This window comes from Mytilus trossulus, chromosome 12 (assembly GCF_036588685.1).
Source record: "Mytilus trossulus isolate FHL-02 chromosome 12, PNRI_Mtr1.1.1.hap1, whole genome shotgun sequence".
Classification (NCBI taxonomy): Eukaryota; Metazoa; Mollusca; class Bivalvia; order Mytilida; family Mytilidae; genus Mytilus; species Mytilus trossulus.
Genome location: NC_086384.1, coordinates 25,545,677 through 25,689,855, shown reverse-complemented (window position 1 = coordinate 25,689,855; position 144,179 = coordinate 25,545,677). Strand labels below are relative to the sequence as shown.

The following is a 144,179-nucleotide window of genomic DNA, read 5'->3' as shown; positions in this document are numbered from 1 at the left end:
CAATTGCAGTTCTTTATATTACGTCTGACCTTTTAGCAATAAAAAATGATAGAGAAGAACCAAAAAGAGACCTTGTGCGCAAACGGCGCCATCTTACTGTTATTGGAATTCTAATCCCTTTACTGATTGTTGTGCAAGGAGTTGTAATTAACCAAACTGGTCCAGAGTATTGGTCGCTAGGATATGGTGGTGCAGTGTGCTTTCCAAATCGGTATCCTTCAAATGTAGTTTTGTTTTCGGGACCCGTGGTTTTGTCAGTGGGGATAGATTTTGTTTGTCTAACATACATTATTTCCTACATTTGTAGGGCACGATTGGAGTTGAAACACGTACGCAAACTGAATTTATACAAAGATGCACAGATTTACCTAAGACTTGTTGTCCTGTCTGGAGTTTTTTGGACCACCGGAATCATATCTGCAATCTACGAGATACAGTGGTTAGACTTCTTATTTACCATTCTTTGTGGGCTGCAAGGGTTCTTTGTTGCTGTTGCTAATATAAATACAAGTCGTGTACAGAGTCGTAAGTCAAAACCAATACAAAGGAAAACAACAGACAGAAAAAAATAATTGTTTACTAGTTTCGAATATTTTTATTTGCTACTGTATTTCATTTGAAAATGCCTGTATCAATCAGGAATATGAAAGTTGTTGTCTATTCGTTTGATGTGTTGTATCATTTGACTTTCCGTTTTGAATTTTCCTTAGAGTTCAGTAGGTTTTATGATTAATTTTTTTCATATATAAGAATTATTGCAATTTGGGAATAAATCTTATTTAGTGAATAATTAATGTTTATTTTTTGTTCCAAAGAAGTCACTTGACAATAACGGAAGCTTGGGGCGGGACGACTATTTTGGGGCCTCTTGTGGCTGATTATGCGGTATGGGCTTTGATCATTGCTAATACAATCGTACGTTGACCTCCAGTATGTTGCTGTGTTTCTTGTGAAGAGTTGTATAATTGGCAATCTGAACAATTCTCCTTTTTTATATAATGAATATAACGTGACCCCTGAAAGTTTCCAAGGACAAGCAAGTATATGTCAATATGAGATTCAGGGATGAATATCAGTCATTAAGATAGTAATGTTACATTACACATAGAGTAGAAAAGAAATTTATGAAAAGAGAAAATATCTTTGGAGAATGGTTGGATTAATATCCAGCTTGTATGACAGTGGGTTAAAGTTTCTTTAAATTGAACAAATTTTGTTATCAACTCGAATATATAATTTGTTAATGTGACAATAAGTGGGATCCAGCAGCAAAAATAGTGCAAACATATATTGCAAATATGTAAACACAATTGACTTACAAAATCTAAATGAACCAACAATAAAAGTGTGTGTGGGTGGGGGAAACACTATATAATTATTAACATTTTCTCGATTAACTAGAAATAAAGTCAAATCTAGATACAAAGGTATGCGAAAGGAAAACAACACTATAACACGTCATCCAAATCGCACATTTTTACCCATCCTCACCTAAACGTTCAAAGCCAAAAAAAACCAGTTTAGATGCAAAAATAACCAGCCACGTTGCGAGTCATACAGACTAAACAATGATCAAAGTAAAAGACAAATAAAGGGAAAGTTGCATGCAAAGAAAATAAATCGTTATGTATCGTTGATATACAAAAACAATACAAATAATTATTACAAAGCATCTGTCATCCTTCAATTTTCCATGTAAAATACAAACATTTTGACAAACAGTATTTTAATTTAAACATGACAAATTAAAACCCCAAAAAAAAGAAATTTTCAGTTTAATGACTTAAAGATACATTGTCGTTACTAAAGATTCATATATCGAAATGATTTTGATTTAGACAATTAGTTGGAAACCGTAGAGATGAAAAAAAAGAAGAAAAAAAAAGATTTATTCAGAAACAAAAAAAACATAAACAAATATGGTGAACACTTTATAAACAGCGTACGTAGCGGATTATTTAAACAAAACTCATCCCAGATACCAGAATATTTTTTTTTGACGCCGGTCGCGCGTTTTGTCTACAAAAAAACTCATCAGTGACGCTCGAAAAAAGTATAAAGACCAAAGAAAAAGGTGAGGTATTTCGATCCATTAAAATCTTTAATTAAGCGACCTTTTTCGATTTGTCACTCCACTAAAAATAATAAGTTGAAGCGCATTAAGGACCAAAATTCCTAACATGTTTGCCAAATACAGCTTTGGTAATATATTTTGAAGGTAGAAAGCCTTAGTTTTTCAAAAATCAAAAGTTTTTTAAACAGTTAGTTTATAAATATGACTATATCAATTATAATTCATGTCAGCACAGAAGTGCACCAAATTTTGTAGGGTATTTCGAAAAGACAGAAAAACACTGCAGCCTTTCCTTATAATTTAAATCAAATTTCATTTAAAAAAAGTAAATAACGAAAAACGTTGAAGACTTCACGTAACGGTCACAAGGCAAAATGTATATGAGCTTAACACTTCAGGGTGGGTCTCATTGGGGTCTAAACGTGACGCGGGATTGCTTTTTTTTTGTAAGTGTGACACGTGAAAGTCAAATCATTGTGTCGTGAAAACGGGAAATGAGGCGAATAAGATCGAAATAAAATTATTGATTGATGATCAATACGAACTATCTTTTTATTTATTTTCAAATTCACTCATATCCTTATAAAAATAATAATTTGTACTCCATTGGCATTATTTAAGTAGATTTTTACTATGGAGGAGAAAAGTTTTATTTACCGTGCTTAAACATCATGCGCTATTACGTGCAACCTTATTGTTAAATGATTCATGTACGAAAAGTTTTGATAAAAATTCGTCATTTAATACATTGTTCTCTTTTGGGACCTGGAATAACACATATAAATGTATTTTGTTTCAGTAGAAGCGACTTTTAAAAAACAGAAACTCACTTCGGCATTATTCTTTGATTAAGACAGTTTAAAGGAAACCAGTAGTGATATGTTATTGTCATTTGGTATTTAGTTGTATTAGTAAGGGAGCATCTTATGTCTTGGCCCTCCTTTCTTAGACGTTGTCTTTTTTTATTGAGTTTTTTAAGGGAACCACAATTGGTAAACCAATTTATATTTGGTATGCAGCTTTATAAGTATTCGGACATTTCATATCCATATCTGCCGTACCCGGAGGTTTTCTTCAACTGGCCCTTAATAAAAATGTGCACTAGTTCAGTGAAAATCGAATTCATACGAAACTCCAAAATATATAAATGAATAAAATTAAAAATCATACAAGACAAACACAGGTCAGAGGCTCCTGACTTGGGACAGGCGCAAAAATGCGGCAGGGTTAAACATGTTTAGTGAGATCTCAATCCACCCCATATCGCTAACCAAAGTAGGTTTATTAAAAGCAAAATCAATTTTGATACTGATAAAAACTATATCCATATATATGATTACCTTACAAACAATATCACCCTTAAAATTGGGATACGATATCAATGTTGCTGTAAGCTGTACCGCTAATCCTGGTTTCATATGCATACTCATGAATAAACAAATTCAAATTAATATAAATAGTATAAAAAAAATCCATTTAAAATGTGCACTTTCATAGAACAAACAAAGAGTAAAAAATCCAGGCATAAAACAATACAGTTCAGAAATATGTAATAACATAAATCTTCACTAAAAATATTTTACTTTCAATATTTCCTACTTAAGCAAAGTTCGGGAATTTGTTTAAACGCACACTGAACTGGTAGCCCTTGTCTGACTGATCTGTCTTATTATTCTATACTTCGAAACGACATGGGTTTAAGGATTCGTCCTCAACGGTGTAGAAATAGTTATAAAAGGTACCTGGAATTAAATTTGGTACGCCAGACGCGCGTTTTGTCTACATAAGACTCATCAGTGACGTTCATATCAAAATATTTTTAAAGCCAAACAGGTACAAAGTTGAAGAGCATTGAGAATCCAAATTTCCAAAAGATTTGCCAAATACGGCTGAGGTAATCTATGCCTGGGATAAGAAAATTCTGAGTTTTTCGGTTAATTCAAAGTTTTGTAAACAGGAAATTTATAAAAATGACCACATTATTAATATTCATGTCAACACCGAAGTGTTGACTACTGCGCTTAACCGAGAGAGATAATTTGAGCTTTTATGAACTAATTTGTCTCTATCAGTATCAGTAAAAACAAATTATCCAACAGCGGTTAGGTTCTTTAATATCATACAAATCATCAATGTAAAAAGTTCAATATCCTTTCAATCATACAATTTTGTTCTATATAGGTTCAAAAAATTTCATGCAATATATAACATCAGGAGAAAATGTGTCTGTGTTTCTTCCCTCCAGTATATCGTGATAATCAAGCATGTGGCCCTTCTGGTGTTATGATCATTTTTTATATATATAAAATCTTGGTCATTCTATTTTGATAGCTCTTCATTTTTTCAGTTCTTTTGCTTCCTCGTCTTCGCGTATCCGGCTTTGGGCACTCCCCATGAAGGTAAATCCCAAAACGTGTTTCGAACGGTTGTTTTGATTAAAAAAAAATAAAAAAAATGGAAAAAATCTTTCAAAGACTAAAATTGGTATACACAAATAAAGATGTATTATATATTTTTTTCACTTTAATTCTGAAAGTCATTATTTAAATCTGAACACATCAATTTAATAACGTGTTGTTGTTTTTTTGTTTTTGACTGCATACATTTTACATACAATTGTGAACTTTCCATTTCTAAGTAGCAACATTCCAGCAGCACCTGCATACGGGGTATATATCTCCCAATTGATACGATATTCCCGTGCTTGCATTTCCTATCATGATTTTCTTGATAGAGGGTTACTGCTCACAAGGAAGCTATTAAACCAAGAGTTCCAAATGGTGGAGTTGAAATCATCCCTTCGTAAATTTTTCGGACGCCATCACGAGTTGGTTGACCGTTATGGAATAACCGTTTCACAAATGATATCGATTATGTTCCTTACGTCGTAACTACAATCCCCTTCCCTTTCATGAATTTGACCTACCGAATTAGACTATTTACCGGATTTGTAATCACATAAGCAACACGACGGGTGCCGCATGTGGACAGATCTGCTTACCCTTCCGGAGCACCTGAGATCACCCCTAGTTTTTGGTGGGGTTCGTGTTGTTTATTCTTTAATTTTCTATGTTGTGTCATGTGTACTATTGTTTTCTGTTTGTCTAGTTCATTTTTAGCCATGGCGTTGTCAGTTTGTTTTAGATTTACGAGTTTGACTGTCCCTTTGGTATCTTTCGTCCCTCTTTTAAATCAGGTTTGGTCGATAGGCCTTGTGTATCCGTGGGTTAAATGAACACAAAACAAGGTATGCAAACACGATTGTTACCAATAAATCTAAGGGAGAAAGGTGTTTTTAATAAAATAGATATTCATAAAAAATATTAATGACGTTCTTTAGTAACTCTTTATCAAGACTTAAAGCAGCATCAATGCAAAGAATATACATTACAGAACAGAAATATGGAAAGTGTCAAAGATACAACAACTCGACCAAATAACAGACACAAACCGAAGACTGTCAATGGGTCTTTAATACATCGAAAAACTCCCGCTCCAGAAAGCTTGCTTCAGATGGCCAATAAATAAAGACATATACTGCTTCAGTGATTATTGAAACTATATTTTAAAATCATACAAGACTAACAAAAGCCAGAGGCTCCTGACTTAGGAAAGTCGTAACAATACAGCGGGGTTAAACATTTTTTTTTTTTATTAGATCTCAACCCTCCGCCTTTACCTTTAGCCATAATTCATTTGAAAGCGTCTACCCGAATCGCCGTGTCGTACACGGAGACAGGCACATTGATAAGCATATGACAACAAGACCAAATACAGCAGATGTTCAGAAAGAAGCATAGTTGGAAAGACACAATTAGAAATAAAGGGAAAAGAATGGATAATACAACAGAAGAAATGTGAATTAGATTCTATGTCATGAGCATTTAAATGACATATAGGTGACGAATGTGAACAAATCTTGTTTACGGGTAATTGAACCAGGTGTATAGGTGTGTAACATTATTCTTATATAGTACTTTACGTACTTTGATTTACGTTCATTGAGTTACTTCCCTTTGGTATCAGTCTGATATGATTTATGTAAACCCCATATATTATTTGTATCATTATTCGTGTGGAATACAAATGAACACGCTGCTTATTTTGTCATTCTTATTATCGCCATATACGGCCCCAGAGAATATTACATGGTGCCAGATAAATACGGGAAATGGATCTTAACGGAGTACCACAGCCTCAGATGAACTGGGATTCAACAAATCTAGTTGATACTTGGAAAAAATTCAAACAACACGTGGGACTCATCCTCGATGGACCGCTCGCCGAAAAAGACGAGAAGGTAAAAATTACTTATCTACTATTGTGGGTTGGTGAAAAAGGAAGAGATATTTATAACACATGGCAATTAAGTGAAGACGATACAAAGAAACTTTCTGTTCATTTTGACAAGTTTCTTACATATGTTCAACCAAAGCAGAACTCTTTACTTGCAAGGTGTAAATTTAGATATGAAACACAAAGTAGTGACACTGTTGAGCGGCTTATTACTCGACTGAAGCTCATTGCTAAAGACTGTAATTTTAAGGACACTGACGAGATGATCAGAGACAGTCTTATTTTCGGGACAAGTTCGCCTAAAGTGAAGGAGAAACTCTTAAACGAAGGTGACACATTGACATTGGAAAAAGCTATTCAGATCGCGCAGGCATTTGAGTATAGCCAAAGACAATTAAAGGAGATGAAAAATTTAGAACCGTCTACAGTCGTACACGAATTAAATCTTCCGAGACACTCGCAGTATAACAGTGCCTCATCTAGGAAGAAATACAAGACGTCTGACCGAACTAGGACGGGTCCAGTCAACCAAGATCGAGTTAAAGTCGAGCCTCATCGTTATTCTTCACAGCAAGGATGTGGCAATTGTGGGAGAAGACACTCCAAACACGAAGAATGTCCGGTGAAGGGAAAGAAGTGCAACAGTTGCCAAAAGTGGAATCATTTTGCCCAAGTATGCAGATCCAAACAAAGGGTAGACGAAGTAGTGCTAGACACAGATAGTGACAGTGACCAAGAGTTTTTTTTATTGATTGTATAAATGAACATAATACCTTCATTAATGATAAGAATAAGGTAAAGAGAGATCAAGCTTTTGCTACAATTAATGTTTGTTCAAAACCAATTAAGTTTAAGCTTGACACTGGTTCTCAAGTGAATATTTTGCCTAAACATATATTTGAAAGTCTCAAATTCAATGGCACTCTCAAAAAGTCCCCTCGTATCTTGACTGCTTATAATGGTAATGCCCTGCCCTCACTTGGCGTATGTTGTCTCCCTTGTGAACATGGTTCTGTTAATAGTAAATTAGAATTCTATTGTCTAGATACTAATTCCCCACCAATATTAGGCATGCAGTCTTGCTTGGATTATGAATTGATAAAATTGGTATACAGCACTGAAACTACGTGTACTTCTGACTCTGACCCAATGACTAAGCCGTCAGTATTAAAAGATTATTCAGATATTTTCAAAGGTGTCGGTCTTGTTTCAGGCAAGGCAACAATACACATTGAATCAGAGGTACCCCCAAGTTGTCCATCCCCCACGGCGCGTCCCTGTAGCGTTACGTGGTCGTTTAAAGTCCGAATTAGATCGCATGGTGAACGCAGACATTATTTGTAAAGTAAACGGCCCCACACCTTGGGTTAATTCCCTTGTCGTTGTCGAAAAACCTAATGGTAAGCTAAGGGTATGCCTAGACCCGAAAGATCTGAACTCTGCGATTCAGCGTCCGCACTATCCGATACGAACATTAGAGGATATTCTGCCCCAATTATCGAACGCTAATTATTTTACTAAACTTGATGTCCGATCAGGTTATTGGACCATTAGTCTTGACGAGCCGTCTTCGTATTTTACTACCTTTAATACACCCTACGGTCGTTATCGTTTCAAGCGTTTGCCATTTGGTCTCAATTGCTCACAAGACCTTTTCCAAGCGAAGATTGACGAGTGCTATGCAGAACTTGACGGTGTGGTCGCGATCGTCGACGACATACTGGTTTACGGATCAACCCGGGAAGAACATGATTCAAATCTGCGGCGAGTATTACAGATCTCCCGCGAAAAAGACATGAAACTTAACGATGATATATTAGAGGTTGGGGTCACTGAGGTTACTTATTTTGGTCATGTTATAACATCATCTGGTCTGAGGGAAGATCCTCAAAAGGTCCAGGCTATCTCGGATATGCCACCCCCTTCTAACAAAGCTGAAGTACAGACTATATTGGGTATGGTCAATTATCTTTCAAAATTTGCGCCCAACTTAGCGGAAATCACTAGCCCAATGCGAGCCATATTGAATAAAGATGTTGAATTTGCATGGGACGAACCTCAAATCGCGGCATTTCAAAAGGTCAAAGAGATTTTGACGAGGTCACCCGGTCCGATTCTTTCTTATTATGACCCAAACAAAAACTTAACTTTACAAGTTGACGCATCCAAATACGGTCTAGGCGCAGTCTTACTGCAAGACGACAAACCGGTTGCTTACGCTTCGAAATCCTTAACAACATCAGAAATAAATTACGCACAGATAGAAAAAGAAATGTACGCAATTGTTTTTGGGTGTACCAGATTTCACCAATACATTTATGGCCGTAGTATCAGGGTTGAAACGGATCATAAACCGCTAGTTTCAATTATGAAGAAATCATTATTAGACGCCCCCGCAAGATTACAACGCATGATTTTACGGTTACAGCGTTATGAACTCGATGTTGTACATTTGCCCGGAAAATGTATCCCCGTGGCTGATACCCTGTCGCGTAAATTTCTATCGGACACTTATCCTGGTCTTTCTGATAGTTTTGAGGCACAAGTTCACATGATTTTTCTAGTCTACCGATTAGTGATAGAAAGATAGAGGAAATCCAAAAGGCCACGTTGTCAGACCCCCAGTTTGATATTTTAAAATCTGTAATTCTTAAAGGTTGGTCAAAATCTCGTAGTGAATGCCCAGCACAAGTTTTAGAATTTTGGAACCACAGAGATGAACTTTCTGTGAATAGTGGTATTATTTTTAAGGGACACAAAATTGTTATTCCAACTAGTTTGAGGGCCCTCACGTTAGACAAAATTCATACTGGGCACATGGGAGTAGAGAAATGTATTCGCAGAGCTCGCGATGTTCTCTTTTGGCCTAAAATGTCATTGGATATCTCGAGCATAGTGTTAAAGTGTTCAGTTTGTTTGGAATGTAGAAATTCTAATGCTAAAGAACCATTGGAACCGCACAAAATTCCTCAATATCCTTGGCAAGTTGTAGCAACTGATCTTTTTTATTGGAATAATGCCGATTACATTGTAATAGTTGATTATTATAGTCTCTATTTAGAAGTCCATAAACTACATGGTACTACAAGTACAACTGCTATTAATAAGTTAAAGGGTACTTTTTCTAGACTTGGTATCCCTGAGACCGTTGTTTCTGACAATGGTCCTCAGTATTCGTCCCAAGAGTTTAGTGAGTTTGCGAAAAAATGGGATTTTAAACATGTTACATCCAGTCCCCATTACCCTCAATCTAATGGGTTGGCAGAGAAAACGGTACAAACTGTAAAAAATATGTTTAATAAATGTAAAAAGGATGGTAAAGACCCATATGTAGCTCTCCTGAAGTATCGCACAACTCCTTTGGATATCGGATATACCCCTTCACAGTTACTGATGTGCAGAAAACTCAGATCAGTTCTACCTACCACTCTAGAGGGACTTGTACCAAAAACACCTCTTTATAACGATGTTCAGAATAAAATTGATTGTAAAAAGTCTTATCAAAAACATTACTATGACAAGGGATCAAAACCAGTAAAATCTTTAAATTCTGGAGATTCTGTCAGAATAAGGGGAAGTAATGGACTCTGGAAACCTGATGTTATCTCTAGTCAACACCCTGCTAGTAGGTCTTACATTGTAGAAAGTCAAGATGGTGGTATTTATAGACGCAATAGACGTCATATAATAGGAACCAGAGAAGAAGTACCCCTTACTACTGTTGAAAATGACACAATTATACCCCCTGTTCGTTACGAACCGCAGTGCAACCTAACTCCCCCTGAATTAACCAAACCTACTTCGAACATAAATAACTCGCCTCAAATTACGAGCGATACAGAAAAAAGCCTAAAATCATTGAATCAATGTAACTTCCTGTATATGCTTATATTTTTTTTCTTCATATTCATATATGGTGTATACATGAATTTTGTGTCTTTTTATGCTTGGTTAATAAAATTTATTATGCAAGGACAATTATTGAACACTGACTTTATATTGTAACATTAATTGAATTTGTCTATTGTATTTGTACAGCTTGTGTATTTTATTTTATTTTTTATTTGTGTTGAGAAGGGAGATGTAACATTATTCTTATATAGTACTTTACGTACTTTGATTTACGTTCGTTGAGTTACTTCCCTTTGGTATCAGTCTGATATGATTTATGTAAACCCCATATATTATTTGTATCATTATTCGTGTGGAATACAAATGAACACGCTGCTTATTTTGTCATTCTTATTATCGCCATATACGGCCCCAGAGAATATTACAAGGTGTAAACAAATATAATGTGAAACCATACTTCATTACAATAATCTTATTTTAAAACATGTTTACTGTACATGGAGGTTAGTGTAAACTCGGCCATATACTCAATATACTGGAGCTTAATGTCCTATGGCAACACACGCATTCATATTAAAAGTAAAAGAAAACAAACATAACAAACCATATGAAGATTCTGCAATATGGGGTTTTCCAGGATAATATTTGGGATGCCACTGGCAAGAAAATAGATGAAAGACAAGATTGAACAGGTGTTTACACTTTCCTCATGAATCTCTACATTTATTCGACATATAAAATGTTTAGGAAGTTAACAGAAGATATTGTGAATTAATTGTCATTTTTTATTTCCCATTGTTGAACACTTTAAATATTCTGATATACTTTTCAAGGTTCGGTATTTGTGTAGATACTTTAAAAAAAACATTTGATTGTAGTTGGTTGTAACTCTTATGACAGATTGTAAGTGAGCTGCTATTCTCAGCTGTCGTCTGGCTTTAAAAAAAAAAACAAAAAACCAATGTATCATTTAAATTAACTTGGCAAAGAACATGAAGAAAACGACCCTCAAAAAGCTGCCTATCACACTGTAAATCTAAGTGTTAATAAATAGAACACTGCTTGAACGCTTTTTTGTAACACTTTTTGAACGTGTTATGGTGTTCCAAATGTTTACACTAGTGTTCATCAATTGAATGTGTGGTGTTCAGTTTTTAATGCCTTTTTGTTTCATTTTTGAACACTTGATGTTAAAGACCTTAACATTAGTGTTCAACGATTTAACGTGTCCGAATGTTCAAAATCTTAACCCTTGTCGTGCGGGGCCGTAATATTACGGCCGTACCCAGAATACCGTTATTTTGGCATCCATAGCGCTCCATACATTTAAAGGTCATCGTAATACCATTTATTTCGTAGTGTATGCACGTTTCCTCAATCTGAAACTATTCATGTCATGTTTCTCACTTTAAATATTCATCATGTTCATTTTGAGCTCAAATACGAACTTCAAAATTTGATATCGGACAAAATTGTTTTTTTTGGAGGGGTGGGCTTACCTTCAAGGTCTGAATCACGGAGTTCAAAGGACTGAAACCTTGACAAATACCGTTCACCTAAAGGCACATAACGACTGGTCGTGTCTATTATCAAAATACGCCGAGGAAACGACTACTGCCGGTTGCGTCCAGTTAAAGTTCAAAATTGGAAAAATTCCGAAATTTGGTGAATTTTGGTGCAAATGACCTTCTTTATACTGATGAACCCAGATCAGTTTCACTTCGACCTAACAACTGTTGTGATAAAAGTGTTCACTGGTGTCCACGCTACATGTAAACTACAGATGGATGCATCTATTAGCATCTCTCGGACTTACAGGTTGAGAAAAAGAACGAAAAAAGGTCAAAATTGACGCTTTTTGTACCTGAGGACCAACTTTGGGCCAAATTCCCGCCAAAAAATTCCGCCTCCTCACCCCGACCACCCAGCCCCGTGATCACCTATTTTAGATTTATTGTAATCAGTATGCATCAGCATCAGGGTACAGCTCATTTGCATATCATTTGCATATTTTTGCAAATACTCGAAATTTAGACAATTTCTGAAAACAACTCAGCATGGTAAGGGTTAATACATCGACGCGTTCAACAGCCATGTAACACTTTTTGAACACACCGAACATGTTCAAAACCAAAAATGTTAAGATTCAGAACACCAGACGTTAACATTCAGAACAGTTGACATAGGTGTTCAAATTGATGGTGTTCAAATGTGATACATGTTCTATTGTTAAGCGTTCATAATTTTCCATAAATATTAAACTTAATTAAACTGTTATAAAAACTATATTGAATCAGTCAAAATACAATAATAAAACATATTTTAATAAGTAATTCTTTATATAATCAAATGAGCATATATGTAAGAAAAGTGCACAAGAATACCTTATGATATCACAAGTAACAGTCAATGAAATCACATACATAATGTTTTTAAACCTTCTTAAATATATCACAAATAATTATTTTCTTCTACATGACAAGATATAGTTGCTACATCATGTGTAAAAACAGTATCCTTACCAAAAAATCATGTCAATGTGATAAGTAGATAGTTTATGATAAAGATATTTGTCACAATGAAAGTTTGAAGTTTGTAAATTCCAACAGTTCTTGTACGATCTCACACAATGTACGCTCAACTTTTCAGTGCATCTTCACTTAAAGCTATTGTTATATGGTACGTTATAGTGTTTGTTACGTTATCAGATTAGATCGGTGATTAGTGAGACCGGAAGTGAGATTGTCGTCAGGACGAAAGCGTGTGGCAGATTTAAAAAGGACAATTAGTTGTTACTGGACCAGATGAGTTAAGTTGAACATTTACTAACATTCTCAACTGTTATCTTGTTGTACATATTCAATTACAAATGTAAATAATAAACTGATTGATACGTTTACTTCTTGTGTGTTACAGTGGTGACAGCGGGGTGGATGGAGCGCCAATCGGGCCACTAGCGTTTATTGTGACTGATTCACGTGGTAACAATTTTGACAGTAACAGAATATTTGAACAGCCACCTGACTTTAGAATAGAATATTGTATTGTCCGTGGAGCCACAGTAAATGAGTTAAAGGACGTTTTCTTGCAAAGACTAAATAGTGTGGACACAAATAGATGTCTCCCAATTATCGTAAAAGTTGCAGTTGGAATAAACGACTTCACAAAATTTATTAAAAATAAAAACAGGGAACGTGAGATAGTATATTCAGGTGCTAAAGGTCTTGAAATATATGAGAAGATATTAGAATTTAAAGCAGCGGTTAAAGATAAATTACCAAATGCTTTAGTCGGTTTTATAACTGTGCCACCAATAAGTTTTAAGAAATATAAGGAACACTGTTTTGAGAATAAGAAGTTGACAGTTTCAGAGATATCGGACAATGATCTGCTCAAGTTTCAAAAGGATTTAGAAAAGGAAGTTGAACTGTTAAATGAAAAAATAATTTTTGGAAATTGTGAAAAACAGTCAGGACATTTAAAAGGCTGTCGCACAATTTCTTGGCACAGATCAGTTTGCAGGCTTGGAAAAGTAAAACGAGGTAAAAAGTATCAAAAAGTATATAAAAACGATTTTCGAGAATTGTATGACGGAATACATGGTACTTCGGCTATTAAACAAAAGTGGTTTACACAGTTAATTATAGCTATCAGAGCTGAAATTGGTTATACAAAAGCGGAGGCTGCACAATCGTCAGATGATATAATAGCTGGCAGCTCGGTTGTAGAACATTCACAGTCAGAGGATAGTGACAGGGAAGACTCTTGGGATTTTAAGAGAGGACAATTAATGTAAAACTATAAATGCTATTTTGTATCCTTTGGTAACAAGTTTTATGTTCAGTTAAGGTATTAAGAATATTTGTTTGTTCTCTTGATACATGTTGAGCAGCAGGTAGTAGCTCATACATTGTAGTCAAGTTTTGTTTGAATAGAAACTGATCTTTATGCATATATATTTATATAAAAATATTTTCATTATAAATATATCTAAACCTTAATTTCTTATTTTATATTGCTCTAAAGACAAACTTATAAACCTAGATATTTTTTGAAGAATTATAATAATGGCGGAGAATGGAGACGAAGTACAGCATGTCGCAAAAACAAAAAGACCAATTGTTATGCCAGATGTCTTTACTGGTGAAGAAGAATGGACAGATTGGCTATTTCAGTTTGAAAGCTGCTCATCATTGAACAAATGGGATGATGGCTTAAAATGTAAATTCATTATAGTTAGATTGAAAGGAACGGCAGGTAAGGTTTTAAGCGATCTAGATGATGACACTAAGAAAGATTGGACTAAATTAAAAGCAGAACTAACTGCAAGGTTTGACACAACTACAAGGCCAGATCTTTATAAATCAGAGTTTATGAGAAGAAAGAAACCTTCGGAAACATATTTGGAAATGGGTAATTCAATTAGCACGTAAGGCATATCCATCTTTGTCAAATAATGTCCGAGATGAACTAGCCAAGGATCAGTTTTTAAGGGGCCTAGATAAGACGGAATTAGCTTTGAAAGTGAGACATGCAAATCCGAAAACGCTTGATGAAGCTATAAGAATGACGTTAGAGTGGGAAGCAGTGGAGAAAGACGTTAAGGATACAAATACTGCTCCAGAACAGAAAATTTTGGCCACGATGACAGATGAAACAGGTGCATGTGCAAGTATCAACCCGTCAAAAACAGACGAGCATATTGGTCTGATGACAGACATGATGAAACTGATGAAAGAGGATAAAGAAAGAACAACAGTGTCTTCTAGATATCAGCCACGTGGAAGAGGAGGCTATGGTCGAGGGCAGCGAGGAGGAAATCAAAAGGACTTGCAATGTTGGACTTGTTATGATTTTGGCCATACAAGCAGAGAATGCCATAAAAAATAGACAGACGGGACAGCGCGGGAAACCTGGTGGTTGCTGGACATGTGGGAGACCTGGGCACATTAGCAGAGATTGCAGCCAGAATCCGGGAAACGAAACAGGCTGATGTGAAGGGTCACATGTCAGCCAAAACATTGGACCCTGATAGAAATTACCCTTTGGATGAAGACAAGGTAGAAACTGACTGTTTTAGCACGGGACTGTCAATTGTTTGTAGTGGGAAGATTGAAGGAAGACTGGTGGATATGTTAGTCGATACTGGCTCAGTTTATACACTGATAAGTGAAGCTTTGTGGGAGACCTTACGGAGTAACTTGTGCACGAGTGATAGGTACAGGTGTGCAGCAGGTAGTAGCACTAATGTACCTAGTACACTTGAGTTAGTAAGGGAACAGCACAAGGTCGTATCAGCAAATGGTGAACCTATTGATATCTTAGGGAAAATACAACTAAGTATTTGTATAGGACAGGAAGTGGGAAGACAGTCAGTTTTAGTAGCTAGGGACCTGGCACAGGAGTGCATCCTTGGGGTTGATTTTATGAGGGCCCATAAATTGATAATTGATTTTGATACCATGGCATTGAAAACTAAAACAACAAATATTTGCCTTAAGAAAGGAAACGCTAATCTTGCGTGTAACATAAAATGTGCTAAAACAGAAGTAATTCCTGCTGGACATGAAAAGATTATTGACGGAAAACTTGTTGCTAAGGGCAGAGGAGAGGTTATGACGACAAATTATGTCGGTATAATTGAATCAAAATTAAGGCAAACAAATGAGAAACCTGTACTGTTAGCACGAAGCCTTGTAACGTCCCAAAAATTGACTGTACCATTGAGGGTAGCAAATTTTTCAAGTGAAGACGTGACAATCTACAAAAACACTACTCTAGGGATTTTCTCTACGATTGATGAGAACTTTGATAAAGACAAGGGTGTTTGTGATGCGGTAAACAGTTCTACGGGTTGTACTGGCATCAGGAACACAATTGATAATATGCATGTTGATTGTTCATTAAATCTTGAACAAAAAGGAAGACTCAATTCCCTGTTAGAGGAATATAGCAGCATATTTTCAAATGGACCAGCTGATCTTGGTCGAACCTCATTGGTGAAACACCACATTGAAACCGGTAGTAGTTGTCCCCTGCGACAAGGGGTAAGACGTGTGCCTATACACAAGCAGAAAGAATTAGATGCTGAAAGCAGAGAGAAGAGTGCGTTTACAACCAACTGGGGACTTTACGAGTTTAATGTCATGCCGTTTGGTCTCTGTGGGGCACCTAGCACTTTTAAGAGACTGATGGAAACAGTTCTGGCGGGATTACAGTGGGACCTGTGTTTAGTTTACCTTGATGACATCATCATCTTTAGACACACTTTCGATGAACATTTAGTCAGACTCCAGGAGGTATTCGAAAGAATTCGAGGAGCGAACTTGAGGTTAAAACCTTCCAAATGTCACCTTTTGAAATCAAGAATTAATTGTTTAGGTCATGTAATTTCAGAAAAAGGTATTGAACCCGATGAAGCAAAAATCAAAGCTGTTAAGGACAAGACCCCTCCAAAATCTGCATCAGAGGTTCAGCAATTTTTAGGATTCGCCTCGTATTATAGACGATTTGTTGCAAAGTTTTCAGATATTGCATCACCATTATATAAATTGACTCAACAAAATACACCATTTATTTGGAATGATCGATGCCAAGATGCATTCTTGGAGTTGATGAGGAAACTAACGACGGCACCTATTTTGGCTTTTCCGTGCAGTGACTGTGAGTTCATAGTTGATACTGATGCGAGTGATTTTGGAATAGGCGCTGTACTCTCACAGATCCAGAATGAAAAGGAAGTCGTTATAGCTTATTCGAGTCGAACATTGAGCAAGTCTGAAAGGAACTACTGTACTACGAGAAAAGAGCTTCTAGCATTAGTGTTTTTCATTAAACAATATCGTCATTATTTGTATGGCAAGAAATTTCGGGCAAGAACAGATCACAAAGCACTGAAATGGCTTTTCTCAATGAAGGAACCGGAAGGTCAAACTGCTCGGTGGATCACACAGTTATCAGAGTATGAATTTTCTATAGAACACAGAGAAGGTAAACGTCATAGAAATGCAGACGGAATGTCTAGAATACCTTGCCACCAGTGTGGTAATGAGGATATTAATAATGCTACCTCTGTTGTAAATAAGCAATTTTGTTATGAACAGAATGATACGTCGAGGAGACAACAAAAATTAGTGAATAAGAATGATACATCAGCTGGTTCTGGAACAGCATGTTGCAGCTCTAGAATCACTGATACGTCATCTACGTTAAGAGACCAGTCATCAAATGATAGTTTCCAGAAAGCGCAACAGAAACAAGACAAAGACATTTATATGGTTTTATCTTGGGACATTGGAAATAGACGACCAGAATTCCGTGACGTTGAAGGAAAAAGTCCTGTGGTTAAGGACTTGTGGAGCAAGTTTGACCAATTGGTATTACACAATGAAATGTTATATATAAGATGGGACAATGCAAGGAAAGAAGAATATAAATTGAAGATGGTTGTTCCACGTAAATTAGTTAATGAAATACTATACAACCTTCATACTAGCCCACTAGGGGGACATTTGGGAGTGTCAAAAACATTTGGAAAAGTTTCTGAAAGATTTTATTGGTTTGGACTGAGGCGTGACGTTGAAAATTATGTCGCTAACTGCGTTGAATGTGTTACAAGGAAGAATCCGAGTAGAACAGCTAGAGCGCCGTTACAGCCACATTATTATGGAGCTCCATTTGAGAAAATAGCAATTGACATATTGGAAGTGCTTATGTCGGATCAAGGGAACAGATTTATTGTGGTAATTGGAGATTATTTCTCTAAGTGGGCAGAGGCTTTCCCTTTAAAGAATCACACAGCTCCTGTGATCGCCGAAATCCTCATTGATCAGTTTGTAAGTAGATTTGGTGCACCACTCCAATTGCATAGTGACCAGGGGCCTGAATTTGAGTCTCGACTGATATCAGAACTATGCAAGTTACTAGGAATTGATAAAACAAAGACGACTACGTACCACCCTCAATCAGACGGTCAAGTTGAGAGATTCAATAGAACACTGCTCTCTATGCTCAGCAAGTACGTCAAAGAAAACAAAAGAGACTGGGATGTTCACCTGCAAAAAGTGATGATGGGGTATAGAACTAGTGAACATGAGTCTACAAAGTTTTCCCCGGCTTATGTTCTTTTTGGAAGAGAACTTAGACTTCCACTGGATGTGCAGTATCAGTTGCCTGATGGCAGCACTGCAAAACATGCCAGTGAATATGTGACGAAAACTAAGGAGAGATTTTTACAGGCATACGAAGTAGTAAGGGAAAATCTAGGACTGTCACAAAAAACAATGAAAGATCACTATGACAGGAAGGCATTCGGTGAAGCGTTTGATGTTGGTGACAAAGTTTGGTATTATGATCCTCGAGTTAAGAAGGGGCGATCGCCCAAGTTAAATCGTCCGTGGAAAGGTCCATATACCATAAAAAAGAAGATTTCAGACCTAGTGTATAGAATACTGTTAGATAACACAAGAAAGAGAAAAGTTGTTCATTTTAACAAACTGAAAAAGTGTGCAATACAGAAGAGAAATAACGAACATGAGATAACCACAACAGGAGATGATATCTGTACGGATGTTGACGGAGAAGAACAACCGGCAAACCGTCAGCCTTTTGGAAGATTAGACATAAACTTTCCACCTACTCCCCCAGCATCCCCGATTACCAACAACAGGGAGGAAAGATTGGATGAAGATGTTGTAAATGAAGACGAGGATGAAACAAACAATAGTTTACGAGAAAAGCAGGTTGAGGATTTATCTGAAGAGGAGAGGGAAGACGCCGTTACAGACCATGGGAATTTAGCAAACGAAACAACGCCAATCGTTGAGGAAACTCATATGGATGATACAGAAGAGACAACCGGAACTGCTTTGCGACGTTCATCAAGGAATCGAAAAAAATCAAAATACTTTGAAGACTTTGTGCTTGGCGATGGACTTGATTAACTTTATGACAATTGATATATTTTAAACATGTGTGTAAATTTTATTCATATAGACACGAGGACGTGTCTTACATAGTGGAGGACAATGTTATATGGTACGTTATAGTGTTTGTTACGTTATCAGATTAGATCGGTGATTATTGAGACCGGAAGTGAGATTGTCGTCAGGACGAAAGCGTGTGGCAGATTTAAAAAGGACAATTAGTTGTTACTGGACCAGATGTGTTAAGTTGAACATTTACTAAAATTCTCAACTGTTATCTTGTTGTACATATTCAATTACAAATGTAAATAATAAACTGATTGATACGTTCACTTCTTGTGTGTTACACTATCAACTGGGTGGCATTTTATGTGTTCATCAACTTCCAATGTCAAAATCCCCCACAACAAATAATGTCTATGAGCCTATATATCCTGCAAAATAAAAGTTGCAATTAATAGAAGAGAATTTTTCATAAAGCATTAAATTATGCAATAGTTGTTGTGCTTTAATTTTGATATATACTAGAGTACAAATTGATATTCTGTGGCAGCGAATTGCAAGTTTTGACATTATAAATTACATAAGTCGATTTCTTGACCTAAGGTATACAGATATAGAAATGATACACCTACATAAGCTATTGATATACATATATTGTCATACCTTTTTGACATCTTTCTTTTTTCCAACAGCATGCAGAAATGACATTCGTGGGCTTATTGGCTACCGGTTTCTAATTCAAACATTTCAATCTGACGATTACTGCAAATAAAAAAAATGCATTTTCTAAGTCAAAAATGGTGTTCCATATGTTTACACTAGTGTTCATCGATTGAATATGTGGTGTTCAGTTTTTAATGCCTTTGTGTTTCATTTTTGAACGCTTGATGTTAGAGTTCTTAACACTTAGTGTTTATCAATTGAATGTGTGGTGTTCAGTTTTTAATGCCTTTCTGTTTCATTTTTGAACGCTTGATGTTAGAGTTCTTCACACTTAGTGTTCATCAATTGAATGTGAGGTGTTTTTTTTTAATGCCTTGTGTTTCATTTTTTAACACTTGGTGTTAGAGTTCTTGACACTTAGTGTTCAGCTAATATACATGTCAATCTATTCTGTATTTAAACAGACAGACGATCACAGACTGGTTATTCATCAGTTTAGAAAATCACCAGAACAAAGCTTACAGTTATTTACGTTAAATACTGTTCTTTAATTCGTCTTTTATTTTGAATATTGAAAATTTGGATACAACAGTTATGAATATTTGACAAATATATATCTGACATGAGAAAATAACAAGGCAGCCACCGAACTACCTATGGAGATTATCCTAACTTGTTACTCACTTCTTTCGTGTTCATGTGAGATAGAAGTCCCTTCTCCAGTGCTCTTCCTTATATGTATCCATTCTCGTTTAACCGCCTAAATCACCAGCCGATATCTGTTTCCGGTATTTGGTACCCTGGTATATTTTTTTTAACGCGAGGTGTTCAAAATTTTGAGCGATTTGAACACTGATTGAACATATAATGTTAATAAACTGAACGGATCATGAAATAAGATAAACATTGACATATTTTTATTACGATATTATCATAACAGGCCTCATTGATATGCATAATTATGTCACTTATAAGTAAAACTAGTAATAATAATAAAACAATTTCATAAACTATACATATATGCCAGCTTGGAAGTTTAATATTTCACAATTACAAAATTATTTGTCAAAAATTCACAAGATCATCATCCTGCATGTACATTCATATTTTTAAATGAATTTCTGTGTAAATTTGCCAATTACAAGGACAGAAAACCGGACACACAACTATCCTCTTTTTTAGACCAGAATTTGAACACCGGTGTACACTGTGTCTGAACACGCATGTTAATATTTTTAACACAAACGTTAAAACTTTGAACACGTCTCTAATCATGAACATATGACGTTAAAATATTAAAACAATCGGTGTACAAATTTTTAACGCGTCCGGACGCGTCAGGCGTCAGGTAGATTTACAGTGCAAGAATCATCAAGTATTAGTTAACACAAATCAGATTGTGTTGAATAAATAAAAAGAATCCATTACAAAATTCTGGTAAGGGCAGGAGGTCCCTAAACTATGGAAAATGCATATCATTCATGGAAAAAGTATGTGTAATATGAAAGGAGTAAGTTCAGTAAGGGCCGTATTTTGCCCTAATTATAAAGTTCAATGCTACTAGATACAACATGTTTTAAGTTTACTTGAAGACATATGGGAAAGTTTTAGAGAACAATTTCTGTCATAGATTTATTCTACAACATTAATTTTTATATTCCAATTAAACTAAGGGATTTTGGCGAAATTTGACAAAATCGACAGGATTAAAACCCAAGATGTTTAAGATCAAGAAACATACAGCGCAGCAGTCAAAAACAGAAATATTCTAGTTAAACATGTAAAATGTCATTACACACATAATTGTAAAAGTTCTATTTTGTCAACGTATGCGCTCTGTGTTTCCTGTCCAAATATTCAATGGAAATTTACCCATTTTCATTAGATTTTCGTAAAAAATCAAAATGAGTACTACTTCATAAATAGAACGCAGGAACGTTAATTTCCAACAACAAGACTTATTGGCTATATAGTCACTGTATGCGTTATATTTTGTTGTGATATGATTGGTCAATAAATCTCAATTTGAAATTTAGGCTAAAAAAGGAATTCTTTTAAATACCTTATCGAACCTACTCCTTTACTATTAACTTTACTCAAAAGTAGTATTAGACACAATCTTAAAATGTTCATTTTGTTAATTTAAATCGTGCAACCGAAGAAACAGTCATATATTTAGGACTAGTACGACATTTTGATTTGATTTCAATCAGATAAGGAGTTGTTTTCGTTTTGAACACCAGTTCTTCCGTTTATAAAACATTTTGAATACACAGACACAAAATCTAATGCTCACACTATTCAATTGTGGCTAAGAGCAGTACTTTTGTCAAAATGGCTTTTAATAAACATGATAAGGCTTTTCTTCAAAATGCTCTTTCCTTAATCAATACCAATATCATTAAAACAAAAGCATGTCCAGAAAATATTCATCAATGAGACCAATATGAGACTAATGTTTAAGCCCTTGACCTTTTTACAATTGATAATCATCAAGTAAAACACACAGACCGTACCTTGCTTGTTACTAGTTATTCTGTTGTCAAAACCCTAATTTATATCATACACTTTACAAGATCACATCATAAAGAATATGTGTACGAATTTGCAAGTTGAAGTAATCAAACCTCACGTTACATTTACTACTAACACAACTAACAAAAATGTACTTTTTCATTTTAATGAGGTTATACATTTGAAAAAGTTATTCAATTTTAAACAGTATTAGGAAGTTATTACAATATTTATATATTTTTTGTGTAGGTGCAGCTGTTCGAAAATTTCCTTGGTGTAATCATATTGTTCGTGCTGATCAGTCTTTGGTTCCCCGGATAACAATTGTAACTGTTATTTGTATCTATGTTGTTTTTCTTTTTAACTAAAGTAGTGTTTGAGGTTTTTTTTCATGTAGGGTATTTGATTTCACCTGCTTCTATGTGTACAAAAATGTCCGTCTTCTAAAAGTATACATATAGTATTTCAGTTTTTAGACGTTGTCAAGACAAAATGTTTTCAATACCATACCAATCCGTGGGCTGCACTTTTTAATCAACACATCTTTTTAATATATTTTTTATTTAAAGCAACAATATGGCAACGTACCTTTGATAGACATGACAAAAGAAATGACTATATAATAAAATAAACTTTGAAAAAACATGAACATTTTTCTCAATATAGTTGACATCTGGCTTTGCGGTCATAAAACATTCGAGCACGATTTTTGTACTCAGACTCAAGAATCAACCAATCAAAATACTGGATTGTGTGTTTCGAGCACTTATTTTGTACTCGGAGTACTGAGTAAAGTTTTATGACCGTAAGGCCAGAAGATATTTTGAAATAGTGTTTGATCGTATGCATGTCAAATAATAAGGTATAATAGAGGCACAAATTCATAAAAGTAAAACAAAAAGGTATGAATGACAATGGTATACTCAAAGTTGATTTAAAAAATGCATAAAAACAATGACAATCTATCGATGTGTCCTCTACAACCAACAAAGGCTATGAACATAAAAAATAGCTGTAAAAACACGTTACATTACAAGCAGCATACACAAAATAGTAACATCCAATTGTTGGTGTAATTTCTATTAAAGGGGCATTTGCTTTAAAGTTCATAATTATCGACTGTACTCAAAATCTCATATTTTATTGATAAAATTTTAAAACGTTTATCCGTTTTATATAAAGCCAAACAAACAAAAAATCCTACGCATGGTTTCGTTATAATTTATCATATTTCCATGTGCATTTAAGAATCGATGCCATATAGCTTACCATCGAGATAATCTCCGAAGAATTCCGAAGGTTTCATGACCAGATGAACACATAACCGACATACAATTAGTCAGGCAAGGACTTGCAATTTGTATAACGACGATTTTTCATGTCTTTTTGATCTCATGTTATGGATCTCAAATATGTGTATGTCATCGGGTAACTTGTTTTTAAAAAAAAAGTAAACAAAAGAGATTTTCCCGGTGGTTGCCCTGTTTCCTTTTTCAATGTTGACATATATTTGTTTTAAAAACTTCAAGTCAATGCGTAGTCCCTTCCCGATCAGAAGTCGAATTATATTACAAAATGATACGAAATCAAATAAATTGCTAGCTTGCAAGCAAATACATAAAACACCATCGAGATTTGTTACCCTTTTTTGACGACATTGAACTGCAATGATAAGTAATAGATAAATAGTATTTCACAATTCCGCTTTAAAAATGTTTGACTTTTGATATTTTGTAAACGTTGTATGTAGCTAATGCTCCTTTAAGTTATATGAAATATTGAAAATTTACTGAACTCGTAAATATCATAAACAATAATAACAATGACATTAATGATCAAATTATAAGCAAATTTAAGTCAAACAATGCAAAGCCATACAACTTTTTTTAAACACTGAAAGCTATCAAAAAGTGGAACAAATGCAAAACTAGAGGCTCTTAAGAGCCTGTGTCGCTCACCTTGGTCTATGTGCATATTAAACAAAGAAAATAGATGGATTCATGACAAAATTGTGTTTTGGTGATGGTGATATGTTTGTAGATCATATTTTACTGATCATTCTTGCTACTTACACATTTCTCTATCTGTAATGAACTTGGCCCTTTAGTTACATAGGAAAACATTTGGTAAAAACCAAAATTTACCAAATTAATTATATTGTTAAAAATTGAATATAAAGGGCAATAACTCCTTAAAGGGTCAACTGACTATATTGGTCATGTTGATTTATTTGTAGTTCATAATTTGCTGAACATTATTGGTGTTTACAGTTTATCTCTATCTATAATAGTATTCAAGATAATAACCAGAAACGGCTAAATTTCGTTAAAAATTACCAATTGGGGGAGCAGCAACCCAACAACCAGTTGTCAAACTCATCTGAAATTTTCAGGGCAGATAGATATTTACTAGATAAACGAGCTTGTAAGATTTGCCTTAAATGCTTTGGTTTCAGAGTTATAAGCCATAATCTACATTTTACCCCTTTGTTCTATTTTTAGCCATGGCGCCCATTTTGGTTGATTGGCTGGGTCACCGCACACAATTTTTAAACTAGATACCCTAATAATGATTGTGGCTTAGTTTGGTTAAATCTGGTCGAGTAGTTTCAGAGGAGAAGATTTTTGTTTAAGATTACAAAAGATTACGAAAAATTGGTAAAAAATGACTATTAAGGGCAATTACTCCTTAAGGGGTCAACTGACCATTTTGATCATTTAACTTATTTGTAGATCTTACTTTGCTGAACATTATTGCTGTTTACAGTTATCTCTATCTATAATAATTTTCAAGATAATAACCAAAAACGGCTAAATTTCTTTAAAAATTACCAATTGGGGGCAGCAACCCAACAATAGTCCAGCGGATATCAGAATAATTGATCACTTTATGGTAAAAGCATGAAACTTGGCATAGTGAAAGATTAAGGGGTATAGACAAAATTTAGATATGGAGCCACGAAAAAAAATCCAATATGGCCGCCAAATTCAAGATGGCCGACATAAGTATAACATAATTCACTTGATGAAGTCTTCCAATTTTAATGAGTTCAGAAGATGTCACAAACTTAAGGAAATACAATTAAGATATGTCAATTATTATTTTTTTAAACCTTATAATACAAAAATCATCAAAATGGCGTCCCAATTCAAAATGGCGCGTCAAAATGTCTAAGTTTGACAGTATTCGTATGAATACACCATCATTGTGTGTTATAAATTTACCAAATTCGTAAAACTGGATAATTTGATATCGACAAAGGCCTACAATGTATCATAAATACTTGGGTGCATAGATAATATTTTCAAAATGGCGGCAATATTCAAAATGGCGCCGTTTAACATATGAAAATTTGATGTTTGTTTTTAAATATGGTATAAAAATAATTAAAAAATAATGGATCAATTATTTCAATACAAGAACGAATAAACAATCATATTATTATTTAATGTAACAGGTGACATTAACTATGAAATAAAAATGGCCGATATAACTCAACATGGCGTTTTTGATGAGTTCTTATTTTTCACAGCTACAGGTAATGACCTAAGAAAATTTCACAATTTTCCTGAAATGAAAAAAATATCCAACATCTGCAGTATTGAATCAGTGCAAAGAGTTTTTCTTTTTTAAGAAATGAAATAAGAAATAAAAAAAAACCTCACAAGTTACTATTCAACATAACAACAGATCAAAATTATAATTAAAATATGATACAAATGCAGGAAAATCAAAAGAAAGCACAGTCTTAATCAGTTTCTCTTTCACAGTCCGGTGAGCAGTTTCATAATGCTGTGCATTTAAATGCTGCTTTCAAGAATTTACATGCATGTCATTGAAGCTTCAGCAAGCACAGACCAGAATGATACCATAGAGTTTTTGCCAACCAAATAAATCTGGTGAGGTCATACTTGGATTTGCAACTAAACAATTGCCTAAAATAACACTACCTTGGTAAGCTGCACGTTTCGTATGTTTAATGAAGAAGTGCAGTGTTGGAGGAATATTGTCAATTGTTCTTGTCTTCTGCGTGAATAACTGTTTTCTTTACCCATTCACCACATTAGCTGTACTAGATCGGTCATACAAAAGCACAATATATCGTTCTATTACTTTTAACACTTTTAAAATTTCCACTTCATTTGAATTCTCGATAACCTGCAGAAATGCCTCTGACAACTCCTCATATACGAACCATATGTCCCAAGCTGATTTCTTACCTTTCCCAAAAAAAGCTGAGACTGTGTTACAACTGGCAAATGAATGGAACAGTGGAAATACTTTCAATTTCAATGGTCCTAGAGCAAGGCACAATCCATGGATTGAAATATGTCGGGAGTTCTTTCCAGTGTCAAATCCTATCCACAGCTGTTCAGCCATTTGACTTCCCCTTTTAATACAGCTGGAACTAAGGACATGTCAATTGAAAGTTCTCCTTCAACTAATGGGATATCTGGTTCGCTGAATCTTAGTACAGCTGGTGGAAGATTTGAATAACTCTTTGGTAAAAGAGGCACTCTCTTTGATTGGCATTTGCAAATAGGTTCAGATTGGTCAAATGTTTAAACAACGCCTTGACCAACCTCTGAAATATGCTTGAATAAAGATATACCTGTACCATGGAATGTCTTTTAACGAGATACTGCTTGGATTGTGACCAATGTTGTCTACAGCAGATGAGGTAAACGCATTTCGTTGTAGATTGGTAGGGCAAACAATACCTTCTTGGACATAACGACGACAAGCATCATTGGCCATGGAAGTAGAAATTTCTAACACTTGGTTGTAGATGACAGACAGTCTAAGTTTGAAGAAAGTATCTACTAGATCACGTTTTCTAGTCTTACAGTCATGACAGTAGATCATGATTCCCAAATAAGCACAAACTGGAGGTAGTTCATTATCTTTCATGTGACGGTTGGATAGTTTCTTTGTACAACTTTACATTAGAGGCTGTGTTATTGTTAATGTCGACTCAGAATATGAACGATCCTAAATGTTAGGTCGAAATTGAATCAGACGGACCAAAGAAAGCAATGACTGGGGTACAGAAACTTCCTGACATCCATTTGGGAAGGTTCCTTTAAATTCTAAATTTGATGCGAAAATATCTTTACGAACAAACCTAGCTGCTTTTGATATGTTGACAAACTCATTATCAAAGCCTTCTAATCAGATTCTCTTCAATTCAGGACCAATGTCATCTTTGAAAGCAAGAATGTTTTCAAGGCCTTGTTTGTAAGCATCTAAGTTATGGAAATTAGATACAATTCTGTGTTTTAGTCGTGTACTATTAACTCGAGATGAAACATCTGCACCTAGACATGTTATTTTTTCCGTATAAAGTTTACATAGATCTGACAATTTGTAAACACGTATGGTCTCATCGCACGATCTTGTTTCATTTATATAAGAGACTATTTCTGAAAATGCAATACCATGGATTTGACTTTCCTTCTTATATTCGACATTATCATTTTTCGTTTCAATTCGAGATGCACGATTATATAAGCAAACTAAACATTCCGAGTGGTACTTTGCTTCCTGTGCAATTAGATCAACAGTTCTGAAATTTGCAAGAAACGATGTGTCATTTAATTTTACTGCACATTCTCTCACACGTGTATCTTATCCAAATGTTGAGGACTCATCAAGGGCTTCTTGGCTATTTTCATTATGGAAATAGCACACAGACGGGTTACTGGTGGACTGAAAGGAAAAGCTATGTATAGTTTTCTTTCAGATGTGGTTGCTTTATTATATATCCTCTCATGTGAGGTTCGTTTTTCTGCTCTATTCAACTTCAGTTTTAAGTTGCAAGATTTGTGCCAACATGCCTTTTGGTCAATGAAAGACTGTGCTATTCCAGATCCCTCATCTAAATTTTCAATGCACACATTAAGGCCTTCAGGCATCAATCGTAATTTATGAAACTTCTTAATATTGTCAGCTAAAGATTGATAACCAGCCCCAACATTTAGACGTTTAGAATCAAATGGGCATATAAGTTTTTCCTCTATACTGTCTTGGCATAGGATACAATTTGCCCAATCAATATTATTTGATTTAGTCGGTTTGTCATATTCTACACTTGATACCCTGAATGTCTTTTCAGTAGCCATGTTGTAAAAACTATGATCATAAATTGATTTATATATTCCTTGTGGATAATTTCTGTATGCCAGATGCGACGTTTCGTTTACAAATGACATATCAGTGACGCTAATAGCTTTCTAGATATACCCGACATAGTTTCTGATAATAGGCCATTAAGGAATTATTTTTGATTTTCAATATTAGAAAAGATTAATTAGCATCATAACTAGCAATATGCAAAGTTTTATGTTTTTATTTTCAAATGATCAATTGTACCATTTTTTTTTACTCTGCCTCATGACTGTTGGCGGCCATTTTGAATTTGTCGGCCATCATGGAATTATTTTTGTTTGTTCCATATTCATTAAAGATTAATAAGCACCGTAACTAGTAATATGCAAAGTGTTATGCTTTTATTTTCAAATGATAAATTATACCATATTTTGGGACTCTGCTTCATGACTGCTGGCGGCCATTTTTAAAATTGGCGGCCATTATGGATTTTTTTTATTGTTCCATATTCATAAAAGATCAATAATCATCAGAACTAGCAATATGCAAAGTTGTGTGCTTTTATTTTCAAATGATAAATTATACTATATTTTTGGACTCTGCTTCATAACTGTTGGCGGCCATTTTGAAATTGGCAGCCATTGTGGATTTTTTTTTTATGGCTCCATATCCAAAAATGTTTATAAGCATCATAACTAACACTGTGCAAAGTTTCATGCTTTTACCATAAAGTGATCAATTGTCCCAAAATATTGGACTTAGGGTTGTCCGATACATCTGAAATTTTGAGGGCAGATAGATCTTGACTTAATAAACAATTTTACCCCATGTCAGATTTACTCTAAATACTTTGGTTTCAGAGTTATAAGCCAAAATCTACATAATACCCCTATGTTCTATTTTTAGCCAATGCGGCCAACTTGGTTAGTTTGGCGGGTCACGCCACACAAGTTTTAACAAGGTACCCAAATCATGAGTGTAGCCAAGTTTGGTTAAATTTGGCCCAGTAGTTTTAGAGGAGAAGATTTTTGTAAATGTTAACGACGACGGACGACGACGAGAAAAGCTCACTTAGCCCTTCGGGGAAGGTGAGTCAAAAAGCAAAAAAAGCAAAAAGAGCAAAAAAATGAATATGAATGCAATTGAATCGTTATCATAAATACACACATATAGCTGATATGTACATCCATCCTTTCCGGATGCATTTGAATTAAGTTTATGTAGAAACTTAACTGAAACAGAGGTTAAAAACGAACATATAATATGCAATTGTGTGACAAAAAAATAATATCGGTATTATATTGGTCAAAAATAATTTAAAAAAAATCAATTCAAATTGGCCCCAGAGAACTTTTAAAATGAAATAATTTATTAAACTCATCGGTGACCTATATTTTTTTATTATAATTTTCAAAAAAGCTGTACTTAAACTAAACTATTGTAAAATTTGAGCAATTTCTTTAATTTAGTTCTTTTTTATTTCGATATTACCTCTATTGCTCCTAATAGTTCAACAGAAAAAAAATGTACCTTTACAAAAATGAATGCTTCATTTGAAGGCAGATTGTGAACGTAAATGAAGGTTGCCTCCATTATGTCATTTTGTTTTTCTATTACGTATAAGATAAAGTTCGTTTATAGAAAAATATAGCGAAATCCTATATTAAGAAAAAAAAATCGATTTAGAACTGCGAGCCCCCTTTGGAGAGGCATTTTCCAAAGAAAATGGTGGGTTAAATATTTTCAAACTTTGTTTAATACTTACCTGAACTTCCCACTTGTATGAATTGTATAAAAAGAACAATGAATATATTAGGACAGAAGGAGGCACCAGCGAATCGTAAAAGACAATATGTTATGTCATATTATGAGTAGAGATGACATAATGCACTGATCTAGACTATGTATTTTGAAAACAAGAACAACTTCCATGATAAGACGTAATAACCAGTCAGAAATGAAGTCTGCTGGTTTAAGCATAGTGAATCAATATTAACTATCGATAGTTCTATGATTACCATCATTAAGTATCGGATATTTTAGAATGATGAAAAAAAAATATTAGTAAGATACAATGTAATGTTTTTAAATTAACGTTTTAAATACCTTCACCATTTACTATTTTTTAAATATATTTTCCATGTTTAACAGTTTAAGTCGATTGAAGAAAAATCTAAAGTTTCTTCCAGAAAAATGTTTAGACTAATTCAACTTTAAGGGCATACGATACAGTTTTGAGGTTATTGAAATATTGCTGACAGTTTGCATATAAGCTATTTTTAACCTGATTAAATGAAATTTGCAATAAATATATAACTTCATGTGCTACTTTTTGAGTAAATTGAGTTCAAAATTTTATATTTTGCTGAAAATTAGGATTTTCGGACGTATTTTTCCTTTGACAGAAATGCATAACATTTTTGTTTTAAAAGATAAACACATACTGTTTTTTTTTGTTAAATTATCTGTAAAATCTGTTTTATTCAAATGTCCTTTAAATGTGTGCCTTTAATTTTTTTCTTTCAAATAACTCATTTTTATCATATGTTCATGAATGTAGAAAAAAACATAACGTTTTGCTGTATAATTATCAAATTTAGAAAAAAATGCACTATTGACGTTTTTATGACAATTGCCTTACGTAATTCAATCAAATGGAATGGTAAAAAAGAGGGTCCATCAATTCGTTTTCAAGTTTAATAAGTTTGAATAATAAAAAAGTCAGTAACTGACTCATAGTTTGACGTGGCGAGAAATAACAATTTACGTTATCAACGTCATTACTTCCCCTGTATAAGTACCTGTATTGTATGCCCTTAAAACTAAAAACACCTTGTAAAAATTAAATAGAATGAAGTTGTTTTTTCTCATCAACTGTGTTTCCATAAGTTTTTTTAATTATTGGCTGAAATTTGTAACACTATTATCAAGCACTAGAACAGTAGACTTCAACACTGGCTACAAATCATACAAATGCGTCCATAACTTGCATTGGCTCGACTAAATTTTTAATTTGCATTGTATTCATAACCAGTGAAGATTTGGTCCTGAAATATAAAAATAGGAGATGTGCCAATGAAATCGTGTCTGTGTAAATATATGTCAGAACATGTACACATGCTAATCTTTATTGGGTTTCTTTTTTATTGAAATGATCAATTTGCATGTGTCTATGTCATTTTCTTTCTTTCTCAGGTATCCACAAATTTACTGTGCTGAACAAGCGGAAAAAAACTTTTTTTGCATAAATAAGGCCGTTATTATATTTCTCGTTTGAATTGCGTTACATTGTCATTTCGGGGCCTTTTATAGCTGACTACGTGGTATGGGCTTTGTTCATTGTTGTAGGCCGTACGGTGACCTATATTGTTTGGTCTCTTGTGGAGAATTGTCTCATTGACAACCATACCACATCTTCTTTTTTTTTATATTAATTGTTTATAAATCATATTCAATTATTCAAGGTTAAATTCATCTGTTTACTGTTTTGATTTGATTAACAAGTGTAAACAGGAGAAGATGCACAAATGAACCTGTTATTTTGATGATTTTTTTTACTTTGATAGAATATCTTTGACATTCATGTATAACAAACAAAAACAAAACCAAAAAAAACGTAATTTACTCTCTGCCATTTTGTTCGAGCAATAAGACATATGTTCAATCGCACTTAGTCTAAAAAAAAACCAACAATATCCTGTCCAAAAATGACTTACGTGACACCTTATTTTACCAAATAACTATTTAAAAAGTAAGACAGCATACATATAAAATATTATCATTCATAACAATTACTATTTAAAAGTGAAATAGTTTAGTATTAGTATCATAGTCCCAGCAATTTAAAAAAAAATATTATAAAAGGACGTTGTTGCAATGGGGTGACAGGGACTTTACGGTACGTCTAAAAACAACATAGGCCGCCGTGGTGCACTAAGCTCTCGAAACTGCACTAAGACCATGATGGAACATTATAGCGAACTTTCTATACTTATGAAATGTCCATGTGTGGAAAAGAGATCTTACTATACACTGTACGGACATTAAGACTTATTCACTAGCTGTGATCTACAGTAAAGGATTTAGCAAGGATAGCAAGGATACAAAAATTACGATTTTAATAATGCTATGAATTAAAAGAGAAGTGTACGGAATTCGCCAAAAAAACCAAAAGTATTTTAGAATCACGAAATAATTGAAATCTAATTTAGATTAGATTTGTGATCGTTAGAATTTATTAAGACTGTTTAAAATATCTATCTCTTTATAATAATAACCCTTTCAATTATGAATTCTTATAAACTGATTTTAAAGTAATCAAACGGAACACATACTACAGGAGATGTGGGATATATTTCAATTTGACAGCAACCAAACGACAAAAAAACATAAATGAATCAAGAGCGCATGTTTAGTCGTCAACAAGAAACAGGTGTCTATACAAAAGGTCACTGTCTGAATCGTTCTAAGTTTGTATAAAATTTGTAAATACAATAAATAAAAACAATTATATGAAAGAGTCTTAACAACTTAATATTCATTATTTACACAAGTTCGAATGATCTAAATAATCTACATTGTTTTTATCGTTACAGACACGTTTATAAAGCTCATTTTCTGTTCTCTTCATTTTTTTTTACGGTCTTCTCTTTTTGTCATTTGTAACCCACAAAAGTTGCTCAACCTTTCATTCTGACAGCGTGAAAGACCAGAACCAAGATAACACACTATTATAAGTCAATGTACATGTTCCAGGCCATATGAGTATTTAGACCGTACGCGTACGGTCCGGACCGTATACGTATACTCATACGGTCCGACCATACGCGTACGGTCGGACCGTATGAGTATACGCGTACGGTCTAGAACGAGCTGACTATACATGTTATTTGATCATATGGGTTAAATTGAAACAATCTTTATTTTTATTTTTACAAATTGTTATTGATAATTTATTACAATTAAATAGATAAAATTAACTAATGAACAATTGCAATTAGGTTTTTGTTTAATTGTATATCTGAATCCTATTTTGGTACGCTCGCCCAATGTAACACAATTCAAGTAACGTAATATTTTTAGCATTTTCATGTATGCAGTTCATGCATACTCTTTTGCATTTTCATTTTTTGGTAAAGTTGCTAAATATTCTAAAACAATTGACCCCCACATTATGTTTACTTCCGATATCTTCAGTTTCAGTGATCATAATACAAATTGAATTAATGTATTACGCATAGTCATGCTTAACACAAGAGATTAACATATTTAATAAGCGTGAATTAAAAAATAAAATAAAATATAAAGTTTTTGTTTCAATTACAATTAAACTTTTTTATATGAATTTGATAGTTAAGTTATGTTGATCTGCTATATGCATTTGTATTTAATAAACTTGATCAACGTTTTAATATAAGTCAGACCGTACGCGTACGGTCCGACCGTATGAGTATCTTGATTAAGTACGCATACGGTCCAGACCGTACGCGTACGGTCCAAATACTCATTCGGTCTGGGACATACACACAGTGTTTTCACAAACCGGTAATCGCCCAGGGATATGAATTTGACATTTAAAGTCCCTCAACAGCTTTACAATACCCGGCCGTGTCATTTCCGTATATTGTAGATGAAACGGATAATATACACAATGAATTTCATACACCAGACATACCAATACAGGGGAATTTTACCTTTTTGGAGGACTCCGAAGAGGTTGTGCATTGCATGTGCGCTAATTTTGAACAAAAATACAATCTTTTATTTGGGGTACGTCTGAACACCGCTCATGACCTCCTTAGTGCACTCAGGACATACAATGTGCACTCAGGATCCTTCATATTCATCCTATTTGCACACGGGATGGGTGAATATATATTCATTACACGCTGCTTATTTAAGAGTTGAATAGATTTTCTTTTTTATATAAGATGACCGAAAATGCTGTCTCAATTCAGAGTTTGAACTTTAAATTTTTTTATTAAGTATGTATATAGTACAGAATAGTATAGAACGTGAAAGCGATTATTTTGATATAAAATTTGCAGCAATTATCCAGTATAAAATGTCTGTCTATCTATAGCTACATCCAACGCTTAACATGTCATGATATAATGATATTCGTCAACTCTCAATCATTGTTTTACAGCCTTTTTTTACCATGTAAGATTTGTGTAGAATTGCGTGCATATTAAAAATGTGTATTTATTCCATATTCGATTGTGAATCTCGTATTGACTTATTAGTTGTTTCTCGAGCCGCAGAAATGACAAAGTCTGTCTTGAAAGGGGTTAGCTATTATAACTTTATGGAATTATACTAAAAATAAAAGGGAATTTAACGTATGGATTTTTCAAATTGTTGAAGGCCGTACGTGACTATAGTTGTTAATTTCTGTTTCAGTAAAGTTAATCTCTTTTCATGCTTTTAGAGAGTTGTCTCTTTGGCAATCGTACCACATCTCGATTTTTTTTTTTTTTTATATATATTTATAGTTAGACTTCAATCCCCCCCCCCCCCCCCATTTTTCATGAAACTCCTCATAGATTTATAATAGATAGCTTACATATAACAAATGTTTTGATAGCTAATATAGATCTTATTTTAGTTTAAAAACTTTACGAATGCTCAGCAAAGATTAAGCGTGTTGCCGCATGATTCGAAGTAAATAGACTACCGCTAGGCCATTTCAACTCAAAATATATAAAATATCGTTGCATCGGTAAAACTTTGAATCTTTTTTGACAAAACTATTAGAATTTAAAACTGCTCTGCTTTTATAATAACTGTTTACTTGTTATCATTTCAAGTTAAGTTGCTTTACATTATGAACAGATACTGGTGAGCACCCAGCCACTTTAAAAGGGGGTCCCAACCGAGCACCAAAAAAAGGGACGAACTATATGTCCCTATTCAAATGCATTGATTGTCTAAAAAGTCTAAGATTCGACGGTTTTCTTCAACAATATGGTTTGATAAATTTCTTTCGAAACTCATTATACTTTTCACATACTAAAATAAAATGATATTCATCTCCAAATACTTGTTTATCACACATATTACAAAATCTAGGATATCTCTCAATATTATAAAATCGACAAGTTTCTATATTCAAACGGTGAGCAGATGTATGCGGTCTTTACAAATAAATGATTCTATAAATATAATTTTAATACAGCATGGAACAAATAAAATTGTTGGGGTCAAATACATCTATGCAACAAACATTTAGGCGAGTCTTCAAAAACTTAGTTCATTTCACTATTAAAGCTACCGTTTAATCTATCTTTGAATTCAATTAAAAACAAATTCACATTTTTTTACACCCTGATGTAACCGTACTTTTAAAGCGTAGTCATCCGTATCAATAATTTAAACAACCAACAATCAATCACACTACAACTTATAGTATATATAGTTGCGAAATACAAAACGTATATTATAATTTTACGATTAGCCAAATAAATAGAATACAATGATACACACTACTTTATATAACCGACACAATTTAAAGGAATACTCTCTAAACTATACAAGTAGAAAAGCGAACAGTTTCTTTTGAATAGTACAAACAAATGGAAGTTTTTAACGACCTTGACTGGCTATACAGCCCTTGCACGGTCGGTTTGAATAGTAAACAAACTTCCGAACAGTAAATGTTTTTTTAATTGTTTTCTATGCGGCGCTCAAATATTTTGCATGGTCTTTTAGTGTTAATAGAGGTAACCGGTGATATCACGAATCACGTACGAATCACGAACGTATCACCTAATTTGCCGTATGACACGAAGCGGAATCATTAATTTCAAGTTAGGATGTCTCATGCATGTGTTCATGAATATCTCGCTACTGTCTGTTTTATTTGATTGATTCAATTGATTTTTTGACAGTCCCTTGCAAGAAATTTGCAACAAATAATAAATAAAAATCATTTGTCCCTGACCAACCATTTAACATGAAGAGGGTCATATTTCTTTCGGAAATAATAGTCATGTATTTAACAAGTTGAAAAATGACCAATTCTAGCGGGACGTCTATAAATATACTTGTGTATGGGAAGTGACCCCTCCTTGGGTGTATACATGCAAAGGTTTAAGAAAGAATTGACTGATTTTTTTTAATTTTACCGGATCATTGTTTAGAATGATCTAAATAAAAAACAACAAAAAGGGGGAGGGGAGATTCCTTATACTCTTTGTAATTAAGGAAAAATTCCGAATACTTTACAGAAAACGTCATATATACTATGTTTTCTTTTGCAGAATAAACGATGACTAACCCAATAAAATATACTGATATAGTTTTATAACTCCAGCGTATTAAATTCCAGGTTTGTTTACGGCGTACTCTTCTTTTTACCGCACCAAATATGAAATGAAAACAGCAATACCGCATACTCAATGGGGACAAGGGGACGAATCTTTGAATTGAGGATCGGAGCTTGCAGATTTTAGAAAGAAATTTTATGGCTAGAAAAAAAATAGCAATGAGTATGCTGGCTAAATCGGTTGGTTTAGCATTGAAAGTTATGTGGACGAAAAGAAACTTTATTTCCTAGGACGGATATGTAATCTTCCGTGCGAAAGTATATCTTTCCGTATATTAATTCGTAGAGTTAACGACTTTAAATACAACGACGGAAGCCATTCAAATTTGGGATTTACTGTTGATATAATAAACATCTTGAGGAAGTATGAGTTATCATCATATTTTAACGATTTCTGTGAAATCGGACTTTTTCCAACACCTCTATTGTCAAAACTGCAGTGGCCGCTTTCGAAATTGTTAATTGGACAAGACGTATTAACATTGATGATGATTTTGTTGCTTTTACAATGATCAAAAAAGATTATACACCTCACCCTGCATGGACTATAGCATTGAAGCGTCCTAACTTAAGAAAACAAGCACACTACTTAATTTCTGTCTGCTGTTTAGTAAAAGACAATGACAATAGGCAATACATTCTATGTGACAGATGTGGTAATATGTTTTTAGATCCAATAGTTCACGCTATTTCTTCGTGTGACTATCTTGACGAAACACGTGAGAACTTTTGGTGTGAAATTATAAACATCGATCCAATTACTTTTAGTATCTTCCTATCAAACATGTCGGATGAAGAACTATTTTATTATTTACTTTCTTGCAATTCGGACAATTTTCTACTTGAAACCGACCAACTAGAGACATTCCAAGCTATATGCGTTCGATATATCCATAAATTTGGGACTTTACTACAATATTAATATAACTGTAATATCCGCTACTGACAATTTACTCACTTCAACTGATCATGACATTTTCTGATTTAATTTAATTGTTTATTTTGTTCAATTGTTTAATTATTGTGTTTATCATGTTCATTATTTTCACTCTCCTCCTGGAGGCAATAAAGAATATATATACATGCAAAGCTTAAGAAAGAATTGACTGATTTTTTTAATTTTACCGGATCATTGTTTAGAATGATCTAAATAAAAAACAACAAAAAGGCGGAGGGGAGATTCCTTATACTCTTTGTAATTAAGGAAAAATTCCGAATACTTTACAGAAAACGTCATATATACTATGTTTTCTTTTGCAGAATAAACGATGACTAACCCAATAAAATATACTGATATAGTTTTATAACTCCAGCGTATTAAATTCCAGGTTTGTTTACGGCGTACTTTTCTTTTTACCGCACCAAATATGAAATGAAAACAGCAATACCGCATACTCAATGGGGACAAGGGGACGAATCTTTGAATTGAGGATCGGAGCTTGCAGATTTTAGAAAGAAATTTTATGGCTAGAAAAAAACTAGCAATGAGTATGCTGGCTTCCTGCTAAAAAACTTGGCCTTCAAATTCTATTATACAATAAAAATAATACATGTGTAATAAATAATCTTGCGTATAGCAGTTGATTTTTTTTGTTAAATAAATAATCTGACTGCCCAAAGCTGTCGTGCCGTCGCCTTCAGAATCAAATAGTTGACTCTGTATACCCTGCTCAAAGATAGATGATCGATACCCGCTATATCTGCGATATAAAATAATATATAGGAAAAAAAACGGGGTGGGGGGAGGGATTTCGGGTTTGGGGATGTCAAATGATATTTTTTTTAATTTTTGTTGCAAATTTGTTGTTAGGGGCAGTTCCTTAATGTCCCTTGCAAGAAATGTGCAACAAGTAATTAAAAAAAAAATCATTTGTCCCGGATTGACCATTTAACATGAAGAGGGGGCGGGGGCATGTATTTTTTCAGAAATAATAAAGTTGATTCTGAATTTTGAGAAAACAATTAATCTGGCCAGATAAGGAAGAAAAATCTTATCTTGGATAATTACCACAAAAAATAATGTTAAATTTGAAAAAAAAAACTTGTCGCGCAGGATAAAAAAAACTTTAAAAAAAGTTGAACGGTCGGTCTCTCCTCGTTTAAATGTTTATTTTTGAATTTAAGGTGGTACCCAACACTTTAACTAAAATCAATTTAGCTCGTTTAATTTTGATAACATTTTGACAAAGTATTTACTTTGATCCTTTGACAAAAATATAAAAATTTCAAAAAATTTGAACCAACCGTTTAATCAGAAAAAATACACTGGTTATATAGCAGTTTGACTAACACTTATTTTGATCATTGAGAAGCTTAATATTACCGTAACAACACAACGTAATTAAAACGTTTAGCTGATTTTACAGAGTTATCTCCCTGTAGTGTTAGGTACCACCTTAATGTATATTCAATATCTTTGTTTTTTCTATCAAACACGTGCACCGTGGTAATTAAAAGATTGTCCCCATGATTAAATCATGCTATCATTTCACGTGACTTTGAAACCACAGGTATTCATTTATACGTACTGTTTCGTTTTAATCCGTTTAAGGCACTTCCGGTATACAAGTTAACAATGCATAGTCTTATATCAATCCTTATACTTGAAAGCTCGTATTTTATCAATGTTTTCTAATAAAAGAAACTTTGTGAGGTGTCAAGGGGTATTTAAGTCGATTATTCGAATGTACTGAGCTTTACCAAATATGAAAATCACTGCTCCCAATACGTTCGTTCGTCATTATTCGTCGGTTCGTGATCTCACCGGTTACCTCTAATAAGACATATATGACATTGTAAGAACCTTTAACGTATAATAGTTTAAAATTCGTTATTTTGCTCAATATAAGAAAAACAAACACATGTATATTAAAAACTGACGGTCAGAAATCACATGTATACACAAATTCATTAATTCTTTATGAACGTTTAGCCCTACGGCACCTTTTTATTAAGAATGATGATGAGAGTAATTGGCATATACTTTCTTACGTTATGGATCATTGATTTTGTTACCTGTTGACCCGGTTGATTACTAGCACGTGCCATTGAACTCGACCATTTTAACTAACACAGATTTTGTTTTAAATTAACGCCATACATATATACTAAGTACTATATACATATTATATAAATTAGAAAATAAATATTATAAGGATACAACATTGTTGAATGGAAATTTTTATACGGTGATACTTTAACACGGTCCCGACAGACTGAATGCAGTATCATGATCAGCTTTCGGGATCCGGAAAGTCTTTTTTTTTTATAATTTCCGGATGTCGAGAATAATTTTTTCCAAGTTTAATAGAGTAACTCGCACAAAAAAAAAATAAACATAAAAAAGCAACAGCTTCCACGGTAAACTATGACATATATATATAAACAGATAACGAATTAAAGCAACTGTAATACTTAAAACAAAAATATGCATGTGTTAATTTGCCTCCACTGCATTTCTGTGGCTTGTCTCATTGGCAATCATACCACACTTCCTTAACTTTTTTAGGTAACGTTTAGGATTTTCCGTTACTTTTTAATCTTCAAATACGAAAAACATTTTCACCGGTGTTCACAACATTTTAAGGTTAAATTTATGGCATACATTTTGGTGTGTATACAATAACATACGTCCTTGCATTTAATTATCAATATATATTTATATAAACTATTATGGAAAAATAAACAATTATATTGACGAATAATTTATTAGTTCCTCAACAAAACAAGAAAAGAAATAAAGAATCAGCAGAAGATTTAATCTTTATTTATCTTTTTAATTAACCAAAATATACTTCAAATTGTAATATTAAAATAAATATATACATATTAATCTAAAATGCATTATCGAGTAGAAGGGGCGCAACTCGTGGTATCAAAACCGGTATACTGAACGGATCTAAACAGGGTCTGAAAATTTTGAACGTAATTTTGTATCCATGGTCTGTTTTGGTCTGACACTGTCTTAACGGGTCTAAACAGCCCGCTAGACGATTCAGTCTTTTCCGTCTGGACATGCCTTAACGAACTGATTTACCTGGTGCGGCTATCGATCGTAACGGAGTCTTAACGGTCTAAAAAGTCTCAACGATTTCTTCTAGCGGTAAATAAAGTCAATCAAGTTGTGATCAGACCAAAATGACCGTTTCAGACTGAAATCGTGCTACTAGTGACGTTAAGTGGCGGTTGACCATTTGAATGGAGACTGCGCACAAAGTACTAATTCGTATACCGATCAACAATGATGTGAACAATCATCTTAACATTAATTTTGAAATATCTGACATTGTAAAGTTCGACTACAGTAAAAGTTGTAAAATGCAGTTTTTTTGTACAAAAATCACTTCATTTTGTTTTTAAAATTGTGGTCAGATAAAGTATTTTTTTTTTAAATATTTTTTGTTCGTTAAAATGCCAATGTGGTCATTAAATATGGTTCAATATTATTTTACAAATATTTTATCATATTCCATTCAAAATAAAAGGCTGATTTTTCAAGTTTTAAAAAATGAAGGTGTTGCAATACTAGCCTTCACACATAAATTGTTAATGGAAAATCGGGAATATTTGGCTTAAGACTTATAATTGTTTCATCGTATCATTGTGATATTATATGATTTAACATCATGACGATATTTTACCTTTATGAATACCATGTTTATGGTCACTATGCAGGTGCACATATGCTTTCGGCTGAATACCCAAGGCTCTCATGAAATCCTGGTTTTCCCGTGGTGGCATTTGTTCTCTGAAATATTAATTTTAAATTTTAAGTATAATCTATAAGCAATCATTAAAGCAGCAGCTAATCACTTGTTCGTCTTTTATTTTTAAATATGTGTATTAGAATGTTTACGGTTTGTTAATAAACGATAATTGTTGTTTCCCGAAAACCGTTTGAAAACATATGTACCGATGAACAAAAATATGCATCAATCTTTAAATACACACGTGCACACTGTAAATATCTGTCTAATTTCAACATTATAGCAAAGTATAGAATGAACACAAATACAAGATAACCTCTGAAATGTCGGGATTGACGACAATGTTTTATATCATAACATGAGTCAACAGCAGGTGGCAGTTAGGTCCGCTGCTGTATGCCCTGAGGTAATCGGTGCCCTGAGGTAATCGTGGTAATGCGTCATTGATTAAATACGCACGAAAATATAGTTCTTATTTAGATAGATCTTAATACCAATTTTAATGTGACCAAATACCAAAGATGTCAACAAAATTCCCAAATGATTTTATTATTTGTATTCACCGATCATTCATTTCGCATGTACGTGTAGGGTGGGGATGGCTGGTAAAATTAAAAACTTTTTTTTTTCTTTATAAAAGTTCAATTAATGATCTGAATTATTTATTCAAGACAGGGTGACCTGAGGTAACCCAAATAAAAACAACAAATACAACCATTTAACTCAGGTCAACTGAGGTAACTGTATATATACATCGAATAAACAATACAAATCTATGAAGTCCTACATTCTAAATTAAGAAATTGTGTAATTAAAATATAAATGTATACACTAGCAAAGTATGTACTAAGAATTCTTTCACAACAGGGTAACCTGCGGTATCCCAAACAATAACAGCAAATACAACCTATTTAACTCAAGTTAATTCAGATCACCTTTACATATACATGCCATAAACAATATAATTTCAATAAATTCCTACATAACAAAAGAAGAAAGTGGTTTATTACAGCATAAATGCATATACCAGCAAAGTATCTACTAAGTTTGTTTTGTTATGACAGGGTTACCTCAGGTAACCCATAAAATAGCAACAAGTATTATCCATTCATATCAAGTTAACTAAAGTCGCTTTTCCGATATATCACATAAACAATACACATCTATGAGGCCTACATGTAAAAAAAAGAAATTGTTTGATTAAAACATAAATGTTTTCACTAGCAAACCATCTAATAAGCAATATTTATAACATGGGTACCTGAGGTAACCCCAGACATAATTACAAATATAACCCTCTTAACTTAACTGAAGTAACCTGAGATCACCTTTACATGTACATCACATAAACAATACAATTTTAATGAAGACCTACATTTAAAATAAAGAAGTTTGTTTATTACAATAAATGTCAACACTACCAAAGTATCTACGAAGTATTCATTCATGACAGGGTTACCTGAGGTATAACCCCAATAATTAAAATAAATACAACCCATTTAACTCAAGTTAACTAAGGTAACGATTATATATACACAATACAAATCTATGAAGTCTTACATTTTAGAATAAGAAATTGTGTCATTACAGCATAAATGCATATACCAGCAAATTATCTACGAAGTATTCTTTCATAACAGAGATACCTCATGTTATTCCAAAAATAACAACAAATATAATCCATTCAAATTAAGTTAACTAAAGTCGCCTTTCCTGAATATCTTATGAACAATACTTATCTATGAAGTCCAAAATGAAAAAGTAAATGGTCTATTAGAAGTTAAATGTATACTCTGGAAAACTATCTACGACGTATTCTTACGTGACAGGGTTACCTCAGATAACTGAAACAATCACAACAAAGATAACCCATCTAACTCAAGTTCACTCTGACAGGTTACCTTTAAATATATATACATCACATAAACAATACAAATCTATGAAGTCCTACATTTCAAATTAAAAAATTGTGGAATTACAATATGAATGTATACACTAGCAAAGTATCAACTAAGAATTCTTTCATAGCAGGGTTACCTGAGGTAACCAAAACAATAACAGCAAATACAACATATTTAACTCAAGTTAATTCAGATCACCTTTAATATCTACTAAATATTCTGTCATGCACGGTTACCTCAGGTAACTCATAAAATAGAAACAAGTATTATCCATTCATATCAAGGTAATTTAAGTCGCCTTTCCGATATATCACATAAACAATACCCATCTATTTAAAATTAAAAAAATGTTTGGTTACAACATTAATGTTTACACTAGCAAACTATCTAAAAGTATTCTTCATAACATGGGTACCTGAGGTAACCTCAGACATAATTACAAATATAACCCACATAACTGAAGTTAACTGAGGTCACCTTTACATGTGCATCACATAAACAATACGCCTTTCATAAAGTCCTACATTTGAAACAAAGAAGTTTGTTTATTACAATTGATGTAAACACTAGCAAAGTGTCTACGAAGGATTCATTCATTACAGGGTTACCTCAGGTAACCATAACAATAATAACAAAGATAACCCATCTAACTCAAGTTAACTGAGGTCACCTTTATATATATACATCACATAAACAATAAAACTTTCATGAAGTCCTACATTTGAAATAAAGAAGTTTGTTTATTACAAATATTGTAAAAAATAGCAAAGTATCTACAAAGAATTCATTCATTACAGGGTTACCTCAGGTAACCATAACAATAACATCAAATAAAAAATACAAATCTATGAAGTCCTACATTTTTGAATTCAGAAATTGTGTGATTAAAATACAAATGTATACACTAGCATAGTATCTACTAATATTTTGTTCATAACAGGGTTACCTGAGGTAACCCAAGCAATAACAGCAATTACAACCAATTTAACTCAAGTTAATTCAGATCACCTTTACATTTACATCACATAAACAATATAACTTCAATGAATTCCTACATTGAAAATGAAGAAGTTGGTTTATTACACCATAAAAACATATACATTTTTACTAGCAAAGTATCTACTAAGTATTCTGTCATGACAGGGTTACCTCAGGTAACCCAAAAAAATAGCTTCAAGTATAATCCATTTAAATCGAGTTAAGACAGATCGCATTTTCTAAATATCGCGTAAGCAATTTATATCTGTGAAGTCCTACATGTAAAATAAAGAAATTGTTTGATTACAACATAAATGTTTACACTAGTAAACTATCTTATAAGCATTCATTCATAACAGGGGTACCTGAGGTAACCCCAAATATAATTGCAAATATAACCCACTTAACTGAAGTTATTTGAGATCACCTTTACATATATATTCCATAAACAATATAACATCAATGAAGTCCTACATTCAAAATGAATAATTTGGTTTATTACAATTAATGTAAAGACTAGCAAAGTATCTACGAAGTATTCATTCATGACAGGGTTACCTCAGGTAACCCCAATTATAACACCAAATACAACCCATTTAACTCAAGTGAACTCAGGTAACATTTACATATAATCGCATAAACAATACAAATCTATGAAGTCCTACATTTTAAATTAAGAAATTGGGTAATTACAGCATAAATGCATATACCAGCAAAGTATCTACGAAGTATTCTTTCATAAAGGGATTACCTCAGGTAACCCCAAAAAATAACAACAAATATAATCGATTCAAATCAAATTAACATAAGGTTGCAGTCTTGTTATTGACTGCTCCATAGGCTTACATGCAAAACAGCTGATCTTAGAAAAAACAATTCATGTTCATATCATGTATGTACCAAAGTGAAATTGTGATTTAATTGAAAAAAGGGGGTCTTGCCACGAAGATTAAAAAGTTACGCAATCCTGACGTCAACTCATTTTTTTCTACTTTCTGTTTCCTATTTTTACTAGACCTCACCACTTCAAGTAAACATGATATCCTTCCACTTTCCTGGAATGATATCCCCAAAAGATGCAAGATTTTTTTTAAAGTCTATATTTATGTTTCCATTCACCATAAACCTATAAACAAACAGAAAAAAATGAGTTTAGAAAAACATTCAGTCTACTAAACTATCTGTATATCTCATTCCTGTCTATCTTTATGAATAACCTGACCATGCACAGTTGTACAGTGGTTTACTGAGGTAACCTGACCATGCACAAGAGTACAATGGTTCCCTGAGGAAACCTACTATGCACAGTAGTACAATGGTTCCTGAAATAATCTGAATAGGCACAGAAGTGCAATTGTTCCCTGAGGTAACCTGACCATGCACAGTAGTACAAAGGTTCCCTGAGGAAACTTAACCTTAACCTTGCATAGAAGTACAATGGTTCCCTGAAGTAATCTGACCATGTACAGTAGTACAATGATTCCCTGGGGGAAACCTGACCATGCACAGTAGTACAATGGTTCCCTGAGTTAACATGACAATGCACAGTATTACAATGGTTCCCTGGGGTAACCTGGCCATGCACAGTAGTACAGTGGTTTCCCTCAAGGTAACATGACCAAGTACAGTAGTGCAATGGTTCCCTGAATAAACCTGACAATGCACAGTAGTACAATGGTTCCCTGAGGTAACCTGACCATGCACAGTAGTACAATGGTTCCCTGAGATAAACATACCATGCACAGTAGTACAATGGTTCCCTGAGGTAACCTGGCAATGCACAGAAGTACAATAGTTCCCTGCAGTAACCTGACCATGAACAGTAGTACAATGATTCCCTTGGGAAACCTGACCATGCACAGTAGTACAATGGTCACCTGAGGTAACATGACAATGCACAGTAGTACAATGGTTCCCTGAGGTAACCTGACCATGCACAGTTATGCAATGGTTCCCTGAGGTAACCTGACCATGCACAGTAGTACAATGATTCCTTGAGGTAAACTCACAATACACAACAGTACAATGGTTCCCTGGGGTACCATGATCATGCACAGCAGAACAACGTTTCTCTGAGGAGACTTGAACATGCACAATAGTACAATGGTACCCTGCACAGTAGTACAATGGTTCCCTGAGGTTACATGACAATGCCCAGTTGTATAGTGGTTACCTGGTGTAACATGACCATGCACAGTAGAACAATGATTCCCTGAGGTTACCTACCATGCACAGTAGTACAATGGTTCACTTAAGTAACCTGACCATACACAGTTGTGCATTGTTTCTCTGAGGTAACCTGACCCTGCACAGTAGTTCAATGGTTCCCTGAGGTAACATCAAAATACACAGCAGTACAATGGTTCCCTGAGGTACCATGACCATCCACAGTAGAACAATGATTTCCTGAGGAGACTTGTCCATGCACAATAGTATAATGGTTCCCTGAAGATTAGTATAATGTTTCCCTGGGGTAACCTGACCATGCCCAGTTGTACAGTGGTTCCCTGAGGTAACATGACCATGCACAGTAGTACAATGGTTCCCTGAGGTAACCTGACCATGCAGAGTAGTACAATGGTTTCCTGAGGTAACATGACCATGCACAGTAGTACAATGGTTCCCTGAGGTAACCTGACCATGCACAGTAGTACAATGGTTCCCTGAAGTAACCTGACCATGTACAGTAGTACAATGGTTCCCTGGGGAAACCTGACCATGCACAGTAGTACAAAGGTTCCCTGAGGTTACATGACAATACACAGTAGTACAATGGTTCCCTGAGGTAACCTGACCAAACACAGTAGTACAGTGGTTCGCTGAGGTAACATGACCATTTACAGTAGTATAATGGTTCCCTGGGATAACCTGATCATGTATAGTAATTTACAGATGACCTGAGAAAACCTGGTCATGTACAGTAATTTACAGTTGACCTGAGGTAATCTGTCCGTGCACAAAATCACAAAGATGTGATCTGGATTAAGATGAGGAAGGGAGTTATGACCATGTAAATCAATTGTGATTACCTGAGGTTTTCAGAAAATATGCGTTTTGGCACGCTTATTTATGGTAACATGCAGCTGGTTCAAGGACCATGTACAGTGGTGATCTTATATAAACTGAAAATGCACCGGGTACAATGGTTATCTGAGGTAACCGTACCATGCACAGTAGTACAATGGTTCACTGAGGAAACCTCACCATGCACAGCAGTACAATGGTTCCCTGCGTTAACCTCACCATGCAAAGCAGTACAATGATTCCCTGAGATAACCTGACCCTGTACAGTAGTACAATGGTTCCCTGAGGTAACCTGACCATGCACAGTAGTGCAATGGTTCCCTCGGTAACATGACCATGCACAGTAGAACAATGGTTCCTTGAAGTAACCCGACCATGCACAGTAGTACCATGGTTCCCTGAGGTAACCTTACCATGCACAGTAGTACAGTGGTTCCCTGAGGTAACCTGGTCATGTATAGTAATTTACATATGACCTGAGGTAACCTTTTCATGTACAGTAATTTACAGATGACCTGAGGTAGCCTGTCCGTGAAAAAAAAAGAACATAGATGTAATCTGGATTAAGCTGACGAAGGGAGTTATGACCATGGAAATCAATTGTGATTACCTGAGGTTTTCAGAAAATATGCGTTTTGGCACGCTTATTTATGGTAACATGCAGCTGGTACAAGGACCATGTACAGTGGTGATCTTATATAAACTGAAAATGCACCGGGTACAATGGTTATCTGAGGTAACCTGACCATGCACAGTAGTACAATGGTTCACTGAGGAAACCTCACCATGCACAGCAGTACAATGGTTCCCTGCGGTAACCTCACCATGCAGACGGTACAATGATTCCCTGAGATAACCTGACCATGTACAGTAGTACAATGGTTACCTGAGGTAACCTGACCATGCACAGTAGTGCAATGGTTCCCTCGGTAACATGACCATGCACAGTAGTTCAATGGCTCCCTGAGGTAACCAGACCATGCACAGTAGAACAATGGTTCCATGAAGTAACCCGACCATACACAGTAGTACCATGGTTCGCTGAGGTAACCTTACCATGCACAGTAGTACAATTGTTCCCTGAGGTAACCTGACTATGCAGAGTAGTACAATTGTTCCCTGAGGTAACCTGACTATGCACAGTAGTACAATGGTTCCCTGAAGTAACCTGACCATGTCAATAGTACAATGGTTCCCTGGGGAAACCTGACCATGCACAGTAGTACAAAGGTTCCCTGAGGTAACATGACAATGCACAGTAGTACAATGGTTCCCTGAGGTAACCTGACCAGACACAGTGGTACAGTGGTTCCCTGAGGTAACCTGACAATGCACAGTTGAACAGTGGTTCCCTGAGTAACTGACCATGCACAGTAGTACACTGGTTTCCTGAGATAACCTGACCATGCACAGTAGTACAATGATTCCCTGAGGTAACTTACCATGCACAGTGGTACAATGGTTCCCTGAGGTAACCTGACCATGCACAGTAGTACAATGGTTCCTTGAGGTAACCTGACCATGCACAGTAGTACAATGGTTCCCTGAGATAAACTGACCATGCACAGTAGTACAATGGTTCCCTGAGGTAACCTGACCATGCACAGTAGTACAATGGTTCCCTGAAGTAACCTGACCATGTACAGTAGTACAATGGTTCCCTGGGGAAACCTGACCATGCACAAAAGTACAAAGGTTCCCTGAGGTTACATGACAATACACAGTAGTCGATGGTTCCCTGAGGTAACCTGACCAAACACAGTAGTACAGTGGTTCGCTGAGGTAACATGATCATTTACAGTAGTATAATGGTTCCCTGAGGTAACCTCACCATGCACAGTTGAACAGTGGTTCCCTGAGTAACTGACCATGCACAGTAGTACACTGGTTTCCTGAGATAACCTGACCATGCACAGTAGTACAATGATTCCCTGAGGTAACTTACCATGCACAGTGGTACAATGGTTCCCTGAGGTAACCTGACCATGCACAGTAGTACAATGGTTCCTTGAGGTAACCTGACCATGCACAGTAGTACAATGGTTCCCTGAGATAAACTGATCATGCACAGTAGTACAATGGTTCCCTGAGGTAACCTGACCATGCACAGTAGTACAATGGTTCCCTGAAGTAACCTGACCATGTACAGTAGTACAATGGTTCCCTGGGGAAACCTGACCATGCACAGTAGTACAAAGGTTCCCTGAGGTTACATGACATAACACAGTAGTACAATGGTTCCCTGAGGTAACCTGACCAAACACAGTAGTACAGTGGTTCGCTGAGGTAACATGACCATTTACAGTAGTATAATGGTTCCCTGAGGTAACCTGATCATGTATAGTAATTTACAGATGACCTGAGAAAACCTGGTCATGTACAGTAATTTACAGTTGACCTGAGGTAATCTGTCCGTGCACAAAATCACAAAGATGTGATCTGGATTAAGATGAGGAAGGGAGTTATGACCATGTAAATCAATTGTGATTACCTGAGGTTTTCAGAAAATATGCGTTTTGGCACGCTTATTTATGGTAACATGCAGCTGGTTCAAGGACCATGTACAGTGGTGATCTTATATAAACTGAAAATGCACCGGGTACAATGGTTATCTGAGGTAACCGTACCATGCACAGTAGTACAATGGTTCACTGAGGAAACCTCACCATGCACAGCAGTACAATGGTTCCCTGCGTTAACCTCACCATGCAAAGCAGTACAATGATTCCCTGAGATAACCTGACCCTGTACAGTAGTACAATGGTTCCCTGAGTTAACCTGACCATGCACAGTAGTGCAATGGTTCCCTCGGTAACATGACCATGCACAGAAGTTCAATGGCTCCCTGAGGAAACCAGACCATGCACAGTAGAACAATGGTTCCTTGAAGTAACCCGACCATGCACAGTAGTACCATGGTTCCCTGAGGTAACCTTACCATGCACAGTAGTACAGTGGTTCCCTGAGGTAACCTGGTCATGTATAGTAATTTACATATGACCTGAGGTAACCTTTTCATGTACAGTAATTTACAGATGACCTGAGGTAGCCTGTCCGTGAAAAAAAAAGAACATAGATGTAATCTGGACTAAGCTGACGAAGGGAGTTATGAACATTCAATTGTGGTAACCTGAGGTTTGTAGAAAATTAGCGTTTTGCAAAAATTATTTGTGGTAACATGTAGCTAGTACAATTACCATGAAGTTGTGACCTTAGGTAACCTCACAAATTCTAACATACAGAGGTATTCTGAGGTTACATATTTATATACAGTAGTTAAGAAATGACATTAGTTAACATGTTCACTTGGCCATGTATAGAAATGCAGAAGTGCCCTGAGGAAAACTAAAAATACAGTGTTTTGTAAAGTTTATACAAAGTGTGGTAATACGTGTATGTGCAGTAATACAGAGTAACCTCACCATGTACAGCAATACAGAGGTAATATTAGGTAACCTCACAATGTTCATTCATACAGAGGTGACCTGAGGTGACCTCACCATGTGAGCAATCATAGATATGATCTGAGATACAGGAAATACACAGTAATTTAGAGATGACCTAAGGTTATCTGACCATGTACAAAAGTCCACTGGAGATGTGAGGTTTTTCCTTGAAAATATCCAACATCTCTCAAATAAGATTGATTAAGACAATTAACATTTTAAAAAAGCAGTTATATACTATATAACCTGTGCTTGTAACTACGTTACTTTCAAAGTAATGTCAAATGAAAAAAAAATAGAATACTGTTCATACTGCAATGTTTCTCTTTTTTAATACTGGTGAATAAAATCCTTACAGTGTGTACTGGCTGGTCATCATCGCGTATGATACGATTTTGATACTCATACACAGCTAATGAATATTATGCATGAATATAGATAAGATCAGCACGTGTAGTCATAGACTGAGAGTTGTAGATTTGTAGTGTTAATATATAGATGCCGTTTATAGAATACAAAATTAGATCAAAAACATAGTTATTAAAATTGAGAAAGGAAATGGTGAATATGTCAAAGCGACATCCACCCGACCATAGAGCAGACAACAGCCGAAGGCAACCAATGGGTCTCCAATGTAGCGAGAATTCCCGCATCTGTAGGTGTCCTTCAGCTGGCCCCTAAAAATATGCATACTAGTTCAGTGATAATGGACGTCATACTAAACTCCGAATTATACACAAGAAACTAAAATTTAAAAGCATACAAACCTAACAAAGGCCAGAGGCTCCTGACTTGGGACATGCGCAAAATTGCGGCGGGGTTAAACATGTTTATGAGATCTCAACCCTCCCCCTATACATCTAGCCAGTGTAAAAAAGTAAAAGCATAACAATACGCACATTACAATTCGGTTCAAGAGAAGTCCGAGTCCGATGTCAAAAGATGTAACAAAAGAAAATAAATAAAATGACAATAGTACATAAATAACAACAGACTACTAGCAGTTAACTTACATGCCACCTCCAGACCTCAATTAAACTGATTGAAATATTATGTGTTCATCATATGAATATCAGGCACAATCCCTCCCGTTAGGGGTTTAGTATCATACTATCATAAAATATATGAGAAGAACATAACCCGTGTCATGCCAACAACTGTTTTTTTATAAATAGATGTGTTTAGTTCCGATTCAAAGACTCTATCAGTGAATCAATATTAAAGCCAAAATATGCAATCTTTAATGACCTGACAACAGTATCGTAACTATATCCCTTTTTAATAAGTCTATGTAAAGGTTTTGTTAGTTTCTGAGGAGAATACTGACATTTTTGTTCTTTATATAGAATATTTCCATAAAAAATTGGATGTGAAATACCTGAACGTATAAGATGTCTACATGTTGAGTTATATTTACGAATTATTTCCTTATACCGATGATAAAATTTAGTAAATGTTTTGACCTGTTTGTGATATCGAAAACCCTGGTGTAATATTTTTTTTTATAATACATAAATTTCCCCGCTAAAATCTAATACGTTGTTACATACACGAGAGAATCGTACAAGTTGAGATATATAAACACCATAAGATGATGACAAGGGAACGTCACCATCTACAAATGGATAATTAACAATAGGAAATGAAAAATAATCTCTCTTATCAACAATTTTTCTATTAAGCTTTCCGTTTATGATATAGATATCAAGATCGAGGAAAGGGCAGTGGCCATTATTATCATTAGCTTTATTTAAAGTAAGTTCTACAGGATAAATTTCTGTAGTATACATACGGAAGTCGTTATTATTGAGAGCCAATATATCATCCAAATATCTAAAAGTATTGTTAAATGTTTGTATCAAATATTGTTTTGATGGGTCTTTGCTAATTTAAGTCATAAATTGTAACATAACAAGTCCGCAATAAGTGGTTCACAGTTAGTCCCCATTGGAATTCCAATAACTTGACGATATACGGAATCTCCAAAGCGAACAAAAATGTTATCAAATAAAAATTCAAGCGCATATATAGTATCAAAGCATGTTCAATTGACATAGTTCTTTTGTGTATTGCTACTAAAAAATGATCGCAAAGAGTTTGAACATATGTACTCGCATTCCGACTTTTTAAATGCCCAGTTAATTAGGGATGTGATTTTTTTCTTAATAAGAATATGAGGCAAAGTGGTATATAGGGTAGAAAAATCAAAACTTTGAACAGATTTAAAATCACCAATATATGCATGCAATTTTTGCGAGTTTTTGACACTCTAAAAGTAATTAATTCCACTATTTTCAAAGGCCTTATTTGAACAATTTATTATCAAGTTTTTTATTGTACCAAGTGAACTAGTAAGTAAAACAGACAATTTAGTAGTTGAACAATGGACAGTGGCGGGTCCAGGGGTGTTCTGGGTATAGGAACCCTTTTTTTTTTTTTTAGATCAATGCATTTGAATGGAAACATATAGTTGGAAGCCCCTCCTTGTGTCCTGGATTGGGAACCCCTCTTTTTTTAAAAGGATGGATCCGCCACTGCCCCTCATGCAGTCGGACAAGATGGACTGATTTTCAATAACCTATATATTAAATGTTATCATTTTCTACTTAGGTTACTTTAAAAGAAGTAACCAAAATCAATATATGCGTAATCTGTCCATATGTTAGTGTCATATATTATTAACTATTTTGAAGCCAATCGAGTAAAATACGGATCTATAAATGTATGCTTTGCTTAAATGATAAAGATTTCTGATTATTTATACTTTGATATAATTTATGGAATACTTTTCACATATCGATTGTTTGTACAACTTTTATGAGAAAAAAACCGTATGTGCCTGCCCCAAGTCAGTAGCCTGTAATTCAGTGGTTGTCGTTTGTTTACTAGTATGTGCTACATATTTGTTTTTGTTCATTTGTTTTATATAATTAAGGCCGTTAGTTTTCTCGTTTGAATTGTATTTCATTGTTATTTCTGAACCTTTTATAGATGACAATGCGGTATGGACTTTGCTCATTGTTGAAGGCCGTACGGTGACCTACAGTTGTTAATTTCTGTGTCCTTTTGTGGACAGTTGTCTCATTGGGATTTATACCACAGCTTCTTTTTTATATGTATCATTATTGAACGCATACATATCGTTATCTAGGTTCTTCTATTTTATTTGTATATATATATATATATCTACTACCCCTTTCGAATAAACAAAGAATGATACACAAAGAAGCTTTAAATAAAATACATTTCAAACAAAGATAAGAAAAAACCAACGAAAGTGGTGATTATTTAACACTTTTGCATTAATGCTAATCTTACAGTGCAAGATGCATGCAGTACACTTAAATTCAAATAATGCCGTGACAGTTTATAGCGATATTTTTTGTAACAGCTCAGTGGCTGGTCCAGGGGTGTTCTTGGGATAGGAACCCTTTTTTTTGGGAGATCAATGCATTTGAATGGAAACATATAGTTGGAACCCCCTCCTTGTGTCCTGGATTGGGGACTCCCCCTTTTCTTTTAAAATGGATGGATCCGCCACTGCCCCTCATGCAGTCGAACAAGATGGACTAATTTGAATAACCTATCTATTAAATGTAATCATTTTCTACTTATGTTACTTTAAAAGAAGTAACCAAAATCAATATATGCGTAATCTGTCCATATGTAAGTGTCATATATTACCAAACACAATGATAGTCAAAGTTTAAACAGGACAGTCAAGAAACTTAGGCAGCAATCATTTCATTTTCAGGGAGGGTGGGGTGGAGGTGGCTATGTTTTTTTTTAAAAGTTTGTTTCTAATTGTTTGAGAAACAAATAATTTGTTTTTGACCCTGAGAAAAAAATTGTTTGTTTCACCCTCAGCTGCCACTATATGTAAAGCTAAAATTGAAATGAAAGACAAAAATGTTTTCGACCTGTCTCCAAAAAATATTGTCTTTGGCCGAAGGAAAAAAATCCATCGCACATATACTGTCTGTCGAAATAGAAAGTACAATGATATATTTTTAGTTTATTCTATTTTTAGATCATGTTATTACTACGCATATGGACACTATTGCCACGATTACCTGAGGGCACCGATTACCTCAGGGCATACAGCAGCGGACCTAACTGCAATCTGCGAGTCAACAAGATTAACTTGTATACATTATTGTTACGGGACCACAGAAGACTGACGCATGGTGCGTTGAAAACCAATTGGTGACTTTGTGTTGTTTCCCGATCTTTGATTTGTTTCTTATCTCTATGACAAATTCCCCGTTTCCATTCTGAATTGTATTAACTGAATAAGTTAAAAATGGAGGGCAAAAGATACAAGAGGGACATTCAATCTGAAAGATCGAAAATAAATTGACAATACCATGGTTAACAAAAAGAAGATGAGAAACAGACAAACAACAAGACATAACATGGAAAGCTAAATACTTAGCAACACGAACCCCATCAAACTAAGGATGCAATCAGGTTCTCTGGAAGAGTAAGCTGATCCTGCTCAACAAAGGACAACTGTCGTGTTCCTCCTGTTTTTACAAACCCAGTAAATAGTATAATTCGGTATGTCACATTCACGAAATATAGGGAACGGTTTCGACATAAGGAACACATCAGATAACATCTGTGAATCGGATAAGTTCAAGTTTAAATTTCGAAAAATTTGAATGAAAACTATGAGTTGAAATTCATGAGAAGCAAATCTACAAATCTACAAATCTAAAATGTATTAAAGTTAAGTCGGTTCGCAATATGCTTGATTTGAAAATATATTTCTTTTCGTTGATACTTAACCGGGATTTGGAAGTCTTCAAACGAGTCAATTTAACTCTTAAATTTTGATATAAACAGCAAATATTTACTTATATATACTTTACTTGGATATATTGGATTGTTAACTTTCGATACAAGGAAATGGAAAATAATTTTATTAATTGGAAATTCTCCCTTATACTATTAAAATCACAATTTCATTGACTAACAATTTTGATTGACGAAAAAATATTAGCATTGTTCTACGTCGGTAGGACTTTTTTTGTCTCCCACAGTGACAATTGTTTGAAGGCATTTTACATTTCAATTCGTATATCAGATTTCTTTCTCAAATATTTTTTAATTTGGCTGCATTTCTTTTGTTGCCGTATGACAATTGTGTTTTATGCCGAATATCAAATTTTACTGAATCCTCATTTCTGTATTTATCCAATGGTTGTATGATGTTAGCTTTTGCTACCTTTTGTGTTAACACTCAACATGTACATCATTTTGACATATTCAAAAGATAATCAACTAACCCTTTTGAATCGGTACTTACCATTCTTTTGAATATATGAGTATGGTCATGGACATTGCTCATGTAGCAGTCGGTACAAAGATCATAATCCCAGCAGATCTTACATTTCCATCTTATTCCGCGTAACGGGTGCACGCCACACCCATCGCATTGAAGGTTTGTATGCTTCACACCTAAATAACAAAAAGAAAAATAAGTTTTGAAACTTCAATACTAATAAGTGTATTTTTACGACATGTTTTATTTAGTAATTGTAAGAGTTGACAAGAAAACATATTATAATTGTCATCTTTAGTTTGTTTGTAATTCAATAGTTTGCAATGTGTGTTCACAAGAAAACTAACTTGTGTTGTTCTAAGGATAATATGAACGTCTTGTTCGAGTGTGTCTTCCTCGAAAATATCCATCAGGTAGTAATTCTAGACTGGAGAAGAGAAAACACGCTAGTTGTTTACTAAAATTAAAACTACAAAAATACCGACGTCCAAGGAAAAGTCAAATGCGAAAGTATCTTATCAAAAAGTAAAATAAACAAAGGCTCAAACACACCTAGCATATTAACAACAACTGTCTGGATTTGGTATGGACATATCCTTATGGGAAAACTACATTCACAAATATATTACTAACGCCACTATGATACTACATTGTTTAATATATTCATTTCATTTGATTTTGTATATAAGGCAATATCTTTTTTTACTTTTTGTTAACTATTTGTCGGGTACATAATATTCTGATATATCAGACAATCATTGAGACTACGTGAAACTAAAAAAAACACTTCTAACAACACAAGGAAGCTATTAAACCAAAAGTTCAAAATGATGACCTTTGTAAGTTTTACTTTAATGGAATAAACGTTTCACACATCATATGGGATATGTTCCTGACGTCGTAGCTACAATCACTTTCCCTTTCAACAATGTGGCCTCCCAAATAAGTCTATTTACCGGATTTGCTATCACATAAGCAACACAACAGGTGTCACATGTGGAGCAAGATCTGGAACACCTGAGATTACCCCTAGTTTTTGGTGGGGTTCCTGTTGCATATTCTTTAGTTTTCTATGTTGTGTCATGTGTACTATAATAATTGTTTATCTGTTTGTCCTTTTCATTTTTATCCATGGGTACTGTCAATTGGGTACTGTATATTGTGAGCAAATATTTGGCAGATAACAGATTTGAACAAGTCAAGGTATAATAGCTTTCCTTTTGTAGTAAGATAAAACATAATGATAAAGGTAACTTTTACATGAAATGTGTATGGACGTCCTCAAATAGTGATGTCTTTTATTGAAATACAATTTGGCAAATAATCCAACTGGTACATGTTTTTGTTTTCACAAATATTGAGATTGCAACGTTTCTTATAATATTAAACTCCGGAATTCTGTGCATTATGAATAATGTGTATATTCAAGTACGTATTCTACTCTGTTTTGGAATGATTTACAATATTTGATGTCATAATGTTAAACCTGCACTATGATCATTGCGGTTAGCCTTAAGTCGCCTTTCATACCTGTTTGTGCATTATCAAATAACAGCAAATCAAACTGGTTATTATCTCCTTTTTCAAAATTATCATGTCTACCTCTGTCCCAACGCACTGTTACGTCCCCTGATTCAGTTATTTTTACTATAGTTCCAATTTCGCGACCATTTCCAAACTTGTAATCACTCGCAGGTTTCCAGCTTTGTGGTCTTACAACTCTAAGTCCAACTTTAGTCTTTTATACAAAATAAATCAGTGATCTTTTAATGTGTCATCGCAAAATAGCTACCTCATCCTAATTATTATTAAAACAACTATACCATTAACCATTATTTATATGTTACGCATCACTCTCTCTTCTCGATTTCAAATGCATTTGTTCTTAAATTGAAGATAGAACACGCTCGGTTATATTTAACTTAGTGAATTCTGACATTATATTAAGTATCAACACTATGATTTACCGTAATTCTGTCAGTTTCCATGATGTCTATTTCTCTGAAATTGATAAGCAATAATTAGATATACGGATTAGGCAACATTAAATATCACAAGCATACTTTGTGGAGGACATTGTGCTAGAATATATCTGAATGTTTGTATTCTTTATTATTTACATTATCGATCTAATGGATAGATTTATATGAATATATATCATATGTTAAGTAGTAAATACTATAGTTTTGTGTATTTGATAAATAGGCTGCTGTTTAATCCATATCGCGCAATTTTGATGCGCACCCTTTATCGCATACCCTTTATCACACCCCTCCTTTTTTTTTTACACAAAGTCAGTTTTGTTGGGTTTTTTGCTAGGAAAATTTCCCTCAAAATAGGTCATTTTTTTAATTACGTCATTGTTTTGTATGTGATATCACGAACGTCAAGTTTTTCATATTGTATGTGACGTCAACAACGTTAGTTTTCATATTTTGTGGCACACTAAATGCAACTATAAAAAAAACACCACACAAATAAATACAATAATAAACAAAATATTCTTAAAACAACAGCACGCAAATTGTAAGGTAACCCAGGTGCTTCGGTTAAGTAACTGAACAGTTCTTTAAAGGCTTTTAAAACATAACAAAAGTAAAACTGAAGGTAACCCAGGGCTATGGATCAGAAAACAGTTCATATAATATAATACTTTTCTGTTGAAATATATGATAAAGCGTATAATACATGGCAAAATCCGTATCACATGCCGTATCACCCTCGACCATTATCATCTCTCTGGCCTTAAAGCCCTTAGTCTGATATTGATGTCTATGGATGATACGACATATGATACGGATTTTGCCATGTATTAATCTCTATATATCGAAGTGAAAATTTGTTCCGTAATTATAAAAATGATAACAAGCAGCTTTCTAATCACATGAATCATATCAAGTTTTAAAAATAAATAAATTTCGAACTCTAAGGAAAAAAATTCAAATAGGAAATTCAAAGCTCAAACACATTAAACAAATTAAAACAACTCTCATACTCCTGACTTGATAAAGACAATAAATGGGAAAAGTTAATAAACCAAAATAACAATTTGTATAGAGAATCAGACTCTAAAAGTAATAAACGTAGATTTTGAATTCAGGAGAAACTTTAGAAAATACAAGATACCAGCTTTTCTGGATTTCCAGACTACTGCATTGCTACAGGTGTCAAATGATTTACTTACAAACCCTGAACAACTGAGATAACCAAATAAAGTAACTTTTAAACTTTTCTAGCGGTGTTTTTTTTTCTTTTGCAACAGAGTTATCAGTTTCTGTTTGGCCTATACAGATGACTTGTGAATGTCCTTTGATATCTTTCACTTTTTTTTTTTATCAAAAGTTGTTAGACTTAGTGTAAAAAACATGTGCTTACTTTTTAGGCAAGTAAATACAAAATCTTGAAATAAGCCCAATTTGGAAGTCTAAATTTATATAAACAGATTAAGATAAATAAGAACAATTATGCAATCAAATTGACATTGTCTCTTCTACAAGACGTTGTCACATATATTGTCAAATCAGAACCATGTTATTGAATTTACAGCAGTGTAATGTTTAAACTCATATAATATGTTAGTTTTTTTTTTTCATTTTCTAGTGAGGCTTTTATTTCAGTTCTTAATATGGGGACGAAGTCCCCAATTACGGTAGAAAATTCAATAAAAAACAAAAAAAACCAAAAAAAATCGGGAAAATTTCCCGAATTTTCATTGTACTAATGAACTCAAAATCGTTAACTTTTTTTTTCAGATCTAGTTCCTGTTCCGGTTTTCCCGCATTTGCGCAGAAATCTGTCTTGTTTGCATGAGACTTTGATTTTTTTTTTATATTTACCAGTCTAGTAAAACATAAGATTGGATCTCAATACAAATTCAATTTTAATAATTGTTTGATATGAAAAAAACCCGTTACGTTTCCTGATGAAAGCGTTTCTTTTGTTTACATCGAATATGACGTCATAACTTAAAGAACGTCACAGCTAATTCCCTAACAACAGAACCAAAATCGGGAACGTTACGTACGGTATTTCGGTTTCTTTTATCAATATGATTGAATTAGGAAATTAATACATACAGACTTCGTCCCCATTCACAGGTTATGCCTGTCTCATATTAGTTAACGATCTTTACAATAATGAAATATATTGGAGGTTGATAATATGAACACAGAAGTATGGAGTACAATATCTTTGACCAGAAACAAATTATCGTTAAGGATTTTACCCTTTTGCCTTCATAGTGCCATTTCTCTCTGCCTCAGTCGTCGATTTTAGCTTCAGGTCAAAATTTGTATTATACAGGAACACTGAAATAAAATAGATAGTATGTATTATGTATATATACGTAAATATATGTTCCTTATCCAATTTAACTTGACTGCACACGAGTAAATAAATCTAAAACCTATTACACACGGAGAAATTTAAAAAAAAATGTTTTCTTAAATAATCATTTGCTGATCATGTATAAAGGAGATATACTGAAGAAAAACTGCATACCTTTTATTGACGCTAAAGCCTTTAAAGAGTTGAACTCTGTAACTATTATAAATTACATTAGTAAATTTCGCTAAATTTAAAAAAAAAAGTATCAATCTTATCAAAAATTAAAAACATAAAGAGCACTGCGTTTTTCCATCCAAACCTCTCACATTGGTTATACTTTCATTGACCCTGAATATGGTGTTGTCGTATTTTATTCGTCATATTTACAGATATTATATCTATATTTTCATTTTGACAGATAAAATACATTTATTTGGTACTTTGACATTATATTAGACAATTGTTTACCTCTAACAAACATAGGACCACGATTTAGAGATTTTTCGTCCTCAACGTCATCTTTACGGCCATTATTAACTTCTGCATCACAGCGACATCTTTCATACAGTTTTCCACCAGGATAAAGACAACAAAACCATATGAAGGCATGTAAGATGATCATCGGTAAAACAAGTAACTGGACATGTATTGGAAATATAGTTTTTACACTGTATTCTTCCAGAAAGTCGTTCTGTAGTTGTGACCAATAAAATTCTGCTTCTTCGTGGACTACTTTAAATGTATTACTGGAAAGAAATCCAAATATAACTGCACATCAATTATTTTACGATAACAATTAACTTTTCCGCAAGGCTATTGTCATATGTAAAAACATTAATGACATATAAACAAATATGTTATATGATTACTTTTTAGGTTTGTTTATTGACCAAAGTAATTATGAAAGGCAGTAATGTAGCAGCGGCCGCTCATGTTTTATCATTTTTTTTGCAAAACGCCGTTGTGTTTACTGAGAGAGTAACAACACAATTAAATACAGCAAGAACGATTTCATTAACATGAACAATTTCATATATTAACTCGTTTGGTTATAAAGATATTTATTTTGCTATTTAAACTTTTTGCTTTTCAATGGATAGGACATATGTACATGCATGCAGACCGACTTTTTTAGTACCAATATAAAGCAGATTTTATTTACAAACTTTATCCAAACTAAAAAACATATCATCTTGCTTTTTTTTAATCTAAATATTTTTGTGAACTTTTACATTTCCTATCATGATTTTCTTGATAGAAGGTTGCTGCTCACAAGGAAGCTGTTAAACCAAGAGTTTCAAATGGTGAAGTTGAAATCATCCTTTCGTAAATTTTACAGACGCCATCACGAGTTGGTTGACCGTTACGGAATAACCGTTTCACAAATGATATCGGATATGTTCCTTACGTCGTAACTACAACCCCCTTCACCTCTATGAGTGTGACCTACCGAATTAGACTATTTACAGGATTTGTTATCTCATAAGCAACACGACGGGTGCCACATTTGGAGCAGGATCTGCTTACCCCTCCGGAGCACCTGATATCATCCCTAGTTTTTGGTGGGGTTCGTGTTGTTTATTCTTTAGTTTTCTCTGTTGTGTCATGTGTACTATTGTTTGTCTGTTTGTCTTTTTTTATTTTTAGCCATTGCGTTGTCAGTTTATTTTAGATTAATGAGTTTGACTGTCTCTTTGGTATCTTTCGTCCCTCTCTTACACGATTATATCCCAGGTAACCTGAAATGAAGGTTACAATCGACATTTGGAGTTTGATTCATTTATTGATATGTTTCTTGTATTAACATAGATAAATCATTTTGTAAATTACAAACAAACAAGATGATTTTAGCTTTCCAGATGTAAACCTTCCATTTCTCAACATTACTCTCTGTTTCATTGATCTGTCTTCGAGTATTTCAATACTGTAAACAAGGAAATTTTCGCGGCTGATTTTTTTTTCTATGTTTGCGGTAAAACTTCAAACGCGAAAACAAAACGACATCGCAAATTTCAAGGAAACTCTATTCATAAGATAAAGACCATATGATTATTTGAATAGGATATGTAGAGGACCATTAATTGACAATGATTTTGCAGATGACAGATCCATACCTCAATTTTAACGGTACTTCTAAATGAAAAGTAATGTTAGAAATCATGACTCAGAGTTAATCTCATTAGCTTTTAAGACATATCAAACACGCGGACATTACGGATATTGTTATGTCAACAACACTCGTTAAAAATATGTTAATGACACCTGTCAATCAGTTATAAAAGTGTAACCTAGTTGAATCTGCTACACATATTAAACAGGTCAATAGAACGACTAATTAGCATTAATCCTGACAGCATTAAATTCACTCTAAACAAGGTTTTGCTGTTATTGTGTGTGGGTGTTTAGAATCAGACAAGGCACAACTTTAAAAATCTTTTAACAGAAAATAAACCGAAAACAAAATATTTCTGATTGATTTTATCGCTTGATTTATCCTACATGTGAAGCTCTTCAATTTGTATATCCCTTATATAAAAATATTTATATCGGTCAAAGAGAAATCACGAATTCAAAACGGCGAGAATTAAGATTGTTTTCATCAAACACAAAATAAAGACAGCTCAAAATTTCCCGGTTTACAGTAGAGACGTATTTGGGCCTGCTTGATTTAAAAATCGGACGTCATCATTAGGCGTGTGCTTTGAATGAAAGAGAAAAAAAATCAACAGAGAAAAAACCCCATAACATAACGTTTAACTGATACCATCACGAATGAGTTTGCCGAGGCAATAGACTAAACCGAATTGGTTATAGCACATGACGAATTATGCAGCCTTATTCTGTTTTCGCAACTCGGTACAGATGCGCATTAGTTTCTCGATAGGCCGTAATGGTAACGTTTTCTTCTGTTGCTCAGTCCATATCGTTACATTTTGACATATGTGGCTAAATTTTCGGGGTACGAAGTGAGATAACTTTTCCCGTAAATTAGCAAACCCCGAGTATCCTTTTGTGATGCGGCTCCTCATGGTAAATAATCCCATTTTTAACGCAATAAGTTCTTTGAAAATTTAATACTTTGACACATTTAATTGCTCCATATATTTTACATGATTATTCTGTGTTCCCCTACTTTCTAAATTAACTCAAATGGTTAAGCTCAGTCACTTGTTTATCATAGAAAAGTGTCAAATATCACTACACAGAGAATTTTGATTACACTTTTGAGTTCCTCATTTCAAGGCGCATTAGGGATGTTGTCCCAACTGGTTTCCCTTATTGTAGAAATGATACAAATTCGGAAGTCTCCTTTTCTTGGTATGCAATAATGACATTTTAATTCGTCGAAGAAGATACACGTATATCATCCGTCAATGCTGTTATCTTTTATTTATAGTATTTAACGAAATTGACAAATAAAGATGCATGTTCTTTTGACTAAGTTAATTGATATTTACAAACAACTTTTTCTAGAATATTGATAATGAACGGACATTACTAAAATCTATGCTTTATCAACTGTTGGTGTTAATGCTTGTGGAAACTTCTACAAACTGGGCAATATACTTAAGGCAATATAACATGCAAAGGTTTGGCAGTTTTTGTGGCTAACAGTAGTTCGAATACTTTCCTAAATACTGAATAAGTTGTTATTAATATCGATTGAGGCACTTTATTCATGTTATTATATTGTTAGAAATCTTAACATTGGGAGAATATGTCTTGAGTATAAATTATTTTCTAAGAGTTATAAGAGCAACTGGCGAAAAAAAAATCAATCAAAATGCATTATAGGCATTTAAAATATTGTGTTGCTGTTTTGTACATTTTATATTCAATCAAATCAATTTCATAAATTTTTTTACTTCAGAAACCAACAGAATGTCATGCATAGTTGCACCAAAGACTTCGAAAAACAACAAAAGCATGAGATGTAGAACATATATCATAAACACAACCGCAAAATGAATACATTTTAAAGCGTTTATTAATAAACCACACACATACATGTAGACGTCAGTATTAAAAATATTGATACTTTGTAAGAACTCAATAAACTATTGCCAGCATAATCATAGACAATAATTAAAGTAATATGTATATTGTCAAAAGCTTGAAATTATATGTTAATAACAGATCGGAAAGTGTAATGACATGTTTCATACACATACCTTATAGTGTTGGTAATGACATATTTACCTGTACATTGCTATTAGCAGGTTTAGCAATAATATTACAGCTATCAGTCCATAGAAAGCTTTCAAGTAAGGCACAAGGTGTAACCCAAACGTTGAGGGACATTGTTCCAAGGCCCCAGACTCAAACAAAGCTCTGTTGAATGTACAGTCTGGTACAGTTACTAGAAATGTTTGAATATAAATTTACAATGGCAACTTGATAGAAATTGTTCTATATTATATTTGAATTGTACGTGATCGTTTATCTTGCATAAATATACACATTTATTCATTTCTATACATATTACTGGTAAATTCAGTTCTAGGCCCACCATTTGCAGGAAGTGTATGATCTTTTTTCTATTCATTAAGACTGTTTTGTAATCCGAATGCCTCGACCATTCCCTAAGTATATATGAATGGTACTGTAGTGATTTTAATGTGTTAATTACTTGACTGTGTGTTTCTGTTTATAAAGTCAAACAATTATACATTCCATCAGACTACAATTCTATTATTCTATAACGCCTTGTTTGTGTTAATTCTATAATGCCTTTTTGTGTTAATTCTATAATGCCTTTTTTGTGTTGTTTTATTATAATTATTTATACATAACATGTATTTTTTCTATGTTTTAGTCATGTACTCTGATCTGAAGTAAACTTATTAAATCTGACCACAAGTATAGTGACTGTTTATATAAGTTCATTTAAAATAATTTCGCTATTATAATATAGCAAATAAATAAAGTAAGACGTTGTGTGATGTTCAAATCACGGACTCACAATTGAAAATGATAAGTTAAAGCTTGCACTAGAATCATATTTAATTACCTTTTTCCCCATCTAAATTCAGTTCACCAAATAACATCCAGTATCCATTTTTTGTGATCTTTTCAAGCTCTGACCATGTAAACTCAGAGTTTGTATATAAAAGAGCGTGAAAAGATATATTGTAACACATCATAATCACTGCCATGATAGCCATAAAGGCACCTGTATCTGAAAACTAAAAAAACCCAACATATTTACAATGTCTAGTGATATACATAAAACATGTGAATGTAAATTCATACTTATGTAAAGTATAGTTTACATCAAAAATGTATATCATATATTCATAAGGAGGTTAACTTTTTGAAAATCAGCTGAACAAATTTATCACATTCTATCAGTTAAAAGATTTAGAGCATACCATATTGTTTTAGCAATTGTCTTTTGTAACAAACTAAATGATAAATACATTGGCATACCAGGCATTGACTGATCGTCTTCATACTTGAAGAAATAGCTAGCGCTTTATTTGTTTTTGTAACAAAATACTTTTTTGTTATCGTCGTCGTGTTATTTTTTCTGCATTTTTTGTTTTGAAAATTTATTTTCTTTCCATCTATATAAATTTTCAACAATAAATCTATAGGAAATAATATGTATTAACATGGTTAATAGTTTCATCTGTATCGTTGTTGTACTGAAAGAAAAACAAACGAAATACAACTGAATTGTTACCAAACTTATACATACCATTTTGCGAATCATGACTAACTTGGGACCAAGAATCTCCGACATACAGAACAGATTTAAGATCCGTATGCACAAAAGTATAAAAGCAACTACTAATAAGACTTTCGATGCATCTTGATAAATTTGGTTTTCACCTAACTTCAGACACATTCCAACGGTATATATAAATATTGAACACCAATCTAACCGATTCCACCAGTCACTAATGTAACTTTTCCATTTCCTTCGTATTATTGATACAATGTGCTTGAAATATAACAAAACGGGTACTAATCAAGAACATGAAGATGCAGTTATAATCTGTGCAAAAACAATTTTGAACAAACATTTTAAAGCTATGTATAATACACAATTTTCTACATAGCAAAATGCATGTACCAGGTCAGGAATATGAACATCCCTTCTTTTGATGTGGTGAATCTTTTTATTTTGCCATTTTATAAGGAAGCCGTAATGGCCCGTGATGATCAAAACAACGTTTCAGCAACCATTAAGTAATCCGCTGCAAATGACAGGACAATATCGGTATGAAATTTGAGAGACATATGGCACAAATTAAGGACATCAGAAAATTAAGTATGCACAAAATGCACAAAAATTGTCTTACATCGGACACGAGTAAACTAAGTCTTACTGTGCGTTTGTAGTGTGTTTGCTTTTTCTACATTGACAAGATGTATAGGGGGAGGGTTAAGAACTAAAAAAACATGTTTTACCCTGCTGCATTTTTGCGCCTGTCCCAAGTCAGGAGCGTCTGGCATTTGTTAGTATTTTATGATTTTTTATTTTAGTTTCTTTTATATATTTTCGAGTTTAGTATGACATACATTATCAATGAACTAGTATACTTTTTTGTTTAAGGGTCAGCAGAAGTACGCCTCCAGGTTTGTGATTTTCTCGCTGCATTAAAGACCCATGCGTGGCCTTTAGTTGTTATCTGCTCTTTCGTCGGGTTGTTGTCTCTGTGACATATTCCCAATGTTCATTCTCATTTTTTTTCAAGTTTTTCGTGCAAATATTCATAAAATTCCTTCTAACGGTTTTAGAAATGAATGGATTTCGTTGAATACAAATAAATGGTTAAAACATTTCTGTTTAGTCCATACTTTAAGATTTATCAAAATTGCTGACAATTGTTCATATTCGCACTGAAATCGGTGGTAAATCTAAGTTTTTATATTTGTATAACAAGTAATCTATAATCTGCTTTATTTGTCTATCCGTTGTATACACATCACAAACTAATTGGAAAATAAGAAAAGACTAATTCTCTGTCTCGGGTGGTATTTATGAAAGCCTCAAATACACATACATACATCTTATTGATTATGGTTTTTTTTTGTAAATGCAGCGTTAACCCTACTTTCATATCGAAAACAAACACGACCAAAGCTAGGTATTTAAGGACCAATAGTAGTTTATTTTTTTGTTCATGTGACTAAGATGGAGAACTTTTTTCATCGCTACTCGGACCACATCTTCTTATATTTAGAAAACACAATCTTTTAGCTGTTAGAATAATTGATTACCTGTTTGGTTTCGTCCACGAAAAAGCTTACCATCCAAGTGATTATGAAATAGTCTGTGTGTGAAATTCCATTTACTTTGTAGTCAAATAACAGCATGTGTGCATAAGCAAAAAGAAGCCACAAGAATCCAACCTGTAAAAATATATATTGAATAAAACATGAGTCATGAAAAATGATTAAATTAACGTAAAAGAATTTCGTGCTTTTATTGATAACGCAACACATGATGATGACGAAAAGAAACTAACCGAGTGGTAATACACTCATGAACTTGTATTCTTATTCTTAAACACTTATTTAGATATAGGAAGTTGTGGTGTGAGTGCCAATGAGACAACTCACCGTCCAAATATATATATATATTTTTTTAAAGTAAACCATTAAAGGTCAATGTACGGTCTTCAACACGAAGCCTTGGCTCACACAGAACAACACACAGTGTAGATACTATTCTGTACGCTATCCATAGTCGCGATTTTCGAAGTGAGGATTTCCAACTGGCTAACAGAACGGTTATGTTTCGGTGCTTTTTCTCATCATTTGTTTACTCCTATATCTATAAAGTGCTTTGCACATCTTCAATGTATGTATAGTATCATAAATATGATAAACTGTAACAAAAACATGCAATAGAATCTAAAATATACGTGTTCATTACACCAACTTCATAGAAAAAAGTGAAATCGATGGACAATTTTGCTCTCGTAGTACAAAGCAAATAATCTTTTATTGCAAATATTTGCATCAGTTTACAGTTAATTATATACTGTTTCAATATTCCTACCGTATTTAAGTAGAATGTGCGTATTTCAAATAAAAAATATGTTTTCCTTGAGTATCCCAAAATAAATTACTGTACGATCAGTCTAAAACTGACTGTATTCTAGAAGCGATTTCAGATTTTTTTGTCTGTTTGCCAGTCGTGATTTTGAAGAGAAAAAAACAACGGCAATTTGAAGGTATATACGTGTCTATGTGATATTATGAACTGTCCATGGAACAATAACGTGTAATTTTTTTCATCAGATAATACAAATTATTTCTGATGATTTTTGTAGACGGCAAAATAATTATATATTTGATCCGTCAGTCTTATTTAAAATCAAATCATGCCTTAAAAGCAATATATGCTTCGCTTGTGGACTTTGTATTAGTGTGTTGTTGCAGTTATCTGTTCAGCTATTACATATTTAAAGATTATTTACACCGTCTGCCGTTGAACAATTGGTGATAACATACATCAAGCTTGTCTCTTCTAAAATTACAAAACATATATAGAGAAAGCTTTGTTTAAAAACTTTAGGTATTGAGGAAAGAATTAAAGAAATTATACCCCGCCACTTCTATAGTCCATGTTTTGGAAAAAAAATAAACCACCAAAAAAACTAAATTATAGGTGCACAGGGGCATCATTTAATAATATGAGGAAGTTATATTAATATATGATAATCAAAATAAGAGGTGCGCAATTGAATTAAATGATAAGGAATTTGAAAAAAGATTCATTAAGTTATGAAAAGTGTCTGAAGAAAGTTGTAGATATAAAAAAGGTACGCCCAATATAAGGCTATGACAAGGTGCGTATTTTAGATATAGAAACATCAAAAATATTTTACCAAAAAATTGGAAATAGAAGGTCATAGTACATTATTTGATTAAAAATGGAGCAATTTTAGAAAACTTTAACAATTGGTTTTGGAGGTCACGGTTGGAAATGCCTGATGGGTGCACCCATATAATGCAATGTTCAAGTCCGTATCTTATATAAAGAAACCCCATAAAAGATTAATTTGAATACAATTCGAAATACATTCATTTTTTATATAGATAAGGCCGTTATTTTTCTCGTTTGAATTGTTTTATATTGTCATTTCGGGGCCTTTTGTAGCTGACTTTGTGGTATTGGCTTTGCTCATTGTTGAAGGCTGTATGGTGACCTATATTTGTGAATGTCTGTGTCATTTTGATCTCTTGTGGACGGTTGTCTCATTGGCAATCATACCGCATCTTCTTTTTTATATCATTATTTATGATACGGAATCCGAGAAAGAAATAATTAATAATTATACCAGTGACGGATTCAAGAAAAATGGGATCCAGCGGTTTGTAACCCTTTTTTAACTATCAACGCATATGAGAACATATATTTGATATCCTTTTTTCTCCTGGATTTGACCCCCTCTCCATTTAATGTTTTGAAACCCCAATGTACATGTTGTACCGGTCCAACGGACGAACGGAAAGACATACTTCATTATCACTATAAACCAACGCTTTACAAAGTGGTGTACAATTGAGTGTGAAAGAGACAGATCTACATCCAAAAGAAAGTGAAAGAACTGTGGTGAATTATAGGCTACAGTACGGCCTCGAATGTTTGTAAATACATGCATTTTTATATAACAATTAAATCTATGTGTTTTGTTCAATTTTATGTATAACGGAGGACATTTCTGAAACTTATATAAAGAACAAACCTTCCTCTAATTTTAGCTACATGCAAACATCCTTATACTTTATGTAGTAAGTCGAGTACACTCTATGAAGCTAAAACATGTTTGATAAGTTTTCAGGATGTGAATTTATTGAAATACATTTGTGTTATTTAGAAAAATGCCATCTTCTAATGTATCGTAAATAACTTGAAATCACCACTCGAATACAGTGAAATAAAGACTAATCATACAGTTTGAAAATATAGAAGCGAGACTGATCGTACAGTGAAAATTCAAACAAGTGTAATTTTCTTATTTCTGGCTTCAAAGATCTGGCTGAAACTTTTACCACCACTTAAAATATACTTAATTTAGTTTATTAAGTCTGGGTTCTACTTTAATTTGTACAGTAAGGGTGCAAAAACATTGTTTTTATGTTCACCGACTGATTTTCCTTAGTGATGCACTTGAAAATCTCTTGATCAAGGCAAACATACGAATAATGAATGTGCTAAATTTAATTATAAACCATTTGTGAATATCGATGTCAGCTGAATTAATCATTAAGCAATGAACAGATGAACATCTTACCGTTTAATACAGTATATCCATCAAATTAAAAATGTGATCCATAAAGTTCTCGCTTCGAAAATCGCGACTTCCGGATAGCGTACAGAATAGTATTTACACTGTGAACAAGCTATCAAGGGCCCCAAAATTACTAGTGAAAAACCATTCAAACGGGAAAACCAACAGTCTAATCAATATAAAAAACGAGAAACGAGAAACACATAAACCAGAAATTACATAAACAAAGGACAATTACTGAACATCAGATTCCTGACTAGGTGCAAACATTTGTAGCGTGATTAAACGTTTTTAATGGTACAAAATCTTCTCCCTTTGTCTGAATAATAGCATAACATCATAACATAGAAATACACACGATAAAATATCAATTGAAAGGCTTAACTCAATCAAAAAAGGTGAATAAACACAATATGAACGAATAAATTTGGTCTGCGATATTTGTATATATTTGAAAGTAGTGTCCCTTATCTGTTCGGTCTAAATATTTATATATAAGTACTAGTATTTTGATTGACAAACGTTCAACAACGTCTTTAGACTCTAGTTCTAACAAACAAACCTGATCCGATCAACACGTGTTTCTGTCAAATGATTCCTAACAAATTAAACAGTCATGGTGCAACATGTTAATTGATTTTGTCTTAATCTATAATATATTAAATATTTAGTTTTCTTAAATATGTTACACCACGACCATTTAATGTAACAAAACATACCAAATGAATGCAAACTTTCATGAATGGCAGTTTGTACTGTTTATATAACCTGAAAATATATAATTTGGTGTTTCTTGAACAAGGTTGCTGTGTTCAATTTAGCTAAATTAAGTTGTGAAGTTTAAGTATTACTTTTGCAAATGTCTGTTGAACGTTATGGAATAACTTAAGCATAGCAGAGGGACAAAATATACCAAAGGGACAGTCAAACTTATTAATCGAAAATAGACTGACAACAACATGGCTAAAAGTGAAAAACACAAACAGACAAATAATAGTACACATGAAACAACATAGAAAACTAAAGAATAACCAACACGAACCCCACCATAAACTAGGGGTGATCTCAGGTGCTCCGGAATGGTAAGTAGATCCTGCTCCACATGTGGCACCCGTCGTGTTTCTCATGTTATAACAAATCCGGTAAATAGCCTAATTCGGTAGGACACATTCATGAAGAGAAGGCGATTGTAGTTACGACGTAAGGAACATATCCGATAGCATCTGTGAAACGGTTATTCCATAATGTTATCTAACTCGTGATGGCGTCCGTAAAATTTACGAAGGAATGATTTCAACTTCACCATTTGAACTCTTGATTTAATAGCTTTCTTGTGATCAACAAGCCTCTATCAAGAAAATCATGATTGGTACTCTTGCTATAAGCAGACACAATTTTTTAGTCACAGTGTTCCAATAATTCTGTATTTGTGTTAACAGTTCATTTTCAGTTTCGAAATTAACTGTCTAACCTTTCAGTGCAAAAACTGTTCAACGTCGCGGTTGCTTTGCTGCCAACTACAATGAACTATTTCAATTCGTAAATAATCGACGAGTCTGATGAAAATATCTATATGGTAAACAATCAAACCTTTCATGAACATGATGAATAGCAAATCTAAAAAGTGACCACACGAGATGTTACTTTCTTAAAGAGGTTTTTAAAAAATCCGATTCCGACATCGACCGTAAACATTATGGAGGCAAGGGAAAGTGTGTTAGTGTTTAAAAGATCACAAGAATTCCGTTCTTTGAGCGTTAATATAAAAAAAAAAACACTTTCTAAATACATTTTCATTTGAGTAAAATAAGTCGTTGATACTGTTTTGAATTGAAACCGAAAGAAATAGGACATGAAGAATTCACGAATCTCCTTACGTTATGATATCGTTGTTGCAAACGGGTTCGTATGTGTGTTTGATAGCGTTACTCAACACATAGATATTTCCTAGTGATTATGTTGGCATTCATAACAATAAGATGACCGTAATAAAAAATTGAAATGACTTTTTTGTGTGCTTGATATCAATTACCCATAGCCGTTATATACAGTTGACCGCTGAAATGAGTTAATTTATATAGCGATGACATTTGCATGATTTGGGAGAGTCGTAAATTAGCCGTAAAAGACAGATAATTGCTCAAACGAATCGAAGATTATGACAGGTTTGTCTATATGAAGAAAAAGACAACAGTAGTATCCGCTGTTCAAAACTGCATACTTTCAATGAGCCTTTAAAACCTCTGGGTTAGTGCAACTGCTGGTCATCGGCAACAGTCGAGTAGTAGACTTTTGTGTTTAAATTCAACTTTCAAATAAAAAAATGCGAATTATTTAATACTCATCTTTGATCACTAGCTAAGAAAAACTTTCTTCGTATTTAACTTGGAACATCTTACGGGCTTTGGACTCTCTTAAATTACGAAACGGGTGTCTGGCAGATTCGTGGTAGATTATAACGATTTACAGTTGTACACACTAAACATCTTAAAAATGATAGTAGTTTTTAGTTCTTTTATTTACCTACTAGTAACTTACCATAGCGTCGGACGTGTTTCCATAGTTACCATCAGCAAAGGTAACAATATGATGTGATTAGCTGCGAGAGCAATGTAACCAAGGATCTAAAACGTTGAATAGGTATAAAATTGTTGATATATTGTACCTCATTGAAAAAATCGACAAACAAGGGACGAAAAACAAACATTTTGATATCAACTGTTAACAGAATTAGAACAGGTGTGTCAACAATACAGCATCTTCTACTCGATGTGCACAAAACGGTGTCATTAAACTGCTTGTTTTCATAATGATCCGTTTTTATTTCAAAGTACCGTTATTTTAAATCAGAGTAAGATTATTAGAGTGTCAATACAGTCGATCATATGATTTCAATCAAAGTTAATATAAGGCCTTTAACAACCAATCGGATATGACGATTTGAAGTCTATAATCTACTTTTAATAATACCCTTATTAAATACTGTATAAACATTATTGTTTGTGGGGGTTAAAATGTCGTGGTTTTTTATCCCAAAAGTAAGTTCGTGGGGATTAATTTTCGGGGTTTTGAGGTTTAGAAAGCAATTATGTAAATGTCACTATAATTGACAATACTCAATAAAACTGATCTGAACTGTTGCCGTTTTGAAAAATCAATACTTACATTTCATAGTAACAGTGAGCACCAGTAACCTGTACACGCTAATTGGCTTTTACACACCTTTAATGTTTTACCCAAGGACACTGATTGTGTAATAAATGTATTACGACCTTAGGGCATTTCAGACGCATCAAAATGTAAAATGACATTGATTGACAGTTCTTTGTCATAATTTATTACTGTACAAACAAAATGTTAGGATTATCATCTGACTTAAAGAAAACCTTTGAATATCGAGGTAAAATCAATTAACCTATTTTTCATTGTATGCATTTTTAGCACATACTTACAACTTCTCGTCCAATCAAATTGCTTGAATTTGCCTTCTAATTTTCATAGTACATACTTTTTCCGTGTACTAAGTAACTACGCATGAATGACCACAAGGGTAAGATTTCATTGTATTGTAATCAAGATATTACAACAAAAATTGCTTCTGGCTATTTTGAAATAAATTCTGTGTTCCAAATTAACTAAATAGTCTGTAATTAGTTTTCAAACAGATTTTTAACATCCTACTAATTAATCTTTTGATATAAATTTTGTTTTGACAATTAAAAAAGTTTCTTTCATTAAAATAAAGAGTAATAATTATGGTACTTTATACCTTGATTAAAGTACAACTCAATCTAAAATTTGTAATCCTTTTATAGGTTAGACAATACTTGGACATGTTTTATGAAGATTTAAGCCCAAGGCGAAGCCGAGGGCTTAAAACTTCATAAAACATGACCAAGTATTGTCTGACCAATTTAGAACATATTCACACTTTCGAGTGACCTTACAAAACTATTCTTTCCCATTGTACTATTCAAATCTAAATAAGAGTTCACTTTTTATAATGAACTAAATTAAAAAAAAAGGTAATGATCATTTCAATGGATGAAATGAAATAGCACCGACATAGTTTGTGAAGGATAGATTCATTTGCTTCAGGTAAAATTTAATAATTATATATCTTAATTGGTTTTTATTTTAAAAGGCAACACAATGTTTTATAAAACACCTTTTTGAAATTTGATTTTTTTTATAAGTTTAAAACTCTCTGTTAATTTGAATTCAGACATTCAAATAAAATGCTTACTTTTTATTGATTAATTTAAATGTATTGTGTTTCTCCGAATGCAATCCTTTGTTTTATATATCAGCAGTCTGGCATTGTGTTTTTTTGAAAGAAAAAGAAAACAATTCCCTCATATGTTAGGTATATAATTTGAATAAATATCATTTTATTTATCCTTACCAATTTGTTTGGTGTATTCTATATATGTGTACATATATAGAAAAAAAATGCATGAAATTTTGCAAAATTAAAATGTTTTATTTTAATCTTTGCTCTTTCATCTTTAATCAGTAGGCTATTTTCCCTAGGAAAATGCCTTAGGGGATTGTACACTTCGTTAGTGTAGCTATTAAGCGTTCACTTTCAAATTAACTGACAATGAAAAGTCATTCATGTATAGCATTTCATAGTGCATGGAAAACCATGTACTATGAAAATTAGAGGGCAAAAAACTGACTTTTCATTGGATGAGAAGGGGTGAGTATGTTCTAATATCTTCCATGGAATTACTTTGTACACAAAAAGAGACAACTATGAATCTTTTGAAAAAAAATATTTATAAAGCAATTTGATATATTTAGTCATAAATTGGTCTATAATTGGTTGCCTTATGTCTAGTGACAAATATTTCATGCATATAAACTATTCACTAGACTACCTATGGGTACATACCAGGGGCAGATCCAGCCATTTTTAAAAGGTGTGTCATTCAAAGATGTGGGAGGGGGTCCAACTGTTTGTACTCATTCATACGCATTTTCAAGATAGTTTTAGGTTTTATGTGAAATTAAAAAAATGTTTTCAAGAATGTAAAGCTTTCACTGCAATTAAGAATTGTCTGCTCTTGGTCAATTTATTTTGTCATCTTTCCATGCAAATAAGTACATGTATAGTAAAACAGCGCTTATATCAATACACATATTTACACCAGCAGCTACCTTCTTTACATTCTAAAGTCAAGGGCCTTTTGAAATCCCATTTTTACAATGATATTATAGTGAGTAGATTTACAAAACTATGTAAATGAGATACATCCAGTCAGCCAAAACATATCAATAGACTAATAACAGGATAACTCAAGTTGTGAATATGTTCTAAATTGGATATTGTATAGAAAGGTAAATATTATGAAAATAAGAGCTTGGGGCAAAGCCCCTCGCTATAATTTACATATTAGAACATACTCACCCCTTCTTGTCCAATAAAAAGTCAGTTTTTCACTCTCTAATTTTCATAGTACATAGTTTTCCATGCACTATGAAATGCTATACATGAATGACTTTTCATTGTCAGTTAATTAAGAAAGTGAACTCTTAATAACTGCACTAATGAAGTGTACAATCACCTGAGGCACTTTCCCTTTAAAAAGAGCCTATTGGTTAAAGATGAAAGAGCAAAGATTATAACAAATTATTGTGAATTTTTCAAATTTTCATAAATGTTCTAATGGTACACATATATCATGTATATAGAATAAACAAAATCAATGGGGTAAGGATGTAAAGTAAAATAATATCTATTTATTATAAACCTGGCATTTGAGAGATATTTTTTTCTTTCAAGAAAACAATTTCAGACTGCTAATATATAAAGCAAAGGATTTTTTATGGAGAAACACAATACATATAAAGTTATCAATAAAAAAAGTAAGCATTCAACGTTGAATGGTCTGAATTTAAATGCTTATACAGAGTTTTATATTTAAAAAAAAAATCAAATTTGAAAAGGGGATTTATATAACATTGTTTGCTTTTTAAAATAAAAAAATCTCAAGATATATTAGTATTAAATTTTACCTGAAGCAGAAAAAACAATTTATCCATTTGGTCCTCACAAACTATGTCAGTGCTATATCATTCCATCCATTGAAATGATGATTACCTATGTTTTGGTTCATTATAAAATGTGAACTCTTTTTAAGGTTTGAATATTTCAATGGGAAAGGCTAATTTTGTAAGGTCACTCGAAAGTGTGAATATGTTCTAAATTGGTCAGACAATACTTGGTCATGTTTTATGAAGATTTCAGCCCTCGGCTTCGCCTTGGGCTTAAATCTTCATAAAACATGACCAATTATTGTCTAACCTATAAGTATATACCTTTCTATACAATAACCAAGACATGTTCCTCAATTATATAATGTCAATAAGATTTTGTCAGCTTAGGAAATAATTAAATCTACAGTTAAATTTTCATTTGGGTTTTAATTTCGTGGATAATTCTTATCCACAAAATAAACGAAATCAAATTACCCACAAAATTACAGTAGTCAGCTACGATATTTGAAATTTAAGCACTCACTTCAATGCCAAAAAAATATCAAGAACAAAAATTTAAAACAACATTTTAACTCAGCCACGGAAAAATCACAGTCACACAACTATTCCGGAATAGGTACAAATCACCTATGGACAATTTTTACACTATTTTACCACATTTTACACTAAATAGAATAATGCACATTTATAAATATTAATACATTTTCAAAATTTGTGGAATTAAGCATTTGCAAAAATTAAGGGGTAATACCTGGTAAAACAATAAAATTATGCACAAAACGATACCTTTTAATTAGATGTTCGTTATTTAGCATATAAATATACACATTGCAAAACATCATAGTTTCAACGTGTACTTTCTTACCGTTTTTAGATCTCTATGTTCTAATCCATACCACATTTTGTTTATAATATTCCGCACTTCTTTGTTGTCCAAAAACGTTCTGTTCTGTGTTTTTATAGCATCTTCGATGTATCCATGGTTTAGTAACAGTCTGCCAGCATGGTTGATATGTTCACCTAATTCCATTTCCTCCTTACTATTCGACTCTACCTCTCTTCCAGAAGGTCTATTTCGTTTCTGTTTATCGTTTTCAATTTTCTTGTCAGTCTCATATATAGACTCTAAAATGCGAGATGCCCTCTGCGTGAAGGCCCTAAAACAATGATTTTGACAAGATGAGAACATACAATAGATTATATCAAAGTATTGACTGATGAATTTATAAAAAAGAAGATGTGGTATGATTGCCAATAAGACAACTGTCCACAAAAGACAAAAAATGACAAAGACATTAACAACTTTTTTACCTATGCTTGTTTGGTTTGCTGCCATATGGTTGGCAATGCAATGTCACACCAATGAGAGGTGTTGTCGACAAATTTCTACATAAAGTATTGCATGTTACAAGTCAGGAAAGATACATTTGTATTCTATTTATTTATTGTATTTGAGCTTTGAATTAAGCTATTTAAAATGTCCAGTACCAAGTCAAGAATGTGGCATTTATTATCATAAAAGTCCGTTTCCATATGTTCAGGCGGGTTTCATTTCTAGCAGTGTTTCTGTTAACGTGTTCTGTTGATATCCTCGGTTATAGTTAGTGACCCGGATTTGTTCAGTTAAATCTTTGTATGACTATTGAATAGCGATATACTTCACTTTTCCCCGTATTAAGCATAAGTGTGATTTTTTTTGTAGCCAGAGTTAAAAGGAAAACGTAGGAAGGGAAAGACATGAAAATGATTAGAACATTTCTTGAAAAATTGAGCGATAAGGGAAGCATCAAGATATATATATATATATTAAGGTCTGAAATATTTATAAAAAAAATTTGAAGTCGAAATCATTTAATACCTTCTTAGTGCTAAAGAAAAGATCTATTCTTATTTGAATTTGGATTTTGGTTGAAACAGTAAGAAAGCACATTCGAACTTAATGTTTAGAAACGAGTTTTGATATAAACGTAGAATATTGCATACACATTTTTCCAGTCACGTACTCTTAAGGACATACAAAACAGTTACATGGGAGGTAATGACGTTGCTAAAGTAAATTGTTATTTTCGCGACGTCGAACTAGGACTTATCGGGAAAAGATTCAGTTTTCGACTGATTTTTATCGTTAAAACTTATTTAACTTGAAAAAAGTTCAAGGACTCCTCTTTTTATTACCTTAGCCGTATTTGGCACAACTTTTTGGAATTTTGGATCCTCAATGCTCTTCAACTTAGTACTTGTTTGGCTTTATAAATATTTTGATCTGAGCGTCACTGATGAGTCTTATGTAGACGAAACGCGCGTCTGGCGTACTAAATTATAATCCTGGTACCTTTGATAACTATTTACACCACTGGGTCGATGCCACTGCTGGTGGACGTTTCGTCCCCGAGGGTATCACCAGCCCAGTAGTCAACACTTCGGTGTTGACATGAATATCAAATATGTGGTCTTTTTAATAAATTTCCTGAATATAAAACTTTGAATTTTCGAAAAAACTAAGGATTTTCTTATCCCAGGAATAGATTACCTTAGCCGTATTTGGCACAACTTTTTGGAATTTTGGATCCTCAATGCTCTTCAACTTCGTACTTGTTTGGCTTTATAAATATTTTGATCTGAGCGTCACTGATGAGTCTTATGTAGACGAAACGCGCGTCTGGCGTACTAAATTATAATCCTGGTACCTTTGATAACTATTTACACCACTGGGTCGATGCCACTGCTGGTGGACGTTTCGTCCCCGAGGGTATCACCAGCCCAGTAGTCAGCACTTCGGTGTTGACATGAATATCAAATATGTGGTCTTTTTAATAAATTTCCTGAATATAAAACTTTGAATTTTCGAAAAAAACTAAGGATTTTCTTATCCCAGGAATAGATTACCTTAGCCGTATTTGGCACAACTTTTTGGAATTTTGGATCCTCTATGCTCTTCAACTTCGTACTTGTTTGGCTTTATAAATATTTTGATCTGAGCGTCACTGATGAGTCTTATGTAGACGAAACGCGCGTCTGGCGTACTAAATTATAATCCTGGTACCTTTGATAACTATTTAAAATGCCATTTGGTTTGCTTACGTGAAAAAATTATGTATGCCAATTTTCATGAAAACGTAGATAGTGCATTTTTTTTAATTTGATAAATATACAGCAAAAATGATGTTTTTTTTTCTACATTCATGAACATTTGACAGATGTGAGTTATTTCTGAAAAAAAAATGTATGAATGTTTAGGATATTTATGAAATACAGAAATTGCAAAGTATTTAACAAAAAAAAATTTGTATGTATCTTTTAAAACAAAAAAGTGATGTCTTTCTTTCGAAAGGGAAAATACGGCCACAAACCTATTTTTGAGCAAGTATACCAAATTCGACGTCATTTTACTCAAAAAGTAGGTATATTTTTTATTACATATTTGATTTAATCGGGTAAAAAATAGTCTATATTGAGTTTTTATGAAAATGTAAATACGGGATCAAAACTGTATCGCATGCCCTTAAGCAGAAGAATATGGTTTGCAAACAAATGACACCGGAAGGGACCCTTTGAAATTTGAAAGAGAAAGTTATCATTTTACGGATTGAATTTTAGATATCCAATAATCTAAGGCGAAACGTAATGTAAACTATTAATTACGCTTACCTATAGTAGCTAAGCATCTACTTTATTCATAGATATGTTGTTGATAAACAATTGATAAAAAGTTTTCATATTCCCATCGTTTTTCTATTTTATAACAATAAACTTATACCATTATGCAAATAACTTCAAGGTCAACAACCAAAACGTACGAATATGTAAGGGAATATTGATTTCTGATTTTGTTGTTGATATTTAATGATAACTATGAATTATACCGTTTTGTTATGCTTTTTAACAACAACTTTTTTGATTGATATCTTTTTACCACTTTCTTTTTTTTTTGGTTCACTTTTTAACCTACACGTACATTAGTGCTAACAATTGTTTGTGAGATATGGATGTGTTATACCCTGGTACGGAACTGCTTTAAGTTAACATAAACATATCATCAAACACAGTGAATGCCAAGACCACCGTTGCAGGGACGAAAATGAACGAAATCTTTAGACACTTCATTTGAAAAATCTTAAATGTTTAAACTCATTTATTGATTACTTATTCAATCTTCTAAGCCTGTCTTGTACAAGTGGAGCAGTTTGCCAGCTGTTCGCTGTATTTTCTAATATTACGCACCCAACAAGAATATGATGGATTCGAATCTACAATCAAATAAAAAACACACATATCGATAGCTTTTTATATTTTACAACAACACTAGATTACTAGTATTAGGTTTAAATATTTTGTCAAACAAACAAGAATAAATGTGTAGTTTATGGAGCTTTCCTTAAATAAAATGTGTTCACACCTTAAACAAAAGGGTAACGACTTCAATGATTCGTATCTTTGTAACTTATATTTAAAGAACTGGCAAATGCTTGGGGGAAAACACTATAGATCTTTTTAATGCAGTTTAATAAACCAAGAAGCAACATCTTTTATATCATAAACAAAACAGACACAATTATAATATTCTATATAAATATGTATAACAGCAGAGAGTGTGGAATGAACAATGAACAATTAACCAAAGGTCAATTATAAAAAAGCTTGAAGGTTGAAAGTTACCGTATGATATTTATTCATTATCATAACCTATAACAGAACTGGAGCAGTAAGGATGGGTTTTTTTGCCTTTAATCCCATTTATGAACGAAATTTCTTCTATGATATCCCAAATCAATATCTTCAATTTGAGATAAAGATTTTGAAAACAAAACTGACATCATGATGGTAATATAAGTTACATAGTGCGCTAGTGACATAATACGGTATATATTGGGTCAGTAAATTCCATATGGGGTGAATGCGAAGCTCGAATCCTCATATGGAATATACTGAATCCATATATATCGTATAAGGTCACTAGCCAACTATGTAACGAATTTATCTTACCGACTGTACAAATGTATATATACTGTTATACCACTGTCCCAGGTTAGGGGGAGGGTTGGGATCCCGCTAATATGTTTAACCTCGCCATATTATTGATGTATGTGCCTGTCCCAAGTCAGGAGCCTGTAATTCAGTGGTTGTCGTTTGTTTATGTGTTACATATTTGTTTTTCGTTCATTTTTTTACATAAATAAGGCCGTTAGTTTTCTCGTTTGAATTGTTTTACATTGTCTTATCGGGTCCTTTTATAGCTGACTATGCGGTATGGACTTTGCTCATTGTTGAAGGCCGTACGGTGACCTATAGTTGTTAATGTTTGTGTCATTTTGGTCTTTTGTGGATAGTTGTCGCGTTGGCAGTCATACCACATCTTCTTTTTTATATCTTAACGTGAAATACGATTCACACTATTGACCTATGAAAATGAGCAAGTCTTCAATACTGTTAGCATTATAAAACTACTTCCTTTGGTAATACAAAATCATATTTCAACAATAACCACTTGTTAGGTTTAAATGTGAATTTATTTCAATCTTAATTATCACTTTCTTCGTCTGTTGAAACCTTTCCGTTTTTTTCTCAGTACCGTTTTGTTTTTACAAAGGGACGTAACACCACTACTAACCGTGTATGAAATAAGCCCCGCCTCCCTTCTACCTTATAAGGAATATAAAGGGATGTAAAACCAATACTTACCGTGTATGAGATTAGTCCCGCCTCCCTGCTAACCTAAAATCAAATATACACGGACTCTACGAGGGCGCTTTTAACCGATCACATTCCTAGAAATTTATACGAGGTAAGATAATGAATCATAACTGATAATCACGGATATGTCAAGTCATGTTATTGATTACTGATAGACATATTACTTACGCATCCAGTTTCTATTAACTGTTTTGCTCCCTTCCAATACTGTTTTTGTAAAAGGGCCAAAAATATCAGGCCATACAATTCCGATATTGACACCTTCAGTTCCTTTGCTTCAAAATAAATACGTTCATTATGTATACACCTTTGTATTATATTTTTACATAGACTTTGATTTATATGCATAATTAACGTAAAGATTGACTTACAAGAATAAAACAAGGATCAAAATGTATTGACTTCTATCAAGGCTTCTCGTCAGTATGATAAAACGATCAATTTGATTAACATTGCAGATTGTTGAGCTTTTATTCATTCCACAACTTGACCTAATGGTGAACATTTATGTATTTAACTAACTGAACAATTCCGTTATTTATTTGGTTTTGTAGGAAATAATAATGGTGTTTTATAACGACCTTAAATACCCATGAGGGTCATGTACGGTTAGTTTTTGATGTTTTGGGTGGTACTTGTTTTGAAAAAAGTCTGAAAATTAAAAAAAGCAGTACAATAGTATAATCTGTGAATAAGCCAACACAATATAGAACATTAATCACATGTGGATATTAGCACCAGACTGTCTTCCAAGTACGAAAAAGCAAAAGAAAGAAAAAAGTTACTTTGTTCATATTTAAAAAAAAACTTGATCTTATCAATAGATAATCAATTATCAATTCAGTTGAAAAGTTTATATGGGTAGTTATATCTGTACAATGTTCAAAGAACTGACCATTTGTTCTTCCTACTGGCTTACCTATATGGCTATCATGTTCCTCAAATGCAGCATTTTCAACGTCATTATCATCATCGGAATCACTGTCGATGCCAGAAATATTATCAACATTTAGACCTTCCTTCTTTTCAACAGGTTCTTGTTTGAAAAAAATCATTAATTATTTTCATGTATCTATTGTTTTTTCTTGACTGTTGCCAGCTGATTAAAATTATATTCTAATGGTACATTGCAATATTAGAATGTGATGTATATCATCACACTTGTGCATAAAGTAAAATACTGATTTATTATTTTCTTTTAAAATGAAAACATTATTCTTGAGTGAAACATTCCATTTAATTCTGTTATGTGTCTTTAGTTAACTCAACAGGGAATATGAATGAATATAGATGAATTTTTTGTAAGTGCCCTATATTTTCTGTGTCTCGCGGGTAGATATAAAACACTAATAGGAGATACGAGCCCATAAACTGTAACGCATGCAAAAGCTGTATAATGTAAACTTTAGATTTCGACGAAATCTGTATAAATATAAACGCATTCACGCATGACTATTTGGGTATGGGTACGCTTCTCCGATATTCTGTTGAGTTTTTTTCTTCTGTATAGATGTGATCGTTTAGTTCACAATCTTTCTAATGTAGAAAAGTAATTGCTTTTCGATCATAAAGCATTCATTTTTAATATTTACTATCACTATATAACTGGTTAAAGAATTGATGAAAGTTTTAAACTCCTAATCGAATGAATTATAACAGATAACAGGTTCCAATTTTTTTATGATATACATTTTGGCCATCCTTGTCCTGAATTATATTTCTGATTGAATTTGAAAGTTGGGGGTATAAATACTATGGTGAAAGAAATATGCAGTCCAATAGACATAACATGAATTGTAAAAATCATATATTTATAGGATAATAATTAGATGGAAAACGTTATTTGAAATTTAGATTTTCTTAAATAGGCCAATTGTCTATCGTTCAGGAATGTGAGTATACATATAAAAAAGAAGATGTGGTATGATTGCCAATGAGACAACTATCCACAAAAACCAAAATGACACAAACATTAACAATTATAGGTCACAGTACGGCCTTCAACAATGAGCAAAGCCCGTACTGCATATAGTCAGCTATAAAAGGCCCCGATAAGACAATGTAAAACAATTCAAGCGAGAAAAATAACGGCCTTATTTATGTAAAGAAATGAACGAAAAACAAATATGTAACACATGAACAAAAGACAACCACTGAATTACAGGCTCCTGACTTGGGACAGCCACATACATAAATAATGTGGCGAGGTTAAACATTTTGTTTAGTAGTTTGCTGATAAAATAAAGTTGATTTCTGTCTATGTTGGGATTTTTATCAAATCTGGTAGATTTAAGAACGCCGATTATAATATTCATATATAATACCAGCCATTCTCGGAGATCTAAAGGCCATATTTGTGTCATTTTGAAGTTCTAACCACAATCCATGTTTAAAATCAGCTGCCAAATCCTGTCCAAAAGAAATACAACACTTTTTTTTTATTGTGAAACAATAAATAATAGAAAACATCGTATTTTAAAATTGTTAACAGATAGACACTTGATTTTTTTTAAAGTACATAGCTTGCATTATAATTAGTTTACAACAAGGTCATATATCTTCACAAGAGAAGCTTATGATATTGTAAGTTTTTTAAGTGATTACATTATACAAAGTTGAGATTTAAAACATAATAAAATAAAATACGTGCATTACACAGTTAAACAAAACGCTTTACTGTTGATAAATGTGTGCGCATTTAGTTATTTTATGATCTTAGATAATAAATCTTCGGAGATATATATACATACAAAGATAATAATTGTGTACAGCAGACGTGAAATTCGTCTACAAACGAATCGTCAGTGATGATCGAATCAAAAGAGAAAAAAACAAAGAAAAGTAAAGTACGATATTCCAGAGAACTAAGTACTGAATATTCCAAAATATTTTGCCGCACACAACTCTGGTTAATTATTCACCTGGTAGAAACTCATTTGTAATTTGAAAAGTTCAAAATTTCGAAACAATATCTACTTGTATTTGTTCGTTTTAAAGAATTTAAGCATCATATTTACATTTCACATAACATATAAGTGTATCATACAATTAAATCAACTAAGGGTTTGCGAAGGTTAAACAATAACGAAAAATGGAGGTATAAGACATATTCAGTACACCTATTAGTTTGCTCCGTGCATACTTTTTATCAATCAGTCATTTTGCTACCTCACCTTTTTTTTATTTTTTTATTTAGGTAAATTTTGAGCTACCCAATTTGAATATGTATGATTCAAATCAGTTGTGTTCTAAAATAAACTGAGAATTTGGCAATGTGCAAACGAAACAAATGGTCAATTCCTTTTGTTGTCTGTATGTTCTTGTAACTTTGTTTCAAGTTGTATATGTGTATACCTTCTCGTAAATGTACTCGATTGATCTCTGGTTAAACGACTTCGTTATGTGTTCTTTTGGAATCTTCCATTTTCCTTCCTTTAAAAGGTACATTGATAATGCATTCGGATATATATCAGTGTATTTCCCCTGAAATGAACGCATTTACATTTAATAAAACACAAAATGATGGTTGTTATTGAAATCAAGTTCAAATAAGTTGCAATTTGTTTAGTTCTTTTAATTCCTGATTGCTCTTTTTACATGACACAAATATGTTACAAATGTAGGAGCAGGAGACAAATTGAAAAAGTAACGTAATTAAATATTACTGTCCTTACTTAATGATATCATATGTGATACCAAGTTTTCTCCACCTCATGTGCATTTCGACAATAAAAAACCCTTTAGCGATGATCCCTGCCACGTGTTTACCTTTAAAAATTGTGACTTGAATGACGTTTTGTCTCATGGGTGCTCACACTACATCTTCGAATATCTTATTATCATATTTATGTCTAATATTTTTTTTTTTATGCCTACATAATAAATGTATCATTTGTCTTGAATTAAATGTGTTAAATGAAAAATTGCTTTGATTGTCAATGTTAACTGCCATTGTGAATACTAGTAACTTATTTTGTCAAAGATATTAATATTTTGGGGTGTTTTATTAAAATGCATATACTTCTAGACGGTTATAAATGATAAAAACCTTTAACTAGTTAATTACAAGATGTAATTTGGCATCGAATGGTAAAGAAATTCAAGCATTTCATGAACCATAAACTTCACAAAGCAGCCTTTCAGACTTTTGAGAATAACCAATGACATAAGGGGAGATTGAATTGTAAATGGTTTGATTCTGAATTTAATTTAAGGAGGAAAACTCTTATTTCAATATTCTGTTTATTTTGTTAAATTTAAAAAGGCGTTTTTATATACATAGATTCATACAAGGTATAAAGTTCATCAGTTAACAAGTAATTTATCAGGAAAATTGTATTCTATTAAAAAATGTATGCATAAAAATTACCTATATGTATTCGTAAATTTAAAAAAAAATTACTTCATATTTCAGGCATAGATGTGGGTCAAAGTAATGTTAAGGCGATGTTTAGCCTGTATCTGTATACTATACATACAACGCTTTAAGCTCCTTCTACTGCCAATCTACGTTAATGTTTGGCTTTTGATGAGTGTATAAAAAACCTCCATCACTTCGAAATGTGTATCGACTTTGCATTCAAATGACGCATTGGTCGACCTTGTGTGAACTATAAATTAATTAACGTTCTGCTTGTTTGTATTCGAGCATTTTTTTAGAGCAATATAACATAATCTTTTTGTTTTGCTAAAAGACAATGATGGACAGCAAGGTTAATTCAATTTTTGTACAGCACTTTTTGTTCAAGTTCAAAACTTTAATATGTACATGTGTAACACATAAAATCAACCAAAAGTTTAAATTCTGAAGCGTGGACAAAATCATACACTTTTGTTTTAAATCAAACACAGTTGTTTGTTTGTTCTTACTGATGATGTAAGTTGTTATATAATAATTAAATACTTAATAACTTTAGGCTTAGTCCTATTGTTGACTATGCGAATAAACTCATCATGGATGCCATGATTTAAATTTTGAATTTGCTCCAAACATGCGTTTCGTCTACCAAATACTAATCAATGAAACTCGAATAAAAGAAGATTTATTGGTACACAAATAAGTGTTAGTTCTCTTAACATGTTTTGATACTGTTATGTATTATCAATGTTTTTGTTTGTCTGGTTTTTGTTTGTTTTGGCTGTTTTTCTGGCTGCAGCTTACGGGGATATTTATAGTTTATTATGATACAGTATTCATGATTTTCTGACTCAATAAGCAATCAATTTATCTGATGTATGTGCCCTTCATGAGGCTTGTAAATCGGAACAATGAAATAATATATTCTATTCTATTAATATTAAAATGGCATTCCGCAAATAACGAAACTACGGTATGTCTTACCTTTTTCTGAGACTTGCTTTCCATCGACACTGAAATGATAAATTTAAATGCATTAAGTCTTACCTGTTCTTATTCGTATTACAGTACAGGCAAATTTGGTTTGAAGTCAAATAGCTTGCTTGTAGATATGTACATACAAATGTGATTCGAATGAATTAAGGAGGCTCGCGGGTATAATAAATTCAGCAAAAAAATAAACATTGGTTTTTTCATTACAAATTATATGTATTACACTATTAGTTATGACTTTATAATATGGTACAAAAAACACCAAGACAAATCGATTTGTTTAAATCATGTGCAAAAATGACATTTTTTTATGTTTAAATTGAAATATCTTTCTTAACTATCTTTTTTAATATTATCTTCAAACAAGCTGCACATAAACAACATAATTGTAAAATTTAAGCAATTTCTGTTATTTAGTTATTTTTTATTTCGATATTACCATTATTTCTCCCGTTAGTTCCACAGAAAAAAGGACATTAACACAAATTTATCCTTCTTTCGGAGGCAGATTGTGAGCTTAAATGAAAGGTGACCCCACATTTTTATTTTATATTTGTATTAGGTATAAGATAAAGTTTAATCATTGAAATAATAGAAAAATCGTATATTAGAAAAAAAAGATGATTGAGACCTGCGAGCCCCCTTAAACCATATATAACTCTTAACTTTACAATCAGTTTTCTATTGATGACATCTTGGTTGTTAAGTTGTGAAATCCGGCACAGTAACAAGACAACAAATTGTAATTATATATATGAAGGTGTTGTAGATTAGTTAATCGAAGCTAAAGTTTTCATAAAGTATAAGGACACACTGTCCTTCATTGTATATCCATCGTTTCTTGCACCTACGATATAAACGAAAAGTGATATCAAACGAATGACTATGAATATATACAAGTTTGACTCATCAGAAAGACACTTCAGCAAAAGTTATTCAACTGATCAAGGCAATAAACTTTTCAGATGATGTTGTTCATTTGGCTTTTTTATACAGCAGACCCACTAGGCCACGATCACACTACGATCTGTAAGATAAACCGAAAAATGTAGACGATCGTGCAGATCGCAGTTAGGTCGTAGTACGGTCGTGTTGAGGTCTTCTGGATCGTGGTGAGGTCTTCTTGATCGTGGCGAAATCAGGTCGTCATAAATGCGTTGTATGAGCGCAGTAAGGTCGGGATAAGATTGCAAAGGTCGCTCTACCATCGTGGCAAAAGCACGATTCTTGCTGAAGAGACTGTGCTACAATCTCATGGCTACTTAACTTCGACCTCTCTACGACCAGCACGTTCATACCGCGACCAAAACATGCGTCCACTACGACTATACCACTTTTATACCAGGCTTTTACGACCATCACGTTCTTACCGCGACCAAAACATGCATCCACTACGACTATACCACTTTTATACCATGCTTATACCATGCTTTTCAATTTTATGAAACGTACGATTTTAGCACGCCCATGCCGTACTTATCACGCTGTACTTACGACCCGACTACCTTCATACTATGATCATCATGCTTATTTTCATTGTCTCATATATAAAGTATATAAAAGCTCTCCAGCTTTTGTTTGTCTGTATCTAATTGAGATTTCTTGTCCTTCATCTCCAACTGCTCCATCATTCTTGACACATCTGTGTGGTGTCTACTATCGTTCACTAAAACATCGTCATCTTATTTTGATTGACCAGCGATAAGTTGTGATTGAGGGTGGATTCGTCGGTGCGACATATATCTACTGGATCATGATTCGTTACTATCAGATCTCCCTATGCCTCTACCTCTACTCTATCTCACGTAGATTTTGGTTGCATGACTGCTCTGAGAAACATGTATCAATGAAAAATAGAAAGAATGATACAGAAGTTATATGGAACACGATGTTGACAAAACTGCTGGGGGCGTAGTAAGATCGTAAGGTAAGCATTATCTTGGTATGGTCGAGATAAGAGCTTGCTATAATTGTATTAGGAGCGTAGTAAGATAGTGTGGCAATTGCAGTTCAAAGGAGTAGATCCGGTAAGGGCCGATTTTGGCCTCAATTTTCAAGTTCATCTGACGAAATATTTTAGACACTTTTTAAACACTTAAGTGTCTATTTCAATTGATTCTATTAGTTTTTGAGGAAGATTTCAACTGATTAAGTCATTAAAAACGCTTTGATTTAAGCTTGAATATGATAAACCTATCAAATTCACCAAAAGTCGTCACTTTTCAGATGGTTTTGGTCAAAAGTGGAAATGGCCGCAACCGTATTCATCCTCAACCTGTATACATATTATGTATTATCATCAAATAAAACTTACATTTCAATATTCTGGATGAACACGAATGCGGCCACTTTCATTTCAGACAGAAACCGTCTAAAATTTGTCTAAAATGCTGAAATTGTGAAGATTTCAGTAATTTAGCATGACTTTATGGTGCTAGTACCCGATATATTTGCAATGTATTGTCATAAACAGCCCATATTTATGTAGCAGAATCATTCTACTTTCCAATAAATAGCTTTACGATTACATTATCACAATTTTGTAAAACTGCTATATTTTGGGGCCAAAAAGGAGTCTTACCGTACCTACTCCAAACATTGTTAATCATACCACATCTCTTAATTTTCAAAAAGACACACACACATGCCAATTATTTCAAATTTGTCACGATTTAAAAAAAAATTTAAACAATATTTGAGTTTTGACGTTTAATATAGATGACTGATATCATCAGATGCAAACATTGTTTTCCATGTAACATAAGTTTGTTCTTATGTTGTACTGTTATACCACTGTCACAAGTTAGGAGAGGGTTGGGATCCCGCTAACATGTTAAAACCCACCACATTATTGAGGTATTTACCTGTCTCAAGTCAGGAGCCTGTCAATTCAGTAGTTGTCGTTTGTTTATGTGTTACATATTTGTTTTTCGTTAAAAAAAATACATAAATAAGGCCGTTCGTTCTTTTTTTAATTGTTTTACATTGTCTTAATGGGACCTTTTATAACTGACTACGTGGTATGGGCTTTGCTCGTTGTTGAAGGCTGTACGGTGACCTATAGTTGTTAATGTCTGTGTCATTTTGGTCTTTTGTGGATAGTTGTCTCTTTGCCAATCATACCACATAATCTTTTTTACATAAGAAAAGACAATTGGTGTAATTTTAAACATTCAGACTTTTGACGACTTTAAAAACCATCTTGCATACCTCCAATTATTTAATAGCATATTATAGCATCGAAATTATCTTTGAAGTCAGATGGACCCTCTGAGAGGAATGCTATTTCGTCTGGATCATCCTCATTATCATAGCGTCCTATATCATAAAACTTTGATTTCGATTTCTGGACACTCCATGGATTCTTAACATTTGTATTATGTTCTGTCATCTTAACTGATCTTTCATTGTTAGTAAACTTCACGGGTGTCAAAACAGTAACATCAAATGAATGTTTCTAAAATGATATAAAATATTTTCAAATTCCCGTTGAGACTTCTTGATCTACATGGTAACAGTTGTTATCCTTAAAAAAATAGATTTCTAGGTTGATTTAATGGCACAACAAATGTAGTAAAGTTCAACACATACACGCGTACGCATCATGTGCATTTGTAATCGAATTATTACGTTGCGTATGAAAAACGGTAATTAGATATTACAGCAACGATCGAAAATTGTTGGGTGGTGGGTTTTTTTGCAAGTGGTTCTACGGTTTTCTATAACGTTGCGTTTGAAAAGGCAAAAATCACAGCAACGATCAGAAATTGCAAAAACATTCAATCATTAAATACGGCTGATTTTTTTACATCAGTATATGAACAGAAGTATAAAGGCTTTTGAAAAAGAGGCTGATGATATGAAGGGGTCAATCAAATAGTATAAATCGAAGATAAATTGACAATGTCATGACAACAGACAAATATCTAATGCAGCAATGTATATTCATTACCTTAAATCGAATTATCGGTATTTGAGATTGTGCAGCACTGCGCATCACCTGTTTCCTAAATGCACCCTTTCTTAGTGAAATAATGACTGGCAAAACTGTTTCTCCGTAAACATCTGTTTAATATTTAAAGTATTATATGTATGTGCATAAATCAAGTGCCAAAAAAAAATGAATTAAATACTTGAAAACACATGGAATTGTAATTCATTTTCAAGGTTTTTCCAAATTTAGCAAAGTTGAAACCCACCTTTACTATTTTGCTCTACAATCAACATAGTGTGACAATTAAATGCATCTACTGTTTACCAATAAAGGCAACAGTAGTATACTTATGTTCAAATGTAATTAATTGATTAAGAAAATAAAATCTTACTCACAAACCAAAAACCCAGTGAAACACATCAATGACAACATGATATTAACGGAACAACAAAAACACTGGACTGCAACAAAAGCAAACGCCCACGTACATTGAAACGGGCAATATGATTATGATATCATCTGTTATATTCCGTATTTTGTTCAGGATATACATTCAAATGTGATGATTTATGTAGGTTATATTTTCATTCATTCATGAAAATACTAACATTCTGCCATTCGTTGAAAATATTGAATATCGTCCTCGTCTTTCGCAACATCACCTCGTTCAAACTGTTTGAATCCTTTTTTAACAAGTTCCTAAAAAACAAACAAATAGGAGCATTAAGTTAGAATACATAATAAGATTTCTTGATTTTAAAAAGGCACGTGATCAGTTTCTCTTGTTTTGTTCGATTCTAGTTTTATAAAAAAAATAATTGAAAACAACACGTTTAATAATTTCTTGCGTCAGATGCGCTTTTCTGGATTTACCTTCACCAGGAACTCTCACATCAAAACCAAACATTTGAAATCTGAAGATGTATAAATACTGAAACCGTTGAAGAGCTATATGTCAAAAAAACCTAAAATAAATCGCCAAATTCATCTTAAGCCAAATTTGTCTGAGGGAGTTGAAACCTTAATTACTTAATAATTTCTAAATTTATATACAGACAATTTTATAAAGTAATGATGCGTTTTCAAACATTTTCTAAATTTATATTCTCAAAGTTTTCGAAATTATATACCAAATGGTTTTTCGACAAGTTGAGAAATCAAAACGAATTGTCTGATATCAAACTGGCGAGATAAAACAATACAATCAGAGCAAAATTGTACTGACCTTATACGGAACAGTGGAAGGCATAACAAGTTACACTAGAAACAAATAAAAGTTTGAAATGGTCTATATATGTACTCGACTGTACTGACTTTTACTCGACCAGTCTAAATTGGACTGTAGTCTGAACCATACTTCTTTGTCTGAACTTGTACTTGACCTTTACTCCTCGACCAGTATTTAACCATTCAAAACGCGTGTGAACCATGCTCAACCTAGTCTGAACCATACTCGGCTTGGTCTGAACCATACTCGACCTAGTCTGAACCATACTCGACTAAGTCTTAATCAAACTTGACCTATTTTTTTTTGTATCTATTTATTGTAATTTATAAATCTAGGAACTGATTTAACAACAGCTAATTCCCCTAACTAAACAATTGGACAAACATTTTGAAATTCAAAATGTATTAAATATGCATTTAAAATTATATATCTCAAAAACTCAATTGTGCTAAATATTTTCAATGTGAATCTGGTTTTTTTAAATGTTTCAGATATATTTTATGCTTATTGAGCAAATTTCATCATTTAAACTTAAGCCAAGTATAGATTTATGGTGTCAGTTGAGTAAGGTCAATAATGCACTTAATATTTGTTTCGATAAAAATATACATAAATTGATCCATAAATCAACTTGATAATTTTGAAAAATGACACTTTTGTTTTGAAAAACCAAGAATTTAATATAATCAGGATCATAATAAAACTTCCATAACAATTCTTGAAAACCTTTTGAAAAAGGTAATGTGTTCCAAAGTTGCAGTAAAATATTTATTTCAATTCATTTTTAATAATGTTTGTATAAATTCAAGACATGGCATACAAGATGCACTTTGATCAGATTAAATAACCTCAGTACAAGTGTATTTAACAGGTAAAAATGAAGCCCTATATTTCTTAAACTTGTGTATTACTTATCTAGTGAATTCAAAAGACCTTGCCATTTAAGTTTAACAGGATGTTGTAATTTTTTCTCAACTTGATCTTTATTACATATAATATATCTAAAATTATAATAACAAATATATTTCTTATATAACTATTGTTTAACTATTTAAGTGATTTTGTTGAGTGTAGTTGTGGTTTCTTGAAAGACTTTTTTTAACAAATCTGTAAACCTTTAAAATTAATATAATTTATTTATTATACAAGATAATTAGATAATTAATTGTTTGACTATTTCTGTTTGATAAATCTGAGAATCATGTAAAAATGACAAAATCTGTTTATATATATATCATTGTCAGTGGCTGTTGTCATGTCAGTTTAAAAGAAATTTATTTCAATAGTTAAAATAAAAAAAAAAGAAGAGTAAAGGTTATTTGGTAAAGTGTGATTCTCTCTAGTCGAGTATTATTCAGACTGGTTAAGACTGAAAAATTAAGTCTAGTACAGATTAAAATGGGTTAAGATTTTTGATTACAAATATATGGGTAAAGTACAAATCAGTACAGTCGAGCATAATTAAGACTGGGTCGAGTAATGTCAAATTAAATTTAGACCGATTCAGACTGGTCGAGTAAAAATTAGTACAGTCGAGTACAGATGTAGGCCATTTCAGACTTTAACTGGTTTTTAGTGTAAGCACATTTCAGACTTTAACTGGTTTGTAGTGTTAGCACTGTATGCAACATAAGACGCTCAAATTACCTGAATAATATCCTTGTCTGTTTTGTAGTGAATAAAAACAGAGTTGGATGATCCACCGTAAAACATAACCTTTCTTCCTGCAACAAGGCATGGTAATCGTGTCTTTTCTAAAATATAAAGTAAAACATGTGAAATGAATGGTCAAAAGAAAAGGATAAGCATAGTTTAAACAACGTCTAACCATATTTATAATGTCATATTATTGTAATCTGTCGAAAGGCATTCACAATAACAAAGAGTTAATATTACAATAGCAATAAATCAGTAGTTGATTATGAGTTAAGTAGTCACTCCTTTTTTTAAAATAGTGTTTAAGTTGATTTTAAAAAACTGTTACCCACATAAGCGAAGTAAAACTGTAATATTCTGCAAAAACAAACAAATTTGGCCTTGCAATTTAAATTGTATAGTATACTGTCAAAAACAAACTTGCAAATTCCATGACTTCTTCAACCAGTTTTTTTATATTGTCTTCTTTTGGTTGAGTTCCATCTCTTTTTTCAACTTCAGGGTGATCAGCGAATACAATAAACAAGCTGGGTTTAAAGGTTTTTACTTTTTTTTCTTGTTGGATATTTCGCCAAATTGTTACTTTTATCTGAAAATATTCGACAATTCACTAATTAATATAAGCATTGAAGATTTAAAACATCAATATAGTCTTATCACGATTGGAATGACTTGGCTTATATTTAAAAACATTTTTTTTCTTTCATCTGTAAAAGCAACTGATTGTTGATTTCAATACAAAATAATGCTGACTATTTGGGTTTTTTAGCAAATAATTAGTAAAACTGATTTCGATTTTGCGAATCAGAAAATTTATCATTTGAAGCAATCTCTATCAAAATAAGTCACGATTTTCCTATGTCATGTATGTTGTGGTTGTCGTTGCGTACTGTTCCAAAGTTTGCTTTCGTATTTTTTTTAATTTTTTTTAATTTTTTGTATCATTCGATTATGATTTATCGGCAAGGCTTTTGCTTGCTATCTTTTAGGTGGTTTCACCTACGGGCAATTTTAAAATATATTAAGCAATCAATGACCAGATAATGCACATTTACCTTTTTCGTTGGTTTGGTGTTATCAAATACAAAGTCAACGTCAAAATATCCACGAAAACCTAAATAAAAAAGATTGCACGACAAAAGCTGATTCAATAATATGCAATAAATTTATATTTTCCGGTTTTTAATTTAATTTTCTAGTATTTGTTTTAGCTGCAACACACTAAAGTCTGAAACGCTAATGTTGATCTGTACCGTTTTTAAAAGACCGAACAATTTAAATCCTCTGCGGTTAGTTATGCTCAGATACTTCGCGTGCAGACTAAACATACCTTTTCAGTCTATGAATACAATTTTCCAGCTGTTGATATATACATGTTTAGAACAACAGCATCCTTTGTTTTTAATGAACAATGAAGAATTTTCTTTGAAGTAGTTCTGTGTTTTTAATTATTTAATTTTTTGTATTGGTATTATGTGTGTAATGTATGAACCAACTATCTAGTATGTGATTGAATTAACATTATGGATTACAAAAACCACTGAAAGATACAAATAGACAGTTAATATCAATAAACTGGCTGAGGTACGTCTCAAGGTGTGTGATTTTCTCCCTGCATGGAAAACCATCGGTTGCATTTGGCTGTTGTCTGCTCTTTGGTCGGGTTGTTGGATCTTTGACACATTCCTCATTTCCATTCTCCATTTAAGTTTGGATGTATTTAAAAATAACCTAGGCGTTTGTGTTAGCAATGATTGATTAGAAATATATGAATATCCTAACTGCAATTCGGAAACATATCAACAAGGAACCGAATGTATAGTTTAAACATATGTCTCACCCTTTCCTAAGATCGGAAGATGCTCATGATATACGTAAATCCAAAATCCCTTTGTGCTTTGCAATTCCAGTATATCATGTGTGCTTGTAGTTTCATGCCGTTTATCATTTCTCAATGACCATTTTACTTCGACCTCGCTTCGTCCATTGTCCATTTTGCAATTACAAATTTCTGTTACCTTTCCAGTTGCTTCATTTGGTGTTGATTCGTCTAGAAGTGTAAATAAGCAGGGTTTTTTATTGATTTTTAAATGAGTGCTGTTATCGCCAAAACTGGTGTTTGCAAGTCTCCTTTCAGATTTTTAAAGGAATATGCCCGTGTTAAGGAAGTTTGGCTAGAAAAGTTGCAATTTGTATCTCATCATATAAGGGTGATTGCTTAAAACTATACATAAAAACAAAAGGGATAATCAAAGGGGAGGACTAGGAATTCGTTTATCATGCAAAACAGTCATATCCCTGTACTATCTTTTACAATGAAACGAATTGATGTCATGTTATATGTATGTGTAAGAGACAACAACCCCACTACAGAGCATATATCACTTAAAAGCCCTAATGCGTGTTTAACGAAGCGAGACAATCTCGCTTCAAGATGTGAGCCTTGTCTTGCCCTTAAATAAATGTGTACTATTTCAGTGAAAGTGGACGTCATACTAAACTTCAAAACATATAAATGTATAAATGAACTAAATTTTCAAAAACGTACAAGATCTAGACTAACAAAGTCAATTGATCCTGACTTTTGACAGAGGCAAAAAGGCGGCTGGGTTAATTATGTTTTGTGAGATCTCAACCCTCCCACTAAGCCTCTAGCCAAAGTAGAAATTAGAAGCACACAGCACACACTTGTATGACAGTCGCATCAAATTCCATTATATTGACAATAAAACTCAGTTTAAAAGAAGTCGAGTCCGATGTCAGCACAGGTAACAAATGCAACCAAGCAAAATGACAATAAAACATAAATGAACAAAGGACTTCTAGCAGTAACTGACATCAATTAAACTAATGGAAGAATTATGTCTTCATCATATGAAAATTTAGCAAAATTCGTCTCATTAGGGGTTTTATATCATAAAAAGTAAAGTCACAAAAATACTCCGAGGTAAAATCAAAACGGTAAGTTCCTTACCAAAAAGAAAAAATTTAACGCTTAAACACATCATACGAACGGATAACAATTATCATAGCTCTGAAGTGGTACAGGAGCTTTCCTATGTAGAAAATGTGGAATTCAAACCTGGTTTTTAATTTATCTAAGCTTAAACCTGTCACTTGTATGCCAATCGCATTAAAATCCATTATATTGAAAATGATGTGTGAACAAATCAAACAGACACACGGGTAAATATGTCATAAAAGGGGAATACCAGTCAACATTCAATAATACAATGAATTTCGTCTTGAACAAAACAATAATGGAAGCATAGAAATGTATAAATTTTACAATTGAAAGGCTACATAACATTCAATATAGATACAACAGTCAGTTGATTTTAGTTTTCATAGCTATAATTGTATTCTTGTTTGCATGCTTAGGCTGACATTTACTTCCACGCGGTACAATAGCTTTTCTGCATTTGAACGTATTGGTTATGCTCGATCCTCTTCAGTTACACGTTTTGCTTGCAAGTGGAAAGCTAGTTTTTTTTCGACTGCGTGCAGGGAAATCGATATATCGTGCCATTCCGATGTGTCTACGTTGTTTGAACCTCTAGATCTCCGATACCGCAACATGACTGCAGTACATTATATTCACACGACAACTTAAAAAACTGTGCTACTTGTCGGTGGTGTAATCTACTTTACAAAATAAACGTGATAAATCACCAGACGTCCTGTAAACCGCCGGTATACGCAAAGTTACAAAAACTACTTCCTTTATTAAGGGCATTTGATTTTGGCATCTTTGTATTGTACCTAAACATAGTGAGTAAATTTACGATGTGAAACTTTGTTGATATTTAATTAATATTTTGTATTCTTAAATTATAATAACATGACATTTTAATGACGTGACAATTAGTAGGGTCATATGTTATGAAGCGAGTATGAGTATCTAAATAAAAAGTGTAAATTACCCAGACCATACGCGTACGTTCGGATCATATGAGTGTATACCCATATACCCATATGGCCGTGCCGCATATGGTCCAAGTGCTCATATGGTCCAGAACGTATATATATCAAAGAAATACCAAAAGATATTATAGAGAAATCACATTATTAAAAATGAAAGACAAGATTACAAGAATTATCATAGAATACTAATATACTACATACCTTCGTAAAACATAGGAAAAGTACATAACCCGTATCATGACAATAAGTGGTTTTAGAATATATGTGTTAATTTCCAATGCAAAGACCCTATGAGTGAATCAATATAAATATCAGAATGTCGGTTTATATTAGAATATTCAAATCATTTATTTTTAGATCAACAGAACGTTTTAAATACTGAAAAGTAACAATCAATTTGGTATTCAAAAACATTTTTAATTGATTAATAAGTCAATTGATTAATTAAAAAAAGTACTGAAATAAAAGATTAGTAATGTTAAAAAGGACCGCCATGTTCATATATTTGTTGGCTCGTATTACTCCTCCATGCCGTGCTGTCAATAAACAATTAGTTTAAAAAGTAGAAATAACAATAAAACAATATTAAAGCATTCACTTACCTGCGGTCTCTTTTTTATTTATTTGAACAGAAATAAAAAGTGACTGAAGCATATATTCTCGCCAGCAAAAACTGGTTCAAAGCTTTTTTACCATGTTACATATAATACAATACTAGTGTATTAGTGACTAAGCCCACACAAGACCGTTTCTGTATCAACTTAAGCTTCCAATACACAAGTATGTAAGATTCATTTTGTTATGCGAGACGAGTAATGAAAATAAAGTTTTGTTTCGTAATTCATTAGAAGTATGCAATGCATTTACCCGAAATCTGAGCATCAAATTCAACCACCTGTGCACCCTTGAAAATTCCATATGATTGAACCCTCTTCGAATTTTCTCTAGTAAATGTGGAAGTTTGTTCCCTGAAACATATGCAAACATAACAACATTCGTTTCGTTAATCACTCAAAAAAAAGTTTTATTGCTGACACGCATACATTGTTTTGTATGGGTATAAAATGTTTCGAGATTTCTAAAATCTGAAATAAAATAATTGGTTCCATTTGTGTGAATCTTTCGAAAACTTTGAAATAAAAACAAAACACTGATATATAATTAGCCATAAATAAAATAGTTTTGGCACTGTGTCTTGTTTTTTTTGTTTTTTTCTAGTTCTAGGACAGTTCAGCAGTCGAGTAGTTTGTTGCAATGTACATGTATCTATTTTCTTTGAATTTTGTTATTTGTTTTAAATAGTGTTACTCGTTGTACGGACTATATTTTAATTGTACTGTGAGTATTTTGTCAAATGTGTTACAAGTTCAGTGGTAAACTCCAAACTATACACAAGAAACAAAAACTAACAAATGAAAGGGCCAGGGGCTCAAGTTATGTTTAGGTCTTTTATAGTTAAATATACGTTATGGGTATTGCTAATTATTTATTACCTTACTTTTTGAAGATATTGATGTTTTTTTCTCGATTAATAAATATGCAACGTTAGTGATGACTGGCTTTTACCCTTTCATTCATAGATGTACTTATACAGGTTTTTTTTTAAAGTACTTTTGGGATGTTTTATAAAGGAAAGCTAAAAACAGTCCTCAATTATGTTAGTGTAGATTTGTATAATAACAAAGTACCATTTGTTTGGTGCAACAACTCTTTGAAACCTGTGCGTTGCTTCATGTTTATCTTCCATATAACACTTATGGCATAAATTATAATCCTCACAATCCAAACATTGCCACCTGAAACCTTTAATGCATTTGTTTTCATCTGGTTCATTACATATGTCACAGCAATATTCATGTTCAACGCCTGCAAAAGAAGCAGAAAAGAACTTTATGTAATAATGTTAATTGCGTGCAAATAGAATGACTAATCATTTAACAACACGGAAATACTCCCATTTGTTTATGGTTTCGCACAATAGAACATTTATCAGCATATGCGATTACACACAGAAGATACAAGCAAGCAATTATTACGAGGATAAGCGTAAGTGACGCATCAGTTCTTGGCAAAGTGTAGTTGTTAACCAATATTGCTGTCATTTGTATGATACAAATCTTTAAAGTAGAACATTTATAAGTTCATGACAACGACATAAAACACCAATGATAGAGTGTTAGATATAGTCCGTTTTGTCTGATGCAGGTAGAGAGATTTGTTATATTATCCGTCCTGATGTATGAAAAAACACTGTTTTAAAGTGACATATGAGTATCTAAATAGAGGCAACAGTATTATGCTGTTACACAAATAATCATAAATTTATTGAGAAATCAAATCGTGTTCAAAGAACTATAATTATAGTACATGACTGTGATAATTTATGTAAACTATCAATATTTGGTGATGTCATAGTATTTTGAATAAACAGAGGAGATGTTGACACTCTTAATTCTTCCGGCAAAAACATTTGAGTTACAAATTAGGATAACGCTATTTACCGCTATATGATGTTTTGTTATAGTGTACTACTATGGTCAGTTTTGGTAGATTCGGTTAATAAAAAGTCGTATTATACGAACAATTATGACATATAACTAATGAGGTTTAAAGACTTTTAAGTATTTGGATTAAAGAGTGTAGATGTCTAAATGAATGCAGCATTTTGTAGTTATTATATACCGAAATTGTATTCATTTGTATCATACACTTCGTCCTGGGTCCACATATTTACTGATAATTTATCACGCATTTTATCGTTTTGTTATACAGAGCAAATGTGATGTGTTTTTGTTAAAGTGGTCAAACAATTTCCTTTTACCAAACACTTTGATACCTGAATTTATCATTTATGATAAGGTACTATTATGAACAATGATATAGCGTATACGTCATTGTCTATGTATAAATCAAGAAACACATACATTTTAAATGTGTTTATCTATCGATGTAAAGTGGTCCCGGTTACAAGGTGCCTACATGCTAAATAAACCCGTCAAACAAATTTTGATTTTGAAAACAATTGATGTTCAACTTGTTGTTTAACTCTATAAACATGATGGGTTATCAACCTTGAGTATAACCAATAAACTTAATTAACCGTTACCTAAAGGTCCATTGTCTAAAATTCGAAGCACTTCATTCTGTACATCATATTGGCGAATGTTTCCATTATCCCATTGAACATCAACGATCTGCGATTTTTTCTTCTGATCTCTTGATGTTCCTTGATCTTGCATTGATTTGTCCTCCATTGTGGTATTTCTTGATGGTTTCTACAACGACATGAACAATGCACGCAATATAACTGTTGATGACACCACGGGTGTCACATGTTGCGCAGGATCTGCTTTCCCTTCGGGAGCACCTGAGATTCCCCTAGTTTTAGTGGGGTTCGTGTTGTTTAGTCTTTAATTTTTCTATGGTGTGTTTTCTGTACTATTTGTTGTCTGATTGTATTTTTATTTTAAGCCATGACGTTGTCAGTTTATTTTCAATCTATATGAGTTTGACTGTCCCTCTGATATCTTTTATCCCTCTCCTTAATGGAGATTTGTAGATTTATATTTAGTTTATGAGAATCAATGCATAAATTTGAAATATTTTCAGACTATACATAAAATTGAGAATGGAAATGGGGAATGTGTCAAAGAGACAACAACCCGACCAAATAAAAAAAACAACAGCAGAAGGTCACCAACAGGTCTTCAATGTAGCGAGAAATTCCCGCACCCGGAGGCGTCCTTCAGCTGGCCTCTAAACAAATATATACTAGTTCAGAGAAACGAACGCCATACTAATTTCCAAATTGTACACAAGAAACTAAAATTAAAATAATACAAGACTAACAAAGGCCAGAGGCTCCTGACTTGGGACAGGCGCAAAAATGCGGCGGGGTTAAACATGTTTGTGAGATCTCAACCCTCCAACCATACCACTAACCAATGTAGAAAAGTAAACGCATAATAATACGCACATTAAAATTCAGTTCAAGAGAAGTCCGAGTCTGATGTCAGAAGATGTAACCAAAGAAAATAAACAAAATGACAATAATTCATAAATAACAACAGACTACTAGCAGTTAACTGACATGCCAGCTCCAGACTTCAATTAAACTGACTGAAAGATTATGATGTCATCATATTAACATCAGGCACCATCCTTCCCGTTAGGGGTTTAGTATCATACCATCATAACATATATGAGAAGAACATAACCCGTGTCATGCCAACAACTGTTTTTAGAATAAATGTGTTTAGTTCCGACACAAAGACCTTATCAGTGACTCAATATTAACACCAAAATATGCAATCTTTAATGACTTGACAACAGTATCGTAATTATATCCCTTCTTAATAAGTCTATTCAAAGGTTTTGTAAGTTTCTGAGGTGAATACTGACACATTTGTGCTTTATAAAGAATATTTCCATAAAAAATTGGATGTGAAATACCTGAACGTATAAGAAGTCTCCATGTTGAGCTATATTTACGAATGATGTCTTTATACCGATGGTAAAATTTAGTAAATGTTTTGACTAGTTTGTGATATCAAAAACCCTGGTGTAATAATTTTTCAGTAATACATAAATTTCTCTCGTTAAAATCTAAAACATTGTTACATACAAGAGCGAATCGTACAAGTTGAGATATATAAACACCGTAAGATGGTGACAAGGGAACGTCACCATCTAAAAACGGATAATTAACGAAAGGAAATGAAAAATCATCCTTTTTATCATAAATTTTAGTATTCAGCTTTCCATTAGTGATATAGATATCAGGATCGAGGAAAGGGCAGTGGTCGTTGTTAGTATTAGCTTCATTTAAAGTAAGTTCAGCAGGATAAATTTCATTAATATACATACTGAAGTCGTCATTATTGAGAGCCAAAATATCATCCAAATATCTAAAATTATTATTAAATTTGTTTATCAGATGTCGTTTTGATGGGTCTTTGCTTACTTTTGTCATAAATTGTAACTCATAACAATACAAAAAGAGGTCCGCAATAAGTGGTGCACAGTTAGTCACCGTTGGAATTCCGATTATCTGACGATATACGGAATCCCCAAAGCGAACAAAATGTTATCTAGTAAAAATTCAAGGGCATATATAGTATCAAAGCATGTCCAATTGACATAGTTTTTTTGTTTATTGCTACTAAAAAATGACCTAAAAGAGTTTGAACATATATATTCACATTCTGATTTTTTGAATGCCCATTTAATTGGGTGTGTGAATTTTTTCTTAATGAGAACGTGAGGCAATGTGGTATGCAGGGTAGAAAAATCAAAACTTTGAACAGATTCAAAATCACCAATATTAGCATGCAATTTATCAAGTACTTCCAACGAGTTCTTGACACTCCAAAAGTAATTTATTCCACTATTTTCGAAGGCCTTATTTGAACAATTTATTATAAGGTTTTTAGTTGTACCAAGTGTGCTGGTAAGAAGAATAGAAAATTTAGTAGTTGAACAATGGCTTGAAGACGAAATAAATCTATATTTGTAAGGGGTTTTGTGTAGCTTCGGAAGCCAATACATAGTTGGGACTGTCATTGTATTTGGCTCTGCTTGTAAAGCGGTGGCTAAAAGTTAATGTTTGTTACAGATTTCGTTTTCTGAAAAAAGAGTCAGTTGGAATGTTGGGGAATTGGTGATTTCCTTTTTCAGAACCTCAATGTAAAATTTACGTCAAACAATAATAATATTATTAGCAGCTTTATCGGCCGGGACAAAAACAAATTCCTTGGCTAGTTCTTTTAGTTTATGTTTGATACGAGAAATAGGTTCATTGTGGTTATTGTTAATAGTAAAATATTCTTTAAAATGTTGAATACGTATATCAACTATCTTCATTACTTTATTAAAAAAAGAGTCCAAAGATTTTTTGTCAGCTTTTTCCCGTTTTATCCATTTCATACAGTAAGTATGGAGTGAATCGTGGATGATATTACGACACTCATTCCAATCAATAATTGACGGGGGACGATTTTTAGGTCCTTTACTGAGGAATGATTTTAACTCTCGGTCTTGTACGAAGTTAAGATCTCCTGTTATAACATGGGAAATGGGTCCATAAATATATTCGGAATTACTGCAATTACCATGATTACACGAAGTAGGTGTATTTTCACTGATATTAACATCTTTACACAATTGACTATAATTAAACACAAATTTCCGGGTAGACTTCTTGTAAATATAACAAATAAGAGGTAGCTCCGTATTGTCAAAATATCCAGGAATTTGTTCTTTAACATAATGGTCGTTAAATATACCGGCAATATTTACAAAATCAAAGCCTTTATTGACATACTTAATTTTAATGAAATGTTTTTTATGATCTTCAGGGCGATCAATTTTGGGAAATAATCTAGAATAACAATATGCCATAATAATTTGAACAATTTCATACTTAGGACTGACATATGAAATTGTGTTGCAATCCTCCAAAATTTTATTTAACTTATTAACCGGTAACGAACAGAGTTTTGTTAACAGATAATGTCTGTCGTCCTTTTTTGAAATAGAAATTAGGTCCGAAACATTGGTATGATTGGCCCGAAATTTTCTTTGATTGCGATTTGTTCTACGACCGTGAGAACGGTTTTTACGAACAGTTTTAGAAACTATATCCAAAATGTTAACGGAATTGGTTCTAGATATATTACCAATTCCCATTATCATTTAGACCGAGAGGGTGAACTGTCTGTAATTTTTTAATCCAATTTAATTCAATTATTTTCCGTGATCGTACAAACATGAATGCGATTCACCAGGCTGTTTATTTACTTCTTCTAAAGGTTGAACTGCTAAATATTTAAAAGGATGGTTGTGCTTCTAAAGGTGTTGGTACATGATACTTTTGAATTTATTTGGTCTTTTAAAACGATACAGATGTTCTTGAGTGCGTTTAGATAAATATCGTCCAGTTTCTCCTACGTACTGAATACCACACCCCGGTTTGTTTCATGTGAGTAAATAAATAATACTGTTTGTTTTTCAAGTTATATCAGTTTCAAAATTTAAAGAAAATGTGCGACCATTAAACGTGGACCTTACCGTATTGTTGGTGGAAAGACGGGGACATGTAAGTAATTTTTTGGCATGACACTTATCGATAGAAGGGTAACCACGATTTTTATTGTTAAAAATGTTAGCGATGGTAGTTTTTTTAGATAACCGATTTTGAAGATTCAGACGTGTAGATACCCTTTGAACAAGTTTAGTATTTAGTATTTTTCCATTTCTAAGCTTCATAATTGTTTAGTTAGTGAATTACATAATAAAGGAGCAAAGATTGGCGTCCAGAATATGAACCAGCATACAATTATTCAAGTTATGTAAAATTGATCAATTTGTTCGGCTGAAAATGTCAAACGCTATCAGTATAAATTACCCGAAAAAGATAGTGTATATCAGGGAAGGACTGATGGCTGACTAAATAGTAGAATGGGGCGGAATATTGAAATACTACTTTTTGATAAATATTCCTAAAGTAATGAACCAGAGCAGTTCTCGCTCGGACACACACTCCATAACCTAGTATATTATAAGAGCATAAACCTGAAGCACGGGGAGGCACTCTACTGCCTCCACACGGCACTAAAGACAAACTCTGTAAAAAATAAAATTGAGAATGGAAATGGGGAATGTGTCAATGAGACAACAACCCGACCAAATAAAAAAAAACAGCAGAAGGTCACCAACAGGTCTTCAATGTAGCGAGAAATTTCCGCACCCTAAGGCGTCCTTTAGCTGGCCCCTAAACAAATATATACTAGTTCAGTGATAATGAACGCCATAATAATTTCCAAATTGTACACAAGAAACTAAAATTAAAATAATACAAGACTAACAAAGGCCAGAGGCTCCTGACTTGGGACAGGCGCAAAAATGCGGCGGGGTAAAACATGTATGTTTGTTTGAAAAATGTTTCCCATATGCCGCCTTAGTATACTGTTTGCTTAGAATTTAACTGCATTTGCTACATTTTGTTTCCGAGTATTTGTTTTTTTGGTCGTTTTTGTTCTTTTTTTTGTAACGATATTACAAATGTGTGTCTAATTTATGAGTAAGGACATCCCTTTGCTGTCTTTTACCTTTCCGTTGGAACACCCAAATGCCATTACAAGCAAGCAACATAAAATGGTTTATTTTCACACTTACAAACCCTTATTTAGTTTAATTGTTGTTTGTTTTAAACAGTAACCTCCTATTAACAAAACGACATGATTAGAACTGCATGTTTAAGAAAATTGTGGCAACTGGAAAATTATTTGCTCCACATAAAATCATTACAATTTTTTTAATGCTAGTCAACCTGTTTATGGCAATCTAAATACACTGTTAAAGTCATATGAAACCTTAAATTAAAAAAAGGGTTGGATATGTTTTTATAACTAAATGGATAGTTTTCATTATAAAAATGATAAAACTTATGTACATATACTTTTTTCTGAAGAACATCCTTTGATTTGTCCACAATTAGAAGAAGTTCAGTTTTTTTTCATTGCTTGCACCCAGGAAGCAAATCGTTGAGATGTTTTCCGTATGCAAGTGACCTTATCGTGACCCTACAAGAAAACCCGATGATCGCAATACGCATGGACCTGTCATTGAAATGCACTTTTATCTGATTTCTCATGTTATACACGTGCTCAATATCCATGCGTCTTTGTTGACTGTTTACAATCAGAAGACAATCGGTAAACCACGGCTTCAAAAAATGGTAATTAATTAGCTGCCAAATGTTCACATCAAAACAGAGACCACAAAACAATACGATTATGATATATACACGCATTGGTTTAATAACTGGATAAATTTATATTGTTCGGCAGTCACTTGTTTCATATGACTTTTACTTCCGCTAACACATAACCATGCAATTGTGTTGTATTCATCTAGACAAGTCCACCATAAGCCGATACCAAAACCGAATCCGATACTGAAACCAAAAATAGCATTGAGGTAAATGGTAAATGTTTATAATGTTTCATAAATGAAACCCTTTCACTCCATTATATTGTTTTAAATTTGAATACACTGGATAGAGTATTACTTCAATTCAACAATTTACATAAATCTATCAGAAAATCAAAGTGAAATTCAACGAGTTTTAAATATACAACATACTAACGCAAGTTATATTAAATTCAGATGGGGATACACATTTCATAAAATACATAAAAAATGAGAGAATAAAACAGAAGAATAAAGGAGAGATATGTATAGACTAGCAAAATAAACGCAAAAATCCGCGATCAACACAAATGTGTCAATGAAAAGATTTGTGCAAAATGAGTTCATGCAGAACAATCCATAAGACGAATGAAAATTTATCACATATTATTTTCTTTTTATAGACATAGTCGGAACGATATTGCACCTATTATAGAACTATGTGCAGCTCTTACCATATAAAGGTACCTGATTCGTGAATTATATACATCATTACTGAATTGCATCACCATCTTAAATTGTATATTACTTGACTAACTGTATTCCATAATGGTTGAATCGAAGTTTGCTTTTTTGATAGATTCATGTGAATTAATGAGTTGAAGTACATAATTTTCAAAGGTACCATGCTTATAACTTGATACGCCAGACGCGCGTTTCGTCTACATTAGACGCGTCAGTGACGCTTAGATTAAAAATAGATAAAAAACCAAGTATAAAGCCGAAAAGCATTGAGAAACAAAGGTTCCAAAAAATGTGCCAAATACGGCTTAAATAATCTATGTATGGGATAAAAAAATACTTCGCGTTTCGAATAATTCATACTTCTGAAGTTATACTCTATCTAGTTTATTCAAATTTAAAACAATACAATGGAGTTAAAGGGTTCAGTTGATTAACATTTTGAACATTTATCATTAACATCACTATGGTTTGGGTTCGGTATCGGTATCGGTCTCGGTTTCGTCGTCGGCTGATGGTGAACATGTCAATTTGGCCAATGTGTATAACACATCTGTAAGAATATCCTGCGTAAGCAACGCAAACACGTTTAAGGCTAGTGATGAAGTAGTCAAATGTTCGATAATCAGATATATAATCATCAAAAAGTGAGGGCGCATTTATCTTTTTCTTCATTTTCAAGTAAAGTATTCCGTTTTATTCTTAAGCTTTTCATTTCCTTTATCTTTAAAATACATTCTGTGTTTCAGATAAGACTGAAAACATTGTTCGAAATATAGCAGAACCATTAATATTAAATTTTAGATTATATTTATCTTGTCAAATATTGTGAATCGTAGGAATAAATTCATTTCAAATCATACTTTGATAGATGGATATACAACGACTTATTTTGAAATTGAAATCCTTAGTGTATTTGCAAATGTTAAATAGACGTTTTAAACTAAAAACAATATCTAAGTATCTTCAATGTCGAAAGTATTGGGCGAAATTATGATGGGTTACTTATGCAAAAATAATTTTTTTTAAAGTATATTCCTAGAAATAATCGGCGCAATATATAAACAATAAAACGGCTGTAGCTTGTAATCCGGATTTGTTATCGCTTATGAATTTTCAGCAGCGGTATATTACTGTTGCCTTTCTTTTATTAAGATGCGAATACTTCTCATTTATAAGTAGGAAATGGTGAAAAAAATATTACTTTGCAGAAAGAGAATGAAATGTATTCAAAATACTATACCGATATAATGTACATATATCACCGAATCGAAGCTGCAATATATAACTTTTTAAAACTACATGTAAGTCGTGAATGTCGAAGTAGATTCAATACACAGCGAATAGAGTGATTGAACTCACATTATATAAGCATTTTAATATCAAAGAAATTGACGTCATAATGACGTTTATGATTAACCGAAACGTACGGTTTAAAGAAACGAGATTATCAGCAGTAAAATTCCTTCGAAAAGATAAAAGGACAATATTTAAAGACGAAAATATGTACATTATATACCTTATGAACCTTTACAATTGTTCCAACATATCCCAATCCTCCATCGTCTTTATTATTTTCCTTCCATGCTGGACCTCGTACAACTCGTAGTCCTTTGAAAGCAGAGTCTGAAGTATAGCAAAAACACAATAAATATACTTACAAAAAACAGGGTTTATAATATGATCAATCTTCATAATTGTAAAAATGTCAATAAACAATTTGAATGCCTTGTAAAAGCTATATATAGATGTGCATTCGTGATATCGTATTAAATAATGTGCTTTTTATATTAAGTTTGCTTTTAAACTTGATTGACAAAAAGGTGACGAGAAAATATACTAAACATAATGCATTTATATTTCCCTGCGTCTAAAGGTACCTTCCTGTTTGTTTTCTTTTTTATCACATTTATCAGTATTATATATTTTTTTTATTGGAGTACCAAATGTAGTATTGTACTGATATATAACAGCTTTGATGACTAACCGAAAGTAGAGCGTCTTATAACTTTTGTTATACGAGTTCATTAAAATGTAACAAAAGGTGTAGATTTCACCATTTCAACATATCAGCTCGATGTACTTTGTTCAAGTAGCGATGTCCGTGCAAAACATTTTAGACCGTTTGGTAATACTTTATTTAAACTTCATGGAACAAATACATGCGCATGTACGCAATTGTAATAACTATACATTTTTTACATAAATTTGTATGAACAACGTATTACTATTTAGTAGCAGGTGACTAAGACTAAGGACGATAAAAATCCTTTAAATGCGTCTATAAACGATCTTTTTTTTTAATATATGAGTAAAACAAACAGATTATAATATTAAATTATGTAACTTATTTTATTTTATTTTACAGGTGAAAAAAGTTAGTAGTATTTTCTCCTTAACCATGTTAACTAAACAATGATATATACGCTTACCGCTTGAAACAACAGGCAGGTGATCCGCATAATACAATAGACCTTTGCCTTCTTTCCTAAATTTCAAGTCACATTTCCCGTCCGTGCCTACAGCATATCGTCCTTCACTGTCGTTCCATTTCACTTTTGCATCCGATCTAAATGCATCTATCTTCTTGTTCAGAAGCTCTTGAACAATACCTTTATTCAATCGAAAAACACCTTTTCTGATAGTTAATCAATCGATTTATATCATGGTTTTATTAAGAGAGGGTAAATCAATGTATGTGCTCAATTGACTGTAAGGATTTTAGAGGAGTCAGAGGCTCGGAGTCATGCGAAGAAATCAATTTAGTACACGGCGTTAAATAATGATTGTACACCGACATAATTTTTTTTATTGAATTACCAGTCCAGACTGAAAAAATATGTGTTTGCAGCATCCGTATATAAATCCTGTTTGTGGAGGGGAAAATATCAAGACAACGATTCACTACATTTGCACTAGTAAATATAATTAAAAATAAACTTGAGAAATTAATGAAACGCTGAAGGAAACATTTTCCTCGCTTGTATATGTTATAATCGATTAATGTCACTTTTGCAATACATGTATTTGTTTAATTAATGGTAGATCATGACTTTATCATATCGTTTGAAACACACAGTTCAATAGTAATTGCACATGCAGAGCATATATATATTATATTATACACACAAAAATATGTGCACTTGATTTATATTGTGTCTTTGAGAGAATTCCCAAAAATTTTCTCTATCATATTTCAGTTTGCTGTCTAAAATTCATGCAACATTTAGAAAGTTGACAATACGCAACACAACTAGGCAATGGATTCATATCAATGAGAAGACTCCTACAATTGTAAATAAAGGCACCAGGCTTATTATTTAATACGCCAGAAGCGCGTTTTGTCTACAGATCAAAATAGTTTTAAAGCCAAACAAGTACAGCCTATTCAAAATTAGTATGCAGTTTTAAAAGCTGTTCAAATATTAGTTTACAATTCATTTTGATATTATGGACTAAACAAGCGATTTCTCTGATGCTAATTCTTCTGTTTCGATGGAAAAAAATAAAGTCGCAAAACTGAAAACTAGAAGTTAATAAAAAAAAAATGTGCTACTAAAAGTTTCGTCAAAGTGGTATTTTAGACTTTTATCAATTTAAAGCTTAGATCCTGCCTGTCTATCTCACCCTCGTGTTTATCATCACTTCGAAGTTTAACTATTGCACCTTTTCCTATACCAGTTGCCGCAGTATAATTCTCTTGTCTACTTCTTGATATCATCTGCTCGCTGCGAAAAAATAGATTTCACATAAAAATAACATAATATTTTGTCGAATATTTTCAGATCTGGCCTTGAAGGCATAAAACTTTGCTCAGTGCTCGGAGCACAAAAATCATGCTCGAAACATGAAATCCAGCAATTTGATTGGTTAATTTTCGAGTCTGAGTACAAAAATCATGCTCGAAAGTTTTATGACCGTGAGGCCTTGTATCATTGTTCATCTTGTATCGGTGGTTAATTGTTTTCTTTGAGATCACTGGTTTATATTGGAACCAAGACTTTCTATGTTTTATCATGAACATTACAAATCAGATGTATCAGAATTCAACTTGTCAACATTATGTTATTTAATGATACTTAACAATAGATACAGTTTGATTATGTTAGGTTCATTTTGTAAACGATTATTTCGAAAATTGGCAAAAACTCACCCCTTAGCATTTTCACTTTGGATTCTTTTAAATGTATGACCATTAACGTCATGTTCATCATCCATATAACAACTTGTGCATAGGTCATAATTTGCACAATTACGACATTTCCATCGTATTCCCCTTAGAGGATGTTCTCCGCATCCATCACACTGTACATGTAAATGCATAACACCTGAATGATATACATAATTGTAAACTGAATAGTTTCTCACAGAACAACAGATTTACCAAATTTTTTGTAAACTTGTTTATGAGATCTCAACCCTTTCCCTATACCTCTAGCCAATGTAGAAAAGTAAACGCATAACAATATGTACATTTAAAATTCATTGCAAGAGAAGTCCGATTCTGATGTCAGAAGATGTAACCAAAGAAAATAAACAAAATGACTATTATACATAAATAACAACAGACTACTAGCAGTTAACTGACATGCCAGCTCCAACCTTCAATTAAACTGATTGGGAGATTATGATTTCATCATATGAATATCAGGCCCAATCCTTCCCGTTAGGGGTTTAGTGTCATACCATCATTAAAATAAAATTGAGAATGGAAATGGGGAATGTGTCAAAGAGACAACAACCCGACCAAATAAAAAACAACAGCAGAAGGTCACCAACAGGTCTTCAATGTAGCGAGAAATTCCCGCACACGGAGGCGTCCTTCGACTGGCCCCTAAACAAATATATACTAGTTCAGTGATAATGAACCCCATACTAATTTCCAAATAACATATATGAGAAGAACATAGCCCATGTCATGCCTACAACTGGTTTTTGAATAAATGTGTTTAGTTCCGATGCAAAGACCCTATAAGTGAATCAATATTAACGCCAAAATATGCAATCTTTCATGGCCTGACAACAGTATCGTAACTATATCCCTTCTTAATAAGTCTATTTAAAGGTTTAGTTAGTTTCTGTGGTGAATTCTGACATTTTTGTGTTTTATAAAGAATATTTCAATAAAAAAATGGATGTGGAATACCTAAACGTATAACATGTATAAATAGTCTGCATATTGAGCTTTATTTACGAATGATGTCCTTATACTGATGATAAAATTTAGTAAATGTTTTGACTAGTTTTTGATATCAAAAACCCTGGTGTAATACTTTTTTAGTAATACATATATTTCTCTCGTTAAAATCTAAAACATTGTTACATACACGAGCGAATCGTACAAGTTGAGATATATAAACTCCGTAAGATGGTGACAAGGAAACGTCACCATCTCAAAATGGATAATTAACGATAGGAAATGAAATATCTCAAAAAAATCAAAACTTTGAACAGATTCAAAATCACCAATATAAGCATGCAATTTATTTAGTACTTCCAACGAGTTCTTGACACTCCAAAAGTAATTAATTCCACTATTTTGGAAAGGCTTATTTGAACAATTTATTATCATTTTTTTTTATTGTACCAAGTGTACCGGTAGGAAGAATAGACAATTTAGTTGTGGAACAATGGCTTGAAGACGAAATAAATCTATATTTGTAAGGTGTTTTGTGGAGCTTCGGAAGCCAATACATAGTTGGGACTTTCATTGTATTTGGTTCTGCTTGTAAAGCGGTAGCTAGAGGTTTACGTTTGTTACAGATGTCGTTTTCTGAAAATAGAGTCAGTTGGAATGTTGGTGAATTGGTGATTTCTTTTTTCAGATCCTCAATGTAAAATTTACGTCAAACAATAATAATATAATTATCAGCTTTATCGGCCGGGACAAAAACAAATTCCTTGGCTAGTTCTTTCAGTTTATGTTTGATACGAGAAATAGGTTTATTGTGGTTAGTGTTAATAATAAATTGTTCTTTGAAATGTTGAATACGTATATCAACTATGTTCATTATTGAATTGAAAAAGAGTCCAAAGATTTTTTGTCAGCTTTTTCCCGTTTTATCCATTTCAAACAGTAAGTACGGAGTGAGTCGTGGATGATATAACGACGACACTCATTCCAATTAATAACTGAAGGGGGACGATATTTAGGTCCTTTACTCTCGGTCTTGAACGATGTTAAGATCTCCTGTTATAACATGGGAAAGGGGTCCATAAATGTATGCGAGATTAATACAATTACATGAAGTAGGTATATTTTCACTGATATTACACATGTAACAACTTTACACAATTGGTTATAATTTAACACAAATTTTCGAGTAGCTTTCTTGTAAATATAACAAATAGAAATGTTACGAAAAGGTATATTCACGACGCTGAGGTTGACAGTTTACACTTTAAATGTGGAGACTGTGTCACAACACCAAAGAGATTACCTGTGTATACATTGTATTTTATTTAAAAACTGCATTGATCCTTTCGCAGGCAATTCTGTATGGAACGAATATTCAATAACATTTATACGATTAGAAATATAAGAAAATAGATATTAATAATTTCCATTATATTTTTTTTTAAATAACTATAATAATACTGCAAAAAATGGCCAGGATGGGGGGGAGGGGCGTTCATGTTAATGCAGGAGATGTGCGGGGCAACGGAGATACGGGGTACATACGTGTGTGAATTCTTTGGCCAGCCCTTAATATATCTTGCAAATAGTCTTAAGTATTAAAATCGGTTGTATACCTTCTCGTTAATATATATGTAACGATCATTTTTATATAGTTTTAAAAAACAAACAGTGTATGTACATTGATTCAGTTGTTTGCCACATAAATTGTTATCTACAGGAGTCTGTTTTAAACAACTAAAACACGATTTCAATTTGAGGCATGTTGAACTATATATTATATAAATTTCGCCCGCTCATATAGCTCCGAAGGTATGTACTTTCTTTCTTTATTCCCTTCCAACTTAGTCTCAATTTCAAAAGTTTCAGCTCATTTTGTATTTTCTGTATAATAGTTTATGATTGATTGATTATTGGTGGCTTAACGTTCAGTGGAAAATATTTCAGGTATAGTCAGAACTAGAAGAGGTTTGTATTAAATATGACTCGCTACTCATCGGTTGAACAACCCTTCAGAGTTTCAAAAGCATTTACATCATGAAACCACCTTATACAGATATTTTGTATTTCATAAATTTCTAAAAATATTTGTGGAAATTCGCCAACCGTTTCATGAGAAAATGAGAATATGAAAAAAAAAGTGACACCAATTACCGATGGTTCTTTCCTGCTACACTGTAAAAAATAGTGTTAAAGTTTAACACGGTAAAGTGTGAAAATGAATACACTAGTGTTAAAAATTATTCACCATGTGTGTTAAAGAGTAATTGTAATTAACACTGTGGCCCGGAATAACACGTTGAAGTGTTAAAAGGTATTGATAGATGTAAGTCTAAATTTTTTGTTTCCGCACATTGAAGTACATTGTATGTTTTTTGTAGAACACTTGTTTACGATGATTTAATATGTATTCAATACTATCGATTTTTAGATTTATTTTAAAAATTTCATTAAATAATTTAGAAAAATAAAAAAAACCATCATTAACGAATCCAACAGAGTCAAGAACCAATTATCTTCTTTGTACACATAAAGATTTAGCAAAATTAGGCATATCTAATCTTAATATGGCATTAATTGAAAACGTAATTATTCAGAAACCAACTATTGGGATAAGAACAAATTAATCTTTAACACGGATGTGAAAACAGCATGCACACAGATTAACACACCCATTAATCTCTTCTAAATTAGCACGTGACAGGATGCTGAAATTTTACCGCCTTTTTCGAAACGCTCCATCTTTTCAAAAGTTGGAATCACAACTAGAATAGTCAGAAACGAAAGTGGTCAACACGTCAAAGAAAACAAGCAAACACAGATTTAAATACAACTTTATCAACTAAAATGTAAGTATTTCCTTTTATATATAATTCTGTGTGATGCTTGCCTGTCTAGAGACAATAACATGAAATCTCTGAGTCTTGGCATGACAAGTTCAAAGAGTTGCCGCGCGTTTCCATCACATGTGATGCCGGATGGCTTGATAGTGGTTAATACATATATCCCTATCTTTTGTTAAATACTTATATAATCAAAATAACTTTTTTATCATTTGTGATGGCTTTTATTCTTATAATTTGGAATTAAAAAGGATTCAACTTAGTTAATTATAATGAACATGATAAAGGGGGGTGGGTGTCACGTGTTCTCCGAACGGAATACTTTTCAACTTGTTCACCGTCATCGACATGACTGTTACAACCGTCATTTCCGATGTAAATATACACTCCAGCTGATAAATTCATACTGAATATTTGAACATATACCCGATTATTTTACAGTAATATTTTTGTTTACAGATCCATTACACATCTGAAAATATACCCAAGTAAGAAGAGAACAAGTACAACCGGTACAAGTGCATGTACACTGTACCAGACAGTGCAGACTTTCAACAGTTCAAAAAACAAAGCATGGGCATATCTTTTGTGTTCTTTCAATACCTGTTGCATTTAATGGATTTATCATGTGTGTGTCATATATTTAAAGACGGTTATGCAAACTGAAAATTATATTTACTGACAAGTATCACTTTTTAAACACATTAATCCCATTTTTATGGCACACTGGTGGATTGAGTAGCTAGTGTGAATAAAAAATGTTTGTGTAAAGAATTCTATAAGATCTACATTTTATCCATTTTTCATTTATATAATTTGTTTTAAACAAGTCAGTATTAATTATTGTACAAATGTATACATGTACCTGTAATACTTTGTAACACAGATTTGGAACAATACAATATTATGCTTTTGAAAGAGTTTCATGGTTCTTTTGTATTACAAAATATTATGAGGTTATTAAAATGTCTCAATTTACTGTCTTAAATGACTTCAATACTTTGCATTTGCATTTATACATAAGTGATAGGTAGTCTTTTATATAAAGTAATAGTTACACATCTTATGCATCTGAAGTATTTTTTTAATATGTAAAAAAATAAAATGAAGTTAAATGCGTAAAGTATTGATGCATCTAAGTACATGTTTTTGACACATTTAATTTAAACCGTTACTGGTGGTTTGAAGCCATACATTGTATACAGTTTTACCTACATGTAAAAGTTTTTGATGGAGTACTATTGTCCTATGTGTGTTTACACTACAAGATCTCATAAAGATTTCTGCATTCATATTGTACGAGTACACAAACATGACCCCAGGTTTATCATACACTGTCAAATAGGCCAATGTGCTTTCAGTACAAAGGTTTGGAATAGCTATAAACAGCATATCAGTAAACGCCATAGAAATGATCTTTTAAATGATTTGGTAAATGATCATGATGATGACAATGGTATAATTGTACATGATTTTGGCGGGGACATAGTTAATGTAAATAATATGGAATTAGATAATACACAGGTTTTAAATGCGAGCTATCTTTTGTCTTTAGAATCTTGTCACAACATTACACAGTCTGCAATTAACATAATAGCTCACAACACCTCAGAACTGATAAGTAAACACTTAGAAGTGTATAGAAATAAGTTAAAGAATGAAATTCAGACAAAAGGGCATGCAGAAATAGAAAATATACTGAAAGAGGAAGCAGCATTATCATGTTTTGATGAGCTTAAATCTGAACATAAACGTCGCACATTTTATAAGACTCATTTTAATATGGTTAGTCCACAGTCTATAGAACTTGGATACCACTTAAAAAAATCTCAAGGTGGGATAAAGAGAATAAGAGACTATGGATATTTTATTCCTTTTGAAGATTTAATTACTATTCTGTATTGTCTGCCAGAGGTACAATTTTGGTTCCAGAACAATCATAAAACTCATGACACTTTAATGAGAGATATTTGTGATGGTTGCTACATAAAAGAAAATCCCCTTTTCAGGAGAAACCCCAATGCTTTGCAGATAATATTGTACAATGATGATATAGAAATTGTAAATCCTCTAGGGACACATGTAAAAAAGCACAAAGTTACACTTTTTTATGTAGCATTTGCAAATATTCCTCCAGAATATCGTTCAAAACTACAATCAATTTTTTTGGTGGCTGTTGCTAAATCAAGATATATCAGAAAGCATGGTGTGTCAAAAATTTTGAAAATTTTTATTCAAACTGTTAGTAGATTGGTATCAGGTGGGTTTGAAATTTAAGTGAATGGTAGGGCCCATAACATTGAAGGGGCATTAGTAATGGCGCCTGCTGACACTCCAGCTGCAAACAGTCTAGGTGGCTTTAAAGAAGGTGTGGGGTTTGCATATAAAAAGTGTAGAACTTGTCTTATATCTAACAATGAATTGAGCAGGCAATTTAGGGACACCCATTTCATCGAAAGAACAAATGTTAATTATGACCAAAGTTGTAGAACTCTAGAGGGTGAAATGACACGTGAAACAAAAAGTTACTGGAGTAAAATGTTTGGTATAAACAGTAGAAGCTGTCTCAATTCTTTAGATAATTTTGATATCATACAATGTTTAACTCATGATCCAATGCATGTTTTACTTGAAGGTTTATTACCTTATGAAATGTCACTTTTACTTACTCACTGCATTGACATGAAAAAGTACTTTTCACTGAACTGGCTTAATTCACAAATAGACTCTTATCCTTACTCTCTTGCAACTTCTTGTAGTAAGCCTGAACCTATTCAGAGAAAACATTACTTTGTTGATGCACATGTAAAACAAACAGCATCAGGGATGCTATCTCTTATTAGTTTTTTACCTTTTATAATGGCTAGAAAAGTTGAAAGGGGCGATAAAAAGTGGTTGACATTTTTAAAACTAATACAGATAACATTTGTGTGTCACAATCCTTATGCAGCCCAAGAAACTGTTGAGGACCTTCGAAATCTTGTAGAAAGTCATCATTTGAATTTTCGTCGAGAATATCCAAAAGCTTCAGTACCACCCAAAATGCATTATTTGGTGCATATGGCAAAGCAAATTCAAAGATTTGGTCCAGGAAGATTTCAATCTTGCATGAGGTTTGAAGCAAAACATGCTTTTTTTAAGAATAAAAAATGGAGGTGCTTTAAGAATTTACCTCTTAGCTTGGCCATATTCCATCAGAAATGGCTGTGTGGACAAATGATTACACCATTAGGGACATACTCTGGATATTTTTTGTATGCTGGAGATGAAGTAAAAGAAGGTGACAATGTAATTATTGAGGAAATGCAAGAATTACACAAATTATGTGTAAAAGAAAGATTCCCAAATTCTGAGTCTGTCTATGTAACAAAACAGGTTAAGATCTATGGATGTGTTTATAGAGAAGGTGTTATTGTGGTTTCATCATGTGATTATTTTAATCCTAGTTTTGTTAGGATTATTGAAATTGTAATCAAAGATCAAAACAAATTTTTTCTTGTGCAAAAATCTCAAATAGTTGATGTTAATCTTCACTTAATCAGTTATGAAATAGAATTTGAGAATTCATTTCAACTAGTAAGTTACAGAGATCTTGTGATCAAGCTACCACAAGATATGCATCTTTTAAATGGCAAACTGTTTGTAATGAACAAATATGCTCTCTTAACATTAGATTCACCTTGATGTATTATGACTTTTAATATTTTCTGTTTGATATGTTTGTTATTTAAGTTAATTTACCTGATATAATTCATATATCTTGGCTGTTTGTATGTTTTATACTACTAGTATGCAGAATTGTAAAACAATGTATATATAATAGATGTTTGCATAACATGTCTCATGATGATACACACATGTTTGTTTTTTCTTTTGATCTTCATAATTTTTTAAGTAATAAAAAAAAATATAAGAAAAAATTTATTTTAACAGAAAATTATGCCTTTGTTAAAAGTGTGGGATGCCAGTCGAGTTCAAAAGAAGGCTATCATTGTGAAAGATTTGACAATTGCAGCTATTTCAGACAAGGGTAAGTTTAAATTGATAATACATGTAAGCATAAAAAAGAAGATTTGGTGTAATTGCCAATGAGACAACACTTCACAAGAGACCAAATGACACAGAAATTTACAAATATAGGTCTCAGTAAGACTTTCAACAATGAGCAAAGCCCATACAGCATAGTCAGCTATAAAAGCCAAAGCCTCAAATGACAAATGTAAAACAGACAAGAAAACTAACGGCCTAATTAATGTACAAATAATTGAACGAAAAACAAATATGTAACACAGCAACAAACGAAACAGTAAAATACATTGTGTGTTATTATAATTCCTCATAAAATTTTCAATATATATGTAAAATGAGCTTCAAAATATCTCATCAAAGACTTCTCCAAAATGAATGACTTCATGTTTCCTGATGCTTAGCACAATATCACTTGCAACATAAAAAAAAAAACATGAAACTAATTTTTGGAGGGGAAAAAACCATTTACCTCCAAAACCTTTCAAGCATTGGCAGGTAAAATCACAGCTTTTTTTGAAGGGCGGCCTAATAAAATGATTTTCAAAATGATATAATTGCACATGAAATATGCATATTCATTTATGAATAATATAAAATTGTAAACACCTTAAGCAACATAATGTTAGACAGAACTTTATCTTTTTCTTTTAGTTCTGGAAAAAATGAACATAACCCTATCAACTCTGGTGCTAGAAGACGATGGAACTGAAATAGATGATGAAGTTTTGCAGGAGTTTGGAAATTCTCATATTTTTATGGCACTTGCTGATGAACAATAGTGGACACACAAAATAATCAATCGTAAATCACCAGTTTGTGTTGAAATTGAAGCTGATGAGACACCAGATAAAAACTCTGTTGACGATACAGAGTCTGATAAAAGTACACAACCAGGTTTGCACATCTTTTTATTCTTTTTTTATATACATGTATGATAAATGTCTATCTTCTTCATTTTGATATTGAGTTGATAACTTATAAATTAATGCAAGTCAAGTGGATTTTATTTTTGCATGGCCCATTAACATGATTGGCTAAAAAGAAGAAAATTTGTAAAAATAATGAAAGATCAATCTACCATATGTATGAGATTTTTCCTAATTATTATTATTTGTTTTTAATTTAAGTATAAAATTAAATCTTTTAATATTTTGTTTTCAGACTTTATACATGTAGTATCAAAAACCACATTACCAAATAGTCTCCCGCATCCAGACAAAATTCAACTACCTACACTGTCGCCAGCACTACACATTGCCCTCTCATCTGGAGAGAAGAACTCCAGCATTTTCAATCAAGTTCTCAAGGAGTGTGAAATATTCTATTCAGCAACATACCCAGGCATGGCTGATTCGTCCTACTACCAAATGATTGGGAAAAAAATGGTTTCAAAGTACAGTTGTTTGGGGTTTGCAGATGGCACAAATACATGGGTAAGTGTGTGACGTCACTATTTTTTTTTTCAAGAATTTTATACTCACAGAAAAAAGAAAATATATAATAATAATTGCTTTTTGCATCCATTCTTCTGTCTGTCAGTCCGATGCTTTTTCATCATCATTGGCTTCAAATATAACTTATTTAGATGAACATAAAGGAAAGCAGAAGAAACTTTTTGATTTTGGGGTTAGAAGCTTGAAAGTTTATGGGCACTGTTACTAAGAAATAAAAGAAAAAAATGGTTTCTGGGTGTTATTAGAATTTACATTGTTTGATTGGATTGAAATTTAAAAAAATTTACTGACAACTTAATTTATTTTTTAATTAGCACATTCGAGTGACCCTAGACTTTTCATTGAACTTTCTGATTACTCCAGAGTTAATATTGGGCTGCTTATTTCATAAAGGTATTATTGCATAACAATTTTCATATTGGTTTAGTTATAGGTCCTCGTGCAGCCGCATTGGCCTTCGGCTTTGCCGCAGGCCAATACTGCTACCCTCGGACCTATAACTAAGCCAATATGAATATTGTTACGCAATAATACTATAATACTAGTTCTTTATTTAAGGCATGGAAAACACGTTAAACATTTATTGCACTTAGAATTTTATTTTTGTTTTGTATTTAGTGTTTTTATAATTATTTTTTAAATGGCTACAGTTGACATTGAAGGTAAGACATATATTTTATTATTTGTTATGAAATCAAACTAATTTTTACTATATATTATTAACAAAGAAGGTCTTATTTTTATAGGTTATGCATGAATTCTTCTGCCAGAAGAATAAAGAAAACCCAGACAATTTTAGAGAACATATTGCTGGTAAAATGGAATGAATGATGAAAATTGTTGCAAAAGATGTAAAACTATCCACTGAGGTACACTAACTGCAAATATATTATGAACACCTTTTTCATGTATATATATAAATCAAAATTTGACTTTTCATTGGAGTTCGGTATTTTTGTTATTTTACTTTTTACTTGACATACAGTTAATAATGTCAAGCTAATTAGACAACTTTTCAAGTTTATTGTATTTTACTCTGGTATAAGTGACCAGCATTATTTTGTTTTAATAGGGGCATGATCTTGATCATCCTGCTTTATGGCGATCACATAGGCGCTTGATGAACCTCATAGTGCTTGGATAAAGTTTAGCCCCACAATCCATAAAAGCGTGCATGATTTACAATTTTTTTTCTGTACTTAATTTAAAAGTGGTCAATTTGATCACAGAAAACCATTTTAATATGACATGTTTATATTGGGAAATATAAGTATGAAAGTTACACTAAAATTACAATTGTAAAATTACCATAAATTGCTATCAAACACTTGGATGGGGAGTTATCTCATTTGCACCCATACCATATCTTCTTATTTATACTTAGTAAACATGTTATCATGTTGCAAAAGAAATTTTCATTTATTCTATTTAATATTTCTTCACAGGAAACAGAGACAGAAAAGAGTATTGCTCTTGTAAAAGGGTTAGAAAACAATGTTAACAGAAAGAAGGGGAAAGGGATTAAATCCAAGTCATGCATTAAAGTTGTAAAGGTATATTCATTTAAACAGTATTTTGGTAGATTAATTTGTGACAGTTTAAACAGATAAAACTCTGATATTGGTACAAGAAACTGATACTTTTAATTAAGATAGTGGTAGTAATGAATTCAATAGCTCTTTTGTCAAGATGTGTGTATAGTTACACAAAAAAAAACTGCTTGTGATAATTGACATTAGAATTGGCTTTTTTACATTAATGAAACTTATATTCAAAATGATTACATGAATAACCTCAAAACATAGACCAAATTCGAATTTGGGTGGCATCACTTTTATTGTTCTAGATTTATGGCCCTTTTTAAATTATATGCAAGTGGAGGCATCTGTGTCGCATGGACACATTGTCTATTTATTTTTATAGAATATTATGCATGAAATAAATAAGTGAAAAGTTAATTATTAAATTTTTGTACAAGGACCAATTATTGTATTCATCACTGAAGTCCATAAAAAAAGAATTGACTGGGGTTTTTTTTTCAGAATGTGCCGAAAATAGATTCCCTTCCCATAAAACACTTGGAAACGGAAGAGGAAGAGGCTCCGTATGTAGTGGTCTTCCTTGACCAGGAGGGAAATACCTTATGTTCACACGTAATTGGAGATGGCAGGAAAATAAAAGGACAAACATTAAATGTGTTGGACTCATTACTGTTACTAATTGCAGTTTATTATGTTTTTGATTTGGATTATCCCGAAATTTATTCCCAGACACTGGGGATTTTACAACAGTGGGCTATTGGGGATCAATATACCCAGCAAAAATCAAGCAATTGGATAAAATTCTCTGACGTGTTGTCAAGAAATAAAAATGAGTAAAAACTATACAGATGGTTATTATGTTTTATTAAGAATTCACACTTAAGGAAACTTTCAGAATTCCAGAGTAACTGAGATGACCATGGTTTATATTTAGTGCTGTTTCTGTCTTCAATGCCTTATCTATGATAGTAGATGGCATTATTTCTTTTCAGACTGTCAATCCATTCATTTGTCTGTCCTGAATCTTGTAAAACATTTTGGTGAAGTTAGTTTAGAAGTTAGTTTAGAGTGAAGTAGTAGTAGTAGTCATATCAACTTGAAACTTGGTACACATACTAGTACATGTATATAACATGGTTTTCTAACATCAATACCAAATAAGGTTTTTTACTCCATTTTCTTTGTTCACTGAACATAAAAAATGACAGGGCAAGACAGGCACCAGTGTACTGTGGACAATATCTTGTATCTTGTATCATTTCCATTTTTTTCAATGTGTTGTTTAGAAGACTGTCGTTTGTTAGGTTTTGTCTATTTGTGGTACATTATTCAGTTTATTTTTCTCTTTGGTATTCATATTTTATGAAGTTCTATTTCCATTTTGGAATTTTCCCTTGAATTAATGCTTATTCAAAACATTACAAAATGCACAATTCCTTTATTTCATAAAAAAAGAACATGTCAAAGGCAATGAACAACATCCTTGGTTGCTTATTATTGGTTTGCCAATGCAAATAACTGATCAGGTCAAAAACAAGAACCAATTATGGTGTGTATCGTCAGAAATCACCCATTCATCTTTTTGAACACTAGTGTTAATGTCATGTTAAACATGTGACATGTTAAAGAAATTAACACTTCCACAAGGATAAACATGTTAAAGTGTTAATTAAGTGTTTCCAGGCAAATTCACATGTAATGTGTTAATCATTTTAACACATTAACATGTTAATAATTATTAACACAAGTGTTAATGATTAACATTTTAACATGTTAAATAAGTGTTTCCAGGAAGGTGTTAATAATAGTGTTAAATCATTAACACTTGTTTTTACAGTGTAGGAGTTTCTCTAAAACAAATATTTTTTTATTAAATCTGTTGAATGGGTACCTACGGAAGTACCAGTTGGGTTTTTTTAAAAGGAGAGGGTGACTAAATTAAATTTGAAAAGGCATGACGGGAGTTTTGAGTTAAGAAAAGGTAGAATGAGTAACTTGGCCAAAAAAAAAACCTAACATTAAACTTGCTTACTATGTATAATATCATCAGTCTAGAATTGAATGAACTTGTATAACCCTCATCCCCCCTTTTTCTAGACCATCCACTCCTACGCGCGTACACCTTTTATGTCTTATGACAGGTTTTAGCCAGCAATATCACAAACGCAATTGTCGTATAAGATGTCAAATACATAATGATGTTCTAGATAAATGTTATTTGAATTAACCAAGACGCACAGGATTTAAATGTTACCTATTTAAATCTATAATCAATGTTTTGACACCGTCCCCAAATTTTAAGTCTAATTTGTCAACCTCAGCGTCGATAATATACCTTTTCGTAACATGTCTGATAAGACGGAGCTCAGTATTGTCAAAATATCCAGGAATTTGTTCTTTAACAGAATGGTCGTTAAATATACAGGCAATATTTACAAAATCAAAACCTTTATTCACATACTTTATTTTAATAAAATGTTTTTTATGGTCTTCAGGGTGATCAATTTTTGGAAATAGCTTAGAATAACAATATGCCATAATAATTTGAACTATTTCATACTTAGGACTGTTAGATGAAATTGTGTTGCAATCCTCTAACATTTTATTTAACCTATTAACCGGTAATGAAGAGAGCTTTGTTAACAGATGATGTCTGCCGTTGTTTTTTTAAATAGAAATTAGGTCCGAAATATTGGTATGATTGGTCCGAGATTTTCTTTACAACATGCAATACAACTAAAGAATGCTTTTATTGTTCAGTGTTGTTAATTGCTTGACGGATTTGTATATTTTTGCTACTGTGTGATTTTAAAAAAAATGTTATCTTTTATCTGTTTTTTATGTGGATGTATAAGTGCTTATTTTCCATTTGAATGAGATATGAAATGGTTTCGCTTAATTCAATGTTTAAAGCAAAATTAACCCTGCGCGTAACAAAATATGATAATCATACACTAGACAAAATAAACTTCCGAATTATGTTTTACACAAGAAAAACCATCAAACCAAATTTCAGCCGAAACGTATATTATATCTTACTTGAGTTGCTAATTTGTTATGACAGCATGCTTAAGAGAGCTGCAGACAGTTAAGTATTGTGCATTCTCATAAAAATTGGAAGTATTAAATGTTGTCTATATCACTGTTAAATGTAAAGTTCAAATTGCTACCTACTTTTACATGAAAATATTGACATGAAAAAAATGCATAATGATTCATTTCGTAACATTAAAGGACAAATGCTATGACGGCTATACAGTTTGTTATGTTCTGAAAAAGTAAAAAAGAAAAACGTAATGGAGAGTCAGGTGATAAAGATTTTAAACATAATCTTTGAATTTCTTTTTAGAAAACACCAACAGCGAAAGTTGAAAAAGAAAACTTGTCAGCTTGAATAAGATTTTCGTGAACTCTTTAGAACTAAATTAGTTTCACTTGCATAAATTATGTTTTTTACCTTGAATATTTCTGATTTCAGGTAATAAAAAAAAGGAAGAGTATGTGTGTTACAAATTTCTATTCGTCAGCGTTTCTCACTTTTCTAGTCAAAGAAAACAAAATTGTGGTGTATATTGTTTGTTTTATTCTATAAATCACAATGAATAATTCCAAAATATATGAGAGTGGCTAATGAAGGACAGTGATGATTCATTACAAGCGGGAGGTAATTAACCGATTAATTAGTCAAAATGCAGTTCAGTCATTTAAAATCAAATAGCCCTGTGTTAGTAAGTCTCATTTTCATGATGTTTTTGAGCTAGTCTGATTGATGCTAGAAATTTCATACAGTTGCAATTATTGGACTACATTGTATCTGAGACTCATGGGTACAGTTAAATATTATGAATTGTTATCTGCAGTTTTTTTGGTAAATTACAATCATTAATTTTGTGTATCTATATTTCAAATCACAAAATAAGTGTTACAACTATTTTATTTTTTGACATTCAGTGCCGCCCTTTACATAGAACACTGCATTGTAATACGAGCTGGACCTACTTTAAATTTGAAATTTATTTTTTAACATAACTCATTTAATAATGATTTTTGTTAGATTTGTTTAAAGAATGCAATGGAAATAAGAAGGCTTACCAATTTGCGCATTGTCCAATAAAAGAAGATTAAATTGACCATTCTCTCCTTTTTTACATGTGTCAGTACTATCCGATGAGTCCCATTGGACCTTGACAACACCACCTTTTGCAACATTGATAATAGTGCCAATTTCAGGATCTTCCTTTTCAAGTATGTAATCGTTTGGAGGTGTCCATGATCGTGATCGTATTACTCGAAGTCCTGATTTGATTTTTTCTAAGTAAAACAAACAAGTATTACTATAAAGTTCAGAAACATGTGCCAAGACGTATCAAAAAGCTACAGTAGCATTACTAGCATGCTCAAAAGAACACAAAATTCTTTCTTGTTAAAATCATATGAAACCGCAATTAAAAAAAAAATTGCAAATGTTTTTTTATATCTATAAGGATAGTTTTCATTATGAAATTTATGTACATATACTTTTTTCTGAAGATTTTTTTAAGAAGACGTTTACTTTTTTTTTTAATTGCTTGCTTCTAGGAAGCAATTCGCCGAAATATTTACAGTATGCAAGTGACCTTAGTGTGACCCTACTCGTAAAAACCCGATGATCGCAATACGCATGGATCTATCACTGAAATACACTTTCATCTGATTGTACATGTTATACACGTGCTCAGTATCCATGCTTCTTTGTTGATTTTTTACAATAAGGAGACAATCGGTAAACTACTGCTTCAAAAACACGGCAATTTATTAGCTGTCATATTTTCACATCATAACACATAGAGACAACAACAGAATTGACGACTATACGATATGGTATCGTGAGATAAAATCGTGAACAAAAGACTCGTTCCTCATGACTTTAAAGACTGTTTTGCTTATTGATTTTTATAACCATCTCAATTATGAGTAAAACTGTAGGACAAAAGGCTAAATAAGTATAACCCTTTATGTTATTGGGTTTGTATTTACACTGTGTTATAGATCAAATGTATTCGTTAAGTGCATGTTGAGAAATGTTGTTCATTTAGTTCCTTCGACAATGAGATAAATAAAAAAAATGCGTTATTTTCCAATTTTTAGATATGCTATACTGATTGATATTGATTGATTACATACCTCCACCATAACGTTTCCGAATCTTATTACCATGGAAGTTTGAATAAAATGAAAACTTTTCTTTTATACATGAATCCTTTTGAATATCCTAAAGGTAAAAAAAGACATTTACAGAATTATGTAAGCAAATTAGACAAAGAGTCAGGACCTAAATAAGACTGTGGTTTATTGATGATTTCAGTTAGTTAATGTAATAACGTAAAGTTTTTAATGTGAACTTATACCTGACAGAAGGGCAAAATAATTGTTTTGAATTTTTTGAAATTTCATGTGGTAGGTGTATTTAAACAATACACTGTAAATATAAAGTGAAAATAACATTTATTAAATATCGTATGTCGACATTTAACTTAAACATGTAAATGAACTTTGTCTTCAATTCAAAAGGCAAAACACACCATGACTCGTACATGATTCTTCAGCTGAGTTGGAACTTACGTTTCTGAATAATATTTAATCAGATAATACGGGAAATCTTCTATATATATCATACCAGATTTGAAGTAATAGCTACCGAGCAGATGATGATGTCGTGTATAGTCAACCAAACCTCGGTATCACCTTTAGTGTTAAAACACAACTACAATGCTTGATCAAAGTGATGATTCATTAGTGTTTTCACCTATTTACGATCAATCCAAATCACTGAAAGACTAGGAATATATACATTTATCAATACATGAGAGCATAACAACTACGACATACCCTAAATATATTGAAGAGCTTACCTTTTCTATCTCCTTATCACTATCATCATCGTCGATGTCTTCATCATCACTATCTTCATAATAAGTCTGTTATATCAAATATGATACATTAAAAGACAGAAGACCGTGAATATGGTAAAAAAACTTTTGCAAATTATGTGAGAGTAATTTCTGCATATAAACTAGGTGTATAATTAAAACAGTTATCAGGCAGTAATGCTCGAATAGGTTTTTAAGAAGATTGGACAAGTTTGGACCACAAAACATCACATTAAGATATAACACTGCTTTTAAAGATTTAAAATATCAACAAATGAAAAAGATAACAAGTTAAAATTCATCAATACAGTTTTGTACCTAGTTATTGGTTGCTCAAATGTATGACCTTGGGTGTCATATGCAAACAGCAATATTCTAGAAAATATGATCTGAATCTTTATCCTAGTTCAAGCTGGTGCTAAGTAATTAGCTTCATTAGCACAAAAATGTCAATGAGATAATGACACACCATTCAATTAATTTTTAAATATATGGGAGGTTACCCAACAAACATAATGAAAACATAGCCTAATTAAAAATCCTTTCCGGTCATTTATATTTAGAGATACAAACATGCTCTTGCGATAATTTTGAGTGAAACATGTTTTTGAAATGAGCCCCAGTCATAACATGACGCAAGTCCAATAGTATTATGTATATTGGGTATTAACAAATGGGAATAGAAAAACTTTAAAGTTTTACTGTAAAACTTACCCGGCGTCGACCGAGAAAAGATTTTAGTCTTTTTTCAAGTGACATGTCTGCAAAAGAGGAATATATTATTATCATTAAGTATAAGGCATTTATTTAGTAATAATTTGTGGTTCTAATGTGATATTTTGCTTTCTCATCAACGGATGATAACTATATTTACCACAGACTAATAGGAATACATTTGTATATAGTTAAGTGTGTTGCATAATAACCTCATATAAATTCACATGTATCGTCCAATTTTAAGACTCTGTCGACATTGCTGTTTTAAAAAAATTGTTGCAAAAAGGTTTTGTTTATATTGTCACGGTGGGTATGGTTGTCCTGCGAGAGAACGTACTGTGCTGGTGATTTGGTCCTGACGGGTGCTGGTGGGTCCTGATTCTGTGCTGGTGGGTTTGTTTACATTGTATCAGAACGGCAATAAAACGACTGTTTTGTTGCTTATTTTTTCTCTGATGTGTCATAAGTACCATGCATAGTATATTACAACAATATTATATTGCAAAAGTCGTGCAAGTTCGTTAAACGGAATTGTCCTGACGCTGTGCTGGTGATAAGAAAAACGGTCCTGGTTCTGTGCTCCTATGTCCTGGTTCTGTGCTTTTATATTTTAGTTAAAAGTGGCATATATTCAAGATCATTGACGCTGTACTGTTATTGACTAATTAGCTGTTGTCTGCTTTCTTGAAATTGACATTGTTGTGAATCTATTTATGAGAGAAAAAATACCCCTATTTTTTTTTTATCTTTTTTTAAAATTAATTTATTGGCCTGTTAATGGAACCCTTCTTGACCCCTTTTAAGATAAGAAAATATGTTTACGATTTTCGGGATCACGATCATTTTGCAAGATCACCAAAATACGTTGTAATTTATACAATACTTATATAAAGTAGATGATGTGGTATGTTTGTTGTCAATGGACAAATTTCCATAAGAAACCAAAGAAAGTATGTTTTAACAACCATACGTCATCGTACGACCTTCAACAATAACCCATAAGTTAGAGCGAGGTTACAGTGAAAGCTTGGAATAGTTTCTCGTAAGATTTAAAAGTTGTAAAAGAAAAATGTATCTTATAGCTATTAAGAATCACTTGCTGTAAGATTTTTCCAACAATTTTTTTTGTCTAAACGGTTAGCAGGGTTTTTTTCTTTCGAAAGTTCGATAGAACACTAAAAAAATCACTATTCTATGAAAGGGCAGGCTAGAATATGTCAGAGAGTGAAGACGAGATAACATAGAGAACACTAACAAAACTAAGATTTCTTAGCTTTTTCATTTCAAATTAAATATTTTTATAAAGAATTACGGGGGAGGAAGTGAACAATGTGTCCTTCTTTTCTATATTTAAATATTTTTCATGAATAAAAATAAAATGTGCCTAGATTATAATTGAAAATGAGTAAATAGAAAAAAATACCCAACTAAAATACACTTTTATTTTAATATTGGTACATGTAATATCATTAAGCTTTTAAGTTTTGTGTGTCAAACACACCATCTCCGTAGTAATGACTCCTTACTAAGATATTTCACTTCATTCATTTTTTTTCTGCATTTTTTTATATTGTGAATTCATAGAATTATTATATTAAAATATAGCCTGAATTTATATTTAAAAAAAACTGAATCTAAAGTCAGATATATCAAACATTTTTGTTTCCATTTATCCGTTTTCAGGACTTTAACAATCAACAATAACACGCCTGGAAAGTAAAATGCGTACTCGGCTGTCTGTAATCGACCATTTTTAGACACCCCAGGCTCCTAAAAAAACAAGCCAGGGTGGGGGTTCAAAGATGCAAATTAAGTACTTATATCAATATTTTATCTTTTCGTGTACGGTTTATGACCCCTCCTGTGGCCTGTCAATTCCGAAATGTGCAAACTGCAATAGTATCAAAACAGCACAGACAATGAATAAAAGAGATATAATTTTGTACATATATCAAGGGGAAACTTCTTGCAAAGCATTATTATTTATAGTTCATTATTGTATTTAGTAGAAATAGAGAATTTAGTGAAAATAAAATCACTTTTTTTGTAGAAAATTCACAGACCTTTGTACAGATTTTTTTTTATATTTAGCATGGGATCAACACAATGGTTCATTACCGAGCAAACAAAATCAAAATGTCTATCTACCTTGCACATTTCAGAAAATTCACATAAGATAACGAAACTGGGTCCAGCAACATTTATAAGCAATTTAAGATTTCGACCCTCACAGTTTCCATTCACCGCAAATATTCTCGTTAAAACGAATCATTTTAAATACAAAAATACCAGTTGCAGCCTTTTGTTTATCTATTAATATATGTATACGGATAAATTTATTGAAGGCAGCAGGGTCATCAGGGTGATGAGTCCATGTCATCTGAAATAAATGCTAAGCATAGATCTAGAAAGCGACAGATAATTATGACATTAAAAAGAATCTCTTCTTTTCGACTTTTTTCAAACAAATTGACACATAAAATGAATTATATAGTATTGTGGAATTTTTAAATTATTTTACATACTATATATTGTTATCTGATATTGGACGAAAGATGTTGGCCTTTTATGTTATTATGTAATACAAGTTTAGATCACTTGAAAACACATATTAAACAGCCAAATGGATGCACAAGAGCTAAAATAGGAGTCATAGATCCTGTTGGCAACAATTATCTGGCTAATTTTATTGATTTTGTAACATTTGTTTCAAATATGACCAACTTCTTATCCAAAAATCACCAGCACCGTATCAGGACCCACCAGCACAATGACAGGACCCACCAGCACAGTATCAGGACATGAATAATTTGAGAAAATGCTAAATTTTAATAAATTGCAATGTTTTTTTCACAAAATAGTTTTGTGGTGTGGATTGCGGTAAAGAAAGCGGACTCTATGAGTATTTTTGTTTTATTTTTTCATTTCGAAATTTTCTGAAAATGAGCATTTTTGTGTTACGCTTACTAAAACAGTTTAGAGGGTCAATTTTTCAATGGCTTGTATATGAACCCATAAGAAACGAAATTGATAAATCTCAACTGTTTTCTCCCATTTTTTATGAGTGAAAACGTCAAAAATCATAATTTTCGTCTTTGTTTACATTTTTTCATTGATCACCAGCACCCGTCAGGACCGAATCACCAGCACAGTACGTTCTCTCGCAGGACAACCATACCCACCGTGATTGTATTGCATAGCAGCAAATAGTTTTTGCTCTTATGCCTGGGAAAATGTATCAATTTTATGATTTATAAATTTAATGTCATATCCAAACATTACTTCGTATAATTGATATTTAAGTTGAGGATTATTCTGTTACATGTTCGCTCTAAAAGTGAAACTTATCGCACTTAAAGTCGAATCATTGAAGTAGATGTCGTTTCGTTTTTTTTTTTATGTATTTCATCGAGTCAATATATCGGCCCACTGCTTAGTTTAATAGAACATGCTAATGGTCGACTTACTAATAACTACATGACCAAACCAATGTAAACTGCAATGTTTGGATTTAAGATCATACGTGTTAAACGGATTTTTTTAATACATACACAAATACTTTTCATTCAAACCTATATATTTTGGCTTTTTTCTAGCATAATTTCGATCACACCACACGAAAAATTATCCAATGAAAGTCTCTTACATTTATAATTTTTATAAACAATAACGTCTAATAATAACCATTCTTAAACTTGAAGCTAATGTCTCTAGTATTTTGAATTTTGAAAAAAATGTGAAAAAAAATCATCTTATTCGCATTTACAGAATATTTTCATAACCATTTACAATTTACTCGTCAAAATATCATTTATATGTACCAATTGTTAAAGCGCATGTAGGAATTGAAATATAAGATTGTATTTATGTCTTTTCGAAAGATAACCATAGCGATCCAACATCAGACAATCGTTATGTTCTCTTTCGCAAACGTTTACTCCGTATAAGCCGTGTTTAACTGATAGTAAGTAAGTAACCCATCAATTCCCGTACGCATTTTTTTATCGACTCAATTAAGCTGAAAACGCATACCATCAAATTTTTGTAAAGAAATCCAATTTTATATTTGCTGTCAACAAGTGAAATACAAATGTAAGTCATTTTTCTTTTCTCCTGCAAGAAGTCAATTATTTCCCAGAAAATTCTTTGTTGTATAAGTCCTCGAATTTTTACTTTTTAAAGTATCGATGTCCGCATCTGAGCTAGTTGACAGAAACAGGAAAATAAACATGAAAGACTATTTCACAGTCTATGTAATTTATTTGTTTTTAATTAGAAAAAAAAAAGGAAATAAAAATAAACAGTCTACTGATTCTGAACATGTTTGCAATAAGGCTTTAAATACTTCAAAGCTAAAATTCCTGGAACAGATGTGTTCATAGATATACAGGTGACCGCTTGCGCTAGAATATCTAGGTAAATATTCCTAGTTGTATGATATGAATGTTTCTCAAAACTGAGTATGCATAATGAACTGAGGCATTTTTAGTTCAGAACTATGTCGAACTGATAAATGATTTTGTATCATTCTATCAGAGTTTCAAGGTAAACTTTATACTCCCAAACATCACAGATCTAAGAGTTGTAGCATAAAGATGGAAATTGCAATTGTTAAAAGTTGTGTAAGTCATCATGGTCATAGTTAATTTTGTTTTTGTATCATTATTCCTATGTTTTGATACTGAACTTTTCATAAGTTTCGTACTTTACTTTTCAATTGTTGTTTTCATATATTATAACGCTTCCTCTAGATCACGAGAAGAGCACAGTGTAGGCGAACTGAATTTAAGATAATGATGTATTGCCTGATATCAACTCTGGTTATTCAATTTAAGTTCGATTATATACAAGCTTTTTTATTTTATTCTATGGAAACCTTTATCATTATAATAAATATGAAAAGTCCGCTACTCGTCGATCTAGTATATTGCACATATCAGAGTGTCGCCACTTTTCCTGTTTTGATGTCAACGAAAGCATTAATATCATACATTTTGTTTTATTTGAATACACTTTTAGAGATTTATAAAATGTTACACTTCTAAGATTTTTAGGGAGCTACCATTTGATTTTTATGGGGGGGCTAGGATGAAAAATTTTGTCCTGCCTTTTTTTTTAGCTGGAATCTCTGTCCTGCCTTTTTATTTTTCACTCTGTTCGGTCCTGCCTTTTTTTCCTCGTTTATCCTGACTTTTTTTACCTAAATTGTCGTCCTGACTTTTTTTTTTGCAAGTGTCTCATCCTGGCTTTTTTTTTACTCAAAACTCCTGTCCTGCCTTTTTTTTTCAAATTTCATCCTAGCCCCCCCCCATAAAAATCAAATGGTAGCTCCCTTAGTTTAAACATTGAGATGTATTGTGTACTACTGGGAAAAAAAATCCCGAATCGAAAAAGAGGAAATGAACATCGTTCTCACCTTTGAAAGTTATCAAACACCTTACGAATATCCGATGGAAATATGGTAATTAATCTAACGCATATACGTTCTTATCACTTTACCGTTTTACACTCCGAACAGTGCGATACGAGAAATACCTCTATATTCGATAAAAAGATATCACGTTACATGGTAATTTCAATGACATATAGTTTCAAATCTGCCTTAATAGTTCCATATAATATCAAAATAGTGTCTTATTTGACATATCTTCTTTGCGATCTAATGTCAGATCATACACGCTCTAAAATCGATCGCAATGCTTGTCTACCGTTACATATACACCACTAGAAGAAAAACACATCTGTAAAAGAGGGACGAAAGATACCAAAGGGACAGTCAAACTCGTAAATCTAAAACAAACTGACAACGCCATGGCTAAAAATGAAAAAGACAAACAGAAAAACAATAGTACACATGACACAACATAGAAAACTAAAGAATAAACAACACGAACCCCACCAAAAACTAGGGGTGATCTCAGGTGCTCCGGAAGGGTAAGCAGATCCTGCTCCACATGCGGCACCCGTTGTGTTGCTTATGTGATTACAAATCCGGTAAATAGTCTAATTCGGTAGGTCAAATTCATGTAAACTATAATACCAATTTCAAATCGTACATGTAATGTGTAATACAAGGCAATTACAAATGCTCTAAATATTTTTTTAATTAGCCTGATTTCGATTGTTTCTCAAATTTCCTTATGAAAGTCACTATAAAAATAATAATAATAATAATAAAAGTAATAATGCTATTTTTTATACTTACCGTAGTCACTCATCTCGACAGGTGCAGAGAACACACGATGAAATGTTCAAACTAACATGCCAAATATGAAATAAAATGTTACATATGTTTCTGAGAAATTTATCATCATAGAAAGAAACAAAAACATGACTCCGGGAAATAAAAGACTACTTCACTGAACGGATACTTATATGAAGATTCGATCTTAATTATATTATACTTTACTCCCAGCCTTGGTAGATCAGCTATCTTTCCGTTGTTTGTTTGATTTATCATTAAAATACTATTCACCTGTTTTTCTTGATTTTACTTGTACATGTATACATGATATTAATGTGTATAGTGTACGTATGAACTGGTAGCCTTGGACAAATGTACATGATGTAGTACATTTTTAGATCTTATACTTTATATTTCCAAATATAAATAAAGTAGTCAACCATACACAACAATAAATTTTACATATATAATTTCAACAAACGGTTCAAGACTACCAAATATGTGTTCTTCTTAAAACCATGTATTAACTGCAAAAACACGTAATTTCATTCTTTAAATTGTTGGCTTCAAAATCAATATAAAAAGAGATATGGTATGATTGCCAATTAAGCAACTCTTCACATGAGACCAAATGACACAATAATGTCCAACTATAAGTCACCGTTCAGCTTTCAACAATGAGCAAAGCCAAAATCACATTGTCAGCTATAAAAGGTTCTAAAAAGACAAATGTCAAACATTTCAAGCTAGAAATCTAACGGCCTAGTTCATGTACAAAACAAGAACGTGGCCATAGTACACGGATGCTCCAATTGCAATTTTATCAAAAACTACCTTAACCAAAAAGTAAAACCTGAAGTAGGACGGACGAACGGACAGACGAACAAACAGACGGATGAACAGTCGAACAGACCAGAAAACATAATGCCCATTAAAACATGTGTAACGTATCAACAAACGACAACCGCCGAATTACTGTGGGACAAGCACAAACACACAGAATGTGGCGGGGTTAAATATGTTAGTGGAATTCAAACCGTCCTCCTAACCAATCATTGACTACTGAAGCAGGCAAGTGTGACAATGTCAGATGAATCCTCCAAGATAGTAGTACATTTTATAATCATCAGAAGCACTTAATATACATGAAGTTAACATATTACTAATGGTATCTTCGAAACAGATCATGAAACAGAAGCTTATCATTAACAAATGAACCTTGTTCATGTTGTTGAAATACGGAATAACTCATATATTTAAAATAAACGGATCAAACTAAATGTACACGGATAACTTTAAGAATATGCATAGTGTTATTTGGATGGAGAGTTATCTCATTAGCACTCACATCACATCTTTCTATTAAGATCTATCTAAAAAAAATCAGTTTTCGAAATGTTACAATTTTATATAACTAAGCCATATATCAATCGAAGTTCTTGTTAACAATCATGTTATTGTAGGCCATCCGATACAGTTTCAAGGGAGTTTTAAACTCTTGGCGCGACGTTAAGCGTTTGAAATCCCGCTAAACGTCACTTTTTGCGGGACGTAATTGTGTGTAATGTTCCGTAATAAGAAACGTAATGTGGAATTTTTATTCTCCAATTTCTGTTTTTCCCGCATGCTAACTTCTACGCCATTAATATTTGTGCATTCGATTCTAACAGGATAACAGTCTAGTAACATTATAAGAAATAAAACAAATTACTGTTTCTTTGAGCTCTTCTACAAAATATCGCATAGTGAGCAATCTCAAGACGACTGACCCTTTTGTTGCATGTCAATTATCATTTTTTTATCATTCATCCATGATTGATATTTTATTACATCACAAGAAACCAATGATATTTTAAAACTAATACAGAAAATGTAGGTTAACGCCGCTAACAACTTTTATAAAAGAACAAAGTTTTTGAGGACTCTCAGGAAGATTAGTTTTAACTAATGGGATCGTCCTCTTGAAATAAAGATTATTTATCCATTTTATTTTATTTAAGTTCCTATTACTTCCACGTTGCACGTATTTTATCTAACAAGAGGCAATAGCCAACAATATGTTTATACATCCGTAAAAATTTTGACGGGACATATTATAGTATACAAATGCCCGCGTCCGTCTGTCCGTTGTAAACATGGTACAGCATATTATCCAAAATCATAAGACGACGGGCGTATCATGAGTTCGTAGCGCAACTGTTTATTTTTTATTTTTTTTTATAAATATATTAGAGAAATGACGGCATGACAGCAAATACAATGCAATTTCCAATATAATCAATATTTCCGAATCGCATATCTCTTTTAAAGAATAGTTGATATGCACTGATTTTCGAGCGTGTCCATACGGTATCAGTTTTATAGAAAGTTAACAAGAATTGTACACTTGAAAAATTCAATTAACCAGAAGGACCGAAAGGACAGACAGAGGAATGGACGTGTGATATTTTATGTACGCGCTATATGGTGGGGAAAATATATAGTTATTGACCAACGCTATGAGAGAAGGAACTAATTCAATCGTATTTGCCAAATACAAAAAATCAAAGTTGTAGTTTCATTGTTTGGACAAAAGCATTCTTTAGCAAATTGAAGACTTCTCCTTTATAAGATTTTGCTTTTGTTTTCTGACCACATAACACAGAAGATGTGGTACAATTGCCAATGAGACAACTCTCAACAAGAGACAAACATGATACAGAAATTAATAACTATAGGTCACCGTACGGTCTTCAACAATGAGAAAATCCGATATCACATAGTCTCCTATAAAAGATCACGAAATGACAATGTAAAACAATTCAAACGAGAAAAGTAACGGCCTTCTTTATGTGCTACAATTTATGTACAAAAAAAAGTTCCGTTTGCAGGATAATGCTGAGTTCACACGTAATTCGAATTCGATTCGCATTAACTAATTCGAATTAGTTTAATTCGCATTCAAAATAGTTTACGTACTAACGTAAATTCTAATTCGAATTGCAATGCGCGTTTAATTTGATTTACTGTCCAAACGACGTTAACTTTTAATTCGTATCAACAAAACCGGATTTCTCAGTGAATAAAAGGATTTTAGGGAATATTTGTAATGAAACTGCAGCCCACCAAACAAAACAAAATAAATCTAGAGGTCAACACGGTATGAAATAATATACGAGTGTGTACAGTAAATGTACCTGTATGTCAAGTTCTAAATTGCCGAGTCTTCAATTTTAAAAGCCGTAAAAATTATCAACAGTCTGTAATAACAGTTTTTGAGATCTTTCTCACTTAGACCACAAACGGAGAGAGGGATTTGTTATTCACATGATTTTATTTCCGAAAACAATATTACCAATTTATAGATAGTAATTTACACATGTTACAAGCAATATTTATACATCTGAAAAATGTCTCCGGTCATTTGCAGAGATAACGTCGAAATTGTCTGCCAGCGACGTCGTGCACTTTAGCGCTAACGTTGAGGTTACAAAGGGGGGACGCAATTTTTAGGATAAATCGCGTTTATCATGGAATCAAGCACGGTGACCTATATTTTTTTATTTGGGATTTGGAGAAAGCATGACAAAATGCAATTTATGCAGAAAAATTTTAAAAATGACATTTTCAGAAACAGTTTATTTCTATTTTTTTATGTTTAAAAAAATACCACTTTGAGCATCTAGTCCACAATGACAAGCAAGGCTTGCATAATTGTATAGTTATTCATGTAGTGATTTATTTTTTCCCTTTTTGTCACTTATCACAGCTTCAGATTGAACCCGATCTTAATAATTTACGACCAAAAATATCTGCTCCAAATTTTTTTGACATTGCCTAACTTTTTTACAAAATTGCACAAATCCCCAATTTTCAGCCTCAATTTTCTCGAAAACAAGCACGGTGACCTATGTTTTATTTTGTGTTTTATTTTATAACTCGCCAAGGCCTACAACATATTACAAATTTATAAAAATGACATTAGCACACCCAAAGTACAATGTTATCAGTTACAAGTTAAACTATACAAGTACATGTAACACAATAAACAAAACAAGTTACACAATAAACTATGCAAGTAACACAATAAACAATACAAGTAACACAATAAACTATACAAGTAACACAATAAACAAAACAAGTAACACAATAAACTATACATTGTCACGTAACACAATAAACAATACAAGTAACACAATAAACAATACAAGCAACAGGATTTATCGATAACAATGGATAATTGACAATACAAGTTACAGGATGGACAATACAAGTAACAGAATAGACAATAATTTCAGGGCCTTTTATATCTGACTATGCGGTATTAGCCTTGCTCATTGGTGAAAGTCGTACGATTACCTAAAGTTGTTAAGTTCTGTGTCAATTTGTTCTCTTGTGGAGAGATGTCTCATTGGTCATCATACCACATCTTTGTTTTATACAATGTAACAAAAGATGTGTCTAGTCATTCTTGTATGACAGTGTTTGATCCTTGCATTTTTTGTTTGGTTCAAGAAGAATTGTTCGTTTTGACTTGCTGATAAAGAGGAAGATTTAAATTAGTAACGTTATTAAATTTTTTAAGGATTTATTAGGTGAGGTTGAGGAATTAAAAAATCCTTGACAATGGGCTTCGGGGTCAAGGACAAGTCAGAATTCCGCAATAAAAAATAAATGAGTTGTCTCCCATGAAGAAATAAGGGCGGGTAATTTGAAAATCTCTTCATTGGTTTTAATATAGCATACCCAACTATATCAGTCCTATTCAGGACCGATAACTCTGTCGATAGATATTATCGGGTATACAATATTGTCAATCGTATTATACGTCTCTGTTGGAATGTATATAATAAATCTTTTGTTTTACACAATTTAAACTTTAAATCGATTCATTGCCTGGATTTAGCTTTAAATATTGAATTAAAAGATAACGTCATAAGGGTACTCAAGAGACATATAAGTCTGTTCATGTTGGTATTTAAGTTATTGCACCGTTTAAATATAATGAAGATGTGGGGATGGGGTATGAGAAGTCAACAACACATACTCTCAAAAACAAAAATAAACACGAAAAATATGCAGAGGACAGAAAGTAATCAGCAATTATATGCATACGTCTGCACAATATGTAAAATTAGGAGATAACTGTATTGTATTTTAAGCTCCGACGGCATCAATTGGGGATTTGATGGTCGCAAATTAAGTTTACTGGCGACGCGTTAGCGGAGACAGTAAACGGGTATTTGCGACCATCAAATCCCCAATTGATGCCGTCGGAGCTTAAAATACAATATTGTTATCTCCATTCTAATGAAACTGACAGAAAACAACGTTAAAACATGTATTTTAAATCTGTCATATGCCGTCTGCGCTTGCGCGTAGGTCCCATAGCATCAATTGTCAATTGATGCCATGTAAGAAAGTGACGTTATCCAATCAAAATGAACGTTACAAACGTTGTTGCATTAGAATATTTAATCGTCCTTAATTGATCAATATATTTATATATTATCGTTGATCATCTCAACGAGATTGGTTTTCTCGCTTGCGCTGATACAGCGGAATTGAGATAAGCAATCAAGTTGAGATGAGCAATTCTAATCTGTTTATCGCTATTTTACCTATGACAACGTGTCAATTTCATGTCAATATCGTTAGCAACGCCACGTTGCCTCCTTAGTTTCTAGCGATATTTTTTCCATCTCAAGCGAGAAGCATGATATGAAAATTATCACATAAAATAGATCTAAAGAAAAATGCACAAAATAGCGAATTAATACAACACAAACAATACAAAATGTAAAATTCCTGTTATCTAAATAGCTTACATACATTCAGACACAACGAACCACAACTACTGAGAAGTAAAATGTTACAAGTTCATTTATTAGACAATGCAAATGATATTATTTATCATAATTTGACGCAGTTTGATCTTTCAGTTCCTTCTATAAAAGTTCGCATTATCATTTAAATATATCACAGTACCAACAATCCTATGCAAAACTTCTTCGTAAACAGAATGAACGCTTCTGGGTTCAAATTTGGAAGTGCGACAGCATTTTTAGACAATGGCAACTATTGAAATATGTATTATGTTTTACTGTCACACCACTCTCCAAGGTTAGGAGAGGGTTCGGATCCCGCGTCGTGTTTAACCTTGCCACATTCAGTATTATGTGCCTGTCCCAAGTCAAAAGATTGTTTTTAGTGGTAATCGTTTTTTGCTCGGTTCCATATTTGTTTTTCGTTTATTCAATTTTTCATGAATTAGGTCGTTTGTTTACTGGTTTTAAATGTTTTACATTTATAATTTCGTGACCTTTTATAGATGAATATGTGGTTGAGCTTTGTTCACTGTTAACAGTCGTATGATGATCTATACATGTTTATGGCTGTCATTTGGTCGCATGTGAATTGTTGTCGCATTTGGCAATCATACCATACATTTTTTTTTATAATGTACCCAGTCCTTCATGTAGCTTGGTGAATGTTAATATGATTATTCACAACTCTACTTATCGACGTAGACGTAGTCATGATCATGGTCAATATATTTTACCTATTCTAGATTTTGTCATACTAATTACCTTCTGCTATTACGAACAAAGTCTTATACAAGACCCCTTCCAAAACTGTGTTATCTGGACAACTTACTTCTCTGTTTGGAAACCACTTTTACAGACCCCCATTTCAACCAATACATACATTTTGTTCTTGCAACTCTCATCGAAATTATTGCCATTCACAGACTTTTCAACCAGTTTGCATTAGAAACGATGAAAAGGCAAACAATCCTTACTAAAGAGCATTATACAAGGAATGCTCAAGTAACAAATAAACATCTTAACCATCGCATACTTGACCTACTAAAATGAGTAATGCTTATTTCTATAAAATCCAGAATGGTACTTCATTCCATAGCTAAAATTCAATTTATGGGTATTTCTTTTTACTATTGATAATCCTCACTCGTATGTAAAATAAGACGAATAATATTCTTGTGAATGAAACAGTTAGTGAGCTCTAGGATTCTTTTCAAGTCTTCGTAATCGATTTTTTATTGCTATAATTCTATATTGCATTGTTGGTATAAGGACCAATCTGTATAATTCAGCAGTGACATTGAATAAAATTGATTTTATAGAATACGTTTTATTTTTAAGAATTGAGAATTGAATGCTACTTTTTGTAAATTCATTGGGGTGTGAAAGCGTTGACCGAAGTACATTTTGTATGAAGCACGGTCAACGCGTTTACAACCCTATGAAGTTACAAAAAGAAGCATTCAATACTCGTGTTATCATGAATGAAAAGTTTTATAGAGTAATGCAATTGCTTGAGGAATAACACGTGATGTGCAGTTAGCCAATCAGAATTAAGTAATATAGTCATACATCTAATGTAATTATTCATCTTTAATAAAGGCAACAGTAGTATACCGATGTTCGAATGTCAAAATCGATTGAGAGAACACAAACCGTACAATATACAACCGAGCACCACAGTCACAAATTCTTTCAATGCTTCTTTTGAATACGACATTAAGTTGGGCGTCTATTTAGATAGGCATGGTGTATTAGTAAACAGTTAACATGGTGATGTTAAATCTGATACTTTGTGTAAAGAGGGTCATTTGATCTCTGCAAAGCTCTGAAGTCTTCAAAGAGTTATCTTGTTTTTATCCGTTAAGTGCATGAAATATTTGCCACTGGACATGCATCCAGGAATCAACCAATCGTCGAAAGAAATACAAATAAACGTTTAATATTTATTTTATACTGCGAAGTGTAAACGATTAAGTCAACAGGAATACTTTAGTAAAACCGTTAAAGTAAGATTGGATCTTTTTACAATTCGCCTTAATTATTCAAGAAAATAAATGACAAAATTATCTTATTGAATTGCAAGATACTTAGTAACACAATATATTTACTTCCATGTCATCTTTTATAAATCGTAAAGTGTCAATTTCAAATTTACCTATTTTCGTCTTTTTTATTCCGTTTCAATAAGTGTTTATTGCCATGGGAAAGAAAAACAATGAATAAAAATGTATGATGATTATGTTGTACGTTGCCAAAAATATCTTTTAACGCATTTGCTTTATCTTAAATCTAAACAATGGCAACCTACATAACAACTTGGTTCCCTTATATTTGTTGTTATTGTTTTCTGCTATTGTTTTCTGCTATACCATTTATAGTTGAGGTAACATAATTATATTTTGAAAATCCCTACGTATTTAAAATACTTATAATAAACAGTCTGATATTGCAACGGCAATCTATGGGGCTGTGGGATGTCAAAGCGCAGTTTATAAAAACCCGTGGAATTACTGACCTAGACTTCATAGATTATCGGCAGCCATTTGCTGTCTCGAAATCGTTATCTATTTATGTGTAAGACGGCAAGTCTTATATCATTCGATATCATATTTCCTGTTAACTTACAAAACTTTTCCAAAAACTAAGGATTTATTTTATC

General features: G+C 32.8%; 4 protein-coding genes and 1 long non-coding RNA gene across 7 annotated transcripts; 3 read left to right on the top strand and 2 right to left on the bottom strand.

Moving 5' to 3' along the window:
• Window positions 1–6,245: 6,245 nt before the first annotated feature.
• Window positions 6,246–7,130, top strand: LOC134692327 (uncharacterized). The gene has a single exon (XM_063552780.1). The coding sequence runs from the start codon at window positions 6,246–6,248 to the stop codon at window positions 7,128–7,130; it is 885 nt and encodes a 294-aa protein (XP_063408850.1).
• Window positions 7,131–46,662: 39,532 nt separating this feature from the next.
• On the bottom strand, window positions 46,663–84,685 carry LOC134692326 (transient receptor potential cation channel subfamily M member 2-like). The gene is made up of 15 exons (XM_063552778.1): window positions 83,295–84,685; window positions 82,544–82,650; window positions 80,828–80,931; window positions 77,550–77,841; window positions 73,220–73,305; window positions 71,401–71,449; window positions 67,659–67,790; window positions 66,130–66,375; window positions 65,440–65,614; window positions 64,629–64,788; window positions 60,897–61,174; window positions 60,328–60,409; window positions 58,070–58,103; window positions 57,633–57,840; window positions 46,663–46,790 (listed from the first exon to the last, which is right to left on the bottom strand). The coding sequence occupies exons 1-15, from the start codon at window positions 83,428–83,430 to the stop codon at window positions 46,663–46,665; spliced, it is 2,217 nt and encodes a 738-aa protein (XP_063408848.1). The 5' UTR covers window positions 83,431–84,685.
• Window positions 84,686–85,765: 1,080 nt separating this feature from the next.
• On the bottom strand, window positions 85,766–135,892 carry LOC134693540 (uncharacterized). The gene is made up of 21 exons (XM_063554377.1): window positions 135,735–135,892; window positions 129,527–129,573; window positions 128,795–128,860; window positions 128,067–128,154; window positions 126,996–127,214; window positions 112,053–112,227; window positions 111,527–111,627; window positions 110,332–110,511; window positions 109,419–109,525; window positions 101,574–101,742; window positions 100,156–100,333; window positions 99,335–99,435; window positions 96,384–96,593; window positions 95,599–95,657; window positions 94,964–95,132; window positions 94,535–94,641; window positions 92,268–92,358; window positions 91,678–91,790; window positions 90,936–91,182; window positions 87,717–87,745; window positions 85,766–85,858 (listed from the first exon to the last, which is right to left on the bottom strand). Exons 1-19 carry the CDS (start codon window positions 135,745–135,747, stop codon window positions 90,946–90,948), a joined length of 2,430 nt encoding a protein of 809 aa, XP_063410447.1. The 5' UTR covers window positions 135,748–135,892; the 3' UTR covers window positions 85,766–85,858; window positions 87,717–87,745; window positions 90,936–90,945.
• Window positions 116,254–121,682, top strand: LOC134692991 (uncharacterized). Of its 2 annotated transcripts, none has more exons than XR_010102309.1 (4): window positions 116,254–116,367; window positions 119,813–119,909; window positions 120,560–120,802; window positions 121,070–121,682. It is a non-coding gene; the product is annotated as an uncharacterized LOC134692991 (long non-coding RNA). The 2 variants fall into 2 exon arrangements; XR_010102310.1 differs by having other exon boundaries at window positions 116,258–116,319.
• Window positions 122,113–123,746, top strand: LOC134692990 (uncharacterized). 2 transcript variants are annotated; one of them, XM_063553660.1, is made up of 3 exons: window positions 122,113–122,231; window positions 122,808–122,915; window positions 123,405–123,746. In XM_063553660.1, exons 1-3 carry the CDS (start codon window positions 122,190–122,192, stop codon window positions 123,738–123,740), a joined length of 486 nt encoding a protein of 161 aa, XP_063409730.1. In that variant the 5' UTR covers window positions 122,113–122,189; the 3' UTR covers window positions 123,741–123,746. The 2 variants fall into 2 exon arrangements, with proteins under 2 accessions (XP_063409730.1, XP_063409727.1); XM_063553657.1 differs by lacking the exon at window positions 122,113–122,231 and having other exon boundaries at window positions 122,584–122,915.
• Window positions 135,893–144,179: the final 8,287 nt, after the last annotated feature.

Coding starts and splice junctions, on each gene's coding strand:
- LOC134692990 (XM_063553657.1), top strand. CDS start 122,760: ATGTTGCAAAAGAAATTTTCATTTATTCTATTTAATATTTCTTCACAG. Junction 122,916..123,404: donor CATGCATTAAAGTTGTAAAG/GTATATTCATTT, acceptor TTTTTTTTTCAG/AATGTGCCGAAAATAGATTC.
- LOC134692327 (XM_063552780.1), top strand. CDS start 6,246: ATGGATCTTAACGGAGTACCACAGCCTCAGATGAACTGGGATTCAACA.
- LOC134692326 (XM_063552778.1), bottom strand. CDS start 83,430: ATGATTTTTTTCAAACAAGAACCTGTTGAAAAGAAGGAAGGTCTAAAT. Junction 80,932..82,543: donor AGTTAATAGAAACTGGATGC/GTAAGTAATATG, acceptor ATTTGATTGTAG/ATTCGAATCCATCATATTCT. Junction 66,376..67,658: donor TCGTGGACGAAACCAAACAG/GTAATCAATTAT, acceptor TTATATTTCAAG/CACATTGTATCAATAATACG.
- LOC134693540 (XM_063554377.1), bottom strand. Junction 112,228..126,995: donor ATTGGACAATGCGCAAATTG/GTAAGCCTTCTT, acceptor TATATCATTCAG/GTGTTATGCATTTACATGTA. Junction 100,334..101,573: donor TTTAGACAATGGACCTTTAG/GTAACGGTTAAT, acceptor CTTCTTTTGCAG/GCGTTGAACATGAATATTGC.